The sequence below is a fragment of the Wyeomyia smithii genome, chromosome 1 (genome assembly GCF_029784165.1).
Source record: "Wyeomyia smithii strain HCP4-BCI-WySm-NY-G18 chromosome 1, ASM2978416v1, whole genome shotgun sequence".
NCBI classification, from domain to species: Eukaryota; Metazoa; Arthropoda; class Insecta; order Diptera; family Culicidae; genus Wyeomyia; species Wyeomyia smithii.
The window spans coordinates 187,339,424-187,483,602 of record NC_073694.1 but is presented as its reverse complement, the minus strand read 5'-3'; the positions used below and the strand labels follow the sequence as shown (position 1 = coordinate 187,483,602).

Below are 144,179 nucleotides of genomic sequence, written 5' to 3'. Positions count from 1 at the left end.
ACTAATCAGATCAATCGAATTTTGCGCTTCAAAAAGGATTGACCATTTTCAATAATGTAGTAAGTTGCTTATTGGTTGGGGCTTGACAATTTTTTAAATATTTAGATTAATTTTTTTCGGATGTCGTGCTCATGACTGAAGGAAAAGATAATTCAGTACGTTCCGAGACACGGAGATAAAGTAAAATTTATAACTTTTACAAATTTAAAAATGTGAATTAACTCATTAGAAAATATTAACTCTTCAATCAAGTTTTTATTTCATCCTGAAAAGGACAATTTGTTGTTTATTTTAGTATCGGATAAGATGCCGATCACATCTTTGCGTTATCACTGACAGTGCGAATAAAGTATGACTTGTGATAAAATAAACAGTGAAAAGCTGATTTAACACTCAAACTAGACGGCTTATATGTTGTCAAAAAGAGTCAACTTTTCATTGAATGCATTTACTAGTGGCCACTATCGCACAGAGACTGCATTTTACTAAAGTGCCTCACTGCATCAGTCGCTATCGATGCTGAGATCCGCTGCAACTAGTTCGCTATCCAAGCCATGCCATAGTTGTGGCCGCTATACGCTTCCTTTGATATCCACTGTCCCTGCATCAGCTGGCCCAGCTGCTATCGTTGCTGGGATCCGCTGTAACTAGTGCGCTCTCCATTGCTACGCCATAGCTGTGGCCGCTTTTCGCCATCGCTGGTATCCACTGCACTGCTAGTGCTGCTGCTAAGGGAGGACGACTGCTGTTGTCGCTGTCTAGAACTATTATGAGCGGCTTCGGCTGAAACAGGCTCTTATATAAGCCAAATAGCATGTTTTCAATTGCAAGGTATATGATTCTGTCGACCGTGCTTGGGAAGCAAGCATATAACGGCCAATCAGAGGTCGAATTTTTCGTTTTGACAAGGCTTGACTATTTTCAATAGTACAATAGTGTGAATAATAAAATTACAATTATCTTATTTTGGGAAGAATCTTAGAAGATTTTCCAATCTATTGCTGCAAGAACGAAGGAAATCCATCGAATACTAACCGATTTATTAGCATTTGAAATTGGACATATTTTTCACTTTTTTCGGTTTTAGATTTTCATTTCACATCCCTATGTAGCCGAACTTCCTGAGAGAAGTATTCTCTTCAAAACGACCTTCAATTCTCAACAGACACGTTTCCTTCCAATTGATTACGCGATCCTACATTCTGCCCATAACACAGGAACCCGTTTCCAGCTCGTTGGTTGCTCCACCGCTTTGGTAGAACTGGGCCTTGCCTTCACGGACTTCCCACACTTTCTCACCTTTGCAATATGTTGCGGAATTCTAGCTGCTCAAGTAGCACTCTGTCTCCGCCCACAAAATTTAGCGACCTGCAGTTCCAGGTACCGAGTTGCCACTCGTGGTCCGTTTTTCGTTGCCTAGGTCCATGCCGAATGTTCCGAGTTATATTTTCTAGAATGTTCGTAGTGTAATTGTTTAGGTAGGTTGCCCTACTAGGGCCACGCTACCGAGTCTCGTGATGGGGCTGCCATCTTGAGTTTAGCGTTCGAGATAGCATGGTCCTTTATTCAGCCGCCCGCTTCGCTGTTATGAGCCGCCCCTAACCTGGGAAACAGACGCTCAGACAGGCGAGGTTTTCCTCCGAGGAGGTCAACTTAACTCCCCCTTCTCTGTCAGCATACGACCGAGGTTCCACCACGGGTTGGTTATCATGCTCTTCGCTTGGTTACTCGTATCCCGGCTGGTATCACGGGGAGGTAGGGATAGGAGTTGCTGGGCAGGACCACATTGGGTCTATTTTATGCCAACTAGCACGGATTGTACTGCAGGTACGTTTTGCCAAGCCGTTTACCCAAGTAGTTTACTTGGAAGTCAGGTGCCTGAATTTGAAAATCTTGTAACTCAACTATGGAAAAAGCGGTTAGGGTTGGAACGCTTATATATCAGTCGTTTCTTATTAGATTATCGAGGTTTTGGCATACAGTGAGGGACAAAATAAAGTGCCCACTTTATATTTTTTAATTTCTTTTATTTTGAAATTGAACTAAAAACACATCGTAATCATTCCTAAAATCTTACCCAAAATGTTCTGTTTTAAGTTTTATTCATTTTGTTTTGATGAAAAAAATTTTTTTTGATGACAAAAAAACACAGTTTTTATTCCGAAACAAACAGTGACAAAATAAAGTGCCCACTTTGAAAATCGATATAATTACGATAATTACCCATCGTGAGGCCCCCTTTCAGTTTTAATTGTTTGGAGTATTTTAACCTTTCATAAACAGCTGCTGGCTTGACTCTGGAGCATTTGTACTTGTGTTTGCATTCGGTAAAGTTGTAAAAAATGGAGAACGCAGTAATTTTTCGTACGATACCGTTGTGCATCCGGAAACTAGTTGTTCGCGATGTCAATAACGGCCAATCACACTGGGAAGTGGCTAAGTACTACAAAATCAGCAAGACAGCGGTCGAAAAAATCTTGAAAAAGATGAAAACGTTCGGATCGGTGGTGGATCGCCCTGGAAGAGGACGAAAACGTAAGAAAGATGCCCAGAACGGATAAGAAGATCATTTGTGAGTTGAAGAAAAACTCAAAAAGTACGATCCGCAAGTTACAGGAAGAACTCCAACTTTCGGTTGAACTCTGCGCTTGGTTCTCCATGTATTAGATATATAGAAATCGACTAGCACTTACTGATGCCGCCATCTATTGAAAACAGCGAGAACTTGCACCCGAGCAAAGATTTTTTCTAGTATCGTAATGAAATTTCTACCACAGCTATGATTTCAAATCTTTCAACATCATCGTTATAGAAAACTTGACTGCTTTATATTACTTGTCATCGCTACAACACCTTTTAAATAATAAATCGGACATGTTGGCATTGTTCTTCAAAGATAAAACTGGTTCGTATTTTACCCCTGACTCGTTCTCATATTTGAAAATATTCAAAAGTTAACCTTAACTTAAGTGAATTTATCAATTCTGTCAATCTCAGTTAGCGTAGTCAAGCTCAAACCGATCCATCATTTCCCCAAAAAAACTGTTTCCTTTGGAGAGAGGTTCAACTTCCAATCCGTCACCGTTTCCACGCGAATGATTATAATATTGAACCAACCAGTTCTAAACCGGAGAGTAAGAGCATGGTTTGTCGGACCTGCAGTCGTTTTGCTATTCATCCGTCTCGGGATGACAATGTTGTAAGTTGCACTCGTAGAAGAGAACTGCACAAAATATGTACGGGAAGCTGAATGTGAAAAGCTACAAGAACCAAAAGTTTTTTTGCCCATACTTGTCAAACATTGACAGGAATCAATGTTATGCATCACCATTCTTACAAACTATAGAGAGGTGTTTACACAAAGCGACTCGAACTAGACACTCGGGCCAAATGGCAGAGAGAGAGAGTGGCCAAACTGTTGATTGGTCTACCAAAGAGGATCAAAATTTCTCAACTTTCGACACTCAGTAAGTGCTGTTTACCAGAACTTCACTCAGCGGTTCCACGTGGTGGCACGTTGTGGACTCGGGGTCTCCATCCAGTTGCTTGTCGGTGGTGCTTCAACAACAAGAGCAACGGTGTCATCACGTAGAAAATCGTACTTTGGAGTGGCCATTTTCGGCGCTTTGGATCAGATTCACTGTTGCGGTACAAGCGCTCTGGAGGAGACATTGAGAAAGTCAGAGAACAGTTGTCACTGTTTATTATTTGTTTATTGATTTTTATTTACAATATACATAAAAACATCCCATCATTAGTGTGAACTGCGTAAACTGAAACCATTACGTCCAGTTCATGTAAATGTTTTATCATTCAGCACAGGTTCTGGGCCGATCCGTAAACAAAGCTGAGAAGTAGTTATTTTCTATTGAGTATTTTACTAGAAAATCAACCGCCACTCGCTTTGTGGTGAAAATACGTTTACCTGTTTGATGATTACCATCGTTTGTAATCTCAAACAGGTAATCGTTTGACCAGTTATTGCTACCAGATGCTTCGCGAGAGCGGGAATTGAAATTAATATTTGTTCCTGTGACTCAGTTCGAATTAAATTCTTTGGGTGAGACTGATCTGTATAAGCTTTTTAGCTTACGTCCCTTCGAGCCCAACTGGAGTAAAAATAATCTACAAACCCACAATGAAAGGCAATCATTCAACAGTTTCGACTGGATAACGAATCGAATGATATTTTTATCCTCACTTCGTGAAATCCCATGTGCGCTGTTGAGTTTGTGAAAGTTCCATTCTGTGAGGCTCATGATTATTATTTGAGCCACCAGCTAGTCCTAGTTTTCTCTTTTTGCTTTGTGTTTGTTATCTAACTGAAAAGCCCCAGCCACGTGTTCACAGGATCATAGTTATTACTAGATTGAAAAGATACCGTTCTCTCCCGGGCGCAGATTCTAAAACGTAGCTTTCATTCTATGGGAGTCAGATTATTCCATGACTCTGGTGGAAGAAAAAAACGGGCTCGTTCTCATCCACAACTATCGCATCGTCCCATGCGCCGAGGCAAGCTCCGGTCCGCTGACAGTTAATGAAATCATGCTCCTTTCCGGCAGCCCGAGCGGAAATTCCTACAAGCGCGGAACGCATCAACAGTTAACAAACTTTACTAGGGATGGGTTTATTCTATACCTATTCCCAAACAACCAGCGGAAGTGAATGCAGTGAGTGTGTGATGAGGAGTGTTCAAACTTTTACGAAGCTGTCGTCGGTGATAATACCCTGGTCAGTCAAAAATATCAGGACTATAACAAATCTTGATATTTTGTTACTAATTCTTTTTATCAACTTGTGTTCTGAACATGTTCTCGTTAATAGTTAAAATATCAAAATTCCTATCAAAATTACTTACTGACTATTACAAATTACAGCAAGTTTTGTAAGGTTTTTGGCAGAAAAAGATCAGATCAGATTCTAACTAATAGAATGTACAATATTTTGTTAATTGAAAAACAAATTTTGTTATAAGCAGGCTTTAAAAAAACACACTTTTGAAAATTCGAGTGTATGATAACAGAATTTGATATAATTCTGTACTTTTTATCCTTCTGGCATATCAAGAATAATACAGGTTTTGTTATCAAGTTCAGATATATTTGTGTTACCCGTTTGTTATAATCGTTAGATCGGGAAGTCACAGTAGTCGGATATAGTTTTGTAGTCATCTAAAGAGAGGCATATGTTTCCGCATAAGTGAATGCCGTGCAGTTGAGGAATGTAAAAAAGAGCGACAATTTTAATCGACCATTTTTGATCAGGCTAAAACGTTGTTAGGATGTTCCTGAAGGCTATAGATGTCATTTTGTGCTATTTTTTTAAATTTTTTTCAAGTTTTATTTTTTTGCTTTTTTTAAATTGATAAATATTAGTCAATAATGCGTATGCGTGTCCAATCACAAATGGTGACTTCTCAACACTGTTAGAAATTTGTAATTTTAATTGTTAGGATTTGTTTGCTTTCGCAATTAGGACTTATCATTCGTAGGGATTTAAACCTACTTGTCAAAAAAGAGGAAGTAAACTTACAACTAACTTTATTGCTAACTTATTGGCTGTGAAGAGAGCTCATCGTAGCAATTGAGGATTGCAACGATTTTTGTCGAAAATTGTTAATAATTTTATTTGACATAGCTTCTAATGGTTCAACACCAGTAAGTCTATGTAATTCGAGTGTACCAAACCAAGGAGGACGCTTCAAAATCATTTTCAGAATTTTATTCTGAATCCTTTGAAGCGTTTTCTTCCTTGTTGAACAGCAACTTGACCAGATCGGTATAGCATAAAAAAATGCTGGTCTAAAAATTTGTTTGTAAATCAAAAGTTTGTTCATTAATCAAAGTTTAGAATTCCTGTTAATGAGAGGATATAAATATCTCGTATATTTGATGCCCTTGGCTTGTATACTCTCAATGTGCTCTTTGAAAATAAGTTTTTTATCGTAAATTAGTCCCAAGTACTTAACCTTGTCAGACCAACTTAAAATAACCCCATTCATCTTGACAACGTGATTATTGTTTGGCTTGAGGAAAAAAGCCCTAGTCTTATAAGGAAAAATTATCATTTGAGTCTTAGAAGCATTGGGAGAGATTTTCCACTTTTGCAAGTAAGAAGAAAAAAAATCTATATAAACTTTTTTGCAATCGACTGTATATGACACGAAGACTTTTTCCTTTTACGGAAATGCTTGTGTCATCGTAGAACAATGACTTTGTGCATGCTGGAGGCAAATCAGGAAAATCTGAAGTGAATATGTTGTACAGGACTAGACCCAAGACTGAACTTAGAGGCACATCTGCTCTGACAGGAAATCTATCAGATTTTAAATTCTGATAGACAACCTGCAGAGTTTGCTCAGTAAGATATATTTTTAAAATTTTAATCAGGAAAATTGGAAAATTAAAAGTTTGCCATTTCGCAATCAAACCTTTATGCCAAACACTGTCGGTTGCCTTTTCTATGTCTAAACGAGCAGCTTCAGTGGAATAACTTTCAGATTTGTTAGCTTGTATCATATTAATAACTCTGAGCTATTGATGAGTAGTGGAATGCCCATGGCGAAATCCAAACTGTTCATCTGCAAAAATTGAATTTTCATCGATGTTTGACATCATCCTGTTAAGAATAATTCTCTCAAACAGTTTACTTATTGAAGAAAGCAAACTGATTGGTCGATAACTTGAAACTTCAGCTGGATTCATATGCGGCTTAAGAATTGGAGTAATTTTTGAATTTTTCCCATAATTTTGGAATTTTGAAGCAACAATTGAAAATTTGTACTAAATTCTATTGTGGTCTCAGGGAGATGTTTAATTAAAATGTTAAAGATTCCATCGTCACCAGGTGCTATCATATTTTTGAAATTTTTAAAAATTGATTTGATCTTATTCAAGTTAGTTTCAATTATTTCTGCAGATAAAAAATTCTGGGAAGAACTTCAATTTCAATTGGTTCAAAGTTCAATTGGACTCACAAAATTCAAATTTGAATTATGAACACTCTCAAACTGCTCAGCAAGTCTTTGAGCTTTTTGTTCACCATCTTCTAAAACTGGAATAGGCTTTGAGGGTTTTTCAAGAATCTTCGACAGCTTCCAAAAGGGTTTTGAATATAGTTTCAATTTTTCAACTTTAATCTCAAAATTTTGATTTCTCAGAAGAGTAAATCTATGTTTATTTTCTTTCTGTAAATCTTTATAAATAATTTTAAAAACAGGGTCACGAGAACGTTGATATTGACGTCTAAGGACATTTTTCAAACGAATTAGAAGTTGAAGACTTTCGTCAATTATTGGTGAATCAAATTTCACTTGAGCCTTTGTAACAGAATAATTCTTGGCATCAACAATTGCACATTTCAATGCTTCCAAAGCGGAATCAATATTCACTTGGTTTCGCAAGTCAAGCTTATTATTGAAATTACATTCAATATGAGTTTTATATCTCTCCCAATTAGCCTTGTTATAATTAAAAACAGAGCTCATAGGGCTTAAAAATGATTCATGTGATATTGGATAAAGTTATTGGAAGATGGTCAGAATCAAATGCAGCAAGTGTGATCAATTCACTACATACATGACTTTGATCTGTTAGCACCAAATCAATTGTTGATGGATTCCTTACAGAAGAAAAACACTATTCGGAGACAAAATAGAAAAGTATTTTGAGGAACAATCATTGAATAAAATTTTGCCATTGGAATTACTTTGAGAATTATTCCATGAACGATGTTTAGCGTTGAAATCGCCGATTATAAAAAATTTCGAACGATTTCTGGTGAGTTTTTGTAAATCACCTTTAAAATAATTTGTGTGCTCGCGTGTGCATTGGAATGGTAAATATGCTGCGGCAATAAATAAAAGCCCAAGTTCAGTTTGAACTTCAATTCCCAAAGTTTCAATTACTTTCGTTTCAAGATGGGGAAGAGCACGATGTTTGATTCGGCGATGAATAACAATTGCAACTCCACCGCCGGAACCCTGAATTCTAGCATCTCTATGAAACACATATTTCAATTTGATGTTAGGTTTCAAAAAAATGTTTTAGTTATACCTAATTGCAATGAGCACATTATTTACTGATAAAGAATTAAGAAGCTCATTCTCATTGGCCTCCAATGAGCGAGCATTCGAATTTAAAATTTTGATTGTTTTATTAAAAATCATTGCTAAATTTTAAATTAGAAACAATTTTCAGTGTAAAATTTATTCCTATTTGAGTTGCATCAAACATGGAATTTGCCTGCAAGATGGCGTTCATAAGATCGAACATTGCCTGTTACAAGAAAAGAAAGTTTACCTGTCGTAATAGGCCCAAAGCAGTTGACGTTAGAACAAATATTTTCGGTAGCAATATTAGCTGGGCTAAACAATGTATTCTTATTTTCTACCGGGTTTTGGTTACCTACCATATTAACGGTCATTTTCGAACTGCCAACATTAGGTGAAATAATGTTTGAACTACCTGTTACCTGTGCATACGTTAAACGGGTATGCAAAGGAGTAGAAAAATTGGGCGGTTCAGCGGGGCTTGGAGAATTATGTTCTGAAGTTTGTTTTGAATGGGAAATTGAATTTTTTTCATCCTGTCTTGCCTTAACAGTGGCTTAACGGACAGGGCATTCGTAAAAATGTGACATATGGTTGCCGTTACAATTGGCGCACCGAAAGTTTTTACTCTCTTTCACAGGATATGTGTCCTTTTTGTGAGAGTTACAGTATGTTACAGAAATTAGATCCATGGCTATATCGTTGGCAAGTACGACATTTGGTGATATGCTTTTCACCTCCGCCATTCCATCCTATAAATTTCCCACTTAACACGCACATTATATAAGGCATGTGCTTTTTCAAGAAAAATTTAAGTTGTTAACCTCACTGCGGTTAAAATGAATTAAATAGTAAACAAGGGAAATTCCAGTTCTCTGACTGCTTTCACCTCGTGATTTTTGTTTCATAAGAATTACTTGGGTAGGGGCTATATCAGGTAATTATGTCAAAGTAATTTTGATCTCATCAACGGTTTGATCGTTGGTGAGACCTTTCAAGACGACTTTGAACGGCTTGGCGTTCTTGATGTCGTGAGTAAAAAAACTGGTTCATTTTGTCAGTTAAACACTGAACAAGACGATCACGACCCTTTATTGAGTCGGCTAATAAGCGGCATTCGACTCTACGGCCAATTTGATGTGTAACTTTAACGTCAGAAAGTAACGTTGAAAGTTCCTTTTCGAAAATATTAAATTCAGAAGAAATAGTTAGGTTAATCGCTCCATTATTCATCTCAACAGCTTGGTGCACCTATATTCATCTTATTTCTCTCATTTGTCCAATTTACCGTAAAATTTCCACTTTTTGAAAGTATATCTATTTGCTTCTCGATTTTCTCAAGTTTGAAAGTTTTGCGTTGAAAATATGGTTAAATTTGACGATTAATTGATCAAGAAGGCGTAATGAGATGAATATAGGTACAGGAATAAATATAGATAAATATAGATTACCCTACCACAATAGGTGGAACATTCTCCTTTTTGAAAGAATTTACATTTTGTATAGTATCATTACTAATAACTTCCATTTCACCGGCTTCTTGCTCAGGCAAAATATCAAAAAGGTTTTCGCTGCAGACACTCGAATTGTCCGAGAGAGGATGCTCTCTCTTTCACCTGGTAGTGATACGCGGTTTCTTTTTTCGCCCTGTCATTTCAGGTGATACGAAAAAAGTTAAAAAAAAAAAGTTAAATTTAAAAGTAGGTAGTCTTGATAAAGACTGATGTGGAATAACTTTCAGGTAGTCTCTAAAAGACGCACTGACGAAACACAAACTTTGAAGCTATAGGCAGTCAAAGACCAGTTCACAAGATTTTTTTTGAACGACCTCGTTTGCGCCTGAAGGTCTCGGAACCATTGTTGAAAAAAGATTTTTGCTCGACCTTTGTGGTTTTTTTTTTTCTGGTGCCCTAGTAATTCAACCAGGGAAAACCAGGGAAAGTGATCAGGTTTTGAGCGCTTATTCATCTCTTTTCAGAATTTCGAGGTTTCGGCATCAACCGATCAGAAATTCTTTTACGGTTAAATGTATGTAACAAAAATAACCTATTGTTTGAGATACACTATTGAAAAATTGATAAATAATATCGATTGTGTGTTGTTGTTTACTCGAGGTCGCTTTATGTTCCTGATATTTTTTAAAGATATGTTGTAACTTACGAACCAGAGACAAACTGGAAAAACTTGTAATAAAGGCGGAGTCTTACAAGTACAAGACTCCGCCTTTATTTCAAGTTTCTTCCTGTCTCTGGTTCGTAATGCGAATGTACAAAATATTAATTTCATTTCATGTTGGCAGTTGACGGAGCCGGACCGGTAGAGCTCTCGCACACGCAGCATTAAGGGCTATTCCCACTGCTTCCGTTCCGGGACCGGGACGGGACCGGGCCGTGTCCGGGACATTTCATGCATTCACACTGCGCCGTGCTTGAACCGTGCCTGCGCTGCGAACTGGCTACGAAATGTTGATGTGTGTATGTGAAGGAACGTCTTCCTCTTTTTTTTATACCGCAGTTCACTCCACGTGAAATATGTCACTACAACATACACGCATCCACCCGAGTGCCTTCCGTGCACTCTCCGGCCAACACAAAGTATCGTCGGCAACGATAGTTTTTCTCTCGCACCGTGGCAGCACGACGGCAACTCAGCGCTGCCCCGGTCTGGGCACGGCGCGTCGGTGTGAATGCGTTCATAAGAACGCATGCAATCAATCTCAAACAAGCCCGGACGACACACGGATCAGCCACGGCCCGGTCACGAAACGGAAGCAGTGGGAATAGGCCTTTATACCTAACACGTACAGTTTTGTGTATTGGAAGCAACGTTGCCAGTATGCCAGATAAATCTGGATTTTGCCAGATTTCGGTTTGCGCGCCAGACAAACAGATGAACCTCAGAATCTTCCAGATATTTGTAAATGAGCCAGATATTTGCCAGATTTCATCCGCGTCGTCTCGCAAAAAGGTCATCACTGCGAGATGGGCCGTGCCTGGCCTTTACCTACCTACACCCGGCTAGAGCAAAAACAAAAAAGGTCATCACTTTCAATTCTGCCAGGAATTTTATCCAAAAATGAGTGACAGATTTTCGCCAGACTTTTTATTTTCGTTTTGCCAGGTTTTATTCAAAACTTAGTGGCAACGCTGATTGGAAGACAATCCACACGAACGTTGGATGCTGATCGTGACGAAGAAAGAAAAGCCGGGTTTCAATTTCTGGCTGATCGCGCTGGGCGCGTTGATACTTAAGCACCTGAGTTTTCGGTAGCTGCTGAATTATTGGAAGTGGCAGGCAATTCTACTAGAGGAAACGGGAGAACTATAATTATCGACGAGTGGTTATCCGAAATAGTGATAATTGAACACTTGCCAGTGTTGTTACTGTTGTGAAATATAATAGCACCTTTTGGTGCTCTACAATTATGTGATTGGAGTAGTTAAGATTTTTCATCATGTGCAACAGACGGAAAACCGCAAGTTTCAGCATTTGCAAGCCAAGAAAAATTCACCATTGCCTCAAGAACGTGTTGGTGGTTCTGAGAAGGGCTGGTTGTAATTTATAGTTGTTCTCGTGCTGGATGGTAGCAGATAACAGAAATGCAGCACTTACGCTATTGCGTCTCAAAACAAAACGTTTCTAGTTTGACATCACAGCAGAATTTCCACCTTCATACTCATGTCTACCATAGGCAATATCAAACACGCAACAATCTGCCTCTATTCGACACGGAGACGGGAACATTTTCTTGTTCCAAGCCGCACAACACGACACAATACATGCTATTTCGTTGCCTCTATGAGAGCTCTATCGGTCCGGCTCGACAGAATGTTCACAAGAAATCATTTTTGTACATCCGTGTTACGAAACTGAGAAAATCTGTAAGAACTGAAAATAAAGGCGGATCTTATCGAAAGATCGCTCTGAGCCAGAATGAATGAGATGTATTTTTCATACATTAGTATTACGACATACGAAATAAAATTTTTCGAACGTTGTAGAATGGTATAACTGGAAATAATTAAGTCACACCTCTCTTCTCAGTTATACCATTCCACAACGTACGAAAAATTTGTTAACCCCGAACCTCACAGATCTAAAAGCAATAGTTATGTTTCATACATAAAGGCTCAGCCATTTATTGTGAAAAAAAACTACCATTGAATCCGAAATCCGGGTTATTCTATGTAAATTTTCAGTCACTTCTATTTATTATACCTATATTATAAGTTTCCAGTCTAAAAATCCTTCAAAATAATTTAGATCAGGTTTGATGTTCTAAGTGTTCCACTATGCAGTAGTGGTGAATTGAAGGACGTGATCTGTTTGAAATAAATTTTCTAAAACATACGTTATGTGGTACAGAGAATATAGACTGAAAATTATAAATACATCTTCTTTCTTGAATAAAACAAAAAATACAGGATTTTTCGGGTCATTTTATTCTGAAATATAGATAATAAGTGTTTTCTTTCCAGTTTCAATTCAAGTTGGGATTATTTTTCGTAGGATACGCGAGTTCTCTAACTTTTCTCTTTACACTACTCATAAGCTTTTGCACAGTGTGTTCTCCGACCATTTTTACCACTGTAAGCCAATCTTTTTTAAATTTTTCAACATTGTCCGCTGGTTTGACACATTTCCTCAGCTTTGCCTTGGTCAAAGCCCAAAAAGTTTCAATAGGGCGAACTTCAGGGCAGTTTGGAGGATTCATCTCCTTTGAGACACATGTGACATTATTTGTTCTATACCACCCTAGTGCATCCTTAGAGTAATGGCAGAAAGCAAGATCGGGCCAAAAGATTGGAGGATTGTTATGCTGCTGAACCATGGGTAACAACCTTTTCTGCAAACACTCTTTCACGTAAATTTTACCATTCATTGTGTCATTCGTAATGAATGGACGAGATATTTTCCTACATTCACAAATGGCCTGCCAAACCATTACCTTCTTGCCGAATTTTTCGGTGTAAATGGCTTTCACTTGTCCAGGGACAAAATTGCGGTCCTGGCAGAGTCTTATAATCCAGTTTTTGGTAGGTTTCGTCATCCATGATAACACACCCCATTTTTTTGGTCAGAAGTTTGTCATAAAGCTTCCGAGCTCTCGGTTTCACAGATTCAGCTTGTTTTGGATTTCGTTTTGACTACTTCTGCTTCCGACCGGGACCGGGTTTTCTACCACGTCTTGGGGCATCAGTAAATGTGCACTCTTCACAATACTTCCGCAATGCGGTTTGAACTGCTCCGACACTTATACCTTCTTCTCTGGCTAATTTTCTTATAGAAAGACCACTCAAGGTGCCCCATTTGTGCACATTTCGCTTTCTTTGCTCGGGAGAAAGGCCACGCATTTTCAAAATTTCGCACTAAATGTTAGAAAAAATGGCAGCATCTGTTTCTTTTGGATGTAAACAACAGGACGCAGCCAACGTTTGGTTGAATACTGCACGTTATTTGAAATGACGGTTGATCGTAAGTGTATTTATAATTATCGGAACGGTCTATATCTTCAGTGATTTAGTACATTGTAAACGCAATTTAGCGTAATTTTGGAAAACAATATTTATAGCACGAATGAAAGGCAGTCTATAATGATAGTTATATTTTTTCGTATTTAACCATGGTTTTCCCTGGTTGAATTACTAGGGCAGCAGAAAAAAAAACCACAAAGGTCGAGCAAAAGCTGGAAGCCTATGGTATCGGGCATGTCAGTTCAACTTCTTGCGAAAAATGTAGCTTGTCGGACTCGAATGACCATCGAATTAAACATTTATTAATCGTTCGTGAGTTCGTGAGATTTAAAATAGAGATTGAAGATATTGAATACGTTCTCCAACTTAAAATTTCAATTAAGTCAAAACATTTAAAAGCTGCATTGTGGTTGGTCTCTAAAGCGATCTCCTTTAATATGAGGGCTCATGAAGCTGGGTTGTTCACATTTAAAAGAGAAGTAAGAGAAGAAAGGTGGGATAAACGAAACCTGTTCAGAAAAGAATTCGGTAATTTATTGAACATATGTTGAATAATTAATAAGTGAGATAAATGTCGATATGTATTGTTAAATATTTGTAAACATGAATTTTATTACACTTTATCTAAATAGACATTAAAAAAACCATCAAACGACACAAAAGAATCGAAAGATGAAAAACATAAAAGAGTTTATTTTGCTTCTTCAATAACATGAACTCGGGGAACGTGAAGTGCGGGTTATTATTCATGCGGTGTAACATCTTATTCCATTTTTGGTTGTTCATAAATTCTATTGTCTAACCTTTCAGCCATTTATAGAATCCCAGATCCTATACTCACAAACGTCTCATCTGCTAACAAACAAATTTGCGATTCTCATAGTCATCTAGCGGCCATAGTAAGCACGATTGGCGGAACGAGCCCTAAACCTACTCTCTAACAAATTCAATAACAAAAATCCGACAGGCAAAATAGAAACAAGTTAGCAATCCTTCCATCGCTCATCCGTCAATTGCTCCGAGCGGTCAGACATCGTCTCGGATGGTCACTCGTGCAATTCAACAAGTCATACTCGTTGCGTTTCCTCTGATTGCCCCAGGATGAGCGGCTGAAGACCTAGAAAGAGTGGCCAGTCAATGGCTTGCTAGCCATCAGACTGCAGAAAGCTCTGTGTTTTGAGTTTTAATTATTTATCACTTTCTGTCCTATCGAGCCTACAGAAGTGGCGTCCAAGTCAGGGGCGGGAATGTGGAGCCAAGTGAGATTGCTAGACATCTCTGAAACATTTGGACTGTGGACGAGCGTGTTTGAACTAGCCTGGAGGATTGACACTTTCGTGCAGTGTATGTGACAAGTGACATACCGGCCAGTATGAGATGAAAGAATTAGTTCGATCTGATAAAAGCAGCCAGATATTTTCCGAAAGCCATTAGGAAGTTTTCATTGCGTTGGAATGGTGTCAACTGTACTTTTCCGAAAAAAAAATCAATCCGTTTTCTAGCGGTAACTGAGGCTGGGTAAAAGTTAGTCATTTCCGTATATCATTGAAATATGAGAACCATTTGTTTGATGTCGATTCATGTCAATTTATAGGCATACACAGACACGCATACAGTGGATACTCCCGATGCGGTGATCAAACTTCTGTTTTTAAACAGGATTAAGGCCGCTTTCAGCACATGCAATGTGATGATGGAAATTTGTTTTCGATTTACCTTTCTGCGAATTGCTTTGCACTGTATCTCCGTTCGATTAGTGCATTGCCAATCAATATTCGGGTTAAACTCGTTACCGATATGGCAAACTGGATGGACGTTTTGGCTGGTCAACGTTGAAATCACTGCTAACTGTTGCGTTAGCTTTCGATTGCTATTCAGCGGGGATGTTTTCGGTCGTAATTAAGTTTGTTTCTTTTTGTGCCGGCTCGGGTTTGAAAGTTTCAGAAAATAACTCATCACTGTGAAATTGCATTCGATATCTGATTACAAATATATTTGTGCAAGTGGTTTCGATAGAAAATTGTCACGTTTTTTACTGGGGAAATAATTTTCGATCGACATGGATTCCAATCCATCGCCTTCTGCCGCAGTATTCGAGGAGAAAATTTTATGAGCTTAGTAACATCGCCGCTTAGCCGTTTTTCTGATAGGGGCCAAAGTTTTTTATTCTATTTTTTTTGCTCCAAATCTTTAGGACAAAATGTTCGAATTTCAAGTTTCATTTTACGCTCAAACATGGAGAAGGTAATATATTTTCGTAAAAAAAATTCTTCCCTGTAAAAGAGCCAACCATCAGGTTGACCATCAGTTGGTTTTCAAAATAAAATTCTTTATTTTTTTCCGGATTCAAAATATCATGAACAGAAATAAAGCTTGAGCTTGTTGTTTTAAAATGCTCATCGCATAATCTATAATTATGGACAGATCCATGTATCATACAACCGATCGTGGAATAGAGAGTGATATTACTAAATGTACTGATTGGGAAATCATCAGACACCAACGCACAGTGGTCCAATAAGGCAAAAAGTGGAACTTATATAATTCCATAGCGCCTTTTAACTTCATCCTAGCTTAATAATGTCTTCGGAGCAATTGTTTGTATGAATGACCCGCATAATTATAAATTATCAAAATATATGAAAAGTTCACTATACTAAAAATAAAAAAATGAACTTTTTTGTGTTAAGAGATAGAAGAATTGTTTATTCAGCAAAGGTGTTTAAAATTCAAAAATACGAAACTTTGTTGAACAAATGAAAATCCTATCTTTTTTCGGTACAAAGTTATAAAGTACATTACATGGAACTTATTTAAAAGTTAGTTTTTTTGTACAGCATACGAGCCACTATCGGCACCATCGACGGTGACATCGGCGATTCTGGGAAGGTGCAACGACGACAGTTATCAGTTGTCAGCTGTTATACAAAAATAATCATTTTCTTTTTTGCTAAAAATCGTGGCATATTTCGTGGTTTCTCAGTTGGTCTCGATATAAGTTGGTTCATCGAGCGGATCGTCGAATCGTTGGGATCCGAACACTTGGCTGCGCAAAAAGCAAAGCAAAGCCTTGGTGCTACATTCCGAATCGGAACTCGACCTTCTGTTTATATACTATCTTAGACTTCGCAGCCAACCGTTAAGTGTACAGGACAATTGCGGGGCTAGCGCCACGATCCCACTGACACTAACAGTCTCTCCCGAGCCGGGACTCGAACATACGACGACTGGCTTGTAAGGTCAGCATCGTACCTCGAGACCAGCTGAGAGCGCTGCGCAATCTGCATGGAATAATCCTTTTTGCGCAGGAAAATTATTCAACTAGGGGAGGAGTACCAGTTAAGGCAATACCTTAAACCTAAATTAATCCACCTAGCGGTCAGCCTCAGCCTTTCTCATTCAAACTTATTATTTGTAAAAATAGATTTACATGAATGCGTAAATCCAAAAAGATATATTCACTCTTTGGGTTCTAAAATATTGATGTTGTAATTAAAGTATAAAATATGATCATAACTCATTAGTTAACCCTTAACTATCCCGTTCATTCGATATCAATATTGTTCAAATCTGTTGTGTAGTTTCTAAGATAATGAAGTTTAGTGGTTTTCACATTTCGATACATTACAGACGAAGTTACATTCTGATTACAGCAAAATTCAATAGGGTGTTATGAGGCAGCTAGACCTTTCATTTGATACTAATTCTGTGGAAATCGGGTCAACCATCTCTGAGAAAAGTTAGTGAATATATGTAGTCTTCGGAATATGTTTCTTTTCATAGCTGGATTTCACATTTTTAAACATAACAGGCAAAGTAATAGTCCGTTTGCAAAAAAAACCAATAGGGTCATATGGGGCAACAAGACCTTCTATATGACACTGATTTTATGAAAATCGGTCCAGCCATCTTTGAGAAACATGAATGAGATTAAACAGTCTCCAGAACACGTTTTTTTCCATAACTTCTGAATCACATGTTCAATCTTCATAAAATTTAAAAATTAAAAGTTTTTTTGGGTAGCCCGTTCAATTGAAACCAATTTTGTTCAAATCGGTTGTGTAGTTTCTGAGATATTGATGTTTCGTGATTTTTCACATTTTGATACATAACCTCTAAACTAGAAATCAGATTACAACAGAATTCAATATGGTCTTTTAGGGCAACTAGACCTTTGATTTGCAATTAATTTCATGAAAATCGGTTCAGCCGTCTCTGAGCAAATCGAGTGAGATTGGGAGGACGTTACACACCCACACACACATGCAGAAAATGCTCAACTCGTCGAACTGAGTCGAGTGGTATACGACATTCGGCCCTTTTGAGCACTTTTATACCTTTAGTTTTTGCAGTGATTGCTATACCTTTCTAGGAGAAAGGCAAAAAATGAAATGATAGAAATGACTTTTAATTTCAACTTCAATCCCGAGTAAGGCCGCAAACATTGAAATAGTACAATATTAAATTTAAATGATGTTGAGGCCACATATTTTGATCGTAGCTATAGCTATAAACAGTTTGCGGATTTCATTTCTTTCTATAACTTTCAAACCACATGTTTAAACATTATGAAATTCAATGTTTAGGGGTTTGAAAGCCCGTTTATTTGAATTCAACTATGTTCATAGCTTCTGAGATATAAGAGCGTTTTTCACATTATGACGCAGCGCCAAAACTAAAAGTTTGATTACAATGAAATTCAATAGCAACCTAAGCGGCAAACAGACCCTTCATTTGACACCAAGATAGAAAGAATCGGTCAGACCATCTCTGAGAAAAGTGAATGCGAAAGAAAGGTGCACATACACACGTGCACACCCACACACAAACATATACACCTATACATGCATATATGCAGAAAATGCTCGATTCGTCGAACTGAGTTGAGTAGTATATGACATTCGGTCATTTCAATCATTTTTCTACCTTTTACTTAGCCAGTGATCGTTAGGAGAAAGTCAATATGTTTACTTTCATAATGTGATTTCACATTTTTATGAACAACAGACACAGTTACAATCCGATTGCAATGAAATTCAATAGCAACCTATGGGGCAACTAGGCCTTTCATTTGACACTAATTTTGTGAAAATCGGTTCAGCCATCTCTGAGAAAAATGAGTGAGTTTTAACAACCTCAGGATAACTTTTCTCTACATAACTTTTGAACCATATGTTCAATCATAACGAAATTCAAATGTTAAGGGTTCTGGGGACAGCCCAACCATTTGAAACCAATTTATTGAAATCGGTTATGTGGTTTCTGAGATATTGATGTTTCGTGATTTTTACATTTTGATACATAACCTCCAAACTAAAAATCCGATTACAATGAAATTCAATAGCAACCTATGGCACAACTAGACCTTTGATTTGCAATTAATTTTATGAAAATCGGTCCAGCCATCTCTGAGAAAAGTGAGTGAGAAAAAAAAGTTGCTCATACACACACACACACACTTATACACATACACACATATACAGAAAATGCTCAGTTCGTCGAAAGAAGTCGAGTGGTATATGACATTCGACCACTTTTATACCTTCGGGTTTTCCAGTGATTGCTATACCTTTCTAGGAGAAAGGCAAAAATGTACCAGTTATGACATGAACCAGTAATGGCCATAACTGGTACCATTGCGCTATGCGATATAACCATAACTGATGCACTTGCCATAACTGGGTCACCTACCCTATATAACGTTTAATGAGGGGAGCTTCGTAGCCGCAAGGTTACAGAGTCTGCTTTGACAAGAGAGTGGGCGTATCGTGGGTTTGAACATCAGTAATAACATTACTTTAACATGGGATTATTTTCAGGCTCCTCACCACAGACCTACGCTGAATTCTGAAGTACCCGTGATGACTCTTCTATTGAGAAAATAAATCGCTCTCGATAATCGATAAATGCTCTAATAAAACTGATCAGAGTAGAGGTTCTGGCAGCACGGAACACGTCAGCGCGTATGAAAAAGGTTTGTTTCATTCAGAATTTGGCCGTTTACTTTTACTAATGACAGCGTTTTGATCTAGAAGGTTTGTCAGAATTGGTACACGCTTTGAAAAATTACCCAAGATAGAACGTGAGATAAGCCAGAAACCCAACCTGGTCAGGAGGAATGATTGCCAAAGCTCTCAAACTACCGAAATTGACTGTGAATACCGTGCTCAAACGTTACTGAAACACTTTGACGGTGGATTGCACTAAACAAACGGTACGTAGAAGTGGAACATTGGACCGGAAACTACAAGCGAAGACATCAAGGGTAGTCCGGAATAATCCTGAGGAAAGATTGATGGTAGTAAGACCTCCATCAATGCAAAATTCATCAGACCGGCAGATAAATAATTTTTCTTGTATCTTTTCCTTGAAATTTAATAAAAATCCTGCAAAAACATATTTTCACCAACTTTGTACCTTATTTCCTAACGGAAATTGTATACGGCTAAATTCTGAATAAAATAAACCTTAGTAGATATTCATTTACTTATTCGGTTCTATTCATATTCACAAGCCACCTGCCTTTATATGTAACATCATCACGTGAATTCCAGTTCCTAATAACATCTACACGCTATTATTTTTATTTCACTTCACCTTTTAATTCTATCACTTTGCTTAGATGGACTGCTCAGTGTTTCTCGGTCACATTAGCCGCCTCGAAACCTAAGTCTTCCTGCAGTCTGTCTGGCCTCTCCAATGAGTCGTCTATTCACTCAATCTTTCCGCTCAAGGGTCTCGGTCTGAAAATCGGCGTAGATGTTCCCAGTACATAAAAAAGGAAACAGAAGAAGCATTGACAACTCTTCGTCGTCGAGTTCGTCGTGTTTGAAACAGTACATCGCAGACTAACAACACGGGTTCATACCTAAGCGATCAACGGCCAGAAAGCTCCTGATGCTCACATCCTACGTAATGGACAGCTTTGACGACCAGTCTCAGATACAGAGCTTTCTGCTGCTTTCGATGAACTAAACCACCAAATCGTTGTTGTGAAACTCGAAAAGCTTGGTCTTACAGTCTTACTTGTCTGACCGTGTTTAGTAGTGAATATCGATGGAGTCTTTTCGACATCTTCCCTCGCTTTCTGCTGCTTGATATTTTCAATCTACCTGAGCAACGTCAATTTCCGATTCCAAGGCCCTCGACTGTCATTCGCTGACGACCAAAAACTATTCGCAAAGTTAAAAGCACTCCAGGACCAGTTATGGTATTTCGCAGAATGGTGCGTGGATAACTGCATGTAATTGGACGTAATTGACGAATGCGAAATATTAACATTCTCCAGAAATCGTAATCCACTGACGTTCAACTATCAACTACTGCGCTGTGTAGTCCCAGGTGGCGCTCTTACGCTGGAATGTTACCTCAGTCGTCTTGGTGACGGGAAGCACCGAATTGGTTACTTGCAAGACCGTTTACAACCTCCGTGTACTTTACCAGTCGGTTGAGGATAATCCTCTCAAGCGCCTTGCCCGCAGTGTCCAGCAGACAGAGAGACCTACATGGCGATAAGTCCTCCGGTGGTTTTCCAGCCTTCGGCAGTAAGACCAGTCTCTGTTGCTTCCAGCTATACGGGAAAAGGCAGTCATCCAGGCATCTCTGCCCAGAATGCCTAGGACAGCTCGCGGTCGCTTTTATTGCTATCCTGAATGTCAGGTTAGGTATTTTATCGGTCCTGCGTGCCTTGTACATTTTTAAGGAGTTGGCGATCACGATGAGTTCCTCATTCGTAACCTTTACCTCTTTCTAAACCTCGACACGTCTGTCGTCGCTTACGGATTGGTTGATCGACCAACCCTGGTATATGTTTGAGATACTGGAACGTCGGACGTGAGACTCGACCACTAGAGGCCAAGGACTTGGCTCGTTGCGTGGTAAGAGTCCCTCGATGATACACTCCAGTATCACTCGTGATCGCTCTGCTGGCGCCAACACGCCTCCACTAGTAAATCAGTGGCTTCCCATTCCTAAGTTGGCGATTCCATGGTGCCGTCACACGCCCGCGATATTATCTATCAACTAATAGTTAGCAGTCGGGTGGAGTCAACTGCCCTTCTCGCGCACTTTTTTCATTGCCTTTTTGACTACCTCGGGATCGAAATGCGATGTCTTCCACCCGCGGACGGTCGGAGTGTTGGCTTTACCCGCCACTTGCCGCCTTACGTTGTTGTCTACACTATAGCAAACCGATTGGTGGTCTTCTCTTCAGTTCGTGATAAGTCCTGAACTGGAGAACGTTGATCGGTTCCGCGCCATTTCTGCTGTAAGTACATTTGGTCCCAACGTTGGCCAGAACTACAATGAGCTTTGGCAAGGCTTCCAACAAGATCTGACCACTTTGATTCGAAGAGCGACTTCCCCACTCAAAAACCCAAGCGTTGAAGTCCCCCGTCACCACCAACGGCTTTAGGCTCGTTAGCTTCATAGATAACCTTTCGGTAGACCAACGTGGCGGAGCATAACAACTGCAGTAGAACACTTCCTTTCTCTTGAGGTTGACACAACCTCCTGAACCGGGAACCTGCTCGTTGTCCATATGGTCGCCGGATTGGACTTATTGGCAACCCAGTTACTGCTTCCGGGTACATACGTACAAAGATGGTTACATCATTCACCAGACTTGGGCTCAGCTTCCATTGTGAATGTGATTGGGTGGTAAGTTGAGGATTAGAAGCCATTTCTTTAACGTTAGCATCATTAATGTGCACAGTTCTAACTTAGAAAGTAACAATGATGATAAGGACGCTTTTTTCGCGCAGCTGGAGCGTACATACGATAGCTGCCCAAAACATAACGTCAAAATCGTAGTCGTAGATCTCAACGCTCAGGTCGCCCAGAAGCAGCAATAGTTCAGCCCACGAACGAAAACGGTCTTCAACTCACTGACTTCGCCACCTCCAAGAATATGGCCAACAAACACAACAAACCGAACTGCAAATAGATCACCTTCTCGGATATTATCGACTTCCTAGCCTATCGTGATGCAAACGTTGATTCTACTACCTTCTGATGGACAAAATGTGCCGAAGACTTTCGGTTGTCAATAAGATCCGCTATTGTCGTCGCCTACCACGGAAACGTCACTGAATACGTGAAAAGCCTTGAGGCAGCGTTGCCGGAGGGAGAGCTCATCAAGGCCGTTCTAGAGGACTGCTGGGGTAATGTAAAATCAACCATTCACAGCGCAGCGGAAAGTGCTATCAGGTCCGTCGGGTGAAATCGATAATTCTAGATGATTGATGTTGCCGCAAAGGACTCGTCAGAATGTGATTCGATATAAACATAAACGAAGACAGCAGACCCATCTTTTTCGGGCCAAAAAGCGCCGCTTGGAAGAGCTGGAGTGTGAGGAAACGGAGAAGCTGTATCGTTCTCGTGAAACACTTGAATTCTACAAGAAACTGTTAGTCACCATTTGAGATGTAGAACAGCTACCAGCTACTATGCTCAAAATACAAGAAGGATGACAATTTGGAATGTGAGAAATAGGGAACGCTTATGATTCTCAACGCAAGTTACAAAGTGCTCTTCCAGACCATCTTTCGCCGTCTCTTACTGCTAGCAACGTTCGTGGGAAGTTATCAAGCTGGTTTTGGGGATAGGTCATTGACAACAGGTTCAATCTTCATAGTACGGCAGATCTCCCAAAAGTTTCAAGCTTCCAAGCTTCTTTTTTAACGATTTCAAGGCCGCATACAATACCATCGATAGTAAAATGGCTTCCCTGCGAGGTTACCAAGACTGATCAAAGTCACAATTTATGGTGTACAGTGCTGCGGGAAGATTTCGGGTGGTTTATCAAGTTCGTTTGAAATACCTAAGGGACTTCGAAAACGGCGAAGATCGTTCCTGTCTCCTGTTCAAAATTACGCTTAAAGGTGTTGAAATACGCGGCTTTCAACATGTGGGTCAATAAATCCACCTAGTTTTTCTGTTTCATTGACGACGTAGACCTTGTTCGGTTGGAACACGCTGGATTGACGGTGAATACGTCGAAGATCAAGCATTAGTTGGCAGGGGGAAGCGAGTACGATTATAGGGCTCTCATTAGCAGTGACGTAGTAATCTACCGAAATGAGTTTGAGGCAGTGGACAAGTTTTTGGTACCTCGGAACCGACAACCGCTGCAGCAGAGAAATAGGCGTATTGTAGCTAGAAGTTGGACGGGCTCCTCAAGACTTTCAGATCTGGTAAACATTGCCTCCCTCCCTACCAAGTACACCATCTATAAGACACTTGTGAGACCGGTAGTCCTCTATGGGCACAAGACATGGACAATGCTCGAGGAGGAATCGTAAGCATTGGCCATTTTTGAATGACCGACGTGTGCTCAAAACTGATCTTCTGAAGTGAAATAAGCTTTTGATAATTGTAATAAACACCAGCCACTAGTGTCACCAATGCATACTGTTTCCAAAGCCGCAAAAACGTGGTCAAAATTATTTTGGGTCAAACAATATCATTTAAGAGCCGTAGTGCCTTCAGCAAAGTTATTCCACTAATTATTCTCCATTTTATACAGGATGCAATTTTGTGATTAACCCACTAAACAGTGAGAAACGAATTTCACTTGATTCATTTTTGCAAATCAAAATTCACTTTGTTCGGCAAAGTTGTAGCATATTCTATAATAAACAACTTTGTCTAGGACACCATGCTTCTATCTGCCTATTTAAACTGACTTTTGTAGAGTTTTCTAGAGATTGCCACTTCAAAATCAATTTTTTCAATTTGGAATTTTGCAGTGATGTTCTACAATTTTCAATATCCTACAATGTTGTTTGATTAACGATCACTGAAGAAAGTTTATTTTTATCTCTTATATGTTTTGGTTAATGGCGTTTTTTTTAAACAATGCACTTATTTACTAACAGATATCTTTGAAACTTGCAAATATCTGCAGACTGAACCATTTCTATATTGAAGTATAAGTATAACATTTCTGTCATTCAGAATCATATCGATTCGGTGCTTGCTATTACGAACTCTCTTCAATCGAACACTGCTCACTTGCTTTTCGGGGATTACAATCAGCCTGGCCTTGCTTGGAAAGCCAGCCGCTCTGGTAGCATTTTTGCTGATCCTTCGGATTCGAGTTTCAGTAGTTCAAGTATTGCGTTGTTGGATGGAATGTCTTTACATAACATGACTCAATTAAGCACAGTGAAGAACAGACGAAATCGGACTCTTGACCTCGTATTCGTCAATGACGAATCCGCACCAAACTGTACCATCATCGAAGCATGCGATTCGTTAGTTGGTATCGACCCCCATCATCCACCACTGTCTGTATCATTGGCTTGCCCTCAGCTAGTTCGTTTTAAAAAATTGTCTGAAACTGCGCAACTTAACTTCAATAAAACTGATTTCGAAGGTCTCCAGCGGGCTCTACTCGCAATTTATTGGGAAAATTTGCTGAGTCGCGGAACTGATATTGATAGTGTAGTAGAAATATTCTCACACACACTGAAACTGCAATTTAGCAACTTTGTTCCGTTGTTTCGCACACGGCCGAAACCTGTATGGTCCAATCGACGACTTCGAGAGTTAAGACGACAAAGAGCAGGTGCACTTCGCAACTACGTTAGACGACGAAACGCTATGACTAAGCTATCCTTCACTACTGCTAGCAAACAGTATAAAATTTACAACTGTTTTTTTTACTCTCAACACGTGTTACGCACCCAATCACAACTCAAACGAAATCCAAAACGTTTTTGGTCATTTGTTAACAGTAAGCGGAAAGAAAGTGGACTCCCCAACAGCATGTTTCTTGGAAATGACAGTGCGGAATCACTTGACGGTATTGGCTCTTTATTGAGGAAACATTTCTCGAGCGTATTTAGTTCGACTTCTGCAAATACGTCTCAAATACAGAGCGCCCTTCGCGACGTTCCTCATAACGTAGTAAATCTGAGTAATTTGAGTTTTACTAACGAAGATGTTCTCAAAGCCACAGAGAAACTGAAACCTTCTTCTTCAGCTGGGCCTGACGGTATTCCAGCCATTGTTTTGAAAAGATGTGCCATCGCGCTCAATGTTCCGTTAAGAATGATTTTCAATAAATCGTTTTTACAAGGGGTATTTCCTAATTGCTGGAAAAAGTCGGCTATGTTTCCAGTCTACAAAAAAGGCAACAAACACGATGTGGTGAACTACAGGGGAATAACGTCTCTATCCGCTGGATCAAAATTTTTTTGAGATTTTAGTCGGCAACGTTTTATTCCGTGAATTCAAGCCATACATTTCAACAGCCCAACATGGCTTCTACCCCGGTAGATCGACCACGACTAACTTACTGGAGCTTACGTCACACTGTATCAAAAACATAGAGAACGGGATGCAAGTGGATACCATCTATACAGATCTAAAGGCAGCGTTTGACCGTGATGATCACAACATTCTGTTGGCTAAAACCGAACGCCTTGATGCATCACACCATTTTACTAAGTGGTTAAAATCGTACCTCGTAGATCGCACACTGTACATTAAATTAGGCAACACCGAGTCAGATAGCTTCGTTAACCTGTCGGGTGTCCCTCAAGGGAGCAACCTTGGACCATTGCTTTTCAATCTTTTTTTCAACGATGTTTGTTACGTCATTCCACATGGCTGTAAATTAATTTATGCTGCTGATCTAAAACTGTTTCGCATCATTCGATCTATAGCTGACTGCAAAGAATTGCAAAAATATCTTGATGCATTCGTTGATTGGTGTAACCGTAATTTTCTGACAATCAGTGTTTCTAAATGCTCCGTAGTTTCTTTCACACGAAAAATTAAACCACTACCTTGGAACTATAGTATATGTGGAGAAACCCTCGAGAGAGTCTGCTTGACTCCCAGCTGTCCTTCAAGCACCACTATTCATATCATTGCACAAGCAAACAGAAATCTCGGCTTCATGATGAGAATCGCCAAAGAGTTTACTGATCCGTTTTGTCTGCTATCGCTATACGTCTCACTAGTTCGCTCTGTTTTGGAAACATCTGCTATCATATGGAGCCCTTACACTGACATCTGGGCCAACCGGATTGAATCATTACAGGTCAGGTTTCTGCGTTACGCTCTAAGATCGCTTCCATGGCGTGATACTGCCCAATTACCACCATATGCTAACCGATGCCGTCTACTTGGCATTGACACACTAGCAAAAAGAAGAGACGTGTCCAGGGCTGTATTCGTGGGAAAACTACTAAGTGGCGAAATTGACGCTCCAAACATTTTGGCTCAAATCAACGTGAATGTTCCCTATCGAAACCTAAGATTGCGAAACTTTCTGCGTCTCCCATTTCATCGTACAGAATATGGCCAAAACGAACCCATCAGGGCGATATGTGACGTCTTCAACAATGTATTTTACTTGTTTGACTTCAACGTTTCTAGTATTACTTATAAAAATAGACTCAAGCGAATGTTGTAATTTGTTAGCCTTAGGGTAAATTTGTTTCTTAGCTTGTTAAGTGATTTCATGTGTCATATTTTACAATAGTATATTTATTTGTTGTTAGACTTAGTTTCAAAAATGTTAATGTTCAATCAAAAGATGGTGGGGTTTTTACGCGCATTTGCGCTTTTCTTAAGGAATTTCTCGAATGGGCTTTTCCCCACCCAACCCACTTCATTAAGACCAAAAAGGTCAGATGATATGATATGAATAAATAAATAAATAAATAAGTAAAACATCAGTCAATCCAGATATAGGCATTTGTCTCTCGCTGTCTCCTGTGTAAATATTTGTAAGTGAATTAGTGCATTATTTAATTAAAAATCTTCAATAACTAGGGTATCGAACGTCTTCGTCAGTGGTTTTTTTCGGCCCCTTTTTGCAAAAGATTGCTGCAGAAAAACTGCCGAAGAAAACCACTGACGAAGACGTTCGATACCCTAAATAAATATAAAAGATAAAAATAAACTTTTTTCGGTGAACTTGTGTGTTTTCTTAATGTAAACAGCACAACAGTAGAACATTGAAAATGTTTAGAAAATCGCAATTAAAAGTTAAACAAAAAATGATTAAGAGGCTTTTTAAAGAAAACATCATAATAGTTCATTTAAATTGGCAGATAGAAGTATGGTGTCTTCGACAAAATTGTTTCTCATAAATTGTGCTACATCTTTACTCAGCATAATAGGTTTATATATGCAAAAATGAGATAAATAAAATTCGTTTCTCACCTTTAGGTGGATTGATCACAGAACTCTACTTGGCATGGAATGAAGAATAATTAACAAAATAACTTTGCTGAAGACACTACGGCTCTAAAACCATTTTTAAATTGAAAGTAATTAGTGTAAATTAGTGCATTATATTAGTAAACATCGTCAATCAAAAACGTCCAGCAAAGAAATTGTTTGTTTCGTTATAGCAAACAACATTGTAGAACATTGAAAAATTGTAGAACATTACTCTAAAAGGTTGAATCAAAAACAATTGTTTTACAGGGTGATCTGTAAAAAACTCCACAAAAGTCCATTAGAATATATAGATGACATATGATGTCTTCAACAAAGTTGTTTCTTTCAAAATGTGCTATAACTTGGCCGAACAAAGCAGATTTTTATATTTTAAAATGAGAAAAGTAAAACACGTTTCTCACTGTTAGGAGGATTATTTACAAAATTGCCAAAATAATTAATGAATAATTAATGAAACGACTTAACTGAAGATTTTTGATCACGTTTTGGCAGGTCTGGAAACAGTGTGCATAAAATTGTGGCTGAAAAACGTGCTTTACATTGAGTATTTCGTCGTTTTAATATCACTTTTTTGTACTTTACGACCTTCAAAAGGGCATTACTCAAAAATGTACCGTACGATGATTTTGAAATTTTGAACAGAGATTCTGGACGTCATGACGAATCGAATGGTGTACTCAGATTCTTTGGTGCATTTTTTTTATAATAACGGTCTGTGGGAGCACCGTGAATTGCTTTTATAACAAAAGTAACAATAAATTTTAACATAGAAAAGATTTTACTGTCTAAAAAAGTAATGAAAACTTAAGCAATTTACCACATAATGTGGGAATCAAAGAATGTAAAGCGAGCTTCGGTACATCGGTAAACATTTTTTTTTGTGAAGAACAGTTAACAACCGTTTAGAAAACATCTTCCACCCGACATTGATTAAAAACTCCGCCTCCTGCAGCACGTCTAGTTGAAGAACGACGGCTTAGCTTCAGCATACTGTCGGTCGTTCGTTTATCCCGTTGGCTAGCTGATTATGGTTCATCAATAGCGAGAGGGAGGCGACCCCATAGATGTATGTATAGGAAGAGCGATCAAACAAAGCACTTTCACACTTTTTCTCTATTATTACTACCACAGTTTGCCATACAATGCTGCTGTGGTTGAAAGTGCATAGCGATTTTGCAGAATGTTCGTAGCGTTCATGCTAAGAATACTCATGAAAATACCAGGTTGAAAAAAATTAAAAAGTACGAACAAAACATCGAAGTTTAGGTTAATTCTGGACAGGTTAAATTTTTGAACGAGATTTTCAGTTAAATTTCCGTTTCAGTTTATCATTTTCCTCTTCCAAAGCTCACCACTAAAAGTACCGTACCAGCAATCTGCAATATTTGCCTGTGTCTATGTATCGCACGGTCTGTGCTGTACATCATCTCTATGCAAATGTGATTTGGACCGGTTGGCTGGCCCGGAGAGGAGGGATTGTATATTTACGAATATTTTGCTTCGATTTTTTTTCGATCAGTCTGCTCGGTTGGTACAGTGAATTGTAGGTTGTTTTCCAATATCAATTATTTTGGACTTCATGAGCCGCGAATGGAGTGATAAGAAACTTCCAGTGGATGTTGGCGTGATGTTGTGGATTTGTTCCATACCCGGTGGATGGTGGAAAACTCTGTTGAACTCGAGGATATGATCGCAATAAAATGATTTAAAATTGATTTGGTTGGCATCCGTTCCGGTGTATCCGTTCTAAAACATTCAGTGCATTTCGATGTTTTATTTAATCCAAATAAATATATATTTTTCTACGCCTATGCTGCATTGCAACTACTACCCAGATTGGATATGAATTTCGACATGTGGATTGTCGAAAACTATCGTGAAATAACCAACTTGTCTGCTGCGTCTAAACTATTTGAGATCAATGTAAAATTTGTTCTATTGAATTGCATCCGCAACTACATCGTTACGGATTAGCGTGATTTTGTTCCAGGACGATCTGTGGCAACGAATCTGATGAACCTTACGTCGACTTCCAGAACATGAACGGAAAGCACAAGTTACCGTGATTTATACGGACCGAATCGATCATCTACCGTTTTGGAGCTTCAATACGGTACGTTAAGCGGCTTTAATCTTTCCTTCGCACTAGAATTTTACAAGCTAAGCTGGGAACAATTGTGGTGTAAAACAGGGTAGTAATCTAGGACCGCTTCTCTTTGTTACTTTCTTCAATGATGGAGGTATTGCTGGATGCGGATTCATGCCAAACCCAGGAACAGCTTGCTTGGTATTAGTAGTTATCTGCCAGGCCATTTTCAAGCGATTCCATGTTTTGGGCATGATTCAAAAACAAGAAGTTTTTGTTTCTTACGATTTGAGGGCCAAGGAATGTTGAGCATCGTTTGCTCGCCCGTGAGCAACTGTCATTGCGGCAAAAAGCGAACGGTTTTGTTTGCCGCATGGTGACGGGTGATGAAAAATGGAGTAATTACAGCAACCCGAAAGATAGATTAGTATAGGGACATCAACCCTTATGTGTCCCAAGTTTTTACTCAAATTGTTCTGCTTTTCAATAAAATATCCCGTCTTACAATCGGAAGAAAAATAAAAGCAAAGTTTCCCATTACAGCAAATCGCTATTAACGATTGTTTCAAAAGAAAACTTAAACGAAACATTACCGAACGGACAAATTGGCAATCGGAAACTCAAGGATAAACATTTCGTTTTTTACTTGCACGCCCATCAAAGGAGAGAAAATTGCCACACTACCAACACTCTTCCCGTTTTTTCACTCAACTGGATACTTCCTGCGAAGTCCAGTAATTGATAAGTGGTTTCTCTGATAATTTTCTTCTGGTTCTTCGCTTCGATGTGAAACTCTTTGGAACCAAACAAGTACGAATACATATCCTTTTACACACACACACACACACACACACACACACACACACACACACATTCAGCCGCACTTTCTCTTTCGAGATAACTAAGCAAACGAAGTCTGGCGGCAGGAGGTGTCAAAGTTCGTCGCCGCTATCATTTCACTTCCTTAGTTTTGAACTTCCGACCTTCGGGCCTTCCTTCCCCTTCTCCAAAGGGGAGATTAAATTGAATGAGAAGCACGATGAAGCAACACGAAAATGGACCAGTTTTTACCGTTCCCATCCCGGTTCTCTGTTTTACTACTCGAAGAAACTGAAAGGCTAGATTTGCTCACATCGTTTTCTCTTCTTTTTTTCCCGGAACCTATCGCAATCGTCTCCCCGCTCGTCTTTCCAAAGACAGGGCGGTATGACAAGTTTGACCACCGCCATGTTCTCTCCCACCATTCCCCACTTCCACCGCCAGTCTCAATCTGAACTCAAGCGAGGCAAGAAAAACCAAACGCCGTAGCTACGATGATACGGAAAGAAAACCGCACCAATAGTATATTTAGTGAAATGCAAAATTGTTATCTTTTCGCACCAGCAAACTCTGTCTCTTGGTTTTGTGGAGTTTTCGGTTTTCAGCGGTCGGTTTCTAGGCGAGAGAAAAAATCCCCGGAAAGTTTGCACGAAGGGGATTCACAGAGCCAACCAAGACACATCAAGAGATAAGCTACGCCCGTCTCATTCCCAGTTTCGAGCAGTTCGCTAGTGCTGGACGTTTGATAGCCGAAGAAATCTGAAAACTGCTTTTTTCCTCCAATTCTTTAGACTTTTTTCCGGCATAGAAGAAGGATCGAGCTTGTGGCTTTCATTAGAAATGAGTTTATATTTTCCTCGCCTCGGGGGTAAGGCTGCGGAAAAAAAGACTGGATGGTCTCTTTCGGCTAGCCTTAATGCGATTTACTGCACTTCAAACAGGAAACGAAATAATAAGGGCTGGAGGCTCCGGAAACTAAAAAGCGTATCATTTCAATTGAGTGAACGACTTTGACGATGGTTGGCTCTCCACTGGTAGAGTGTTCTCGAAGGACTCTAATCATAGAAAACGAGACGGCAGTCAGGTTGGAGATTACATTTTGGGGTTTTCAATGGAAGTTCTAAAGTAGTAAAAAATGTGGCAGTGGAAACCTAAATTCGAAGCGAAAACCCAAACAAATTTCGATTGAACACTGGGAAAATTAACAAAAACTAATCGTTGAACACGAACCTTTTAATTTCAACTATACAGTTTTGCTATCATTTTACACTACTTCATTCGCAATTATGAAAATACGCAATAAAATGTAAACAATATTACCGTCAAAACTCCATTCACAAATAAACCTTTCATCTACAGTAAATTTCACTCCAAGATGCCTCAAAATCCATTAAACTTAAATGAAACTCATTCCACCTTTATTTACTTTCCAACGACAATGACACGATCGGACTCGTCGGACGCGCTTCACCCTCTCTCTGCAATCGCACCGAAACCGGAACCGTCACCGGCTGCACGAAATCAATTTTCTTGATTCGAAATTGTCCACTTTTATGAAGTGTATCGAGAAATAAACACCACACAAAGGGGGACGATGCGAAACGATAGACCGAAATCACAGAAATCGGAAGTACTTCTCGGACAACAACACCATCATCATCGTCATCATCATCATCATCATCGCCACCATCATCGCCAGAATCATTAACAACAACAACCAACAACGACGAGGACGACTTGTTAAAACCCGTCTCCAGGTCAGGAGCGATGGGAGATAATCGTATACGAAATAAAAATGTTCAATATTTTACGTGCCCGGAATATGTTGCATCAAATCAATCCACGGATTACAACGGACGGCCGGTGGCTAACACGGCGGGGCGCAGGTTAAACCGGATTCCGGCACACAGCGAATGCCAAAATAAACACAGATAAACGACCGGAATCGGAATCGCTGCCTCGTCGATTGGTGGATCGTTTCCGTCCCTTCTTCCGGTCCCCTGTCTCACGGAACCATTCAAGATTTTATTCTTACGGAAAAGCAATTTGGTGGTGTGGATTTAGTTCGACGATGGTTTCCTTCTTTTTTGTTGCTGTTCCTTTGCGTTCCTGTCTGCTTGCAGGGCTGACGTGTCTCGATGGCGTTGATAATAAACAAACTTATTGTCACCAGCAGTTGTAATCAGGCCGGAAGCGGAACGTGAGATGATATTACACAGCGCTGCGCGCCCGAAGTCACGGCGGTTCGCATTTCGTAACCGAGCAGGATAGCGCATCGGATAGACACTTCTTGACGTAGGGTAACCGACACGTTTCGATTCACCAGTGCGTGTCCTATTGCTGCCGGATTCCAAACGAAAATATTTACCAGTGATCAATAACCACAATTAATTCTGATTCGATAATAATGTTCTTGCGGGCGAACGAAAACTTATGCGTTATCCCAGAATCCTAGAGAAACTGAATATACCAATAATATTAGTCTAATTCAATCCGTATCATCTTTTTGGCAATTGGTCGTTGCAGAATGTTTAGGAATTTCTAATCAAAACCATGAACCGAGTACGGGGTCTACCACGGAGTCGCCGACCTCTGTAGGGCTCTCTGCTGAATGTTATATTCACTGGTCGTACCTCCGATGTTTGTGACGGTCGGCCTCCTCCATCGACCACGTTACGAGGATACCAACTTACACAAATTTATCGACTACCTCATAGATTTCTATCATGATATTAGTACCAAGACTCGATGAACTTCGACGCTCTCTACCAGCCACCAAGTAATTTGTTTAAGTAGAGGTAAAAATAGGCCTGTTTTCATCTTCAGAGGCACAAATGCTGCTTCCACTGATCTGTGGTTAATACCGAAGACATTATTATCGTCCGCTAAACCACGCCAACTCTCCGCAGAACACGCCCCAGGGCAATGTCAAACAACAGGTTTGAGAGCCCGTCCCAAAATAACGCCCACTATTCTGACATATGATGGGAAAGCATTGGTAAACACAGGTTTAGCACTTAAGCTCAAACAGAAAAAAAAAGAATATAGCTTTTTAGCCATTTCTGTAAATTTTGGTGCCCCTAGCAAAGATAACTTTTTCAATGTTTTCCCGTAAGCAAACGTAGAAGCCACGAATCCGGCGAGCAATTACTCGGCGGCCTGCATTTACTAGGTGTACCAAAATTCATAGAAATATATTTTTTTTTTGAGGCAACTCTCGACCAGTGTAATCTACTACAACTCGTTGTGCTAAACTGAATCGTATGCCACCTGAAAGTCTTTATACAGATGATGACACTCCGCATTGAACCACGTGTTTGCTGCGGTCGTGCCCAACAGTCACAGTGACTAACTGGGGAAGCTATTTTTGGGCATCATTTTATTACCTTTTGTATCTTATGCCCGCGTATTGAACACAAAATGCAAAATGCAGAATTGATTCGCTGCATTTGTATTGATTTTTTTTCAGTTTCCTTCATTCACACAAAAGCCGAATCTCACCGGTCAGCCTCGAATGTCTAATAAGAAACAGCATTGTTTCGTTCCTCATTGTTGCCGGAGATGCGCATGTGGGTTTTCTAGGTGGGCACGATGAGCGTGTATTCTCAACATGGCTGGAATCGCTTGCAAGAAAGCAAATTTTGTGTTTTTTTTTCGACCGCAGTCTACTGATCGTGCCGTGATTTTAAAACGCATGTAAAGTCTTTGAAATCACACGCAAAAGTTCAAGCTTTAATCATCTAATGCAGCGGTTCTCAACCTGGGGTATGCGTACCCCTAGGGGTACGCGAGAGCCTTCAAAAAAGAAAAATCAGTAATGGCGGACAAAGAATTTTTTTTTAAATACTTTATTTGTTGTTCAACTTACTTACTTTTACGGCGACAGACCGATTATCGAACCAATGCCGAACCAAGAACACGTCGCCATGTCACTCGGTCTTGGGCAGCTATCCTCCAGTCTCCCCTAACACCCATTTCGCGGGCATCCTCGTCGACAGCAAACATCCAACGAGTGCGAGACCTACCTCGAAGTCGACGGCCTTTATCGGGATTTCTGCTAAATATAGTCTTCGCTGGTCATTCTTCCAGCATTCTAGCTACATGCCCAGCCCACTGCAACCTGCCGTGTTTTATCCGCTTAACTATATCCGCCGATTTGTACACCTGGTACACTTCATGGTTCATGCGTTTGCGCCAAACACCATTTTCTAGTTTGCCGCCAAGGATTGAACGCAAAACCCTATGTCAAAAACACCAAGAGCTAACCGATCAGCCTCTTTCAACGTCCATGCTTCATAACCGTAGAGGGCCACGGAAAGAATTAGTGTTTTGTAGAGTGCAAGTTTAGTACGGGTTTGCAGACTACGGGACCTCAGCTGCTGTCCGCCTTTTTATCTCACGGTTAACCTCGGTGGCACGTGTCACTAGTGTACCCAGGTAAATAAATTCGTCGACTACTTCAAAAGTTTCCCCATCTAACACCACCTCAGCACCAACATCCGTCGGACTACCACGCTCTCTACCAGCCACCATGTATTTCGTTTTGCCAGAGTTAATGATGAGCCCTACTCTCACAGCTTCCCTCCTGAGAGGTCCGAAGGCCTCTTCCATAGCTCTACGATTGATACCAATGATGTCGATATCGTCCGCAAAACCGAGAGACTTCGTAATGATGGCGCCGCTTTTCTGCACGCCGGCCCTCCGTATGGCACCCTTCCATGCGATGTTGAACAATAATTTTGATAGCTCGTCTCTCTGCTTCAAACCATCTTACGCGTCGAAGGAGTCCGATATCTCACCGGCTATCCTGACGCATAATGTAGAGCCTTCAAGGGTGGCACGTATCAGCCTAACTAGTTTTGTTGGAAAACCATGTTCGACCATAATTCTCCATAAATCATTTTTCTTTACTGTATCGTACGCTGCCTTGAAGTCAATGAACAGATGGTGCGTCTGCAGATTAAATTCTCGAAATTTATCGAGGATCTGACGCAGGGTAAACATTTGGTCCGTAGTGGAGCGTCCCCCTCGAAAACCACATTGGTAATCGCCAACAAAGGTCTCCGACAACGGCCTCAGTCTATGGAACAGAATACGGGAGAGAATTTTGTAAACGGTGTTAAGAAATTCTTCATCAGACCACACTCTCAGCATGATAAAGCGCGATACAGCTCTTCGCTCCCGACTTTAAAAAGTCCGGCTGGAATGCCGTCCTTACCAATTGCCTTGCAATTCTTCAGCTCTTTCACTGCTTTCTTAACCTCGTTCATGGATGGTGGGGCCACAGCTTTGCCATCATCCTCAATCACCATTATGCTCTTTTCGACTACGCTGTTTTCTTCATTCAACAGCACACTAAAGTGTTCCTTCATCCGTCGCTCGCTGGCACTCAGCGTCGAACCACTCATTGGACGCAGCTGTCGCAGATGTACCCAACACTTCTCCCGCTGTGGTGTTGATTGCACTGTGGATATGCCTCAACTGTTCATTCAGACTACCTCCAATTTGATCCTTGATCCGCTCATCAACCTTCCGCAGTTACTCTGTAGCCACTTCTCAGTTGATAGCCGCTGGATGTTCAACTGTATACTCCTTGTCGTCCTGGATTTTAACACGTTGGACAATCGGGCACGAATCTTGGATACCATGACTGAGTCAACGTTTGGTCCTTTAAACGACCTCACGTCTGTAACGTCTGAAAAGTGCCGACCATCTATCAGAACATGGTCGATCTGGGAACAGGCCTCTCCATTTGTGTGTCTCCAGGTGTGCTTACGTATATTCCGGCGTGCAAAATAAGTGCTACAGATTGCCATACCTCTGGCTGCAGCGAAATTGACAAACCTCAGGCCGTTGTCATTCGTAGTAGAGTGGAGGCTTTCTCTACCAATCACGGGGCGGAAGCAGTTCTCCTGCCCGACCTGCGCATTTGCATCCCCGATGACGATTTTGATGGCGTGTCCTGGGCACTCATTATACGTTTTTTCCAGGAGCTCATAGAACTCCTCTTTCTCTTCATCGGGTTTATCGTTGGTCGGTGCGTACACATTTATCAGGCTGTAGTTGAAAAATTTGCCCTTAATTCTCAACACGCACATACGGTCACTGATCGGCCTCCATCTAATGACACGCTTCATCTGTTTCCCTATGAGCACGAAACCGACTCCCCTTTCTGCTTCCACGCCGCCACTGTAGTACATGTGGTACTTGAATGAAGTGCCCGCAATAGGATCTACTGCCCGGAATCCGCGTTCTCCCGTTTTCGGCCACCTCACCTCCTGTATAGCAGCAACCTCGACATTCACCTTTTGCAGCTCTCTAGCCAGGATACCTGCACGTGCCGGTTCGAGTAGAGTCCTTACATTCCAAGTACCGAATTTCCAATAATCGTTGCGCTTTTTCGTACGCCTAGGTTCATGGCGATCATTCCATTCCGTATTTATATCTGGATTGTTCGTAGTATTTTACTTTCGGTATGCTGCCTTACTAAAGCTGCGATACCTAGTCTCGCGATGGGGCTGCCGTCTTAGATATAGCTGGCGAGGCACCGCTCCGGATCAGGCGCTGTTGCACGCCGCCCTTAACATGGAGATACAGCCGCGTACGATCCCCCAGTCAACATACGACCATAGTTTACACCGGGAGTTGGTTACCCGATCTCCGCTAAGGTTACTCGTATCCCGGTCGACACCTCATGGAGGTTGGGATAGGGGTTGCTGGACAGAGGTGAATGACCACAATGGGGTCTCAAGTGACACGTGCCCAGCCGTTTACCGACCATTTGTTGTTCAAACTTGCTCTTAAAACATGACTGTAGCAATCAAACAAATCACAGTTCAATTTGAAACCTGAGCTAGATTACCACAACAAGATCTACCTCTACTTTCTACCATTCTGCGAGAACATTCAAAACCAGGGGGTACAATTGGTTTAGAAAATATCGTCAAGAGGTACGCGTACAAAAAAAGGTTGAGAACCGCTGATCTAATGGGTTCTTTCAAAACGCACAATGATTGCTCTGATTTTGCACAAAAATGTGTGAAATGCATAACGCATCAGTTGTACAATAAATACATGGACAGAGATCGGAATTAGAATATGTATCATACACACGTGATGTTTCGGCAAACGTGGAATCGAATGCATATGAATTATGCCAGAGTCGTAGGGAAATTCAAAATGTTTTGAACAAACCCAATGTCTTTTTGTTTGTTATTGATTCGATAATGTTTTTAAATTATCGTATTCATGAAAGAGAAACAATCAGTTGGTATTTTCGTCAATTCGTTTATGACATCAGTGTTTGTTGTTGGTTGCACTGCTTTAACGATAGCAGCCTTTTAAAGAACATTACCAATACCAGTACAAATCATCACGACGATACCAACACCGGTTGAAACTTCTGAAGTATAGTGAATTGGAGGTGCTGAATTCATTCAAAATACGCTAGAGCATCAAATGCGTTATGCCCAACGCACATGCGTTGTACTAGTCCCAATTTTAATCAGTAAATGCGCTAATTTCGCTCATAAATTATCTAGTTACGCCCACTCCAACTTTTGCGTGCATTACTTTGAAAAAATGTAATAGTGTCATAAATATTTTCATCACTGCTCGTAAATTTATTGCGTATTCGAAAACGAATAAACTTTTTTGTGCATGTATCGAAAAGATATCGACTATTACGTAATAACTTGCACACCCCTATAGTCAGACATTCTGGGTGCCGCAACAAAATCTTCCAATAAGAATTATCTCTGGCACATTCTCATAGAAAAAACAATCTGACTGGCGCCAGTCATATTGAAAAACGAAGAAATTAATGAAAAAAGAATACAGTCAGGTTTTTTTTACGCGGGGGATACGTACCTCGTAAAAAAAAACCGCGTTAATTCAAAAATCCGCGTAAAAAAAACGCGGTAATTCAAAAATCCGCGTAAAAAAACCGCGTTAATTAAAAAATCCGCGTAAAAAAACCTCGTAAAAAGACCGCGTATAAAAAAACCGCGTAAAAAAACCTGACTGTACTTAGCTTTACACAGTTTCTTCATCTCTTTTCTTTCCACCTTATTATCATTTATCATCCACTATTGCATTTGCCGCGGTATAACTTAATATTTTTACATGTTGTCTGGGGTCACAAAAATCAAAACAACCAAAAAACACAGGTTGTAGGACGATTTTTACACGATATCCTTGTTTTTCATGCCGACTTCACACAGTAAGTGTAATTAAACAACAAATTCTTTTTTCATGAATTCAGTAGAAAACGCTTAAATTATGCTAAAATTGGACGGAGTAATTTTAGGCGCGTCAACTAATGGCCTTGCTGCCAAAAACTCTCTCGTCCCAAAAGTCTCTCGATACAAATATCACTATCTGGAAAAATAACAGAAGGGTTTAATGCAAAGTCACGTCCGCAAGATTGACGTAGAACTATATTAGGTTGTTTGGTACATTACTTGCTGAATTGAATATTTATAAAGTTTAGTGTAAAAGAGGAGTTGAAGTGCTACCGAACATAAATTTGCACTCCGATTCTGTGCCGAACACGCATCAGTACTGGACGTGTTTGGTGATCGGTCCGATAGAGTATAAAACAAAAGACGTGTGAACAAGTGTTGGCATTGTTTGCCTGGTCGAGTGAAATAAATCCGGGTTCAAGGTCGTTCCTTTGTGCAACTGTTTCGCATCGTGACTGCCAGCTGGTGCGTAAGCCGATTTGGCTGCTGGCTGGATTGTGCTACAGCAGTGGACGAGACACAAACGAGGAAAAAGAAGAAGCCATCAGTGTCAGCGAGTCGTATCGCTGTGTGGAGTGATCTCACACCTGGCTCGCTGCTGGTGGCTGTTTGGTGCTGCTGTATTGGTGCTGCTGGCTGTAACGGCTGCTACTTCGAACGATCGGACAACCAACCTTACTGGAAGGGAGAAATAAAAAGGTACGTGTTCTTGTCAGCGCTAGTGCGCTAGACTTAAGATGGATGTAGATCCCTCGCCTCCCGCGCCACCATCCCCGAACCCCTCTGACCCTGACCCTTCTGTTACCCCCTCCCCTGTTCATTCTTCAGTCCCCCCTCGCCCCAGGCTTTACCCAGACGGAGCCCAGGGCAGCTATACTGTTTATTTTCGGCCAAAGGCAGGACCGAAATCGAAAAAGTTGAACCTCTTGCAGATTTCTAAAGACCTGACGAAGGAGTACAAGGGCGTGACCGAAATTTCCAAGGTCCGGCCTAACAAGCTCCGTGTCGTGGTCGGTAACCTGAAAGAGGCCAACGATATAGCTTGCTCTGAGCTCTTCACACGCGAGTATCGCGTTTACATACCCGCACGAGACGTGGAGATCGACGGTGTCATAACCGATTCGAGTCTGTCCGTCGAGTGTATACTGCAAAGTGCCAAAGGGTGCTTTAAGAACAAAACGTGTCCCGAAGTAAAGGTGCTCGACTGCAAGCAATTGCGGTCAGCATCGATCATCGGTGGCAAAACAGTATACACTCCGTCAGACTCGTTTCGAGTTACGTTCGCCGGGTCTGCACTACCAAGCCACGTCTCGATCCACCGGGTTCGTCTCCCTGTGAGGCTCTACGTGCCCCGCGTCATGAACTGCCTGAATTGCAAGCAGTTAGGCCATACAGCCGCCTACTGCTGCAATAAGGCACGTTGTGGCAAGTGTGGGGAGTCTCATGCGGAAGATTCTTGCAGTGTTAACGCTGAAAAGTGTATTCACTGCGGAGAAAATCTGCATGAGCTCTCGACATGTGCGGTGTACATGCAGCGCAGGGATAAAATAAAACGGTCTCTCAAAGAGCGTTCAAAGCGTTCCTACGCTGACATGCTGAAGAAGACCGTTACCACTTCTCCCGTTACTTCGAACCCCTTCGATCTGTTGCCCTCTGAGGAAACCGATTCTGACGATTCACCAGCGGGAGCATCTTACGCCAATCCTGGGGAGTCTAGAAAGAGGAAAAGTGTTTCCTCTCCTAAACTTCCCAGAAAAGGTCCTAAGATTTCTCAAAGTGAAATGAAGGTTACAAACAAACCAAACAGTGCTGCGGAAAAACCGAAGCAAACTCCTCCTGGGCTGGCAAATTTAAAGTCCCAGAAGGAGTTCCCAGCACTGCCAGGAACATCTAAAACCCCAGTTGCTCCTTTTACACTCCCAGTTGATGAAACAAACTCTGGATTAGTGAAATTTTCTGACATTGTGGACTGGATTTTTGAAACTTTCAATGTACCCGATCCAATTAAAATTTTTCTTACAGCATTCCTCCCAACAGTTAGATCATTTTTGAAGCAGTTGACTGCCCAATGGCCTCTCCTTGCAGCGATTGTATCCTTCGATGCCTAATTCAACTGCGTATATGAAGGATTCTATCTCTGTCTTACAGTGGAATTGTAGAAGTATTTTACCAAAAATTGATTCGTTTAAAGTTTTGATAAATAAAAACAAATGCGATGCATTTTCCCTTTGTGAAACTTGGCTTACTTCAAATATTGATCTCAACTTCCATGATTTTAATATTATTCGCCTTGATCGAGACACCCCATATGGAGGAGTACTTTTAGGGATTAAAAAGTGCTATTCTTTCTATCGTATTAACCTCCCCTCGATTCCAGGCATCGAAGTTGTCGCATGTCAAATGACAATACAAGGTAAAGAGCTTTGTATTGCCTCAATATATATTCCCCCCAGAGCACAGGTTGGGCAACGGCTGCTCTTTGATTTAATAGAACTTCTTCCCTCGCCACGTTTGATTTTGGGAGACTTCAACTCTCATGGCGTGGCTTGGGGTTCCCCATACAATGATAACCGCTCCTCTTTAATCTATAACCTTTGCGATGACTTCGACATGACTATTTTAAACAACGGTGAAATGACACGTATCCCGAAACCTCCAGCGCGCCCAAGCGCTTTGGATCTATCCTTATGTTCGACGTCGCTACGGTTGGATTGCACATGGAAGGTAATCCTCGATCCTCACGGTAGCGACCATCTGCCTATTCTTATTTCAATTACTAACGGGTCAACTCGCATGCGACCAATTGACATTCCGTATGACCTCACACGAAATGTCGATTGGAAGTTATACGAGGAAATGATTTCAAAAGCGGTCGAGTCGATTCAACATCATTCACCACTTGAAGAATACAACCTCCTCGCGGGCTTGATTCTCGACGCCGCGTTGCAAGCCCAAACGAAGAAATATCCCGGCGTAACGATCAAAGAACGGCCTCCCACTCCGTGGTGGGACCAAGAGTGCTCCGATGTCTACACGCAAAGATCCGACGCGTTTAAGGCCTACCAGACGGGAGGTATACCTGGCGACTATTTACGGTATTCGGAGCTTGATACCAAGCTTAAAAGCTTGGCTAAAGCAAAGAAACGTGGATATTGGCGTCGGTTCGTGAACGAGACGTCGAGGGAGACATCGATGAGCACTCTTTGGAACACAGCCCGAAGAATGCGGAATCGCGTAACGGTCAACGAAAGCGAGGAGTCTTCAAGTAGGTGGATATTTGATTTTGCCAGGAAAGTATGTCCGGACTCTGTTCCTGAGCAAAATATTGTTCGCGATGCGTCTCCGGGCCACGACGCGATAGAATCACCTTTTACGATGGCAGAACTTTCAGTTGCCCTCCTGTCCTGTAACAATAACGCGCCTGGATTAGATAGAATCAAATTCAACTTGTTGAAGAATCTACCCGGCAATGCCAAGAGGCGCTTGTTGAACTTGTTCAATAAGTTCCTGGAGCAAAACATTGTACCGCAGGATTGGAGGCAAGTGAAGGTGATCGCCATCCAAAAACCAGGGAAACCAGCTTCTAATCACAACTCTTATAGGCCGATTGCAATGCTATCCTGTATCCGGAAATTGATGGAAAAAATGATACTCCGTCGTTTAGACCACTGGGTCGAATCAAATGGTCTACTATCAGAAACTCAATTTGGCTTCCGCCGTGCCAAAGGGACGAATGATTGTCTTGCGTTGCTTTCAACAGATATTCAGCTGGCGTATGCTCGTAAAGAACAAATGGCGTCTGCGTTCTTGGACATTAAAGGGGCTTTTGATTCCGTTTCTATTGACATTCTTTCGGGTAAACTTCACCGACAAGGATTTTCTCCAATTTTGAACAATTTTTTGCACAACTTGTTGTCCGAAAAGCACATGCATTTTACGCATGGCGATTTGGCAACTTTTCGCATTAGCTACATGGGTCTTCCCCAGGGCTCATGTTTAAGCCCCCTTCTTTACAACTTTTATGTAAATGACATCGACGAATGTCTGGCAAATTCATGCACGATAAGACAACTTGCAGACGACAGTGTAATCTCTGTTACAGGAGCCAAAGCTGCCGATTTGCAAGGACCATTGCAAGATACCTTGGACAATTTGTCTGCTTGGGCTTTACAGCTAGGTATCGAATTCTCTCCGGAGAAGACTGAGATAGTAGTTTTTTCTAGGAAGCATGAACCTGCTCAGCTTCAAACACAATTAATGGGTAAAACGATTTCTCAGGTTTTGGTACACAAATATCTTGGTGTCTGGTTCGACTCTAAAGGCACCTGGGGTTGTCACGTGAGGTATCTGATGAAAAAATGTCAACAAAGAGTGAATTTTCTTCGTACAATAACCGGACAATGGTGGGGAGCCCATCCAGGAGACCTTATAAGGCTTTACCAAACAACGATATTGTCTGTTATTGAATACGGGTGTTTCTGCTTCCGCTCCGCAGCAAACACACATTTGATCAAACTGGAGCGAATACAATATCGTTGTTTGCGTATCGCCTTAGGTTGCATGCAGTCGACCCATACGATGAGTTTGGAGGTTTTAGCTGGAGTACTACCATTGAAAAACCGCTTCTGGAGCCTGTCTTCTCGTATTCTAATCAAATGTGAGGTCTTGAACCGTCCCGTGATTGAAAATTTTGAAAGGTTAATCGAACTTAATTCTCAAACCCGTTTTATGACATTGTATTTCAATCACATGTCCCAAAATATTAACCCTTCTTCGAATATTCCAAATCGTGTCGACTTATCAAATACTTCTGATTCTACTGTGTTTTTCGATACATCCATGATAGAAGAAACTCGTGGAATCCCGGATCATTTACGCGTGCAGCAGATCCCTAAAATTTTTTCCAATAAATATCGAAACATCAACTGCGACAATATGTACTACACTGACGGATCACTTCTTGATGGGTCCACTGGCTTCGGTATCTTCAATAACAATTTAACCGTCTCCCATAAGCTCGATAATCCTGCTTCTGTTTACGTCGCAGAATTAGCTGCAATTCAGTACACCCTAGGGACTATCGAAAAAATGCCCACGGACCATTATTTCATCTTTACGGACAGTCTCAGTTCCATTGAGGCTCTCCGATCGATGAAAGATGTTAAGCACTCTCCGTATTTCCTGGGGAAAATACGGGAACATCTGGGTGCTTTATCCGAAAAATCTACTCAGATTACCTTAGCGTGGGTCCCTTCTCACTGCTCGATACCGGGTAATGAGAAAGCGGACTCTTTGGCTAAGGTGGGCGCAACAAACGGTGATATTTATGAAAGACCAATTGCCTTTAATGAATTTTTCGCACTTGTACGTCAGAATACGATCATCAGTTGGCAAAATGCTTGGACCAGAGGGGAATTGGGAAGGTGGTTACATTCCATAATCCCCAAAGTATCGACGAACCCGTGGTTCAAGGGGTTGGATGTAGGTCGGGATTTCATTTGCGTGATGTCCCGGCTTATGTCCAATCACTATAGATTTGACGCGCTCCTCCGTCGTGTTGGGCTCGGGGAAAGTGGTATCTGTGCCTGTGGTGAAGGTTATCACGACATAGAGCATGTGGTTTGGTCATGCCCTGTACACCGTGACGCCAGGTCTAAATTAATAGCTTCCCTGCAGGCCGAGGGTAGACAGCCGGCTGTTCCTGTTCGTGATGTCTTGGCGAGCCGTGACCTATCCTACATGTCCCTTATATACGTTTTCCTGAAATCCATCCACGCCCCAGTCTAGTCCCGTTCCCCTCCGTCTACACCCAACAAAACGACAAGAACACGTTTGAACCTTAAGCACAAAACCAGCAACCAGACCCCGCACAACAGAACCAGGACCCAAGGACTACGAGCCTCTGTCCCAACTCACGACATCGTGGCTCAGCAGAACGAATCCATACATGCCATTCGACGATTATCAGACGACCATTGAACAACAAAACACTGATTGGAAATCCCATGCTAGTTTTAAGTTAGACTTAATTTCAGCTCGTAGTCGGCAGCGAGGATAAAAAATTTGCTTTAGTTTTTAAGTCATCAGATATAATTGGCGCCGTTAAACATTAAATTGTATTTGTGCCGTGTCAAATAAATGTTATGTGAAGAAAAAAAAAAATAAATTTGCACTCATAAATATCCATCCCTGGACAGGTATGGTACAAACACTATGCGGCACGAACAAATTTCAACAATCTTAGTGCATGCAGGTTAAAATAACATTTACTTGTAATTCTAGCACAAAACGAGAAAATAATAAATCTTTAATTTATTTGTTCGGTTGTCCTGAAAAGGACAGTTATTCAGTTTAGTGAAATTGATTATTTAGGTGTTCCTGTCATCTGCTTATCAAAACGAAAATTTATTTTCTATTTCCGACGTTTTGATTTAATATAACTTTTTTTTGCAATGATTCTACAAAGAGACAAGTTGTTACAAAAATTCTGTAATCAGAAAACAGTCATTTACAGAAAGGATATCGTTGTTTGTCTAATAGCTCTATGTTTTGAGCATCAACGGTCAAAGATCGAATTGAGGCTGGCATTCGTTTACTGTAACCGGGTTATAAGGGCAAAAAAAATATAATCATAGGACAAATTTTCTTAATGAAAGTTTCACCGTTTTTGAATTTGAAATAAGATAAACTTGAACTGAAAAATATATCACTCGAAGCTGAATTCGTAGTAGCACTTTTAATTGCGTATAACTCTCTATTCAAATTGTGAAACTCTAGGTAAGTGAGTTGTGAGATGAACTGTGCGAAAATAACAGTATACTGATAGGTACGGATTAGAAGTGTGATCTATTGCATATTCTAGTCTTTAGTGTGTGTAATATCTCTGCGTAAGTCGAACTAAGACAATCGACATCAGTGCGTTTGTTTACAGCATGCAGCATGCTTCATGACTTCGAGAATGCGAAGTGCAAAACTTTTGTAACGACTTGTCTAATGTAGAATCCTTGAAAAAGATTTTATAATAAATCGAAACGTCAGAAACAGAAAAAAGATTTTCGTTTTGATAAGCAGATGACTGGAAAACCGAAATATTCAATTTTACTAGAGTAATAACACTGTGCTACAGCGATTTAGAACTTCTGAAGTGACCTAGTGTAGATTGTAGGTCTGTTGAGTGTAACATTCGCACATACTAGAAATTTTCCAAACACCTCTAAACATTTAGGCTATGGTCAAAGTACGGTTTTTGGACTTCAGCGCATACAATTTTTTCAACTCAGTAATTTCTGGACCGATTTTCAATATTTTAGCAGTTCTGGAAAGGGAATAAAAAGATTAAATATATACAGATTTGTACCAATATCACCAAAACATGTTGAGTTAAATCTGAATTTTTAAACTTTTTCACGCAATTTTTCAACTTAACTTGAAATTTGCTTTTGAGCTGGAAATTTTCTCGGCTTAGCACTGGGGCACAGTGTATGGTTGTATTTATCCTACATGCCAAATGTGCCAAAAACAATATCGATAACAAATTCTCTCAAAATATCTAGTAAATCGAGACCGCTATGGGCCTCAAGGCTAACGCGCGATATGGTTGTTTTGTGAGAAAGATACTACGAATACACTATAACTTTGAAAGTATATCCAATAACGAATCAAGTTCAAATTCAAGTAAAGTTGAAAAATTGCGTGAAAAAGTCTAAAAGTTTAAATTTCAACTCAAATAATTCAACATGTTTTAATGATGAAGGTACAAATCTTTATATATTTAAAAAAATCGGTTTATCCCCTTTCCAAAACAGCTAAAATATTGAAAATCGGTCAAGAAATGACTGAGTTAAAAAAATGTATGCGCTGAAGTCCAAAAAACCGTATTTTGACCATAACTTCAAATTTTAGAGGTGTTTGGAAAATTTATATATGAGCGAATGTTACACTCAACAAGACCTACTACCTACACTAGGTCACTTAAGAAGTTCTTGCAGTTTTTCTCCATTTGTAGTACCGTGAAATGATTGTGCGATAAAAGCCAAAAATTCTGGTTTTCATAAAAAATATATAACTAAGCTAAATATTCACCGATTTTCACAAAACTACTTTTGTTTGACTCGTCATTGAATATACTTTCAAAACTTTAGTGAATTTGTAGTATCTTTCTCACCAAAACAGGTGGCAAATTTCAAGTTTAGTTGAAAAGTTGCAAAAAGTCTAAAAAATTAGATTTAAACTCAAATAACTCAACATGTTTCAGTGATATTACTACAAACTTGTATATAATTTGAAAGTTCTGTTTATCTTATTTCAAAAACTGCTGAAATATTGAAAATAGGTCAAGAAATGACTGAGTTAAGAAAAGTTGTATGCACTGAGGTCCAAAAAACCGTATTTTGACCTTAACTTCAGATTTTGAGGGTGCTTGGAAAATCTCTAGTATGAGCGAATGTTACACTCAACAAGACCTACAACCTACACTAGGTCACTTCAGAAGTTCTTACAGTTTTTTGTATTTGTAGAATAGTGGAATCAGTCGTGAGTTGTTGAATCAGCTATTCAATTTTATATCAGACATGCTGCTGATCACATCTCTGCGCTATCCCCGGCAGTGAAAATAAGGCATTCCTCTGATAACACAGTGGAAAGCAGTACTCGCTGAAAATTTGATGGCCGACAGACATTGATTGCCAGTATCCTAAAAATGTTTGGGTGTTGTCGGCAGACCCGATGCCGGCCGATGTACGTACTGCTGATGCTGCCGCTATCGCAAAAAGGCAGCTTTTTACTGGAGGAAGAAGTAGTGCCGCTGCTAGCACTACCGTTGCTAGTACCCACCGCTTCTGTTGCTGCTACTGTTACCCGCAGTTACTTAGGACCGTCCTAGTCGTCATCCACTAATAAAATGATTGGTTCAAGCAGATTTACTAGACTTATAACTCTGGCAACAGTGTTATGAAAAGCAATCATTGAGCGACCAATCAGATCATTTAAAATCTTCGATTCTACATGGTTTGACCATTTTAGATTGTACAGTTTGCATGATTGAGGCGTTGCGGTACAAAGTGGTCTATGTACCATCGAGCAAATTTGTCAGGAGAAGCAATTTTCGAAAAATCTCTGAATAAAATTCAGTTTAACGGATTCTTTCAAACAAAATGTTCTAATATAAAGGTTATGAAGTGGTTTGACATGTGAATACATGAAATTACCATTTTTTTTGCAAAATAAGTGAGTTTGCCATACCAATGTACATAGACCACTCTGACTTCATATATATTTTACTGGAATCCTCGTATCGTTTCGGAACAGAGTGGTCTATGTACAAAAACATAAATAAAAGTGACGTTAACTCGTATAAAATGGCTAATGTCACATGTTATATGATGTACATGGCATGTCACATGTAACATGTGAAGTGTAACTTTACATGTAACACAACATGTTGCATAGTACATGATATTTGACATGTTACATTTTTCGTGTTACATTACGTGTAACATGTTACAAATCACGGGTAACATGTTACAGGGCAAGTGACACGTTTCATATCGCAAGTAATATGTTACATGTCACATGTTACATGATGGTATTACCTCGATTTATGTACATAGACCACTCTGTTCCGAAACAGAATGGCCATTCTGTATCGGACGAATTTTCAACATGGTACAAATCAGCTTCAAAGTTCGATTTTTCGAAATTTTACTCGTCTGCCAACTTCAGCTTCTTGAGTAGATGCGGTTTATGTAAAAAACTAATTTTTGAAAAAAATTGTATTTACACCACTCTGTTCCGCAACGGCTCAATTAAGGCTTGACAAATTTCAAGATTTGTTTCTGCGTCTTAGTGTCCTATGAGAGCAGATAACAGAAAAAAAATATTGCTGAAGGAAAGGAAAATTTAACTCGTGCTAAGACATGGAGATGAAGTCGAATTTACAACCGTCTTTGTGAAGGCGTTCCAACATTCGGAATAAAGTGTAATGAATGAACGAGAAAATATTAACTCTTCAGTCCAGTATTTATTTGTCCTCAGAAGGACAGTTTGTTTTTTAATTGATGCTTATCGCATTTCTGTGTTATCCCTGACCGGAGGAACAAGACATTTTTCTGATAATACAGTCGAGAGCTGTTTTCACATTGAAAATTTGATTGTCCACAGATTTGAAAGTTTGAAAACGTTCATTTAATTGGAGGAAGTGCCGGCTAAACTGTTTATGCTGCCGCTACCGTCTTGTCCGCCATCTAATAGTAAAATGATTAATATAAGCAGAAACAGGCTCTTTTATAGCTCAAAATGTACATTCCCGGTTTACTAGGAATAGAATTCTGTCAACCGTATTAGAAAAAGCAAGCAGAACGCGACGAACTACAGGTCTATATCTGTGTTTCATCAAGGCTCGACAATTTTCAATAGTATTTTCTGCATGCGGGTAGATCCATAAATGTTATTTTGATCGATTGCTGCAAAAAAGAAAGGAATCCATTGAAAACTAACCGTCTTAGTACCATTTGAAATTGGATATATATTTTCTTATCTTCGCTTTTAGATTATTATTTTAGCCGAACATTGTGAGAGACTTAGATCTACGCAAAAAAAAAAAAAATTTGAATAAATTTACGTTAAATCTGTTCTAAAATATTCATTCTGGGGACTTGAAAAATAGAATACTAGTAATGTTTTCATGCAACATTGATTTGATCATGATACATCACCTAAGTGGATTTGAACTCTAAGTTGCTTAGTTCCTTCGAATTTCCAGTACTTATTATTCATTTCCAATTCCATGTGGGTCAGACATTTTACCGAATAAATCAGTGAAACCCGTTCTGCGTTACGCTTCTATCCCTGTTAGCGTGTAACAAGAAGAATTATGGCTTCCGTTGAATATTGCCGGTTCAGTCCGAAGCGTTTCCAATTTCCTTTTGATTTCCATTTCCATTTTGCAAACTGATGGCCTACACATATACAAATACACTTTGCCTTGCACGAATGTCCTGCACACAGCATGCAGAACAAAGCCAGGAAAAAGGTACTCAATGATGAAACAATGGTCACAGCTGAACGCCTGTAACAGTCCGGGTCCAGCTTGCATCTGGGAATCATAAATCATCAAAGCACAGTTGATCTAGCAGCGACACGCGACACCGGACTGCAGACTGCTGCGCCATTCACCGCCGGTGGATCCATTCTAGCAATGAATGAAAGTGTGGCTTACTGGTTAGGCGTGACACGGGAAATATTTGTTCAATTTTCCGTGCCCAGAGTTGTCCACGGACACAGAGCACGGGAATCGATTTTACTGGATTCTGTTACAGATTGACATCGAAAGACAGCCGCAATGGTGGCTGCTAATTTACATACTTCAATCGCAAATTGAATAACAGACTCCACGCTAAGTGATTGAGATATGCTTGTTTCTGTTATAAAATTAAAAAAAAAAACCGGCCGATAATAGGGCTTAAACACCAGCAATCAGCCTGAGTGCGTTTCTTTACGACCCCAGAGTGGAAAGATGTGAATATCACTCGGCGAAGTGTGCCTCAGGGAACAATTTCACTGATGAAAGTTTTATGTCCGCGCATCACACGATGACATTTGACCTGAAGGCACCTGAAGTTGCTACGGTGAAAACTTCCCCTGATTTGTGTACTTTTTTTAATGCACGTTAAAAGATCCGGTGCGAGAGAAAAAAGTAGATACACCTCGCATATCTGCAGACGGCTTATGGTGCTGCTTAAAATTCAATCCAGTCGGAATTCAATTGTTGATTGAGTCCATGCGGGAAGAAAATTTTCGAGCATTTTCGTCACGTCCCACGGGACAGAGCCAAAGTGCTAGAATTTTAAATTGAGTTGCTCGGAAGCTTCGTCTCGACTGCTCATAGCAAGTTTAGAAATTCGACCGACAAACTGCACGGCGGAGGTGGCGTTCGCAGCACACACACACACACCGAAGGCATGCGGTTAGTAGAAAGAAAAAAAATGAGCCAAGCGACTCCCGCCAGCGCAGAGGAGGATACAGATAACGAGGTAGATTTGCTGGTTTCACTCTATGTTTTACATCATTGAATATGCAAATTCGTGATCAAGTTCGACGTGCGGGAAAACATTTGCGATAGTCGGCGTGGGCAGGTATCAGGATGGAAACCGAATGCATGGCTGATTGTCGAAATCCGTTCAAAACGTGACTGGTCAAACAGACGACCACAATTTCCTCTTTTTTTTTCGTTTGTAACCAACTGCACCTCGTTGGTTGGGGTGACCACAGTGTTTTCAATTAGAAGAAGAAACAAGTGACAGAGATGCGTTGCCCATGGAAAGGATTGTTCTGTTTTATCGGGTTTACAATGAAATTGGTGGTTGGCATGAAATTCTTAACAGGTACATTTTTCCAATTGAAAATGAAGTCACACGTCAATTTGATTTTATTTCTTCCCAGCATATTTTATCAGCAGGAATAATTGAAACTAACTTGAATGAGATTAAATCAATTATTAAAAATTTCAAGAACATGAAGGCACCTGGTGACGATGGAATCTTTAACATATCAATCAAACATCTCCCTGAGAGCAAAATGGACTTTTTAGTTGAAATTTTCAATACCTGTTTCAAAATTGCATGATTTCTCAAGTTATGGAATAATGCAAAATAGCTCCAATTTCGAAGCCGTACAAGAATCCAGCTGAGGTTTCAAGTTATCGATCAATCAGTTAGCTTTCTTCGATAAGTAAACTGTTTGAGAGAATTATTCTTAACAGGATGATGTCATATATCAACGAAAATTCAATTTTTTTAGATAAACAGTTTGGATTTCGCCATGGGCATTCCACTATTCATCAATTGCTCAGAGTTACTAATGTGATACGAGCTAACAAACCTGAGGGTTATTCCACTGGAGCTGCTCTTTTAGACATAGAAAAAGCATTCGCCAGTGTTTGGCATAAAGGTTTAATTACAAAATTGCAAACCATTAATTTTCTAATTTTTCTAATCAAAATTTTAAAAAATTATCTTACTGATCGAACTCTGCAGGTTGTCTATCAGAATTCAAAATCTGATAGATTTCCTATCAGAGCAGGTGTGTTTAGTCTTGGTTTTAGTCCTGTAATACATTTTTACTTCAGATCTTCCTGATTTGCTTCCAGGATGACACAAGCATTTCCGTAAAATAAAAAAGTCTTCGTGTCATATGCAGTCGATTGCAGAAAAGTTTAGATATTCTCTGGCTGTTTCTCAGAAACTGGAAGTTGCTACCTTGGATTTTAAAAATGGGACAGATTTCTGTACTCTGAACATCATTTTGATTTTAGAAATAGCCATACTGTTTGGTATTTGGTCATTTTTGGCTGTATTCCATCAACTGGAAGTCACCATCTTGGATTTCAAGAAGGTGTCTGGATTTGATTTACGGTCTCAGAGCATTATCTCAGTTCTGGAATGACCATTTTTGGTGTTGTTCGGTCATTACAGGTTGTTTTTCGGAAACCGGATGTCATCATGTTGGATTTCAAAATGGTCTGTGAAGTCGATTCACGGTCGCTGGCTATCATTTCGATCTTCAAAATAACCATACAATTTAGTGTTTGGTCATTTTCGATAACTGAAAGTCGTCATCCTGTATTTCATCTCGGTTCTGGTATGACTATTTTTGGCTGTTTTCCAGCAAACGGAAGTTGCCACTTCGAATTTCAAAATGGCGTCTGGGGACGAAATTTGATCATTATCGGAAACCAGAAGTCTTGAATTTCAAAAAGGTGTCTGAAGTTGATTTGGGGCCATCCACATTCCACGTGGACAGATTTTGAACAATTTGGACACCCCCCCCCCCTTTACCAAAACTGTCTATGTGGAATGTGGATGGCCCCTTCTAGATCTCTGGCCATTATCTCGATTCCAAAAATATTTTTTTTTTAAGGGGGGATTTGTTAGTAGCTTAAGTATTTATGATAAATATTAGTAAATAATGAGTATGTGTGTCCAATCACAAATGGTGACTTCTCAACACTGTTAGAAATTTGTAATTTTAATTGTTAGGATTTGTTTGCTTTCGCAATAAGGACTTATCATTCGTAGGGATTTAAACCTACTTGTCAGAAAAGGGGAAGTAAACTTACAACTAACTTAATTGCTAACTTATTGGCTATAAAGAGAGCTTATCGTAGCAATTGAGGATTGAAACGATTTTTGTCGAAAATTGTTAATAATTTTATTTGACATAGCTTCTAATGGTTCAACACCAGTAAGTCTATGTAATTCGAGTGTACTAAACCAAGGAGGACGTTTCAAAATCATTTTCAGAATTTTATTCTGAATCCTTTGGAGCGTTTTCTTCCTTGTTGAACAGCAACTTGACCAGATCGGTACAGCATAAAGCATTGCTGGTCTAAAAACTTGTTTGTAAATCAAAAGTTTGTTCTTTAAACAAAGTTTAGAATTCCTGTTAATGAGAGGATATAAACATCTCGTATATTTGATGCACTTGGCTTGTATACTCTCAATGTGCTTTTTGAAAATAAGTTTTTTATCATAAATTAGTCCCAAGTACTTAACCTTATCGGACCAACTTAAAATAACCCCATTCATCTTGACAACGTGATTATTGTTTGGCTTGAGGAAAGAAGCCCTAGTCTTATGAGGAAAAATTATCATTCGAGTTTTAGAAGCATTGGAAGAGATTTTCCACTTTTGCAAGTAGGAAGAAAAAATATCTAAACTTTTCTGCAATCGACTGCATATGACACGAAGGCTTTTTCCTTTTACGGAAATGCTTGTGTCATCGCAGAACAATGACTTTGTGCATCCTGGAGGCAAATCAGGAAGATCTGAAGTGAATATGTTGTACAGGACTGGACCCAAGACTGAACCTTGAGGTACACCTGCTCTGACAGGAAATCTATCAGATTTTGAATTCTGATAGACAACCTGCAGGGTTCGATCAGTAAGATATTTTTTTTAAATTTTGATTAGGAAAATTGGAAAATTAAAAGTTTGCAATTTCGCAATCAAACCTTTATGCCAAACACTGTCGAATGCTTTTTCTATGTCTAAAAGAGCAGCTCCAGTGGAATAACCTTCAGATTTGTTAGCTCGTATCATATTAGTAACTCTGAGCAATTGATGAGTTGCAGAGCTGCGAAAAGTCAATATCATACTACTGACATTACGCCAAAATGATGCAACACCAGAATCAGCCAACTACGATGCATGGTTCATTACAAAAGAGTTTGCGATGTTATAATGATTCTCTTAGCGTCAACTCTCACTCTCATTTTTTTCTTGCTATCTTTCTCGATCATTCGGGTATGGCTGTACTGAGATTGAACCAGCAGAAATATCAAGTTCATTTTGACAGCATGATGTTATGAGGATAGCAAACATAAAATCAATGATTTTTCTTCAATTGATATGTATGATATTGATATATAGTCGGCGTGCGATCAAACCGAATTAAGCGCCGTTTTCTCAGATTGAGTTATTGACACCCAGTGGATATGAGAAGTAATAATCTATCTATTATGAAGTAACGAAATCGTTTGAGCATTTGATAACGATATTATAACAAAAATTCTCTGTAACAGCTTGTACACAGCAATTGCGGCGGTAAATGTTTTTAGAAGCTTGGTTCGGTTTGACTGCACGCCGACCAAAAGCATTGTCAATAAACAACTATTACTTCGTTTTGTAACTGAGCGTATTTTAGTTTGGTGCTTTTTCGTAACACCAATTGTTATAGAAAGAAATCTATTAATATTTTTCAAATGATCTCATATCTGAAAAATAATATTGCATTTTTATTTGTTTTTTGACAGCATGAGTTTATTAATTTGATCCTTGAATATTATGCTTGTTGTAGGTTAAACTAAAGACAGTGTTAGTTCGCGGCAAAAAAATGAATCGCGGGTGGCAAAACAGAAAACTTTGAAATATGTATGGGTATGTATGTTAAATTTTGGCACGGTTCAACTTTGAAACTGTTCAATTTCGGTTCGGAACGGTTTTGCTTTTCTCCTAGTTTCCATTCATATTTTCTTTCAACGAAGAGGATGGCCGGAGTTAATCGACTGGTTTCTGATATATGGCCGGAATATGTTTCAGTAGCATGGTAACGATGATCAAAGCAGTGCTTAGAAGTGCTTAAAATCCTACCATGCCTCTCATTGAAAAATGTAAAAATGCGGACCTGTTTGAAATTATAAACCTAGTTCATTGGTGGCCATATCTTGAGTTGGGATCGTCACGGACCGCAAAGCAGATCAAATTTAAAAAATCCTGATAGCAACAAACTTCAAGCTGGCACTGACATAATCACGCTACTGAAACGATTTTTGATATTCCAAAAATCACCTTGATTTGCCTTGCAGTGACATTTCCGAGTGAACTCTGTATATTCACGACGATTGACAATGAGAACCCGAAAATGGCAACAAAAGAGACAAGATATTGAATCACTTGTCGGATCTCCACGCTTACTGTGATGGTTGCTGGCTATTCATGAGAGAAAGAAACGAGTGCGATGATATTTTCTCTCTCGTCATAGTCAGCATGTTGCTTGGATTAATCGCAGCTCTGATGAGTTGTGGAATGCCCATGGCGAAATCCAAACTGTTCATTTGCAAAAATTGAATTTTCGTTGATGTGTGACATCATTCTGTTAAGAATAATTCTCTCAAACTGTTTACTTATTGAAGAAAGCAAACTGATTGGTCGATAACTTGAAACTTCAGCTGGGTTCTTATCCGGTTTTAAAATGGGAGTAATTTTTGCATTTTTCCATAATTTGGGAAAATATGCAATTTTGAAGCAGCAATTGAAAATTTTCACTAAAAATTCCATTGTGCTCTCAGGGAGATGTTTGATTAGTATATTAAAGATTCCATCGTCACCAGGTGCTTTCATATTTTTGAAATTTTTGATATTTGATTTAATCTCATTCAAGTTAGTTTCAATTATTTCCAAAAATACTGATATTGGGTAACATTCGGTCATTCCAGGCTGTTTGCTGAATACCGAAAATCGCCATTTTAGAATCCAAAAATTAGTGGCTAAACTCGGTTTTAGATCTCTGGGTATCATTTTGGTTTCCAAAATAACCTTAATGGGTGGTATTTGATTATTTCCTAAAACCGGAAATCGCCATATTGGATTCCAAAATGACATCTAGATTTGATTTCCGGTCGCAGTACTATTTTTGTTTGAGAAATATTTATATTGGGTGGTATTGGGCCATTTTAGAATGTTTTTCAGAAACTGGAGAAAGTCATTTTGATATCTTGGGTTGATTTCCCGTCTCTAGATAAAACCTCGGCTTCGAAAATACCCATATTGGCCTTTTTCAGCTCTTATTGGTAGAAATGTGAGCTCAAAACATATCTCGACATTTTTCAATAGTTCTTGTCATAAAATTACAAATTTGCCGCATGTTTATGGAGGCGTAACTAATTTCCAATTCGATTGTTGCAAAAACAAAGGCAATTCGATGGAAACCAATATCATTAGAATCCCTTTCAATCAAAATCCTTTGCAATACGAAAAATTCGACACCCCCTCGCTTTCCCTTGCACACGCTAGTGGAATAAAGAAACAGTAATGTCATGAAAGCATGTCCGATACGCAAAAACTCCTAGATATAAATTTTCAAGATGATCTATTAATAGATAAAAAATCCATATATAACTTATCGTAGCTCCTCCCTCTCTTGAACTACGCTTAAGAGATAGATATGATTTAAAGTAATTGAGACATACTATATGTAGATGTTATATGACGTGTATTTACCGTATTAAATGATAATCGGTTAGGCGGTTTCAAAATTAATACAGGTTGACAACATTCATCTAACCCCCCCTCCCCCTCATCATCCTTCCTCTTAACTGTGCCACTGAGATATAGCAAAGTCTCAAATGACAGAGTTATGTTCCCCAACCCCACCATCATAAAACACTTGCATATAAATTTTCATGATGAGCTTTTTAATAATTTTAAAATAATGAAATATAATACACCCTCATCCTTACTACGCCACTGAGACACAGAAAAATAATGCTATAGAAACATACTTGAGAACTCACTTATAAAAATTTGAACGGTAATCATGTTATGTGTTTAGAAGTTTACAAATAACAAATTTATCTCCCGCTCCCTTGCCACAGACAGACAGACAGACAGACAGACAGACAGACAGACAGACAGACAGACAGACAGACAGACAGACAGACAGACAGACAGACAGACAGACAGACAGACAGACAGACAGACAGACAGACAGACAGACAGACAGACAGACAGACAGACAGACAGACAGACAGACAGACAGACAGACAGACAGACAGACAGACAGACAGACAGACAGACAGACAGACAGACAGACAGACAGACAGACAGACAGACAGACAGACAGACAGACAGACAGACAGACAGACAGACAGACAGACAGACAGACAGACAGACAGACAGACAGACAGACAGACAGACAGACAGACAGACAGACAGACAGACAGACAGACAGACAGACAGACAGACAGACAGACAGACAGACAGACAGACAGACAGACAGACAGACAGACAGACAGACAGACAGACAGACAGACAGACAGACAGACAGACAGACAGACAGACAGACAGACAGACAGACAGACAGACAGACAGACAGACAGACAGACAGACAGACAGACAGACAGACAGACAGACAGACAGACAGACAGACAGACAGACAGACAGACAGACAGACAGACAGACAGACAGACAGACAGACAGACAGACAGACAGACAGACAGACAGACAGACAGACAGACAGACAGACAGACAGACAGACAGACAGACAGACAGACAGACAGACAGACAGACAGACAGACAGACAGACAGACAGACAGACAGACAGACAGACAGACAGACAGACAGACAGACAGACAGACAGACAGACAGACAGACAGACAGACAGACAGACAGACAGACAGACAGACAGACAGACAGACAGACAGACAGACAGACAGACAGACAGACAGACAGACAGACAGACAGACAGACAGACAGACAGACAGACAGACAGACAGACAGACAGACAGACAGACAGACAGACAGACAGACAGACAGACAGACAGACAGACAGACAGACAGACAGACAGACAGACAGACAGACAGACAGACAGACAGACAGACAGACAGACAGACAGACAGACAGACAGACAGACAGACAGACAGACAGACAGACAGACAGACAGACAGACAGACAGACAGACAGACAGACAGACAGACAGACAGACAGACAGACAGACAGACAGACAGACAGACAGACAGACAGACAGACAGACAGACAGACAGACAGACAGACAGACAGACAGACAGACAGACAGACAGACAGACAGACAGACAGACAGACAGACAGACAGACAGACAGGCAGACAGACAGACAGACAGACAGACAGACAGACAGACAGACAGACAGACAGACAGACAGACAGACAGACAGACAGACAGACAGACAGACAGACAGACAGACAGACAGACAGACAGACAGACAGACAGACAGACAGACAGACAGACAGACAGACAGACAGACAGACAGACAGACAGACAGACAGACAGACAGACAGACAGACAGACAGACAGACAGACAGACAGACAGACAGACAGACAGACAGACAGACAGACAGACAGACAGACAGACAGACAGACAGACAGACAGACAGACAGACAGACAGACAGACAGACAGACAGACAGACAGACAGACAGACAGACAAACAGACATTTGCATTTATAGATAAAGATTTTTAGACCAGCAATACTTTATGCTGTACCGATCTGGTCAAGTTGTGCTTGCTATGCTATGCATATGGTACAGCACAAAAATTAGTTCTGTTTTAGTGAAATTTACTGTTAAAAAATAGTTTTTGATATGAGTGCGCGGAAAAATGTGCTGCACGGAATTACTCGCAGTCACGGTACTTCGTTTTGGTAGTGTTTATGGTCAGTCCAATCCTCGCAGCTTCCCTTCTAAGAGCCGTAAAGGCTACCTCAACATCTCTACGGTGAACACCAATGATACACGCAATAGTTCAAGCTTACATTATCCGATGTGTCCTCTCGAAACGCACAATAAATGCTCTAGATTTTACACAACAAGTGTGTCAAAAGGATAACGCAACCGTTGCGTAATGAATACATTGACAGAGATTGAAATCCGAATATGTATAATACACACAAAATTTTAGTGTTTCGGGAGACTTCGGTTTTGGGCAAACGATCAGTTTTGGGGCGCTCACAAAACCGCTGGTTACTTTCGTGAGTTGGTGCGTATGAAAAGCTCGTGCATCCCTAATCACCGTCAGCAACCGAAACAGCCTACAGCGAGCCTCGTTGCAACAGAATTTACTGACGCTGGTGCCAGTAACGTGGAACCGAATGCATATAAATAAAACCAGAATCGTCGTCGTTGATTGTGATGATTATTTTGTGTGAGTTGAAAACAAATTTGACATTTAAAATCGTTGCTTTTAATCTCCATCGATTGAATTTGTTATTGATGTGTTTCATAAGTTTTCGGATTAGAAATGCCTCCTGTTTGCAAAATATTTTAGGGCTTTCTAGCCAGTATAAACAACAAACCCAGGTATGTTTAATTTTATCTTCGAAACTTTATATACATTTGTAAATTGAATTAAGTAGTAATTCAGAACCCAAAAAATGAGTAATTACTTAACTCAAAACTGAGTAATACTGTACCCAAAAAGTGAGTAACAATCACTCAGTTTTTAAAACGCCTTGTTTCTCAATTGTGCGTATTTACGGAGTTACTCAGTTTATGAGTTGTTCCATTTTTTACGAAAATGTGTCAAATCTTACTCATTTTAGACTTATTTTTCCAGAGGGTGTAAAGAATTCTTCCTGCAACCGTTTAAAGTTGCATGGAATTTTTGGTGCGCTTTTTTATATATGCCAGGGGAACCATGAACCATTGAGATGTTGGTTACGCTCTAAATATATGAGATTTGACAGCGATTGCATAGTTCTGCAGAAATCAGGCCTAAGATGCGCCTTTGCTGTTGCACTGATTTTGTATGTGACATATATTATACGATTTTGCTTTCATTAGCATTTTTTGATGACAACAAATATGTTGTTGAAACGTGAATTACGATTGAAGTTATTGAATAAAAACTTTGTTTGCTTTTTTGAGTTTTTTTTTTATTATTGCTTGTTTCGCCATAATCACAATTGAATTAATATAACAAAAAAAAAAAAAAAAGAAATACGAAGAAGCAAGAAAACACTTTCTTGCTTCTTCGTGTTTCTTTTTTTTGTTATATTAATTCAGCGCAGCGAATGGCATTTTATGACTCATACTGTAAATTTTCGAGTGTTTGAAAGTTTTCTATTTACAAAAGGTTTTCTACCGTAGAAAACATAGAATACAGTTTTCTACGTAGATTACTTACGAGTCCCGAAAAATCGCGTAGAATACCATCCCTGATCGTACGCCGCCCTAAAGTCTACGAACAGATGGTGTGTCTACAAGTTGTGTTTCCGAATCTTGTCGAGGATCTGCCCCAAGGTGAATATCTGGTTCGTTGTAGATCGTCCCGTTTAAAAATCGCATTGGTATTCTCCAACAGAGGCTTCCCGCAGCGGCCCCAGTCGCTGGAACAGGATACGAGAGAGAATTTTAGAAACGAAATTGAGGAGGGTTATTCCTCGATAATTACTACAGTCGAGTCTATGTCCCTTTTTCTATTTATTCATTTATTCATCAACAGACCGACATCGGTCTCCATGAATGCTGGGTGAGGGAAAGCTCACTTGAGGTGGTCGCAAAGACCTTCCTCAAATGTGCACAAAAACTTCTCCATCTTTTAGTATACAACACATAATAAAAACTAAAAAATAACAATACATCAGAATGATAAGAACAAATTATTAGAAAGTAATCTACGGCGATACACGAATGAAGATTCATTGAAATTAAACAATTCGCTGAATTCGTTGAATTGGCGAATCATAGATATGATTGGAGAATTTGCAGCGTACTGTGTTGAATGAAATCCCACCTGTAGCATAGCTCTGGGTCGTAGCGTTCTGGATGATGCATAGAACCTGATTTCTGCTAAAAGGTCAGGAGCATCAAATTCAGCAGTAACCAACTCGCAGACAAATACGGCTTGTGACACTCGACGGCGTTGATCCAGAGTGTTTATGCCCAACAGGCGGCAGCGGTCTCTCCACTCCAAGCAAGATTCCGCAAAGCATACCGAACGAATTTGCGTTGGACACTTTCTAGTCTGTCTATCCACACTGCTTGATATGGCCACCAAACAATACTGGCGAATTCCAACGTTGAACGAACAAGTGTACAGTACAGCGCTTTAAAGCAGAGCGGGACTGCAAATCCTCGAGTGATTTTAAAAATAAGACCGAGCTGACGATTTGCTTTGTCAACAGTAGCAGTGATTTGGGGTTTGAACGAGAGTTTTTCATCCAGTATTACACCAAGATCTTTCACTTGTTCAACTCTTTTCAGTTTTATACCAGCCATCACGTAGAGTAGTGAGGGGCAAAAGTACGCACTTAATTGTTTTTACAACAGAACTATTGCAAACAATTATCATAAAATTCGGGTTTGTGTCCAAGCCGTGCATGAACCTTTCGCCTTCAAAATGTATTACCAGAGTTTTTCGAATTTTGTTTGTAGCATGAGAATTTCACTTTTTAGAAATAATACTCAGATGCGAGCTTTTACCCAGCATGCGGGGCAAAAGTACGCAGTTTACGGGGCGAAAGTTCGCACTGCATGAACAGTGTATTTATTACACTATGCCTCAAAAAGTTAATTGTTTTTCGCTGGTTTTGCACTGATTCTTCTTAGCTGCGCTAGAGCGGTGCCCCGAAATAATTTTCTTACTTCCGGAAATTCGGTTTTCTGGGGATATGTTTGGGTGTTTTGATGACATATCCCAAAAATGGACCTTCCAGAAGAGATTCCACTGGGGCTTCTCGAGGCCATAGAAACAAATTAATAAAATTTATTTTCGGAACCAGGGTGATACACAGAGACCCGAAAACGACTCCAAATGTCATATTAAATTCCAAAAAGCGACTTCCGGTTTCCGAAAAACAACCAAAAATGGTTGAATACCACCCAATACTGGTATTTTCGGAATCGAATTGATGCTCTGAGATCAAAAATCAACTTCAGATGTTATTTTTGAATTAGAGATGGTGACTTCCGGTTTACATACGCACCTACCCAGGAGCGGACATTGACTCGGACCACTACTTAGTGGCGGTTTGTATGCGCTCAAAACTGTCGACTGTCTACCAGTCACGACAGAGCCGATCCCCGCGGCTCAAAATCAAGCAGCTACGGGACCCGCAAGCTGCCGAAGTCTACGCACAACAGCTTGAAGCGGCACTACCCACGGCAGAGGAGCTCGGCGCAGCTTCTCCAGAGGATGGCTGGACCATGATCCGCATGGCCATTAGGGAATCCGCGACAACGACACTAGGAAGGGTGTCAGAGAAAAACCGGACCTGGGTAAATTACCTGAGGGTAAGGACGAGAGAGAACCTGGTCAAATATAGACGGGCAAGGAACGACATGACCACGATCCTGAGACGTAAAAAGCACCAGCAAGAGGATCGTGACCATGAAGAGCTAGAAGAGCTGTTCACTGCTAATGAGACGCGAAAGTTCTACGAAAAGGTTAACCAATCTCGTAAAGGCTATGTGCCGCGAGCCGACTTTTGCAAGGATATGGAAGGTAACCTCATCACGAACGACAGCGAGGTGGTCGACAGGTGGAAGCAGCACTTCGATGAACATCTGAATGGCGATGCATCAAACGGAAGCGGAACTGGAACGGACCTGGGAGTGCCAGTAGTAGATGACCGGGTATTAGCCCCCGATCTCCACGAAATTCAGCGGGAGATTGGGAGGCTGAAGAACAACAAACATGGTAAAGAAACGCTTGCTAGAGCACTACACTGGGTCATTTCCAAGATCTGGGAAGAGAAAAAACTGCCGGAAGAGTGGATGGAGGGAGTCGTCTGCCCCATCTATAAGAAAGGCGACAGGCTGGAGTGCTGCAATTATCGTGGCATTACGCTTGTCAACGCTGCATATAAAATACTCTCCCAAGTTCTATTCCAACGTCTAACACCTTTAACAAGGAGGTTCGTGGGGCAGTACCAGGCGGGGTTCATGGAAGCCCGCGCAACCACGGACCAAATTTTTTCAATCCGACAGATTTTACAAAAATGTCGTGAGTACAACGTGTCCACGCATCCATTTTTATCGACTTCAAGGCAGCTTATGATACAGTTGATCGAGAACAGCTATGGCAGATCATGCACGAGAACGAGGATATCTTCCCGGATAAACTGACGCGGCTGATCAAGGCTACCATGAACCGTGTGATGTGTTACGTGCGTGTCTCGGGGATGCTCTCGAGTCCCTTCGAGTCATGCCGAGGATTGAGACAAGGTGATGGACTCTCTTGTTTGCTTTTTAACATCGCCCTCGAAGGTGTTATACGAAGAGCGGGCATCGACACGAGTGGTACGATTTTTACGAAACGGGTTCAGCTTAACGGCTTCGCTGATTACTTCGACATAATAGCACGAAACTTTGCGACGGTGGAGGAAACCTACACCAGACTAAAAGCGGAAGCTAAGCGCATTGGACTGCTGATCAATGCGTCGAAAACTAAGTATATGAAGGGAAGAGGCTCCAAGGAGAACAATGTCAGCCTCCCACCCCGGATCACCGTAGACGGCGATGAGCTTGAGGTGGTAGACGAGTTCGTGTACTTAGGATCGCTGGTGACCGCTGACAACAACACCAGCAAGGAGATCCGGAGACGCATTCAAGCGGGAAATCGTGCCTACTTTGCACTTCGTAAGACAATGAGATCCAATCGAGTGCGCCGCCGTACAAAGTTGAAGCTGTACAAAACACTAGTTAGACCGGTAGTCCTCTATGGACTAGAAACGACAACACTGAGGACCTCAACGCCCTTAGAGTTTTCGAACGGAAGGTGCTGCGAACCATCTACGGTGGAGTACAGACTGAAGACGGAGAATGGCGTAGACGCATGAACCATGACCTGCACGTGTTGCTAGGAGAGATCCCCATTGCACATCTGATCAAAGTTAACAGATTGCGATGGGCCGGACACGTCGCAATGATGCCGGACGACAACCCGGTTAAAACGACCCTTTTCAGTAACCCCTCCGGCACCAGAAACAGAGGAGCACAGCGTACACGATGGCTTGATCAGATTGAAAGTGACCTACGAGTGATAAGACGCCTAGGAGCATGGCGCCATACAGCCCAGAACCGAGTTGAATGGAGACGACTTCTTGATACAGCACGAGCCACCCCGGCTCTAGCCTGCTAGGTAAGGTAAGTAAGACTTCCGGTTTACGGTAAACAGCAAAAATTGTCCAAATACCACCCCCTATGAGTTATTTCGGAATCGAAACCTGAAAACGATCCAAGACGCCATCTTGATTTCCAAAATGGTGACTTCCGGTTTCCGGAACACAACCTAAAATGGCCGAATTCCAATATGAGTATTTCAGGGATCGGGATTATGCGCAGACACCAGAAATAAACTCCCAACGCGATTTTTAAAGTCAAGATGGTGACTTCCGGTTTCTGGAAAACATTCAAAATGGACCAAATACCATCGTATATGAGTATGATGCCAAGAGACCTGAATACGACACCAGACGAACCAGAAGTCACCAACCAGAATTTGAAAATGGTGTCTGAAGTCGATTTCCGGTCTCAGGGCGTCATTTGATTTTAAGATATACACATATTGGGGGGTACTCGACTATTCTGGGTTGTTTCCTAGAAACCGGAAGTTGACAACTTGGGATCTAAAATGGCGTCTGGGGTCATTTAATTGTCTCAGAGCATCATTCCAATTCTGAAAATACTCATATTACCGAGTATTTGATCACATTTTGTTATTTTCCAGAAACCGGAAGTCGCCTTTTGGAATCAAAAATGGTGTCTGGGGTCTTTATCCAGTCTCTGGACACCATCTCGATTATGGAAATACACATATTAGAGGGTATTCGACCATCTTAAGTTGCTTTCTAGAAACCGGAAGTCGCCATCTTGAAATTCAAAATGGCATCTGGGCACATCCGCATATCACTAGTTATTTTTGAGTAATTTCTGTACAAAAACATCGTTATTAAACACATTTTTTCCTTACGGTTAATGGCACTTAGTGCGTACTTTTGCTTCGCGGTTTATGCGTACTTTTACCCCACAATGAGTTTTCCAAACGGTTTGAATTTTTATGACAAACATCAAAATATATCCGGCAAAACAAATTCACCCTACAAACCACAATAAAACAAGAGTTTTTTGGGTTCTGTTGTTTTCGAGTTCCTGCAGTTTTCGAATAGGTCAATCATAGATCCCAAAACTAAGAAAATTAGATCAAAACAGCTCAAAACACAACTTTCCTCATAGTTTCGCCAAATTTAAACGGAATCTTATGTGTTTACATGTGTGATTAACTGACGCTATAATACTGCAAATACATACAATGTTGCCAGTTTATTTTGCTCGTATGCTTCGAAAAGGCCAATGCGTACTTTTACCCCGTGCGTACTTTTGCCCCTCACTACTCTAATCGTAGGACACAGCATTTCTTGTACGATGATAGCTAATAACTGTACCAACTTAAGATTTAGAGCTAATATTCTTAATACGAAGCGATACGAATTCCACGAGATTGGTTCCCACCGAACGACCTCGAAAAAAACCATGTTGTTCCTTGCATATTAGGGTGTCCCAAAAAAAATCGATGTTAAAAAAGCCAAGGCGTTCAGCCCTAAATTGAAAGATAATGTTATTTATAGTATTTTTGCAGAACATTTCGACTTTCTAAAAGATCGTTTTCAGGTTGCCCAAATGTGATTTATGAAAAAATGACTTTTTTAAGCTACAAACCTACTTTTTTGCACTTTTTTCAATTCTGTTCGATTCCGAAATTTTTTCATATATTTTTTATTTTTGTGGGGTTGTTTTTGAATATTTTGCCTGGTTTGGTTCAGCATTGTATTCAGTTTTTTGACTCCCAGAGCCCATCAAACATCATAAAAAAATAATTTTTCTTATAATTTTCAGATAAAACCCTTCAAAACACAAATTAAAAAAAAAACTTTGAGCAAGAACTGAAGTTTTCATTGCAAAACGGGATTTACCACGAAAATTTACATGAAAAAAGATACTTGATATCTTATCGAGGAGCTGAGATATTGGCATTTTTCTATGTGATGGAAAACTATGCATTTTAACAAATATGTTAAATAAATGTTTTATTTTGGGAGATAAAAAATAACAATGTTCAAAAAAGAAATGCATTTTTAGATCGCTGATAAGTTAGTAGAAGGTTTCAAAATTTGGAAAAATCTGCGAAAAAAGTTAGAACGAAAATTATGATTTTTCGTGCCTTCTAATAGAAAACTCAATGTTGCTCGTAATATGTAAGAGATAGAAACATGATATTTTCGGTAAAGTTTCTTGTTTTAAGATAACCTAAAACTTTGTCGAAGATACCTTGCGTCTATCTCATTCTGATTAAAAAGTAAATTGTTTATCTCACTTATTGGTGGATTGATCACCTTTCTTTCTACATTAAAAGATGCATTTTTGAATATGCTGAAATTCTCCGAACATACCTCATGGCTATAATCAACATATGAATCACTATTTAGGAAATTATACGCCAAACGTCAAAATAAAACACTGTGCAATGGAGAAATTGAGCTTTACCTGATGGCATTTTTGACAAAATGCATAGTTTTCCATCACATGTAAAAACGCCAATATCTCAGCCCCCTAATAAGATATTAAGGATCTTTTTTCATGTAAATTTTCGTCTTGAATTCCGCTTTGCAGTTCAGTTCTTGATCAAAAAATAATTTTATATGTGTTTTGAAGGGTTTTATCTAAAAATTATTAGAAAAATTATTTTTTTGTAATGTTTAATGGGCTCTGGGAGTCAAACAACTGAATGCAATGCTGAACCAAATCAGGCAAAATATTCAAAAGCAACCCCACAAAAATGAAAAAATATATGAAAAAATTTCGGAATCGAACAGAATTGAAAAAAGTGCAAACAAGAGGGTTTGCAGCTTAAAAAATTCATTTTTTCATAAATCACGTTTGGGCAACCTGAAAACGACCTTTTAGAAAGTCGAATGTTCTACAAAAATGCTATAAATAACATTCTCCTTCAATTTAGGGCTGAGCACCTTGACCTTTTCAACATCGATTTTTTTTGGGACACTCTATTGCATATATAACTGCGACACGCAGCGGAGAGTGTGTTGTTAATAATAGGGTTTTTGTAGATAGGGTTGATAGGATATGAGTCCTTCTGACCAGTCCGCAGGTAGTTGTTCCTCAGGCGATACCCTTAGGGTAACCTGGTGGTACACTACACAGCCGCTCGCTCCAACTTTGAAAAGTTCGGCCGGTAAGCCGTCCTTACCAGTGACTTTGTGGTTGCTTGGCTTATTTCCTTCAAAAAATACCAGCCACTATTTTTTTAACGTGTTACGTCTATGAAATGTAAACAAGAGAACAAAGTGGTTTTGACAAAATAAAAGTGTTATTTTGTAACAAAGAGGGGGTCCCACAGAAGGGGGGGTGGTATTCCAATCGACACCAAAACTGGGATTTTTCCAACACTAGATGAAGAATTCCCCCAACTTTGAGCAAAATCTGTGATAGTTGTGTCCAACTGGTATGTACACTTCGTATGGAACTTCCATCGAGAAACATCTTATCCAGCAAATCTGCATCATTTATAAATTCCGATTAATGTTTAGAGAAATTGAGTTAATCTGACGGGTTGTCCACTAAAGGAAAGAGGTTAACTAAAGATCAATTTTACATGGTGTTGGGAGGTATTGGACGTGAAGAAAGCTGCGTGGGTGATAATATTGTGAGAAGACGAGGAGATAGACGAATAAACTATTTTTGGAGTAGGAGTGCCACCAGCAACAGGAGGAGTTCGAGGAATAGTTGAATCTCTTTGGTGAAACACGAAAGTTCTGCGCCGCGAGCTGCACTGTTCCGAGGTAAGGAAAGGAAGTATTCTTGTGGACGGTGGTGAGGTAACCGAATGGTGGAAGCATCACTTGGATGAAAACTTGAATAGAGTACAGCAAGAGGATTAAGACGGCGAAAGAAACACCTTGGTTGGTGACAAAGTTAAGGATGCCATCAAACGGCTGAAGAACAACAAAACGACCGGCAGAGATGGTGTCATAGCGGAGCGTTCCATGATGGGTCCGAACAAGTTAGACGACTGCCTGTTTCGACTGATTGCCAGATTTTGGGATATACAACTGCTGCTGGATGAGTGGTTACGACATTTTCCCCCCATTGCCCTACCTACAAAAAGGCGAAAAACTGGGTTGCCGCCTACATTTCTTTCCCTGAGTCATATTTCAACGTTTGTTGCCACTATTATGGATGGATTCGTGGGAAATCTTTAAGCTGGCTCCGTAGAAGGCTGGTCAACAACGGATCAAAAGAGCCCTGAGTACAGAGTCCATACGCACCAGTTTTTTGAAATCGATTTTCAAAGCCAGTAGCTCGAGCTCGAGGTGGTCGACGAATTCGTCTACCTTGGCTCACGATAACATCGGACAACGATATTAACCATAAGATTTGGAGGCGTATTATCTACGGAAGTCAACTGAAGATTTTCTAGAATCAAAGATGGTTTTTGATTTGAAGTTGAAACGTAAATCTGATTCTTCAACGATAAACTGGCATTGTTTACCAAACCGAATCTAATAACTTCATATTTACAAGAGCATGTATTGTGCAGAAACAAAGCGAAGTGATAAGCCGCCCACTTAAGATTCAACAGCTAGGCTCATAAAGGCTTTTCTTTTAGCGATGTTTTTTTCTTGTCCTAACAGCGACAGCACGAACAAAAGCTATTCCTTCTGCCAACCGAGCAGCCATTCCAGCCTGATAGCCGAACATCCGGCGGAAGCAAATCGTACGGTAATTTTCGCTTCACAGTGGCGCGTTCCCGCCGGATGAGCGCTTATCGCAGGTACCATTATTTCATGTTACGACACATTCTTCAACCCTAAATAAACGGCCGCCGTTCGGAAGAACTCTTCACTTCTGCCCGGGAGAGAAATAATACAATAAAGAAAACTCCTCAACTCTACACCTAGCAGGAGGCAGACTTGTGCAACTGACTTGTACCATGTAATCCAACTCTGCTAATGCCTCCCCTCCTTCCTTAACGGTGCTAAAAATGACTCTAAAACAGACCCATTTCATCGCTATCAGCAACCCAATTAAATTGCTCATGATTCCGAAACATAAAAGCTTTACAAGCTATTCAAATGTGAAAGTAAAAACCCCTTACTTGGCGGTTGAATTGCCCCTCTGTGTGCAAGCTATCTCTTGGCAGTGTTCATTTTATGTTGTTGATATTATGCGCCCTTTCCCGGTACTCGCTAGGTCAGGTTAAAATTTCACCCGATTTGATTGGTTGCCCCCGTGGAATTACCCAAATGAATATGTCTGAAACGATGTCGTTTCTCCGTAGAGTAATTGTGTGCAGACTGATGAACGAATCCGGAGCGGATGAAAACCTCAAACTAGTTTCGCTGGAGCGGAGAATTTGCGGTTTTCATTTACCCTCTAAGACAAGCTGCTGATTCCCCAATCAAGTCACGTCCGGAAAATAAGTACGCCCCAAAATGGTTCCCTCGACGTGTTGCAGTTTGGTGGCAAAAACAAAAAACAAAAGAAAAAAAATAATGGCTTCTTCACTGTCCGTTTGTTCGTTCGAGAACAGAGAGAAACCGCAACAGCAACAGCAGCACTAACAATCGCCGATGATTTTCCTGTTTCGAACGAAACACGCGAAACCCGACCAAAGAAGGACTTTCAATTTATGCAAATTTATGCCATAATTATAATTCGACAAATTCTAGCACCCTCCCGTACTACATGCAATCGTCAAGAATATGCTTTCCCAGGCGCACCCTGCCCCATTCTATTCCTAACCTCACCTTGATTCACGCTGAGCCACGTACGAACATGGCGTCGTAAAGCTAATGGTTTGTTAGTTTGGGACTTACTCCATCCAATTCGGTGCTTGTCATCTTCACTGAATTGTCTCTCGACCGCCCCGCGTGTCGGTTCGCGTTCCTCATGCCGTTCTACTGATACTAATAATAATGACAATCATAATACAAAGAGAGAGATAGAGAAAGCAGGAACGCTGTTGCTTCACAACTCAGCCGCTTCACCCTCGGGCGATTTCTAAGCTTTTATCGTCTTGTTTTAACAGGCGTTGGCGGACAGCGTGTCGCACGGCTTAACCTCTACCACCCCGTTGGAGTTGACTAAAAGAAGCAGCATTGCTGGCAAGAAGGCGCCAAGAAGCTCGAGCTTTCCGTGTCACTTAATTGGGACATTGGATGTGGTTTGTTTACTGTTAATATTTTACATCGCCCTTTTTTGTGACGTAGGACTATGTCTTACTTTAGTAGGTTGGAATGCTGTGGAATGTGTAACGAAAGCGAGTTGTGTTCGAATGCTGATAATAATTTTATTATCACTGAATTACAAATACCGATTTCTTGATCGAGAGTAGAAATATTTCTCAAGCCTCTCAATCTGAAGAACAGGATACGGAAGAGCACTTTATATGCAGGAGTTGAGCAACGTAATGCCTCGATGGTTGCAACAATCCAATCGATGACCCTTTTTATAGACACTTTGATTACAGTTTTACAACTGTGGAGTAGTGAGTGAGGGACAGAAGTACACACCTAATTGTATCCGCAACAGAACTATTGCAAAAAGCAATCATAAAGTTCGGTTTCGTCACCAAGTTATACATAAACCTTCTGTCTATAAAACGTATTACCATAGTTTTTTTTTTTTAAATTCTGATTGTGACACGAGAATTTCATTTTTCAGGAAAAATACTCAAATGCAAAATTTTACCCAGCATGAGGGGTAAATATACACAATGTATGGGAAAAGTTCGCACTGTATGGATAGTGTATTTATAACAGCCTTTGAAGAGTTAATGTATTTTATGCTCACTTTTGATTGTGTTTTAAGTTGCTAAAAGTCTCAATTTAAAATCCCTCCTCTTTCCCCTGGTTCCGTATTTCAAAACGGCGTGTATCCGATTCTTAGAGAAGTCACAGGTATATATCACAGATATTAGAGTTGGTCGGGTAGGGAAATTTGTTACCCGTACCCGACCCGTACCCGACTCATCGAGAATTTTCAAACCCGTACCCGACCCGAACCCGAAAAATTTTGTTTTCAACTACCGGTACCCGACCCGTACCCGAAAGAAAAATACCCTGAAATTGCCGGTACCCGACCCGTACCCGACCCGTCCTGGATTTTTATTTTATTTTATTTTTTTCTTTCCTAATACCTGATTACCTCACAAATTTTATGCACTAATTGTCATATGTGGTTTCTCGAGATGATGGCCGGAGTTGGACTAGACCCGAGAGTTCATGTGAACGAATGTTAATGAACCAGAGTTCCAGGCGATGTATTGGTGCTCCCAGAATCCAGCATAGCATCTGTCACTGAGAACGTCCGCTCGTCTGATGTTGAAAAATTTGAACATTTTTATCACGCAGCAAAATATCTATTCATAACTGTGTACGGAGAATATGGGTTCCGTTAGTTACCTCATATTAAAATAATCAGGGAATTCAATTATTTATTTTGTATGCATACGTATGATTCATAAAACCGCTGAAAATTTCTATTTTGTTAATTTACCCTACTAGCACAACACGGAGAATGGTGAAAAATGCATGTCTGGTAGAGTTCAAATTAAGCGTCGAGTTTTATGTGCACATCGTAGCAATCAGGAGACTCAACCGTGATGAAGTGTATAGTTCGAAACTGTTACAAAACGACTTTTTTTTTATACCCGAGTAATAATTACGTAGGAGGTCTGTCGAAAAGAGTTTATTTGCAAACACTGCTTACACGCTTAAACAACATAAATGCTTTTAAAAAAAAATTGGCAAACTTTCGAAACTCGTAGCTTACCAAAGGACAGAAATATTAAGGGTCTTCACATCGAGCTCGTATACAAATACCCAGCCGTAACCTGTGTATCTTCCATTACTCGCCAATGGAGGTGAGTATTTTTACGGCTGGGTATATGTATACGAGCTCGTCATGAATACCCATATTATAATTAGTTCTGCAATGTTTTTCTGAAAAAAGTTTTCTTGTTCTAAGATGCCGTGAAGGTGTATTAAAGCTGAGTTGTGTTAGTAATGCAGATGAGTCTATACGATTTGAAATAATGTCATTGACGAAGAATAGCATTGCAAATTCGCAGCGTTGTTTAAGTGTTTGCAGATTAATGAGCATGCAACGTGCTTCATACGATGGCAGAGGAAATGCAGTCCAATTCAAGTTGCGAAGCGCGTAAAGAAGGAATTGTTTTTGGAGTAATATCATATGATATTACAATATTCTACAATAGGTCTAACATATGTAATATACAATAGTTTGTTAGTGTACGGGTCTTGAAAATTGTGGCTGAACCGCTTAGCAAAGCCCAGCATGCTATTGAAATCAATGATACCGTTACCGATGCAACTTTGTGCTGCGTCGTATCCGTTTCTCCCTCCCAGACTAAGACTATGCTAAAACACCTAGGCTAGAAAAGTTAATAATTAAATTCTCATACTTGTTTGTTTGTCGACTGTAGCGGTTAATTTTGTAGATTTATCGGCTTAATCAGTCCGTGTAAAGAATCAAAAACGATACTTTGTTTCTTATTCCGACAGTTTCGGTGACTTTATTTCACCTTTTTCAAGGAGTCTAAAAATATACAATACGTGTAGTTTTCCTTTTTCTGTTACTGTTTTAAGTTTTTTTGTATGTGTTTGTACTTACAGAAAAGATTATCGTTTTATTGTTAAGTGTGTTGGTGTCCAACATGGGTTGTCTAGTGTGTATTGCAAATGGCGTCTTAATTTGGCTATGTGTAAAAAAAGATTTTCTTAAATTCAAATTCGACTGTTTCTTAACAAACTGTACTCACTGCATATGTCCCAATTTTTGTATGCACTGTACTGTATAACAGTTATCACTTTTTTCTAACACTTCTTCTCTAGCACTATATAACTTCGAGCGGTATTTGATCAATCAGAGCAATAGGTTTTGTGTATTTTCCAGTAGTCTACTTATTTTTGACAGTTTGTTGTGAGTGTGTTGAAGAGCTACGCTTAAAACTTTAGGTTGTGGTTGCATATTGGTTGTCGTGTTTATCGGTTTTGTTGTGATTGATATTTCTTATTGTGTGTATAATACCAGCATATACAGTGTTGAGTCCCTCAGTGTCTGTGCGTTTGTTGATACTATTTTATGCGTTAGCAATATGGCCTTCTTCTATAAACGGTAGAGCTTGTGGTTTATCGTGTCTGTCTATAATTTTCGTTTGGTGAAAATTGAATCTGTGATTTTTTGTGATGCTGTGGTACATTAGTGCTGTTTTTCTTTTAGTGAACTAATTTGTGGACCTGTTGCGTTGTAGCCTTGCTGTAGTAGTTCGTCCCAAGTGTTGTAGTACGTTCGGTGTCCGCTGATTCTTGTTTTAAGCATGTTTGTTGTCATTCCGACGTAGCAGGCGTCGCAGTTTTTGCATGGTATCTTGTATATGACGTTGTTTTGGTGCTCCTGGGGGACGGGGTCTTTAACTTTTGTGAGTAATTGTCTAACTGTTTTTATGTTGCGGTGTGCTAGTCGTATGTTTTTGAATTCGTTTTTCAGGTGTTTGTCGAGCTACTACAGCAAGGCTACAACGCAACAGATCCACAAATTAGTTCACTAAAAGAAAAAACAGCACTAATGTACCACAGCATCACAAAAAATCACAGATTCGATTTTCACCAAACGAAAATTATAGACAAGCTCTACCGTTCATAGAAGTATGCCATATTGCTAACACAGAAAATAGTATCAACAAACGCACAGACACTGAGGGACTCAACACTGTATATGCTGGTATTATACACACAATAAGAAATATCAATCACAACAAAACCGATAAACACGACAACCAATATGCAACCACAACCTTAAGTTTAAGCGTAGCTCTCCAACACACTCACAACAAACTGTCAAGAAATAGTGGACTACTGGAAAAGACACAAAACCTATTGCTCTGATTAATCAAATACCGCTCGAAGTTATATAGTGCTAGAAAAAAAAGTGTTAGAAAAAAGTGATAACTGTTATACAGTACAGTGCATACAAAAATAGAGACATATGCAGTGAGTACAGTTTGTTAAGAAACAGTCGAATTTGAATTTGAGAAAATCTATTTTACACATAGCCAAATTAAGACGCCAATTGCAATACACACCAGACAACCCATGTTGGACACCAACACACTTAACAATAAAACGATAATCTTTTCTGTAAGCACAAACACATACAAAAAAAACTCAAAACAGTAACAGAAAAAGGAAAACTACACGTATTGTATATTTTTAGACTCCTTGAAAAAGGTGAAATAAAGTCACCGAAACTGTCGGATTAAGAAACAAAAAATCGTTTTTGCTTCTATACACGGACTGATTAAGCCGATAAATCTACAAAAATAAATTCTCATAATGCACGAAAATCGAATTACCCGTACCCGACCCGTACCCGACCAGTTGAGAATTTTTCAAATCCGTACCCGACCCGAACCCGAAGCCTTGGTTTTTAAATTTCCCGTACCCGACCCGAACCCGAAAAATTTTTTTTGGCGTTACCCGAAACCCGACCCGAACCCGTCGGGTACGGGTCGGGTACGGGTATCAGGGAAAAATACCCGTACCCGACCATCTCGAACAGGTATATTGAACACAAGTTGCGGATTTGAGTTTATTATTCAGTAGGTGTTTGTTGCTGCGTATACTGAAAGACTCTTGTAAACATATGAACCTCCTACAAGCACGATAAACATCCAATGATCGACGACTGTGTTCCTCAAAGACACGGTAGTGTGTTTTGGGAGATTTATACGAATTATGTTTATTTGTAATCTAATTGCCACCTTGACATTTGAAGAAACATGTTTACTTCCTGACTAAATTTCGCACAGGTCATTTGATAAAGAAAACAAAATTACTGTTATCTATTCAAACTATCGTTTTATCCTGTTCCATTTCTTTCTTCGTACTTTTTTTAAAAATTATTTTATTACAAGCTCATGCTTGCCTTGGGCTTGCGACGCTGTTGTTTTTCTTGGAGCGCAGATTGAAGTTTCTCTTTGACCGGTTAACTTGTAATTATCTCGGATTTTTGTCCCTTCTTCCATCTCCGTTGAGGATCATTTCTTTTGGGAAGTGGTCGTATTTTAACTAGAGTCACCCTGGACGACTTACTTAAATCCAGTGGTTGCAATTGCAGGTCATCGTCTCCGTTTGCATTTTTGCATTATTGCACAGACTGTTGGTGTATTGTAAATTTCTGATTTTATTGTGTGTTATCTAGCATTACACGTAGAGGTGATCTGAGAAATTTCGGAATATGTGCCAATTTGATGCGATTTTTTAGGTATGTCTGTTACTACGCTCGGCTGAAAGTCATCATCATTAAACACATCTGGACTAAAAGGCCCCAATGCCACAAGTTTTAAACGCTGTAACGGCTTCATCCGCAGTAGTACATTTGCAATAAGTGCCACCACGGGTCGACGTGTGGCGATCGTCGAGGGCGCACAATACAGGTGTGACCACTGACAGTACCGAACAGTACCGGACCAGCATCGGGAGGTCGCCTAGGGGTGGTGAGCGTCGGACCAGTGACAGTCGATTCATCGCAAAAGCCACAAGCACCCGGAAGCACCTCTGACGGAGCGAATAGAGCCGCTCCCATCACCCAAAAGCACTAGCCCGCCCATCGGGACTGATGCCAGTAAGGTCCCGATTATGGCAACTGGCAGCGTAGTGAACGGATATGAGCTGGATCTCGTAAGGGACGATCCATTAATGATGTCACGCTAAATCTGGAAAAAATTAACTCCCCCCTCCCCCTTGTCAGAAGCTGTCACAACTTCCTTGACCCCCCTCCCTTAGTTACGTCACGTTTTTATACCCCCCTCCCCTTCTTTGGTAATAATTGATTGAAAATCGAGGAATTTGTTAGGAATGCATTTTTTTCTTAATAAGAACGATTTTACTGAAAGAAAAACTGAAACTAAAAGGAAAAGAAGATTATAGAAGATAACTAGAAAAGGCGTTTAGTTCTTAGTCCAAGGATGCTGCTGATGGAGTTGCATACCGACGACATAGAAAGCCGAGACAGTAACTACAGCATCATTGCTGATTTTTGAAAGACCATCAATATTTAGTTCCTTTTCTTCAATCAATTCGCAATCCAAATCTTCTCCACATGTTACAATAGCCAAGCCTTTTTTTTACGTTTTGTCCCAATTTTTATATTGATTGGATTAGGAGACACTAAAAATTAATGAAATTGCGGTGTCATTCATAAACGAACATGCACGGTAAAACAGAATAAACGAACATTATGGTTTTCAATGAGAAAAAAAAAATTTGGTATTAGGTATGTGACTTTTTTTTATTTATTTATTTTTTTTTGAGTTGAAATGTGATGTCACACTCAGGCTAACCCCCCCTCCCCCATATGTCACAAAATGTCACAATAATTGAAACCCCCTCCCCCCTCTAAGCGCGTGACATCATTAATGGATGGTCTCTAATAATACCGTGTTCTCGGGCTGGCACCTGCATCGAGCTCCCTTAGTAAAGTCGTGTGACAACGGCTTGAAATGGCGAGGTGGTACCCGGTGCAGGGGTCTCCGTCCCATAAAACCTGGCAGGCCTTCCAGTACGCTCCGAGCCTATTGCCTGGTGGGAATCAGGCAGGAGTAGGATCAGACGGTTGTTCCTGACCTGCGCCGGTCGGTGGAGTCATAGTTGCCCATAAGGCGCTATGACTGTTTACCCTAGCCATGACCTCATTGCTTCGCCATAGACCACCATGGGACCACATAGGCGACTACTCCACCATGGACAAGGATAGCGGCTGGAAGGGGGACCCATTTAAACCAAAATGTTGAACTCAAAAACAAAAGAGACGGGTGCGGAGGGGTTACCAAATCCCTTCGCACGAGGTGGCATCCAGCGGTCTCCGCAGAAGAAGGCGGATACGGATGCGGCGAAGTCTGGAGGTGAAAAAACGGCGAATCCGTCGATGTTCACACCAGACATCTCGGTAGACGGTCCCTTGCTAGTCAAGGCCGTCGAAAGGTGTATGGACACGCGGCCAAGAGTGGCGGCGCTGTCTGAACAACTCGATGCCATAATCGATTTCGCGGCGAACAGGCGAAACATCGCTGGCGACCTGAAGCAGAGCCTCCACCTGCTTCGAAGCACCATTGATGAAACCAGAACTCGAGGCTCGGGTGAAGGCGGCCGAGAAAGCGGCCAGGACCGGGAGGGCGACTGCATCTAAAGAGGTGCAGACAGACGCCCCCTCGTTCGCGTCGGTCTTCTACACGGGGCAGGTCGCTAAGCGAACGAGGCAGTCCCCGGGGGAAACGTGCCCCGGGAACACCAAGAAACGATTGGTCGTGCTACTCCCACGGTAGAACACGCCAACCGGTTCAAGGTTCACCGCGGAAAAGGCACAGGTGGAGGCTACGGCCAGAGGACCAAAAAAGGTCAAAAAAGCGTGGAGTAGGGGTGATGCCCTCATACTCAAGGCGGTTGGGTCGAAGTTCTCAGAAGGCTTGAAGAAGATGAGGGAGGAAACCCAGCTCAAGGATCTGGGGGCGGATGTGCGGAGTATCCGCCGATCTCGCACTGGCGAGATGATACTTAAGCTCCGGAAGGACGCCAAGAACAAGGGGGCTACCTACAAAACGCTGTAGCTGAAAAGGTCCTAGGGAATAAGGTGCAAGTGCGGGCACTCACCTCAGAAGTGACTCTCCAGCTTAAAAACCTGGACGAAATCACTGAGTGGTGCGACATTGCACAAGCCCTCAAAGCGAAGTGTGGGGTGGAGGTGGCTAAGGAGTCAATCCGCCTCGGCAAAGGTCGAGCGACTCCGACTACCGTCGGCGGACGCTAACCTGGCTCTGAAAGAGGGCAAGTTGAAGGTCGGCTGGTCTGTATGACCTCTGGGCATACTACAGCAACCAGAAATTTGCTTCCGGTGCTCCTAGGGCGGACATAAGTCCTGGACCTGTAAGGAGCCCGATAGGAAGCAGCTGTGCAGGCGATATGGAGGTGCAGGCCATAAAGCAAAGGACTGTGGGGAGTCTCCCAAGTGTACGGTATGTTCCGGGAAACGGGACACCAAACACCTTATGGGAGGCTCCAGGTGCCCAGCCGGAAAGCCAGCTGCGAAACCACGGGCGTAAGGATGACGCAACTAAACCTGAACACCAAGCAGCCACTGAGTCGTTGTCGGACATCGCCGGACATCGAACCCCTACCGCATCCATCCCGGAAACGGTAACTGGGTTGCGGATGAGTCCAGTATGGCGGCCATATGTACGACGAGCAAGTTCCCTGTTCAGGAGGCTGTCTCAACCTCAGAAGAAGGGTACGTAGTTGCTAAGGTGAACAGAGTGTTACACATTACACTAAAGGTGAGCAAGACACCGGGACCGGATGGTATCCCTAACCTGGCGATCAGGCTATTCAGGGAAGTCATGCAGAGGTGCCTGGATGACTGTCTCTTCCCGGACAGGTGGAAGCGGCAGAGACTGGTCTTATTGCTGAAGGCTGGGAAACCGCCAGGGGACCCATCGGCATATAGGCCTATCTGCCTGCTGGACACCGCGGGCAAGGTGCTTGAGAGGATCATCCTCAACAGACTGGTGAGGTACACGGAGGGTGTACACGGTCTGGCAAGTAACCAGTTCGGCTTCCGGAAGGGCAGGTCCACGCTGGATGCAATCTCTTCCGTCATCAAGACGGCGGAGGTAGCAATCCAGCGCAAGAGAAGGGGAATACGCTACTGCGCAATCGTCACGCTCGACGTGAAGAATGCGTTCAATAGTGCCAGTCGCGCTCAGGAGCATCCATATACCGGTGTCGCTGTACAAAATTCTGGAAAATTATTTCCAGAATCGAGTACTTGTTTACGACACGACGGAGGGTCAGAAGTGCGTCCCAATTACTGCAGGAGTTCCGCAAGGTTCTATCCTGGGTCCGGTGTTGTGGAATGTCATGTATGACGGAGTGTTGAAACTCGAGTTCCCTGTAGGGGTTGTGATTGTCGACTTTGCAGACGACATAACGCTGGAGGTTTACGCCGAGTCTATTGAGGAGGTCGAGTTGACGGCCGCAACAACCGTAAATCGGAGCAACAGGCGGTGGTCAGAGTCGGAGACTGCACCATCACCTCGAAGCGATCCCCGAGGCTCTTGGGGGTTATGGTGGACGACAAGCTCACGTTCGGGAGTCACGTCGACTATGCCTGTAAGAGGGCCTCATCGGCTTTTGCAGCGGTTTATGACAGCAAGCGAAGACTTCTTGCCAGCGTGGTTTCGTCCATACTTAGGTATGGTGGGCCAGTGTGGTCCAGAGCGCTAGGTACTAACAGTTACCGTGGTAAACTGGAATGTACCTACAGGCTCATGTGCCTGAGAGTTGCGAGTGCGTATCGTACGGTGTCATACGATGAAATCTGTGTCTTGTCCGGCATGATGCCTATCAGCATCGCCATCAAAGAGGACAGAGAGTGTTTCGACCAACGTGACACAAGGGGCCTACGAGGTACCAGAAGGTTATTCTCGATGCTCCGCTGGCAGCGGGAATGATCCAACTCCACAAAGGGCAGATGGACGCACCGACTCATACCGGATATATCCGGCTGGGTCGGGAGACGACACGGTGAAGTGAACTTCCACCTGACACAAATCCTGTCAGGCCATGGTTGTTTCAGGCAATATCTGCACAGGTTCGGACACGCGGGTCCCCCCTGTGTCCCGAATGCGTGGATGATCAGGAGACAGCTGAGCATGTCTTTTTCGTATGCCCCCGTTTCGTAAGAGCGAGGAGCGACATGATGGCTGTGAGCGGGCTTGACAATCTAGTCCGGAGGATGTGCGAAAACCCGGACATCTGGAACGCGGTCTGTGCGGCCGCCTCTCAGATTGTCCTGGAGCTGCATGTGGCGGGTCAACCACCAACACGCCAGTGAGTGGTAGCTAATTACCAGTCTCCAGGTAGTTAGGTAGGAGGTTATAAGAGTAAAGAGGGTGCATCACGCGCAAAAGCCACTCTCCGACGTAATACTCAACCGTCGTTCCAGGAAGACCAGGGCTGGAGACTGTAGGGGTTTTAGTGGGTCGGGACCTGGATCAGTAGGTGTCTGGGGGAGTGTAACTACCCCAGCATCTCTCCCCTAGTCTCATCCCCACACCCTGAGTTCTCTTCTCAGGTGTCTGTTTGTCTGTTTGCAGATTTCCCCGCCACCTTAAATAAAAAAACACCAAATAATTCTGCAATTTGCTACTGGGTGATGGTTTTACCTGGGTTGCTCGTCATCCAAATACTACAGTCTGAGGCTTGTAGTAGGTTTTTAACGATTTGAAGAAAACATCGATCTGAAGGCTGGATCTTGTGGTTGCTATGTGGGAAAATTGAGAGACCCCATTGTCGCGACAGTATAGAACTGCTTCCAAATTAAAATATAAGAGCAGTTGACATATAGTTCCTAGCTGCACTCATAGCACACACAGCCGTGGTCAATTCGCCTTTTTCAGCAGAACTTATTTTGCCAACTGCTTTCTTAGCAGTACTAGAGACTACTTTCAGCAGACAATTTGGAACCGTAGACATCCTAGTTTCATCCATATTGTATTGATGGCTTAAAGGAAAATCATGCAAATTCTTTACCTTAGATAGATGAGCAAAAAATAGCTTGACCTGTTCCTTCTTAAATCCCATGATGCGAGCCAGAATGGTTCCCTGTGGTATTCTCAAAGATAGACGATGTTTGTTCATAAAACTAGATACCCAATCTCTTCCTGCCACGTTACCTGGTTGAATCGATGGTGGACATTGTTGGCTTCCGCAAACTGAAATGCAGGACGTCGCAAATCGTTACATGACAAACCATAGAACGCTTTATACAATGCTCTGCAATGGTTGGCCGGTTCCACAGACTGTCCGCTTGTGAATATTGGTCCAAAACGACCAAGGTGCTGGCTGCCAAATCCCTGTGTATAACTAATCTCATCAAACCGCATCAAATTATAGTCAGTATCACTTACCGATTTAAGCTTCTTGCTTAGAGTACATTCAGAAATACCGAGCCCTGCTGCAATTTAGCGCTTCGAAACTCCTTCCCGAAGCCGTTGCCGAGCAGTTTCGACCACCTCGTGTGTGCATTGTTTCAATGTACAAAAACACTGTTATTTAAAAAGGTTAAACCCAATTGCCCTACGACTGAAGAAACTTAGTGCGTACTTTTGCCCCACAGGGAGTTTTACAACTGGTTTAATTTTTATGACACTCGCTGAAAAGTTTTTCGCAGAACAAATACACAGTATTAACCACAATTATACAAGAGTTTTTAGATTGTGTTGTTGGCGAGTTCTTGTGGTTTCCGAAAAGATAAACTGTAATTCCCGAAAGCAAGAAAATTAGATTAAAACAGCTGAAAACACAACTCACCTCATAACTGCACACTACTCAAACGAAATCTTTTGTGTTTACATGTGTGATCAGCTGATGTTGTAATGCTGCAAGTTTATATAGAGCTGCCAGTTTTTGTTTGTTTGTATGGTTCGGCCTTCTCGATGTACTTTTACCCCGTGCGTACTATTGCCCACCACTACCCCAGGGCCGGCGTTTCATGTGGGTAGTATGGGTAGTAGTACCCACTCGGAAAATATCCATGTGGGTACTTATTCACACGGAACTATCGGGCAAAACCAAAAAGAAATGTAATACTGCGAGCGACAGATTTTTTTTTTGATATCGTTGAGCGAGAGGTTATAAATCTACAGATTTATGTACAGTTGTAACGTTTCTCAGGGAAAAGGATATTTTTTTTAATTGTTTCATTTACGATAGAGTTCTAAATTTCATTTATGATAAAGTTCTAAAGTTTTGTTCTCTCGTAAAAATTTCCCATGCCAAATTTGAACTCGATCAGACTTCGAGAAGTAGGGCCTCAAAACGGTCAAAGTTACAGTTTTTTGATCGATGAATGAAATGTTCGAGCTGGGAGTGTCTCTTGTGTGTTCTGTTGCAGCTCGAGTCACCCAACGCAAAAGTTTCCATGTCCCTGATATTTAATTTTTACAAATTTTTATGAAACAACATCAGATCTCAACATTTCATGCATTTCTAAGAGATCTGCAATAAAAAAATTGTTTCGGAAACTTAAAGAATTACTCTTGGCATTTTTAGGTTGTTCAAAAATGTAAGACTTTCACGACTGTAAGTGAAACCTTATCAGAAGTTCGATTAAGCTCAAATTTTGGATGTAAAATTTTTTCGAGAAGATGAAATTGTTTCACCCTAACGTTTGCATTGAAAAAATGCTAACAAAATGCCGATTCTTCATGAGTTTACCTTGACACGCACTGACGAAATTACCCATGCATCATCAATCATAGTAACCCATGAGTCAGCAGAAACAAATTGACTCGAACTCTAACCGTAATGGCGAAAACAGTGAAGCTACTCCGTTCAGAAGTGTGCGCGATCGAAGAACGTTACCCCGTTGCGAAACCAGACCTCGTACGGAAAAGGGACGCCGGTTACGCTTGTTCTGGTATCTACAACATCTTGGCACTGTTAGACTACAATGAGAGCATCGAAAGAAAGACCGGACGGCCGACGGCCCTGAGCGACAAGAAGCCCCAAAAATGCTGAAGAGGAGGGCCGAGGGGAAAGTGGCTACATCGCTGCGTACTCTTGATCGGGAGGCTGGTTCAACCGGCCAAACAGTGGAAAAGTACCTGACATCAGAAAGCGGCAGTCCCGTCCATTGGTCTCGGAGCTGCAGGCAGTGACAGCGGCTGAATAAGTGGTCGTTCCTAAACCAAGCGGTCATAAAGAGGGGGCGGGGGGGCGGCGTTTGTCAAAAGACCATGAAAGACCACCCACGGGGGTGGGGTGGGGGGTTAACGAAATGACCACGATATCTTTTTTCCTGACTTATAATTTATTGTTGCCATTAAGTCAAGAATAAAGCTTTTGCATTTTAGAAATATAGAATGTATTAGAAGTTTAATAATAAAAATGTAAAAAATTTAAGCGAATTTTAAGCACTTGACAAATGAAAAGACCACGTGGTCAAAGTCGCAAGGGGGAGGGGAGGGGGTTTGGCCAAAAGACCACGAAAGAACACGGGGGGGGGGGGTTTACGGGGGGAATATAAAAAGTGATCAAAATATGACCACGTGGTTTAGGAACGGCCCCTAAGATGGTCGAATCGATTTTTCCGGCGAATCGCGAAGTGATGGTGGTCGACGCCGAGACCTATCTCACCCTGGATGACAACGACTGGCAGGGCACTCCATATTTTACATACTTTCCCAATGAAGGAAGTGACCATTTCACACACCAAGTTTCCATAGAAGATGCTGCTGTGGCTACACGCATGTTTCCATCAACCATGGCGAATGTTCCGGTAAACTCTCGGGAAGCCACTCGCAAGGACGTGGAGTTGCTTCTGGTAATGAGCCTATATAATTACCTTCCCAGGGAAACTCATGGGAAACATTACTACTGAACGAAATTCGAATATCTAATTTCTCTTAACCATTCCATTGGCACCCTATTGCCGTATCGATTTTACTTAAAATTATGTCAAGGTATCAGTAGGTCGCGCCTCGCCGGCTACGTTTTTGTCACCCATGAACCTTCCCTATTCCTTACTACCCTTTCGGGAATATAATGTGACGCCAGCCCTGCACTACCCTACTTGAAATTTTGAACAGCGCAGCCTTTGAATACGGTTAGAGAACAGATCAAGCTTTCATATGAAATACAGTTTGTGTCAAGGTATGCATGTAGTTGATGAGTAATAAGAGTTTCAAGGGCATTTTTCGAGACAAAAACTGATTGATCTCCGCGGGGAGAGCAACTTCTAATTCGAAATAAGTTTGCCGTAGTCCATTACTGCTCCAATTATGCCAAACTCGACCCGCTAAATCACATGATGGCCTTTCACAATGCATGCTGCCAAAGATGAACCGGTATAAGCTTAGACAAATTTCCAGCTTAATACGCAATTGAAACGCGTATTAAATAAAAATAGCTTGTTAATAAACATTGTATTTTAGTTCTGTATAGTGTGAATATAGTTTCAAGTTTCAACATAATAGTTGACTAAACAGAAAATACATAAAATTAAAGATAACAGATTAGTTTGGTTGACGTTGCGCTGGATACAGCACAAAAAGGTCAAGAGATCAAACCATTTCGTACAGATTTTACACCAGCTAAGCTGGGATATATATTTCTTTTTTTTTGCATTCAGTCAACAACGCGCGAAGGTTTTACATCACCCTAGAGGGGGGTTTTCTCGATTGAGAAAATCAAATTCGTAGCAATCGCCATATCCCATTTCATGCCGAACGTTGGTTTATTCAGATGGCCAGCCTTCACTCTCATGCGAATAAACATCTCACCCGCGGCGGGATTTGCAGGATTTTTACCCTGGGTATATTTTAGCCAGCCGTCGTAGAAACCGAAGGAAATCGATGTCGGTTTTATTGGCGATCGGCTTATGCTAGCACTCGAAAGAGGATTCCGTGCGGATTACCCATTCGAGAATGAAAAGAATTCATTAAATATGGCGAGCTGATTTTTGCCCGAGTTGAATGAAAAATTCATACTCAAAGCCAATACAGTTTTAATCGGCGGTGGGTGGCGCGAAATTTTGGCCAGGACGTTTCGCCGCAACTCAATCGTAATCGTAATAATGGCAATGCAATTATCACCCTCACTGTATGCCACCACCTCGATTTGGTTTGATTCAATAACCGAAATCAATATTGACTCAACACCATATTTTTGCTGCGGGCAAACGCTGGGGAAAACTAGATACAACGTTTTCCATTTCCCGGGAAAACATTATCGCGTCGTTCCTTTGCACAGCGCGGACCCTCCTGAAGCACGGTCTATTTAGTGCGTATGTGTGTATGTGTGTGTGAGGGTGATTCGGTGACAGGCGCACATTTCGAAAGGTTTTGATCGTTTTCGTATTTTGCATTCACCTCAACCTCCTACAGGAAAGTGGGAATATGGAAATGTTATTGAAAACCGTGCGTGCGGGGAACTGGAAGTGTACATCTCCCAAAGCTGACGGCATTGGCAGAACAGGTAAACGTCAAACAGTCTGACAGGTGCAGACCGACAGCGTAATGCGGAATATCCACGATTTTCGAGGAATACGCCCGTATAGGGCGGCTATAAAAATGTTAACGAGCTTCATATATTTCGATAACGATGCTGATTGATAGTATGGCAGCAGTAGTGCAGACAGAGCCTCTTCATCAGATCGGCGATTGTGCTGAATGTTGTGAAAATGTAAACCGATAAGGGGGAGCCGTATTTATGAACCCCGAACACGAAAGTTCGAGAGGCACTGATGAATACGGGATGACTCATGTAATCTGGCAAATGCTGGCTGATAAGAATGTCACGGAAATGACAAACACAGTGATGTCTTTAGCTTCGACTATCAGTGTGACAAACGAAGCTTTCGTCCAAACTCGCTTTACCACGATTATGGGCTAGACAATTTCCTTCTGGCTTTCTTCCCTTCCAGCTAATTGTTGCTCTCGAATATTAGTTTCAATTTCAAACCAAGTTCCGACTTCTTTCAGAAAGTTTCGCATTCATTTCACGTCCCCTCCTTATTGTGTGCTTCGCGTGTTAAATAATTCAATGCAAAGTGCTCAAATTGAATCAAATTACCGCACATTAGAAAGTCTAATTTTTCGCGCATACACTGCTCCGCTGACCTTGCCTCCCAATTCCGGTTTCTTCAGTGCAGATCATCAACCTTAGGGGAATAATAATAAAAAATTTTCTCTCACTTTATTCGGCCTGCAGTTTTTCCCTATCTGTAGAAATGGTCCTCACCTGGCCGGCGACTAGTGAACCATAAAATCTCCAAATGCGCAACCACACAAACCTCAGGGAAAAAAAAACAGAGATAAAGTTCGAGCACCGGCGGCAGGGGTGAGCGGGGGTTCTGCTATCCCATTCAAATTAACGAGAAAACTTGTCTCCTTAACTAGCGGGATAAGGGACGAAGTGAATAGATTCCATATGCAAAGGGAAGTGGAAAAATATTCGCGCATCTTGAAAAGGGAAAAAAGTTAAGATTAAACGCTTATCGTTCTGGTAATTCACGAGGGATAATCACCGCCGCAACGGTTGTCAAACTTCGTTTCCAGTTTAAGGCTACTTTTTCTTACTGAATCTACGTAATAAATTATGAAGGTAATATGCCCTAATTGGGTCGTTGCGCGCCCTTTTAATAAATGGCTGTTATGATGATTAAACCACGATCAAATATAATCGGCATAGTTAATTCAACTGCATTCATATTCTAAACTTTGTCCTTCTCGAACCGATACCGTCGTACCCGTCATTATAGCACCATAAATCATCACATTAGATTCGAGTGTTAACCCTTTAGATTAAGGTTTAACCAATGTGGCAAAGTTTATCTCCCGCATGTCGTGGTATCATCGCAAACTTTCCACTTAATACGGGTGGCCTTAATCCTACCCAGTTTATTTTTGCAACCATTTATCGCAATTTTTTTCGGGGGGTTTATGGGAGTTTTATAACGCATACATCAACTCGAAATAACCCTTAAAAAGTGATAGTAGCAGCCGTACCGGCATCAAAGATGAGAGCCCGGGCAAAACGAGATAATGGGGCAACAATAAATGGGTTATTTTGTTTCGCCCGAAGCAGTTTTTTTAAGTACTGCTACACCTTCCTCCGTTCCAGCATTGGGGCGTTCGTTGTTGCTAATTGCACTAATGATGAAGCAATGAGAACTTTTTGGCAATTCTGAGCGGATTCTGTGCTGGCGTCAACCCTGCGAAATTTTTATATGCACCTTACTTGAGCTACCGTAATACGTTCATACATTCTTTTCAGTTGTGTTCTGAAAGTTGTTCCATAATCTAAACTTATTGAATTCTAGATTCAGTGTCATTAATCAATTATCAAATCACAATTTTACAGTTTAAAACTAGCCAGTTCAACCACTGGGAAGGAGCATTCCCTGAGTCCAAAATTGTATTGCCCTCTACTGTTGCGTCCCGTTTCGGTCGATCGATATATTGATTAATCTAATGACTACGGATTACCGCGTCTACCAAAGTGCTTTTGCTTACTTAAGGATATGCGGGATAAATAGTGGACATCTTTAATGCTTCCTGTTGTAGATGATTTTTGCGAGTGTCAAGACAGGAAAGATACTTATGGTTTGTTCGTTTTTGTAGTGAGCGAGCTTCGCGCGCAACATCGTTCGATTCCGTCAAATACCACGGAGACATGACAACACAAACCTTCTTCCCGCCGCAGTCGTAGAGATTTAGAAATAAACGCGGTATCAGTCTAACCGTTTAACTGGAGGCTGCTTTCCCATATCAGATGGCTTTCGCGCGCCGCTGGCATAGCTTCACGATGTTTGAAAAGAAAGATATTGAATTCTCGTCTCCGTGACACGTTAACGTCACGCGCAACATCGTTCGATTTCGTCACTTACCACGTCATCAACACCCTACCTTTCCGTCGCAGTCGTGGAGATGCAGAGGTAAACTCGGTCTCCGACAATAACGACTCACGTTGCTCCCACAGACCGTTATAATAAAAAAATGCACCAAAGAATCTGAGTACACCATTCGATCCGTTATGACGTTCAGAATCTCTGGTCAAAATTTCAAATTCATCCTACGGTACATTTTTGAGTAATGCCCTTTTGAAGGTCGTAAAGTACAAAAAAGCGATATAAAACGACGAAATACTTATTGTAAAGCACGTTTTCAACAGCCATTTTATGAAATAACTTTCGAAATAGTTTCTACACATTCCAAGTATTATATTTCAAGACATTAACAATTGGTGGAAAGATTTATTTGAAAATCCCACAGTGCACAGTGGTCTAAACTGAAAAAATCGTTATCGTTTTAGATTTAACTGTGAAAAATTGATTTTATGTGCTCAATGTCTTAAGCAAAATCGTTGAATAGAACAAGGCCTTACTTTTGGCGTTTTTTGTTTTTTCGATCAATTCACCTACCAGTTAGATAAAAGATATTTTTCCCGATTTTCAATGTACCAGATTGTCACCTTCAGCAAAGTTGTGGAAAATTTTAAAAGAAAAACAATTGCCGAATTCTGCGATGTCCTATCTGTACGTTGGATACGACAAAATAGAGTTTTTTTTGTGGAAAAGCCCTCTTTAAAAACAGCTTTTGTCTATGATTTTGTATGTAATTGTCAAAACAATGGTAGTTGAGATCGTTACGTAGCTGTGATGTTTGCTCAAAATTGCAAATTTGGAGGGGGGGACGGTTGTCCAGCGTCACGTATACACGCCCTCCGGAAGCTTAACTCTCAGTAGTCAGGTATAAAAATTATCATGTAGAAATTTAGTCTTCATTGAAAAACCTGAGCAGCAAAATAATGATTGACGCTTACTGGAAACCAACTTGACCCATAGCGCGCAGAGCAGCAGCTGATTTTAGGCTAGGCAGCTGACTCAATCGAACGCAGCGTTCCACAGCAGACGGACCAACCGGCGCATGGTGCGTTGAATGTATGAGAATACGGAACAAAATCAAAACAGCCATTCTTAGTATTTTTTCCATATAAATATGACACGAAAATTTTGCAGTACTGATGAGAGCTTTATTATATACCTACAACAGACTGCATCAGGCGAAAGTTTAATAGCGCAACCTGTCTCCGCTCCATCTCCCAGTTTTCGGTTCTTTAAATCGCATCTACTTGAAATTTACTTGATATAAATACGTACCATATAAATTGGTCACCTTGTGTGCTCGTTTTATTTTTACAACCTTCTAATAACAGGGTTCGCCGGTGAGTTCCGCATATTTAATTTCAACAGGGCCAATTTAAAAATGATCAATTATGGTAGAAAATAATGCGTTGGATTGGTGACAAATTTTTGACATTGTAATGTGTTGATAGAAACACCCAAATAATGTTCAGAGTGTAAATGTCAAAATACTCAAACGTTCATAACTTTTTTGTTTTCCATTTTACCATCACCAGATTTTGACAGATAGTAGAACATATTGTCATCTTCAAGGCGTAAAAACTTAGCTGTTTAAAAAAGGTACTTTTTGAGATATTTAATATTTTGTGACAAATTGGAAAATTGGCACAGAAATTTTTTTTTTACTGTGTAGGTATATATATTTTCTAAAACCGCAAGTTTATAACCTACAACTCTGCCGAAGGCACCATTTCAATCAAATAAGCCGTGTTAATGATATAAAATTTTTACCCATCAGTTATCATTTTTGATAGACCCTTTTGAAACAGCAGTCGCGAGTCAGTCAACATGAACAGCGGATATCATAAAATAATATTATTATCAAAAAAAGAAAAAAGGGAAATTACATGTTAAAAAAATATTTTTCCACTCATGGAATGCCTCAGATAAGTATAATGCACAGGCAGGAGGCAGTTAAAAAGTGATTTTTATTTTACTTCCATGATTGTACTTCATACACTGGCAGTGTCAATAAAAAATAGCGACACGCTCGGAAACATGATGGCGATACTTTTTCTTGAAGTTAAGCTGCAGTACTATAAACTCCTGTAGGTTCCATTCGTCCCAATCCACCCATATTAGAGTACGGCAAGTTACAGAGTATTTTCTGTAAAAGTTACTTAAAAGTTAATTTTTTGCACTTAACTTTTGTTAGCTACATTTTACAAGAAAACGTTGTTCTTAAGAAGCATTTGGGCATACAAAACACACGTGTTTGTTGAAGGCCACACATCTCCAGGACTTTTTCTTACAAAGTTATAGCATGTTTTAGCTTATTTTTTCGATAACTTTAACAACGTATAGAATAAAAATTTGGTGGATTGGGACACATGGAACTTATAATAGTTCTGATATGTAACCCTACTGTAACATATGCTCGCCGTACTCTAACATGGGTGGATTGAGATAAGTGGAACATACAGGAGTTTATAGTACTTTAGTCTAACTTCAAGGAAAAGTATTTACATCATGATTCCACTTGCCCCTTTTTAACCTATACGTTCTTGAAATTATCGAAAAAATAAAGTTAGTTTTTGAAACTTTGGGAATTGAAGTTCAAACTGAACTTGGGATTTTATTTATTGCCGCAGCATATTTACCGTTTCAATGCACACGCGAGCACAAAAATTATTTTAAAGGTGATTTACAAAAACTCATCAGAAATCGTTCGAATTTTTTTATAATCGGCGATTTTAACGCTAAACATCGTTCATGGAATAATTCTCAAAGTAATTCCAATGGCAAAATTTTATTCAATGATTGTTCTTCAGGATACTATTCTATTTTGTCTCCGAATAGTCCTACATGCTTTTCTTCTGTAAGAAACCCATCAACAATTGATTTGGTGCTAACAGAGTCATGTATGTAGTGATTTTATCACACATGCTGACATTGATTCTGACCATCTCCCAATAACTTTTTCTTTATCACATGAATTAGTTTTAAACCCTATGAGCTCTGGTACTAATTATAACAAGGCTAATTGGGAAAGATACAAAACTCATATTGAGAGAAATTTCAATAATGAGCTTGATTTGCAAAACGAAGTAAATATTGATTCCGCTTTGGAAGCAATAAAATGCGCAATTGTTGATGCCAGGAATTATTCTGTTCCAAAGGCTCAATGAAATTTGATTCACCAATAATCGACGAAAGTCTTCAACTTCTAATTCGTTTGAGAAATGTCCGCAGACGTCAATATCAACGTTCTCGTGACCCTGTTTTTAAAACTATTATTAAAGATTTACAGAAAGAGATTAAACATAGATTTACTCTTCTGAGAAATCAAAATTTTGAGACTAAAGTTGAAAAATTGAAACCATATTCAAAACCTTTTTGGAAGCTGTCGAAGATTCTTAAGAAACCTTCAAAGCGTATTCCAGTTTTAAAAGATGGTGAACGTTTTCTTGTATCCAATGAACAAAAGGCTCGAAGACTTGCTCAGCAGTTTGAGAGTGTTCATAACTCAAATTTGAATATTGTGAGTCTTATTGAAAATGAAGTCACACGTCAATTTGATTTATTTTCTTCCCAGAATTTTTTATCTGCAGAAAAAATTGAAACTAACTTGAATGAAATTAAATCAATTATTAAAAATTTCAAAAATATGAAAGCACCTGGTGACGATGGAATCTTTGATATATTAATCAAACATCTCCCTGAGAGCACAATGGAATTTTTAGTGAAAATTTTCAATTGCTGCTTCAAAATTGCATATTTTCCCAAATTATGGAAAAATGCAAAAATTACTCCAATTTTAAAACCGGATAAGAACCCTGCTGAAGTCTCAAGTTATCGACCAATCAGTTTGCTTTCTTCAATAAGTAAACTGTTTGAGAGAATTATTTTTAACAGAATGATGTCACACATCAATGAAAATTCAATTTTTGCAGATGATCAGTTTGGTTTTCGCCATGGGCATCCCACTACTCATCAATAGCTCAGAGTTACTAATATGATACGAGCTAACAAATCTGAAGGTTATTCCACTGGAGCTGCTCTTTTAGACATAGAAAAAGCATTCGACAGTGTTTGGCATAAAGGTTTGATTGCGAAATTGCAAACTTTCCAATTTTCCTAATCAAAATTTTAAAAAATTATCTTACTGATCGAACTCTGCAGGTTGTCTATCAGAATTCAAAATCTGATAGATTTCCTGTCAGAGCAGGTGTACCTCAAGGTTCAGTCTTGGGTCCAGTCCTGTACAACATATTCACTTCAGATCTTCCTGATTTGCCTCCAGGATGCACAAAGTCATTGTTCTGCGATGACACAAGCATTTCCGTAAAAGGAAAAAGTCTTCGTGTCATATGCAGTCGATTGCAGAAAAGTTCAGATATTTTTTCTTCTACTTGCAAAAGTGGAAAATCTCTCCCAATGCTTCTAAAACTCAAATGATAACTTTTCCGCATAAGCCTAGGGGTTCTTTCCTCAAGCCAAACAATAATCACGTTGTCAAGATGAAGTCTGAGTACTTGGGACTAATTTATGATAAAAAACTTATTTTCAAAGAGCACATTGAGAGTATACAAGCCAAGTGCATCAAATATACGAGATGTTTATATCCTCTCATTAACAGGAATTCTAAACTTTGTTTAAAGAACAAACTTTTGATTTACAAACAAATTTTTAGACCAGCAATGCTTTATGCTGTACCGATCTGGTCAAGTTGCTGTTCAACAAGGGAGAAAACGCTGTAAAGGATTCAGAATAAAATTCTGAAAATGATTTTGAAGCGTCCTCCTTGGTTTGGTACACTCGAATTACATAGACTTACTGGTGTTGAACCATTAGAAGCTATGTCAAATAAAATTATTAACAATTTTCGACAAAAGTCATTGCAATCCTCAATTGCTACGATAAGCTCTCTTTATAGCCAATAAGTTAGCAATTGAGTTTGTTGTGAATTTACTTCCCATTTTCTGACAAGTAGGTTTAAATCCCTACGAATGATAAGTCCTAATTGCGAAAGCAAACAAATCCTAACAATTAAAATTACAAATTTCTAACAGTGTTGAGAAGTCACCATTTGTGATTGGACACACATACTTATTATTGACTAATATAAATCATAAATTTAAAAAAAAAAGAAAAATAAAGAAATCGAAAAAATAAGCTAAAATAAGATATAACTTTGTAAGGAAAAGTCCTGGCGAAATATGACCTTCGGCAAAAATGTGTGTTTTGTGTGCCCTAACAATTCCTCCGAACAATACTTTCGTGTAAAATTTAACTGAAAGTTAAGTACAAAGAACTAACTTTTAAGTAAGTTACATGTAATATACTTTATAACATTGAACCGAAAGAAGATAGGATTTTCTTTTTTTTAGACAAAGTTTCATATTTTTGATTTTTCTACAACTTTGCTGAAAATAATATTCTCTTATCTCTTAACATAAAAAAGTTATTTCTTTTATTTTTAGTATAGTAAACTTTTCATACTTTTTGACAAATTGCGATTATGTGGGTCATTCATACAAACAATTGTTCCGAAGACACTTTGAAGCTAGGATGAAGGTAAAAGGCGCTATGGAATTAAGTTCCACTTTTTGCCTTATTGGACCACTGTGCATTGGTGTTAGTGAAATACTGTACGGTGGATCATACCTTCTATTTTCAAAATACTTCCACACGCTCCCACATGAAGGCTTGTATGAAAGCTTGTAAGCATGACACTATAATTGGTGAATATCTTTTTTTTCTTGTTTTGCTTTTGTTTTCTTATTCGTTATTGTTATTATTATTAGTTTTATTTTCTCAGTGTTGCGTTTGCGGAGGCGTTTTTTGACTTTGAAAACGATTATCGTATTATTTATTTATTACTACTTTGGTATTTTGTCAACAAATTTTACACTCGGAAAAAAAAAAATGCACGTAAAATTTACCGGGAAAAGTGACTGATTCTCATCCACCTTCTCCTCACGTAACTTTTGCCGATTTCTCGAAAGCCGTTTATGTGTTAGTATCAACTTCAGTGTCAATCATCTACGTGTTGTTCAGGTAACTATAATCTGATTTTCACGTACCTTTTTACGTGATATTTAGGTGAAACCATAAACAGAACGCATAAACCCCACATGATTTTCACGTACTTTTTACGTGTTATTCAGATGAAATCTACAAGAATTTTAAGTAAATAGAATACACATAGCATATGAAAATATAATTCATTCTCAAATATTAAAAAATAATTCTGGCAGCACTTGCGGTGAAAAACAACTTCGTTTCTGGATTCCTTGGTTCATTTTCATCAAAAATCGCCTACCAGTATTTCTCGAGCGTCTTACGTTTATAAATTGGAAAAAATATCTCGAGATTTGCCTATATTACGTCGGGGTGATAAGTATTTTCTCATCTAGCTAGATTTGTCGAAAAATGCAAATTTAGTTCTTAAATACAAAAGCAATCCCTCTGGCAAGACTTTCTGTCAAAAATAATATTTGTTCTGGATTCCTTGCTTTGTTTTCGTCAAGAATCACCTACCGGTATTTTTTGGACGTCTTACGTCTATAAAACGTAGGAAATAGAAAAAAAGTGGTTTTGACAAAAACATGCGTTATCTTACAATAAAAAGGGGGGTCCCACAGAGCGGGGGGAGTATTCCAATCGACATCAAAATTGGGGTTTTTCTAAAGTGACATCAAATGAATAATTCCCCCAACTATGGGCAAAATCTGTGAAGTCGTGCCCAAGTGGCATGTACACGGTAAGAAAACTTTCAAATCGTATGGAAAGAATTGCCTCCATCCCTTATGATACAAAATTTTATAATATTTCACGCAAATTTAATATCATTGCAATATCATTTGCACTTAATTTTTGAACAAAATCGTGGTTTACGTCAGAAGCTACTGAAATTTAAATGAGAAAAAAAATTAAGTGACGTGTAATATTCAGAATTTTTTACTTCGTATGGAGTGAGACTTGATTCATATATTTATTTATTAACGGCCTTCTTCTCGTTTTGTCATTCTTCGTTGTCACTCCTCTATCCAATAGAAAACATAATATGTAAACTTTCAAAACAGTACAATGCGATTGCGCAATGCTTCTTGTTTCGACGCGAAGAAACAATCATACTTATTAAAAAATTTCGTTTGTATTTAGATTCTTTTATGTGAACTTTTTCTCGAAGTTTTTTTTTTTTTAAATAAAAGAATTGAAAAGCGTATTGTTAGTCATTACTTTTCGATTCTGAACTCATCTCAAGTAACTTAATCAAGTTATTTTGAGAATAATTGAAAAGGACGAGTGTGCATCGAACTTATCATTCTGAAATGCAACAATGCAAATAAATAATACAACAAACAGCCTCAAGTACAATAGAGAAGTAAAAAATGTTAAAAAGGTCCAAAATACAAAAAAACTCTTCAAAAATTCTTAACAAAAATTTAAGAATGTTAAAATTGTCCAAAATCTCATGCAATATCGCAAGAGTTAACGAATGGATTGCCGAAAGGTTGAAACACGCAACAATAAATCTTAGCTTCTGCTGTATTTCGATTTCTGTGAGAAAGTAGAAGCTGTAGTTTATGGAATATTTTCCTTAATAAAACGTGAGCCAACCACTCACCAGGCCTCCAACCGAGAGCACACGGAAATGGTTTTCCCCACTCCATTACCACGCAACCCTTGAAACGATCCCGTTCCGGACGCCGAATTCCGTCGCCGAAACAAAGCCTGGTGGTCGGAGAATTTCCGTAATTCAATAAAGCGTAACCGGATTGCCATCATCCGAATGGCGAACAACAACAGCGAGAAAGACGCTGACGGTTAACTTCATGACTTCATCTATCGGCGTTTCTGTCGCACGGCACATCACCGGGGGATAACATAATTTTTCACACTTCGTTAGACGGCGATGTCTGACGGCGCGCACCCTGGGAAGACGTTAGCGTTGGGACTCTATCGGCGTTTGAACTTTACCTTTTTTGCTACCTGTCGCTTCGTCTCATTAGCTTGGCCTTCCAGCACTGATAGCACATCGATGTCGAAATAAAATTCATTCAAAATTCACAGCATGTGAGAAAAAGCTTCGCCAGGATGTTCCTTCTAGATGATGAGCTCGTTGCGAATAATGTGTTTAGCAGGCGGTTTGAAAATGTATAATCTGGCTCGCACCGCTCTCCAGGGTGGAAGTCTGGGATTACTTTAGCATGTTCATTTGATTAAGGTAAGAGGAGAGCGTGTAAGAGAATACGGTGAAGCTTCACCACTGGAAGGAAATCATAAATAATCCAATGCCATTAACGGGTTTCAGATAACAGAATCGCGCGAACAGCCAGGGCGCCTTTGACTTCGCTCGAGCTCTGATCTCGGCAAGAAGTTCTCCGGTCGTTCTCGTACGTGCAGCACGGTTGGTGCGAGAAACATGGATTGATGTGTGTGCGATTTTGGCAGACTTGGTTGGGCAGTGCCTGGCTGGCTGCCTGGTTGGCTGCATAATCCCGGCTCAGACTGATTTCATGAGTAGAAGGAGGCGAAATTAGCAGCTAAATGGGATTGCTGAACGGATTCCATGATTTATGAGGTGCTAAGACTGGGATGTTATTGCGTTCGCCGGCGTTGCGGCATGAATGAGATTTAATTGCATCGAAGATTGATTGGAAGAGTGGAATGGATTCTGAAAGATGCTTTTATTTGGCCGATAGGATTACGACACAAAGGAAGGGAAAACTCACAAAACACACACAGGAGCGCCGTACTCGGAATGTTCGACTGATTCCAATCAAATGTCTCATTAGCATCGATTAGCAAGAAATTTTCTCATGCAGCATCTGATCATCGACACGCAGCCAGGTTTTTCAATTACGCAGTGACAGAATTAGTGGCCACTAATTGAATTTGAAAATATGTACTTCGAGCTCAACATGAATTAGCCATTTATCAGCTGCGGTCCTATCACCGTCAGTCATCAAACAGGATGTCGAAGAATGATTTCCCTGATTGGCTTTTGTTTGACCTGTGATATTGTGTTTTTTCAATGCAGCGCCGTCGCTTTGACTACGTGTTTCGGTCAATTTATGCAATGCAAGTGTAATCTGAAATGTGGATCTGAGGAAGAAAGCAAAGCCTTGCTACACGGAAATGCTAGTCTGACACGATACCTCCCCCTTTGACGCAAATACAGCGCAAGTAATAGAAACTTCTACATACTGAACCAAAGCAATTTTGGTTAGTTACTCATGCGAATGAAGTCTACTTTTTGCAATAATCAAAGTCGTTCGCAGATTTTCAACTTGTAGCAGGCAGTTCATGTATGAGCATTCGTCAGCAGTACTAGTTCTAGTCTAGTAGTTTGTACTTCATTTTCTCGGAAATAAAATGAAATTTGTGCTAGCATCAAACATTTTTATGAACTCCAATATTTAGTGTAGCCCTGCAAAAATAGTCTTCCAGTCTGTACTTCGTAGTTCGCTGTTTAATTTTTTCATGAGAAAGACACAGAACCCGAGAGGCTTCTTCCCCAATGACGACACCATGCCAGTTTCAAGAGAACCTAACCAGTGAGCAACTGGTCGGATAACGGGCGCACACCACCGATGACGATGATTGTGATACTGCCCGAAAGACTTTCCAGCAAACTGACGCTGAATAAATACTGCCGAGGGTCCATTTAGCAGCTACGAAAAGGGCACTTTCAGCACAGACCAACGGATCGCAGTGCTGAGAAACTATCACCAAGATGAGATATTTTGCCATGCTCAAGAGGCCTGGGTTTGCCGCACTGCCAGAGGGGTTATTTAGAGACTACTTATCCGGAATAGACTCGTGAGACGGTATGGAAATTTAACTGCTAATGGGCGCTGGCAGGATAGCAGTGTACTCCGAGTTTTGGCTCCGCCGTTCGCCGGAAGAATAATAATGTACAGCTGGGGAGTGTGCGGCTGGTGGGGCTGGGAAATTCAATTTAAACTGGGTAACTGCAACATATGTACACTAATTTGCATGGTAAATGCCACCACTGTCATTGCTCGGACAGTACTGGTGAGGTTAGGGGCAACGGGCTTTGATGCTCATATGATGTAATTTGGTCGGCGGTTATATTTCATGTGTCCTAAACATGGGAAATGCAATCTGTATCTGATAAAATTTTGTCATTTCAAATTGATGTAGTCAACGGAACAACTGAGCGTAAGGCGTCTCCATAGAAGTGCATTCGGTGGAGACGCTTGGTACACTGAAAGAGCAGCACTTGTATTCAAGAACTCGATTGTTTTCTTGAATAGGGCAACCAAAAATTTGTCCTAATAAGTAATTAAGTAATAAGTAAGTAATTTATTACAGTACAAATGGAAAACTCATCATTACTAGTGAGTAGGTAAGCTAGGAGATTTACAATGAGAAAGGTGCCGTACTTTGCTGTCTGTGTCAGCTTCGAATTATCACATGTTCATTATCTCATGTTCGAAAATATTTATGTCGAACGGTATTTGGACAATTTAGACTGTGTTTCAGAACCCATAGGTCGTCATCTTGACGTCCAATGGCGTCCTTTTTCGGCCTCTGGACATCGTCCTGATTTATCGAATACCCACATTGGGTGGCATTCGACCATCCCGTTCAGCTTTGAAACCCACGTACAGAATTGGCTAGATATTTTCTAATGATACAATAGCTAGCCTCTTGAAATTACATTTTGACGTAGAATTACGTCTTACGGCAACATATACAGGGGACCAATTTCATTACAGGGATCCAATTTCAAAAACCAAAAACATCGAGAGCGTCACAAAAATTGTCCATTTTCAATCGTTTTAAGCTCAGTCAGTTTCCAACCGATATTCGTCATTTTTGCAGTAATCGATTGGAAAATCAACCAAGCACCCGTCCAAATGCAGAAAGTTGTAAGCTGATTGTTCGAACGATTGTACTATTGAAAATTGTCAAGCCTTGTCGAAACGCAAATGTTGACCTTTGATTGGTCGCACAATGCTTCCTTCCCTAACAAGGCCGACAGAATATACCTAGTTGACTAAGAATGCGCACTTTGTGTTTTATGTATAATTCATTCCATGATTGTGCCGATACCACACGGACGTTGGCTGCTGATCGTGAAGAAGAAAGAAAAGCCGGGTTTCAATTTCTGGCTGATCGTTCTGGGTGCGTTGATACTTAAGCACCTGTCTATCTGGCGGCTGTTATGGAGTTTTCGGTAGCTGCAGAATTATTGGGAATGGCAGGTAATTCTACTAGAGAAAACGGGAGATCTAGAATCATCGGCGAATGGTTATCCGGAATAATGATAATTGAACAAACTTGCCAGTGTTGTTACTGTTGTGAAATATAATAGCACCTTTTGGTGCTCTACAACTATGTGATTGAAGTAGTTAAAATTTTTCATCAAGCACAACCTACAGCCGAGCGAATCGGTTCGCGTCGCTTTTCGCGTCTATTATGGCAGAGGCCTAATGGGAAACTATTGTCGGTAATATTACAGAGATGCGATTGCGTAAATCCGATTTTGAATTGAACAATTGTTCTTTTGAGAGCAAATAAAACACTTATTTGAAGAGTTAATAGCTTTTGGTACCAATAGCAGTATAGTGACAGCCTCAGCGGTAGATGCAGCCGGTACTTCTCTGAGGCCGATGTGGAAGTAAATGGAATCAGCACGGCGAAACAGTTCGGGCTATGCTTAGACGCGCGTCATTTTTCGTTGTTGATATTCCCCACATGAAACGACGCGCTTTCGTATGATAGCGGCGGTATTAGCGGTACATGCATTTGCCAATACTTCCTCCAGAAAAAGCCGTGTCTAGTTTTCAATGTGAAAACACCTTTCTTCTTGTGTTGACCGTGCGCCTAAGTCCTCACTGATGTAAGATAAACACTACATCCTATGGTAAATTGAACAATTGTCCTTTACAGGACAACAAATAAATTCATGAAGATTTAATTTTGAAGTAGAATACTTCTCTCAGGAAGTTCGGCTACATAGGGATATGAAATGAAAATCTAAAACTGAAAAAAGTGAGAAAAATTTCAAATGCTAATAAATCGGTTAATTTTCGATGGATTTTCTTCGTTTTTGCAGCAATCGATTAGAAAATCTTCTAAGATTCTTACCAAATGCATGAAATTGTAATTTTATCATTCGAACTATTGTACTATTGAAAATTCTTAAGCCTTGTCAAAACACAAAATTCGACCTCTGATTGGTCTTTATACCGCGCTTTCCCAAGCACGGTCGACAGAGTTATGGACCTAGTAAATTGGGAATGCATCATTTGGCCTATATGAGAGCTTCATCAGATAATAAACAGACATTTCATCGGATATTAAATTGAACAACTGAAATTTGAAGGACACAAATGAATATTTGAAGAGTTAATATTTTCCCGTTTTACGCTACAACCCAAAGTTAATTATCTTCATCTACATGCATACTCTGACTATTATTACGTGTTTGCGTCGCTCAGTGTTTGGCTACGGTCATGCAGAACGCAAATAACGGCGCGATGCGATTCGGCAAGACGAAATGTGTTGAAATGTATAGCTCTACTTCACCTTAAAAAGAGCTGTACATTTCACCACGGTAAGGCGAATCGCATCGCGCCGGCATTTGCGTTCTGCATAACCGTAGCCTTTGTTCCGTTCCCGTTCAATGATGTCGTATTAAATGTGCAAATTACAATTCGGCAGTACTTCAACTTCTCATTTGCACAAAATTTAAAAATATTCAATGAGCTTCATTCAAAATATCAAACAAAAAGAAATTACAATACTGCCAATGAACGGTCAACGTTTATTTACTAGAAAAAATGACTGACACACAAGCAGCCGGGTTATCTTTCTTGTGAAAGTATTCTACTTCAACCTTGCGGTCGTGGCTCTGCATACAACCTTCCTGTGATTTTATTTTCGAACGTTGTAGAATGGTATAACTGGAAATAATTTTTCCAGTTATCCCATACCACAACGTGCGAAAAATCTATGTCAGAGCGGATATCGCGCGCTTTCTGGACCATGAAGCATTTATGCGATAGTTGAATGAAATTTGCAGCTGCAGCAACCAGCCTTTTTCAACGCTACTAAATGTATTTGGAAGAGCATATTAAATGGTTATTACTGAACTGCAACTTTGATTGCAGTTTGATGCTGCTGCAATTGCGCAGCAGTGTGATGTATATTACGATTCATTGATACTGTGCATCACAAGCGGTATATGCGAAACAAATCCGATTTCAAACAGAAAAGTTCAGCAAGCTCTGCTCACGGTGATGAGTCCGTTTTAGAAAATTCATAACACTTCATTAACATGGATGTAACGTCTTGAAGAAGATGGTTATTGCTTGACATCACAGCAGAATTTCCACCTTCATACCAATGTCTACCGTCGGCAGTATCGAACACGCAATAATCTGCTTCCATGCGACACGGGGAAGGAAACATTTTTTCCTTCCAAGCCGCGCAACAAGACACAATACATGTTCTTTTGTTACCTTCATGAGAGTGCTATCGGTCCGGCTCGACAGAATGTCCACAAGAAATCATTTTTGTACATCCGTGCTACGAAACTGAGGAAAAACTTGAAAACTAAAAATAAAGGTGGAGTTTATCGAATGATCGCTCTGAGCCAGAATGAATGAGATGTATTTTTTTTTCGAACGTTGTAGAATGGTATAACTGAAAATAATTTAGTCACACCTATTTTTCCAGTTATTCCATTCCATTCCATTAAAGCAAAAATAATATACGAAACATATACGGAAAAATATATCGCTTCACACCAATAAAATGATTAACCCTAATCGAGTGTATTTCCAAAGCTATTGCAAAAAATTATTGACATAAGACAGGCTGTCGTAATTCTACGTTAACCTTGCGGTCGTTTCTTATAAACAACCTCTTCCACTTTTTTCAACAACTAAGCGGATGCTTAACTTATTTTCCAATCGATTGCTGCAAGAAAGAAGAAAACACGTTGAAAACTGACCGAGATATAAGCATTCAAAAAAAGTTTTTGCAAGTTTTGATTGCAGGTTTACGATTTACACTCCTATTGAAGACCGTCCCTAAAAATGTAGTTCTACGAAAAAGTTATAAAATGGAGCAAAAATCAAATGCAGATGGATTTGGGTGACGAAAATTTAAAAACAGTAGGAAGTTGGTATCCAAGACACGGCCGTATGACGTTGAACTATTTTTATATTCTATTAAATTTATTTTATTTATTTTTAATTTTGATTCCATCCAAACAAATAGTAGACGAAATTTTAAAACTTGTATTTCTTGCAATGTTATCTAACAGTGTATTTTTACTTTTCTTTTTTCGACTCTAAGCAAAGTCATGCTAGTTTAATTTTCTATCTTTATTACTACCTTCATTCCTTAAACAAAAATTAAGTGTATTTTTAAACACTAAGACGTTAAAACGTGCATTTAGTATAAATTATTGTTTATATAGTTTATACTAAATTTATGGATGAAACTCATTTATGTTAGCGCCAAAAAACCTTTGTTCGCGGCGTTGGTGCTAAGACAAACATTGAATCTAGTGAATTCGGTATAATTTTTCTCACACAAATTGAGAGTATTTGAAATTGGAGACGCAAACGGTTTAAGCGGCAATTTCCAGATTAGAAACTGTTTGACATTGAACGGATAAAACTCATGCTAGGTTAGCTCCAGCCCAGCATGAGCTCTACATGTGCTTAAAAAAATAACGATTATTTTGATAACTTCTAAAAAGAAAAGCAAGATCTCAATTATACGTAATATGCGGAGTTATTATTGCTGTCAAAGCATTTTGAAATGCTTTGATATTTCTCTCAATAAAGACAAGTTAGTTCGATTTAGCATTTTTTTTGATTGCCATTTATAATTGACACAAGATGATACTCCACACACCTTGCACATACAAGCAAACAAGATAAAACGGTCGTTGACACACGCTACCGATACACTAACGGCTATTGGTAGTGATAGGGGCAGACGCTACGCGACAACTCCGGACCAGCATATTCAGACATGTACAGCAATGCTGTGCAGTCCACCGGTGGGTTCGTCTGCTGTAAAGCAGATGAATCTTCTGATCAGCGCCGCTGCGCAAAAATCAGCTGCTCTGCCGGCTGCGGGTCCAGTAAGAGTCAACCGCCCTTTCGCTGCAGAAGTCGGTTCTACCATGAAGACTAAATTTTTGCAAGCTGGACCTTTCATACGTGGCTATTACATGTTAAATTTCCGGCAGGCGTGGTGAGTGAAACAACAACAACAACAAGTACAAAATTACATTACAGAGTCAGATCGGTTGTATACTTCAGCGTCGGCTGTGCTGGGGAAGAAACGTAGTGAAAATTGTGAATGAGGTTGGAAAAATTCAGAAAAAATTATAAACCATCTTTCTTTTAAAATTACTTCTCACCTATAGGTAAAATCTATAAACATATCTATATGTTTGGGAAGCGCTATTTTTCACATTTTTTAATTGACCAAAATATGAAGAACCGGTCTAAAAAAGACCGAGTTAAAAATCAAAATGTAAGCCAAAGACCAAAAACAGAGGTTTGATCATGACTTCAAATTTTAGGAGTGGTATTTGTAAAACTTGAAGTATAAGCGCAAGTAACACTCGACTAGAGCTACAACCTTTACTAGGTTACCGCAGTAGTTCTTGATTTGTTTTTTCATTGGTGCTTGGAATTTTGGAGATGTTTGGAAAATTCCTAGTATGAGCGAATGTTACACTCAACAAGACCTACAATCTACACTAGGTCATTTCAGAAGTTCTAAATCACTGTAATACAGTGTTATCATTTCAAAGCATTTGAAGAATTGTAGTTCGGAAACCGTTGATTGTGAGCGGGGGCCTAGTGTGGTTGGTAACGTCTCCGCCGACCACGCTCGACGCCTGGGTTCGAATCCCACCGCCGACATAGGTGTCGATGGTTGTGGGGTGGCGTGATCCACTCACAACCAACCCAACTGGTCTAGATTCAATCCTAGCCGACACCGGGAGATTTTCTGAGGCGAAAAATCTCTGGGATCACGCCTTCCATCGCATGAGGAAGTAAAGCCGTTGGCGCCGGTCCGTTAATAAACGGGTCGTGAGTTAGGGTCCTGGGTGTGGAGTCGCCTCCCTGGGCGTCGGTGATTGGCCACAACAGTGGCGGAACTAGACCGACGGAAAATAAGCGAGAATAAAAAAAAAACCGTTGATTGTACAGAAAAACTGTCCGAAAGAGAATTGTAGGAATCAAAATGAACAAAAAAATAAACGCTACAAACTTTAACGTTAACGTTAACGTTGATAGCGCACGATGACCTGCACATAAAAACACGACAAATTTGTCTCGTTATTTTCACAATAGCTGTTCCACTACTATTTCGTGGTTTAGGTATTATTGTTCGTGTTGAGCTCTAATTTTGTGCTGTTGGCGTTATTTAGTATTTCAAAAACTGACTAAACGTTTTAGTGATTTTGAACTATTTTCTAAGGCACTCAAACAATCACATATTTTCGTATATAACTGACCCAAAGAGCTTTATCGCAATATAACTTCTTCAACACTGGAACATTGGTCTCTAAATGTTAACAAATATTCATTCATAAAAATAAGGATATGTGCCTTTTTTCCTTGTAGGAGACTGAACCACTGCAACCATTATTTGATCTATTGTGGTATGCTCCAACTTACTCTAAGTGCGTATAAGCAAGTTCATCACTATTTGGCGAGTTGATGTCCTAGCTACATTGCACGTATGAAGTTTATTACCACACCGGGACTCTTCCTCCAAATATCCGTAGGTTCTATGTGTCCCACACCGAAGTTACGCAATCTGCGGTGTATTAAAACTCGACATTCGTAGAGTTGATGTTCTGATGTTTCGCTCTCGCTGTCACAAAGGTGACATTTATCACCATCAAGTTTGACTAGCTTTTTGAGGTGATACTTACTCGGACAGTGCTTTGTTATTAGACCTGTAAATGCCCTCAAATCTTTCTTATTTGGCCTGAGAAACACGAGGCTCTTCTTGCGATTTGGCTGTACAATGTTTTTCGATTGTCGTAATCCGCTCATGACATTCCAGTTTGCTTTGATGGTCGCTTTCTTCCATTCACCGAGTTCAGCTTTCAGTCTGGCTGGTCTGGCTAGTAAGTCAGCCTTCTCATTTCCTTCGATTCCACAGTGACCAGGAATCTAGTATAAGTTAACCTGGTTTTTCATAGCCAACTGTTGGAGCATTAGGATGCATTCCCACATTAGTTTATTGTGGCAAAAAGAAGAATCAAAGGCTTTAAGTGCTGCCATCCTGAATTGTGGGTCCATCTCGTTGCCAGCTTACACGTAAAAAAACTCTCCGATCTTGCGTGCGGCCTTCCGGCAGTTAACCGGAACATTCGTCATGGCGGCCGAAAAATGCGTGTAGGCATGCATAATTCTTTCATCGTTTTATTTATCAATTCCTCCACCGTTTTCGTGACAAAATTGTTGGAGTATATCTTACGCTTACGTTTCTAATAGTGAGCCGACACCAGATCCGACCAAAATACCGCCTCTTCCGCCTTATAGTATTACTTGATGATCGACGCAACTTCCGGCAGGCACTTCGTACTATAAATTTCCCTTTCCACGGCCAGTCCAGAGCGAAAGAAGAGCAGCTTTGACATCCCCTTCTCTCTGATTGTTAGCCACAGCAGCACCTTCTTGAGGAACTTGGTATGTGCAAGTAACTTCACCTTGGTGCTTACTTCCTTTGTGGGAGAAGTAAAATACGAAGTGCCCTGCCAGTCGTTGCTATCCAGTATGAGACAGGTCTCGTCGTCCATCACCACCTCCACGTCGTGTTTTCCCGAAAAAATTGATTTGACCATCGCATTCAGGCGTGGTCGCTGCGTCATTGCCTGCAGCTCCGTGACTGCTGTTTTCTGACATGTATATCCATGTTAGCCAAGCACTTTTTCACTGTTTGGCTGGCTGCACCGACCTCCCGGCCAAGCGCACGCATCTATGCTGCCATTTTTCCCTCGGTCTTCCTATTCAGCAACCTTTGGAGCTTCTGGACCCGCAGGGTCGTCGGCCGTGCGGAACCAGGCTTTCTTCCAATGCTTTGATTGTTGTCCAATAGTGTTAAGATGTTGCAGATGCCGGAACGGGCGTATCCGGTGTTCACGAGCTGCCGCTTGATGTCCGTTTTTGACGCAACGGAGTGCCGTTTTTGGAACGCACACACTTCAGAATGGAGTAGCTTCACTGTTATCACCATCACGGGTGGAGTTGGACTGATAAAGCTATTAAACATTTTTTGCTGACTCATGAATTAATATGATTGATGCTGCGTGCGTTGTTTCATCCTATCCCGTTTTCCGGTTTTTGGTGTGAAAATAACATAAGGTTGTCTCCAACTAGGAGGAATGTAATTTAGTATTAGGCACGCCTTACACACCTCCGTAATGATTGGAATGAACAGTTGTTTGCTCTTCTGGAGCATAACTGGCTGTATTCGATCCATTCCCGGAGACTTGTATGGTTGGAAAGAGTCTTGTCCATTCGACCTTCGATTTATTGAATATGGAACAGGCGAGTTCTTGGGATTCAGTCTAAGTCGCATTTGAGCTTAGCTGTTCTCCTGCTTGATCCTGCATCTCATCAGTATTTGAACATGATCCTGGGAAGTGATTTTCCATAATAATTTTCCGTGTTTCCTGAGAATCTGAAATGTTTTTTAAACAAAGCTTTTTGCAACCTGGCTGCAGTGGATGTATTTCAATATGTTCACTCACAAACTTATAACAGTTTCTTCTAGATTTTCTTATTTCCTTGTTAGTTTCGCTTCATTGAATAGTTACCTAGAGGACATTCAAAGTCCTTCGAGGGTCTTATTCCACCAATTATTCTTTATTTGACACTTATGTCTTGATAGGACAACTTTCATAGTATGCATTAGGTGTTTTGTTTGTGATCAGATTAGAGCATGTTTACAACTCATCTTTGGTTCGGATTTCACTTACAAAAACAGGTTTGAGGATTAACAGGATTAACAAGTCACTGTTATAGAGATCCCAGTTACTTTTCCTGGGGTTACGGTATCTATAGGTATCTTGCAGGATTTCTCTTACACAGTAATCGAAAATAATTTACCTGTGATCTGATAATAAACTTTCATCATACAAATGCTAATTTTATATTTTGTTTGAAAGTTTGTTGCTGGACACAGTTATATCCAGGACTTCCTCGCGTATTGCGTTCATGAAAGTGGGGTTGTTACCTTGATTGCATATATTTTTATTATTTGTTAGTATATATTCTAGAAGGCACTCACTCCTTTGGTTTAGATTCGTACTACCCCAAACTGTTGTTCTGTAATTGTTCTGTTTGCAGTAGTTGATAAGTCTTTTCTTGTTCCCCAGGAAAGTACGCCAAGACGATGATGAGCCCGACTTTTCCTCTAGCCGTAGGAACTTCTATTTGTATGATCGCTGAATCTCTGTTGATGAATTCTGTAATTGGTGTGATATTTGTCAAATCACTTACCAGAATGGCTGCTCTAGGAAGAGGCTGCGCATCGTCAAAGATCAGCTTACCGATATTACTGGGGATCCCAAGTATTTTATTTTTGTTGGCCCATGACTCTTGTATCAGGGTCAAGTTTATGTTTTCTTTGGTAAAGCTTTAACAGAGGATTCCAGTAACTCCTCTCGCATGGTGAAGATTTACCTGAATAAATTTAATGGTTGGTTTTGTTAGCATGTTCGGATTTTTGGATTTTATCCGATTCCCCTGATCAGATTGACGATCTCTTCCCTCCTTACTCTCATTGTTACGTGACTTCCCGGGGGGTTGGGAGCTGATCTGTCTCACCTCTTTTGTCCAGTCTGGGTTTATCTTTTTTCCGTTCAGTATTATTGCGAGACTTCTGTCTCATCCTTTCCTAGTGTTCTGATTCGAGTCTGGGTTCTCCTCGATTACGCCTTGATTCTTCTTCGGATGCTGTTCTCACTTCGCGCTCGGGCACTTATTTTCTTAGCCAGTGGTTGACCCTAACTTGCCTTTAATTGGCACTTTTCTAAGTAACACCCAAAATTTCCATATGTTACAAGGGGGCAGTAAGAAACAGACAATCAAATAAAGTCACCAAAAAACATACACCAACGAAAAACATGAATAGTCCCCCATGAAATCATCGACGAAAAACGTAAACTATTAGGAAAAAAAAGGTGATCTGAAGAAAATCTATGGTAAAAATTTCTAGGGACTAGAGTCTAATAGAGAATTTCTTTATTCCACCAGCTCACCTCCTTTTGACCGGGAGTCGCCCGACCTGCTGTCAAAACCCTTCTTTATTCGCTTGAATTTGACCCAGAATTGATCTGGAAGCGCCTGCAAAACAGACAGGTTCGCACTGTAATTTTTGTCAGTTTTGCGAGTGGGTTCATTACATTACATTATTACATCGTATTTGTCAAAACGGTGAAAATACGCGGGTGATGCTGAAAACAAAAGAAAAATATGACTCGTCGCTTTGTGCAGTGAAATCATGAAACGCCAATGTGTTTGTTATGGAATTAATGGAGTCGGATTTAGATTTGGATTCCGATTTCGAGTTCGAAAGTGCTTTAATCATAATTTTCAGTAAGTTATCAAGCAGGAGTCCGGTGGCGTATTTTGTCGGATATACGGAATAAGTATTTTGCCAGCATTATGTTTACATCGCACATGGTCTCACGTATACCAACGCAAGGCTTTAGATCGTAGATCGAAATCGTTTTTTTATTCCACCCGAAAGTTGGCGCTAAGCCCGTGGAACAAAGAAATTCGCTGTAAGGAGAACGGGGCCAGGAATGATCCAATTTTTTGCGTGGCTAGTGTGGATAGCACTTTAACCAAATTTTCTCTAAGGCGGCATCCATAAATTACGTAACGCTCATAGGGGGGAGGGGGGGTATTCTTAAGCGTTACGATTTGTTACACAGGGGAGAGGGGGAGGTGAGTTCAGCGTTACGTAAAGAAAAATCTTTGGAGAGACTCTCCAGAAAAGAGCATTTTTATCAAGGAAAACCTTCTGCAGCGTTACGTAATTTTTATGGGGGGGGGGGGGGGTAGGTGTTAGCGTTACGTTTTGTTACATATGGGGGGTGGGGGTCCAAAAATTGGGTTTTTTTTCGTTACGTAATTTATGGATGTCGCCTAAATACATTCCAAAAATGCATGAAAATTGTATCCTTTCTTACAATTTCCTTTATTTATCCAGCATTATCATTTTTTTCGATTTGAGCTTTTGGAGTGCACCTGCGCTGTCCAGTGTAATTTTTTAGATGGATAATTTATTTTCCTAAAATTCTTCTAAACGAACGAAAGAATGAAAGAACTTTTAACGAGAACAAAGTTTTTCAAACAAAAACTTTTTCGTGTCTTCGTGAAGTACTGACAAGAGTTACAGAGGAGATGTCAAGGGTTGATTTCAGCTCTTGGTCTAACCAATTATCGTTTGGGGGGTTAATGAAGTCATAGAGAACTAATCTTTTGCAGGTAGATGCAATGCATTATGTAGAACCATCGTGCAAGCAATTAACGCTCTAGGACATCATTTACCCCCCTGACGATGATAAGTAAAACCCAACGATAATAGAGCCTATACCCTATAATGAAATACAAAAATGAATTTGATATCCTAAAAACTGAAAAAAAAAACATTCTGATAGCAAAAAGTGAATTTGAAAAAAAATCTCAGATTTGTTTTAAGGAGTTTTTATATAGACAATTTAGCTGTTTAAATCTCTTCTGAATAAATCAGAGTGTTGTAATTAAAAATAGCATCTGAGGTTCGTTTATGGCCTCCAGATATCATATTCTTTCTTCTATATATTCAACACGGTCTTTTGAAAGCTTGCCGAGCGACATAGCTTCACGTCAAAAATTCTAACAGAGCATCCAATTGATCTACACTCTAAAAAATAGGCACGTAAAATCCACCTGAAAAATCACGTAAGTGACTGATCTTCAGAAAATCTGCCATTTTGAGTGACATTAGTAACTTTCACCTGAATTTCACGTACGATTCACTGTCAATTAACGTAAATCGGTCAAATTATAATGTAAATAGTTTGAGCGCGTTGGTATTTGTGTGTTTTGACTTTGTTAGTGTTAGTGCGACTGTGGTGTAACGTTTCCGACAGCGAAATTTACGTGAATTTTTAGTATGCAAAAAAAATTCAACATGGCGTACGAAAAACTCGTAAGCTGCTTCAGCTATTTCTATATTGGAAAACACGCAATGTAAGTAACCAGAATAATATTTAGATTAACAGAAAAAACATATACATTTTCCAAATTTTCAGTTGGTGAATTCTTCCCGGACGATTGGAATCGTCAACGGTCATTTTCGAGCGGAATACCTCCTGCCGGTTGAACGGTCGACATTTTTCCGGCCATTCCTGTTTTTTCCCTGTCGGGAATTTGATGATTTTAAACAAGTAATTATATTTTAGTATTTGAAAATAAATTATATTTTTTATATGCGCTGTCTAAATTATTTACTTAAAATTCACGTAGATTCCATCTGAATAACACGTAAAAAGTACGTGAAAATTATGTGGGGTGTATGCGTTCTGTTCATGGTTTCACCCTGAGAGTGTCACCTAAATATCACGTAAAAAGGTACGTGAAAATCAGGTTATAATCACCTGACCAACACGTAGACGTTTGACACTGAAGTTGACACTAACACATGAACGGCTTTCGAGAAATCGGCAAAAGTTACGTGAAAAGAAGGTGGATGAGAATCAGCCACTTTTCTCGGTAAATTTTACGTGCATTTTATTCAGAGTGTAGGTTAATGGAAGCAAATATTAGTTGACCTGCTGGGACGAAGGGGAGTCTGTCGAACTCTTTACTGATACACAGAAACAGAAGGCGGCAAATGTTTACTCAGGATGATTGTGTATAACAAGTGATGCAATAATGAGTGAGAATAACATGTCAAAAATTTTTCGTGTTCTTTATCTATTTAGTGTCACATATATGATTGAAATCTTTTTTTGGTTTAACAACCTTGATTTTTCGAAATCTGATATCAACAATATAGAAAACTAACAAGTAGTCCAACGTTAAACTTTAAGTGGAATTTTATGTGGAGCCTTTTTTTATAATGACGAATGAATTCCTACTGCAATGCCGTCACTTTCCCTTATCATTGACCTGTTAAATTTCCATCTCAAATAGTCTCCCCGGCCAGTAAAACCAAGAATCCACAATAGGGTGTCCCAAAATTGCACAAGTCCGGGGCTCACCCTCCAGATGATAGAAAATAGTAATACGAACAAACTTTTGTTCGGCGGCAGCTCTAGAAAATGCTGTTTTCAACTGGCCCCGATGACTTTTTTGAAAAAATCTGTTTTTCTTATGTTAGATCCAAAAAACGTGTCCAGTTATCCAATTTTCCATGAAACCTAATCCTTTTATATTTTTTACAGGTTCCTTAGGGTCTAGACTGTAAGGAAAAAATTCGTTTCGGATTGATCATCGTTAATTTATTTTCCTAAAAAAAATCTATCGTTTGGAAAAGAGATTTTTAAAGTATACTTAGACATTCAATCAATAAAAATGGGTATTAAACCTTATGCTCTCACCAACTGAATGCCATTAAAAGTTGGGAAATTTTATGGAGAAGAATATTGCCAAAGACTACATGGCTCTGAAATTACTTGATTTTGAGTTATTTCTAGATAAACATTTCAAAAGATCCTATCTGCTTTTATCGTTTTTTCGCAGCGTCTTTTTATTTTGGTAATGGTTCAGCTTCAGTAACTTTCCCAAGCGATGTTTTCGTTCAGAAGACTAGAGTGATCCCTCCGCTATCAACTTGTGCAAATAACGTGTCATAAGGTGTTTAGTAAGTTGTGGTGATTGAATGAAGGTGATCGATCAAAAAATCGTTCAAAGCAGATAGGACCTTTTGAAAAATTTCTCTAGATTTGTGATTTACTGTGAAATAAAAAGTTGAGTTTTAATGTTTGCCTACAATAATCAAGGTCGAGTGAAAAAATTGAATAAATATTATCAAGTTTACTAAAGCGGAGGAAATGTACGTAATTTAACGAGGATGCGAAAAATGAACAAGGACAGAAAGTGCGACTTAAAATTAGAAAAAAAACTTATTCAGATGAAACTCGAACCCGCAATCTCCGGTGACTTCGGTACGGTGCCGGGTCTGCAGACTGCACTTGTGGTATCTTCCGGATGTCAATGTTAGCCTGGTATTTTTCGAAAAAAATGTTAATGATGACTCGAAGAGAAGGTGGTGAAAAGCAAAGCAAAGCCTTGGTGCTACATTCCGTATCGGAACTCGACATTCTGTTTGTTGTACACAGACTTCGCTAGCGCTACGATCCTACTGACACTAACAGTCTCTCCCGAGCCGAGACTCGAACCTACGACGACTGGCTTGTTAGGCCAGCATCGTACCTCGAGACCAGCTGGGAGAGGATGTGGTACAAAACTTGAAAAAAGTGAGCAGTGGAAACGACAATTCAAGAGTGAAGAAATTTTCGTCTGTAAAAACTTTGTGGACCCACAGAGAAGTCACTAAAGTTTTTTCGATAGACTGCGGTTTGGTATCAAGTTTTTTTATTCAGGAAGATCCCAAGGCCTGGATAGAAAGAAATTATTATCTTGATGCCAAATCGAAGTGTTGAAGCTTAACAGTTATCAATGACCCTGCAGAACGGGCCTTTTGAGTAGCAGGAGATTTAGTTGAAATTATAATACTATATGATACGGCAAATGAACATTTTAGTATTAGAAAACATCAAAATGTAACTTTTTATTCCACAATAAATCACGAATAACTCAAAATCAAGTTATTTCAGAGCCATGTAGTCTTTGGCAATGTTCTTCCCCATAAAATTTTCCAACTTTTAATGGCATTCAGTTGGTGAGAGCATTAGGTTTAATACCCACTTTTATTGATTGAATGTCTAAGTATACTTTAAAAATCTCTTTTCCAAACGATAGATTTTTTTTAGGAAAATAAATTGACGATGATCAATCCGAAACGAATTTTTTCCTTACAGTCTAGACCCTAAGGAACCTGTAAAAAATATAAAAGGATTAGGTTTCATGGAAAATTGAATAACTGAACATGTTTTTTGGATCTAACATAAGAAAAACAGATTTTTTCATAAAAGTCATCGGGGCCAGTTGAAAACATCATTTTTTAGAGCTGCCGCCGAACAAAAGTTTGTTCGTAACACCATTTTCTATCATCTGGAGGGTGAGCCCCAGACTTGTGCAATTTTGGGACACCCTAATCCACAATCAGTGCACGTTATATATTTTATCATCGGAAAATGAGTGCGAAAGAATTTCATTCATTCAAATAGCAAATTCTTGTCCTTAAAATCAGTACAAGGGAGTGATCTTACTTTAGTCATAGTGTTTGCTCCTGCCCTTTCTTCCTTGCGTTACGGTGACGATTTTCGTTGTGTACAAGTCAAACATTTGCACTTTGCCACGTCTGTGGGGTTTTGCGAACGAGCGCTTCGATCAGGGCCACACTCTGGGATGTAGTTTATAAACTGGCATTCCATCGGGGGAGCGTGAAGGTGGCGGACGTTCTTTATTGGGTGGAAGGTAGGTAAATTTCGAATGTTTATTCTGCATCTCGGCTCAGCTTCCCCAAGGGAGGGCTAGCGAAATGGAGCAGCGTAGCATAAATTTCTTTATTACAAACGACAATCCCACACACACCCACAGTACAAAGTTATATTTCTTCCCAGGCAGCAGCCAACCTGACTCTCCAAGCAATCATGGGACGGCCTCCCTTCGGTATGATGTGACCACCTTGCGACACGGCTGGCACGTGAACATAGTAGCGCCAATAAATAATCTCTCTGTTCTCCGTTCCGTTCGGCTGCTGGCGATGGGATCGGTGTGCGAAAATGGCGTCTTCGTAATGATGTCACCCGGGAACCCGGATTTGCGCCGCGCCACTGTAGAAACTATCGTCGCTTCTTTAGTCCGTCTGCGTGATGGACGGTCCTGTAAGCTAGCTTTTACTTCCACGTACTCCCCGAAGACGTACCGCGCCGTCCTCTCGTGTTCTTCAATGCATAAGTATGACTTTGATTAATAGTACCAATAATGTTCTGTTTCTCCTGGGATAAACGACGTGTGTGTCACTCTAGGCGAGTTCCGAACTACAAATAGTCTCACATTGAAGTGAAGCAGCCGGTCTTTCCAGTGACGACGACGACGGCGACTACGACGACAGTAACAACGGGCTGCGTACGTGTGGATTGTTATGATCCGCAGCGCAGACACTTCGCAAGACTGCTGTTGTAAACGATACACACTGCTGTTACTGCCGGTGGTGGCCCCTGACAGGCAGACAGGTGAAACCGACAGTCATCCAGGGATGTTCACACAGCGGATGGAAATATTGCAACTCTCCGTGTCGGACATGGTGTCAAAACCAACGGGTGGCAACCCAACCGCAAAGGGAAGCTTTTCCGAATGGCTGCGCTGCTGTGAGGACTCTGAAGCAATTGAAACTGGCGCGTTGTGGCCTGCTGTCGAATTTACGACCATCGAAGTTCGGCCGTAGATTAACTGCAGGCACTGGGGATGACTTTTTTTTTTGCTTCGGGCTGCTGCTCAATGGTCAGTTTTTGCGTAATTGTTTTTGTTGTGGTAGATGAAACCAATCGGAAATGAAGCAGTTTTGAAAACTCCAAAACGACTGTCAAAATACAAATTTTTAAAATGCTTCAAATGTAAAGTTAGAAAAAATTTTAAATCACAATTTTTTCAACATTCGAAGAAGAGATAAATAGACAAAGTTTTTACACGCACAAGTTTTCAATGTGCAAGGGAGAGGAAGGTAAGTTGAATTTGTCCGTGCAATTCGACCTTCCTGTTCCTGTGAACTTTGGCGCCTCTAGTAAATGCAGAGGTGACATCAAGTAGAATTTCCTCGTAACCCAACAGTTAATAGGATGATTCCCGAATAAAATCCGCTCCAGTAATCGATTCATGTTTCGACAATGCCGCTATTGTTTCGCCGTGCGAGACACCAAAGATCGATATAGCAACGAAGGCCACAGCAGCAGGATGATGCGCGCTTCATGTGGTTTCTTTCCGTTATTGAATTGGATACGAGCCCTTAGGATTCGTCCGTTCGTTTGTTCGTTCGTTTGTTCATTTTCATGAACCGGAATCTGCATTATTATTAGCTGCAGGCAAAGGCAGGGGCAGTCTGTTATTCTGTCCCTGTGGCAGTGTGGCTGGCTGCATGTGCGAGTCAATTCGTTAAGCGTATAATTTGCAAATCTTAAACAGTGTGTCAGCTGCGCTTCCAACAAAACGCCAGGGTTGCACTAGAAACCGTCGAAGTTCGAAACGACTCGTAAAGCATTCAATGTTGTATCGTCTTCTGCCTGAAGCCAACCCTATCCTGTTTGAAATGAATCTATCACGGAGCATTGGCTACATTCGGATGTTCAATGCAACTGTGGCCTGGTGGCAATTTTTGCCTTGTGTTGGTGTTGATTTTGAATTCAAACAGAATCCCTTCTCAGAACTGTGCAAAAATGGTGCGACGACGGTGCAGCGAAACAAGAGCCAGACTGGGACGGGAAGTATACCCGAGGATAGTTTGTGACAGTGAAACATGTCTGCGGCATCCGAAACCGCACTACTGCGATCGCAAACCGGGGGCGTTGGTGGCGGAGCTTGGGGAATTTTTCGTGAGGACAAAAGGGCAGACACACAGTTTTGATGCTGGCGAACTGCTAGAATGACTAAAGGAATCGTTCATGGGATGCTGTTGCTACTGGTGGAACCTTTACACTTAATTTGAACGAAATGGGAAACGATACAACAGCCGGGAAGATGGCAAAAATAGAACGATTTATTTCTCTGGGCGACTGAAATATTACACCGAATAGTAAATAAATTCCGAGAAAGTGTTTGTTTTATGAAATATTCATGGTTTGACCCGGCGGCATTGTTGCTCGGATACGATTGAAACCTGCAAACCAAACAGATGAACACCGGCTGTCCTGGTATCGAATGTCGACAATCGAAACTTTTATAATACTGATTACGCAGAGGGATCGGAGGCCGAAAAGTGATTATTGCTGGTAGCTTTACGAGCGGCCTAGCAGATAGCATATAATAAAGTCGTTTGAAAAACAAGCAATAAAACTTGTGAAAGGTGGGGGGGATCGGGAAAACGCCATTCATTTCGAATTGTTTTCGATTGTCTGTCCGGTCGAGGTTAACAATGTAGGCTTTTCATTCATCATTTTTCTGTTTAAAGTGGTACTGCTGACTTCTACTTCAGCTTTCATGTAATTTTTTAGTTTTTGTGGCCTTTGAAACGATTGTGGTTTTTCTAGCTTGTGTTGGTGTTGGTGCAATATTTCCTTGACTCTCGATTTCGGATATGCAACTTTTAGGTATAAAAATTTTGTTGTTCGATTTTAAATTTTGAGTTTTTTAGCATTTGACTTTCTACCAGTGATATTTGAATTTCGAGTTAGAAGTTTATTGTAATGTTTCCACTCTCTACTATTTACTATTTACTCTTCACTTTTCACTATTGACACTTGAACCTAGACTCTGGAATCATGATTTAAAATTCTAGACTCTGATCTTTGGACTCTAGACTCTGGCCTTTGGCCTATGGACTCAGCACTCTAGGCTCTGGACTCTGGACTCTGGACTTTGAACTCTGGACTTCGGACACTGGACTCTAGACTCTAAATTCTGGACTCTGAACTCTGGACAGTAAATTCTGGACTGTGGACTCTGGATTCTGACCTCCGGATACTGGAATTTTGACTCAGGCCTTTGGACTCTGGACTCTGGACTCGGGACTCGGGACTCTGGACTTTGGACTCCGGATTCTAGACTCGAGATTCTGGACTGTGGATTCTCTACTCGGGATTTTGGACTCTTGACTCAGGATTCTGGACTGTGTCCAGAACTCTGAACTCTAGCCTTCGGACTCTTGACTCTAGACTCTGAACACAGAGCCCAGGACTCTGGATTCTGGACCAATAGATTCGGGACTCTGAACTGAACTATGGGCTCTGGACGCTGAACTCAAGACTTTGGGCTTTGCACTCTGGACTCTGAACTCAGAACTCAGGACTCTGGATTCTGGACTCTGGACTGTGAACTCAGGACTCTGTACTCAGGACTCTTGACTCAGGACTCTAGACTCAGGTCTCTGAACTCAGAATTCTTGCCTCTGAACACTGGAATTTTGACTCTGGACTCTGGATTCTGGACTGTGGAATCTAGACTCTCGACTTTGGGTTCTTGACTCTTGAATGTGAACCCTTGAATTTGAACTGTGATTTCTGGACTCTGAACTCTTGACTCTGGACTATTATTTATTTCCCTTGTAGGAGCCTATGACCACTGCTACCATTAGTTAGATATATTGTGGTATACTCCGCGTTACTTTATATGCACTGTCAGTTCGTTCCATCACTATGGGTTTCAGTGATTGTCGCCCAGACTTTGCATTTCACACCAAGAAGGTATGGCTTCTTTGATGAAGTTCCTTACCTTCGTTAGTTCAGCAGACCATATCTCTTTAGGCGTAAGGACACCTTTTCCAAGAATACGCAGTCTTCGCTGAATCAGTGCGCTGCATTGGCATAGTAAGTGTTCCGAGGTCTCTACTTCAGAATAACAGAAATGACATATGTCATCTGTCAGTTTACCTATTTTTTTAAGGTGATACCTACTCGGACAATGTCAAGTCAGTAGGCCAGTTAACGTGCTCTACTGACTGGACACTGTCCGAGTAGGTATCACCTTAAAAAAAATAGGTAAACTGACAGATGACATATGTCGTTTCTGTAATTCTGAAGTAGAAACCTCGGACTCCGGATTATGGACTCCGGATTATAGACTCGGGACTCTGGACTCTGGATTCTGTACGTGGGACTTTGGACGCTTGACTTTGGTTTCTGGACTGTGGACTGTGGACTCTGAACTCTGGACTCTGGACTCTTGACTTTGGACTTTGGACTTTGGACTCTGGACACTGGAATTTTCACTCTGAATTCTGGAATCTGGAATCTGAACTCTGGATTCTGATCTCTAAACTGTGGACTGTGAACTCTGAAATCTGGACTGTAGATAATGGAATACGGACCATGGACTCTGGACATTGAACTCTCGACTCTTAAATCAGGACTGTGGACTCTGGATTCTAGACTTTAAACTCTGGACTCTAAATTTTGGATTCTTGAATCTTGACTCTTTACTCGATACTCTTTACTCTTTACTCTTTACTCTTTACTCTTTACTCTTTACTCTTTACTCTTTACTCTTTACTCTTTACTCTTTACTCTTGACTCTTTACTCTTTACTCTTTACTCTTTACTCTTTACTCTTTACTCTTTACTCTTTACTCTTTACTCTTTACTCTTTACTCTTTACTCTTTACTCTTTACTCTTTACTCTTTACTCTTTACTCTTTACTCTTTACTCTTGACTCTTTACTCTTTACTCTTTACTCTTTACTCTTTACTCTTTACTCTTTACTCTTTACTCTTTACTCTTTACTCTTTACTCTTTACTCTTTACTCTTTACTCTTTACTCTTTACTCTTTACTCTTTACTCTTTACTCTTTACTCTTTACTCTTTACTCTTTACTCTTTACTCTTTACTCTTTACTCTTTACTCTTTACTCTTTACTCTTTACTCTTTACTCTTTACTCTTTACTCTTTACTCTTTACTCTTTACTCTTTACTCTTTACTCTTTACTCTTTACTCTTTACTCTTTACTCTTTACTCTTTACTCTTTACTCTTTACTCTTTACTCTTTACTCTTTACTCTTTACTCTTTACTCTTTACTCTTTACTCTTTACTCTTTACTCTTTACTCTTTACTCTTTACTCTTTACTCTTTACTCTTTACTCTTTACTCTTTACTCTTTACTCTTTACTCTTTACTCTTTACTCTTTACTCTTTACTCTTTACTCTTCACTCTTTACTCTTTACTCTTTACTCTTTTAAACCCATTTGTTTTTACGCGTTAGTTTTACTCTTTTTATTTACTTGTTGTATCATATTCGTTGTATGGTACTCGTTGTATTTAACTTGTTATATTTTACTCGTTTTTTTTCTCGTTGTTTTTCACTCTTAATTTTTTGCTTTCACTGTTTACTCTTATTGTAACTCGTTATTTTTCGTTATTTTCATTTGTTTTGCATACTCGTTATGCTCTGCTAGTTATTTTTAATCGTTATTTTTTATCTCATTGTATGTTACTTACTGTATTCAACTCGTTATATTTTACACGTTATTTTACTCTCTTTATTGTATTTGTTATAGTTTATTTGTTATTTAATACTTATAATTTTTACTCGTTATTTCTGTTTGTTATATTTTTACTCGTAGTAGTTTTACTCTTTATATTTTGCTCTTTAATTTGTATTATTTGTTTTATTCGTTATATTGCACTGGTCAATTCTAACTCATTATATTTAATTCCTTAGTTTTTACTCTTTTGTTCTGTCATTTTTTTTAACTCATTATATTTTAGTTATTAAATTTTGCTCGTTCCAAGTTACTCGTTTATTTTTTTTTATGTCTGCTCTATATTTTCACTCTTTTTCATTGTTCTTTGTTTTTCCTCGTTATGTTTTATTCATTATTTTATCTTTTTAGTTTCTATTCGTTGTTTGTAAATTAAATTGTAATTGAGTAAATCGTTATTCGTTTTTTATCGTCATTTTTTGTTGTATTTCACTCGTTACGTTTTATTTCTATGTCTACTTTATATTTTTACTCGTTTTCTTGCTTGTTATTATCACTCGTTTTGTTTTACTCGTTATTTCCCATTCGTTTTTTTTACTCGTAAATTTTCGCTCGTTAGTTTTTTCTTGTTGTGATACACGTTGTGTTTCATTCGTTGTTTCCATTTGTTGCCATTTACTCGTTTTTTCATCGTTATGTTGTTTATTGTTTACTCGTTATTCAATACTCATTATTATTTATTCGTTAGTTCCACTCCTTTTACTGATTTGTTACATTATACTTGTTATTCGTGCTCGTTAAATGTTACACGTTTAAATAAACTTGTTACATATTACTTGTTTTTTTTTTCTCGTTATTTTTTTCTCAATTCTCCCCCCTATTTTACTCTTTTATTTTAAATAGTTAGTTTCATTCGTCATACTTTATTGATCAGTGGTCTTCCCACTATTTATGACTCGTTATATTTTAGTTGTTGTATTTTGCTCGTTATTTCTACTGGTTTCATTTTTCTCGTTAATTTGCACTTTACTCGTCTTATTGTAATTGTTATTCTTGATTTGTTTTTTTTATATATTCGGTTTTTATTTGTCATTCCGTACTTGTTAGTTTCTATTCGCTGTTAGTTTACTCGTACTCGTTTTTTCACTTCTTTTTTCACTCTTCATTTTAATTCGTTGTTTCACTTGTTATTTCTTACTCGTGATTGTCACTCGTTTTTTTATAATTCACTCAGTATTTATTTTTCGTTGTTTTATACTTATTATTTTTACTGGTTATTATTTTACTCGTTATATTTTGCTCTTTAATTTTTACTAGTTAGTTTTACTCGTTATATTTTTCCCGTTAGAATTTACCGTTCAGATCTTACTTTTCATATTAAATTCGATATTTTTTACTCATTTTACTACCCATTTTCTTAGCTCGTTATGTTTTAGTTGTTGTATTTTGCGCTTTATATGTGGTTTGATTTCACTCGTTACTTTTTGCTTGTTATTTTTTATTCGTTATATTTTACTCGTTATATTTATTTGTTTTTTTTTTAATATTATTATTTACTCGTTATCTTTTATTCGTGATTTTTCACTCATTAGTGTTTACTAGTTGTTCGTTTTTTTCTCTTTTCTATTACCTGTTTTTCGCTTGTTATGTTACTCGTTTTACTTGTTGCATTTCACTCGTTACTCTTTATTCTTATAGCTACTCTATATTTTTACTAATTTTTTGTTCGTTATTTTTACTCGTTTTGTTTTACTCGTTATATTTGGTTCGTTATGTTATTCTTGTTAGTTTTTACTCGTAACAACGAGAACACGTTTAATCGTTTCTCCTTATTTTCACTCGGTTTTTATTTGTTATGTTACTTGTTATTTTTCATTCGTTATATTTTGTGTTGAGTTTCACTCGTTACTTTTTTTTGCTCGTTATTGTTACTCGTTTGGTTTTACTCGTTTTGATTTTACATTCGTTTTCTTATTCGTTAGTTTTTACTCGTTATATTCTCTCGTTATTTTTCTCTCGTCTTTTTTTCTCGTTATTTTTTTTTAGTTGTTGTATTTCACTCATTGTTTTTGCTTAACTATATATTCTACCCGTTATGTTTCACTCGTCAATTCGCATATCTTTATTTTTTTTTGTTTTTTTTTTTACTCGTTAATTTTCAGTCAACATTTTTTACTTTTTTTTCGCTTGTTTCATTTATTCGTTAATTTCTACTAAGTATCTTCAACTTATTATTTTTTACTTGTTTTTTGCTTTGCTAGTAATTCGTTACTTGTTTTTTACCCGTTAATTTTTATTTTTACCATTTCACTCGTAACTTTTGTTTTTTTTTTACTTTTCATCATTCACTTTGACTCTTCATTCTATACCTTAACATTTTAGTCTTGTATTATTAAACCGTTGCATCGGAATTGTGTTTTTTTTTGCTCGTTATTCAACACTCATTATTTTCTACTTGTTAGTTTTACTCGTTTTATTGACATGTAATATTATACTCGTTATTTGTAGCTTGTTATATGTTACACGTTTTGTTTACCTTGCAATATTATATATAGTTTTTTATTCGTTATTTTTGACTCGTTATATTTTACGCTTTATTGCCATTAAACAATAAAGCGTAAAATAAGTTTCACTCGTTATATTTTACTGGCCAGTTTCAACTCTTACTCTATTCGTTATTTTCTCGTTTCTTTTTTATTCCTATTATTCCTTCTCGTTACCTGTTGTTTGTTGTATTCTGCTAGTTATATGTAAAGTTATAGTAATATCGTCAATTTTTACTCGTTAATTTCCACTTGTTACATCTCACTTGTTATTGTTCACTCGTCATAGTTTGATCGTTATTCTTCATTTGTTTTTTTTACAAGTTTTTTATTTGTTGTTCTTTACTTGTTAGCTTTCTCTCGCTGTTAGTTTACTCGAGACTCGTTTTTTCACTCCTTTTTTTCTCTTTTTATTCCTTATTTTTACGCGTTATTTAGTCGTTATATTCACTCGCTATTTTTCGCTCATTATCTTTTACTCTTCGTTTCTTTCTCGTTATTTTTACTCGTTGTTTTTAGTTGTAGTATTTTACTCGTCAATTTCACTTTTCATGTCTACTTATTACTTTTTACTCGTTAGTGTTTATTTGTTATTTTTAGCTCATTATATTTAACTCGTTATACTTTACCCGTTTTGTTTCACTTGCCAATTATCATTTCTTTATTTTTATTTGTTATTTTTAGACTGTTCATTTTTTACTACTCCATTTAAAACGCTGCTATTCATTTTTATGTTTACACTATAATTACTCGTTCTTTTGCACATTATTTTTACTCGTTAGATTTTATTCGTCATTTTTTACTAGTTTTGAGTAAAAGTAAAAGAGTATGTTGTACTGTTTATTCTATACTCATTACTTTTTAACCGTTTTATTTACCCGTTATAATTCACTTATTATTTTCACTCGTTATTTGTTGCTCGCTATATGGCTTACTTATTTTATTTCACTCGTTATATTTTACTGGGTCGTTCTAAGTCGTTGTATTTCTTGCCATATTTTTGACTTCTTATTCTCGCTTCATTATTTTAAACTCGTTATAATTTAGTTGTTGTATTTTCCTCGTTGTAAGCTAGTCGCTTAATTTTCCCGTTACTTTTTACTCGTTACCTTTTACTTATTAGTTATTAATCAGTTATTAACAATAACGATTAAAAAATTACGAGAATTTTTTAATCGTTATCGTTTCTTGTTTTTTGTTTCTCATTATGATATATTCGTTATTTTTCACTTGTTAGTTATTAATCAGTTGTTGTTTACTCGTTATTCATTTTTGTCATTCGTTGTTTCACTCGATATTTTTTACTTCTTGTATTTCACTTCTTATTTCTACATTCTAATCTATATTAGTTACTCGTTTTTTGCTCGTTATTTTTACTCGTTCTAATTTACTCGTTATTTTTCATTCCTTGTGTTCTGCTCATTGTTTCTACTTGTTATTTTGTACTCGTTAAGCTCTATTCGTTTTTTACTCGTTTTTTAATACTCATTATTTTAAAACGTCATTTTTACTCGTTTTATTTACTCGTCATATTTCACTTTTCATGTTTACTCGTTTTTTTACTGCCCTTGATATTTCACTCGTTGTATTCAACTTGATTTATTTTACTCGTTACATGGTACTCGTTTTCTTAAACCAATTATTCATTACTCGATATTTAATGCTTACATTTTCATTCGTTATATTTTTACTCGTTACAGTTTTACTTGTCATATTATTTTCTGTTTTTAAATAGTTTATTTGACACGGCACGATACAATTTATGTTTAACTGAGCCAAGTACATTTTTTTTTAAATTCTAAATTAGCAGGGAAAAGAGGGAGGCACATTTTTCATATCTCGCTGCCGACTACGAGCTAGTGGGGATTTAAGGTGAGAGGAGGGGAGTTACAATTTTGATTTTAACTATATTGAGTCATACGATTTATTTATTTGTACATGGCTAAGCAGTGATGTTCTATTTGAGCAGTTTGGACTGATGTGTCTGCGTGAACATAAAGATGCCGAGTCTTCGTTTGAATGTCTCCAGCTTAGTGTATCATCTTCTTTCAGCGTGTAGCGGGAATGGTAATCTAACAAATAGATAGAAGAGTTTCATATTTTAATACCAGCGTGTTTTATGTACACGTACAGCTGTGTCATGTACTGGAGATCACCGCTTCCCAGGATGTCTCTAACGGGTACGTTCGGTTGTTTTCCTCGGGCCCGAAGGGAATCTATAAGCTCAGACCTAACACCACAGTATTCGGTACACGACCAAACAACATGCTCGATGTCATGGTAGCCATCGCCACAAACGCAGTGATTACTGTCTACAAGCCCTATACGAAAGAGATGCGTGTTTAACGTATAGTGATTGGACATAAGTCTGGACATCACGCGAATGAAGTCCCGACCTACATCCAACCCCTTGAACCATGCTTTCGTCGATACCTTAGGAAAAATTGAATGTAGCCACCGTCCCAGTTCATCTGAGTTCCATGATAATTGCCAACTGTTGAGTTTTCTCTGACGCAAAATACTATAAAATTCATCATAAGCAATTGGTCTTACATAAATATCGCCATCAATAGCACCCACCTTAGCTAAAGCGTCAGCCTTTTCATTGCCCGGAATAAAACAATGAGAAGGGACCCACGCTAAGGTAACCCGGTATTTTTTAATCTGTTAAAGCACTTAAAAACCGCCGTATTTTCCCCAGGAAATACGGGGTGTGCTTCACAGTCTTCATCGATCGCAGAGCCTCAATGGCACTGAGACTGTCTGTGAAGATGAAGTAGTTGTCTATGGGCAGGGTTTCGATGATCCCAAGATAGTACTGAATAGCAGCAAGTTCTGCGACGTACACGGAAGCAGGAGCTTCGAGTTTGTAGGAGGCGGTAAAATTTTCGTGGTAAACACCGAAGCAGGTCATCTAGATTAGATCCGTCAGTGTAAAACCTTTTATCATAACTAACATGTTTAAACTTATTGGAAAATTTTTTAGGGATCTCTTGGGGTCACAATTGATCCGGGATACCAGAAATGTCTTGTTTCATGGTGGTGTCGAAGAATATAGCATTATCAGAAGTATCTAAAAGTGCGACATTGGAGGAATCGTATGAAGAAGGGTTAATATCTTGAGCCATGTAGTCAAAATATAAAGTCATAAATCTGGATTGAGATTGAAGGTCGACCAACCTCTCGAAATTTTCAATTACTAATGGGTTCATAACTGTGCATCGAATTAGCAACCGGTGAGAGAGATTCCAAAAACGATGTTTCAACGGAAGAATACCCGCTAGCACTTCAAGACTCATCGTATGGGTCGACTGCATGCAACCTAAGGCAATACGCAAACAACGATATTGTATTCGTTCCAGTTTGATCAAATGTGTGTTTGCTGCGGAGCGGTAGCAGAAACACCCGTACTTAATTACAGACAATATCGTTGTTTGGTAAAGCCTTAGAAGGTCTCCTGGGTGGGCTCCCCACCAGGTTCCGGTAATCGTACGAAAAAAATTAATCCTCTGTTGGAATTTTTGTGTCAGATACCTAATATGACAAGCCCAGGTGCATTTGGAGTCGAACCAGACCCCGAGATATTTAGCGACTAAAACCTGAGAGATCGTTTTACCCGTTAGTAGGAGCTGCAGCTGAGCTGGGTTATGCTTCCTCGAAAAAACGACCAGCTCAGTTTTCTCCGGAGAGAATTCGATACCCAGCTTAAGAGCTCATTCAGACAAATTGTCTAAGGTATCTTGCAATGGTCCTTGCAGATCGTTAGCCTCGCTTCCAGTAATGGATACAACGCTCTCGTCTGCAAGTTGCCGTAGCGTGCATGAATTTGCAAGACATTTATCGATGTCATTGACGTAAAAATTATATAAGAGAGGACTTAAACATGAGCCCTGGGGAAGACCCATGTAACTAATTCGGGAAGTTGTCGAATCACCATGTGAGAAATACATATGCTTTTCTGACAACAAATTGAGCAAAAAAATATTCAAATTTGGTGAAAGTCCCTGCGAATGAAGTTTCTCGGTTAAAACTTCAACAGAGACAGAGTCAAAAGCCCCCTTAATGTCCAAGAATGCAGAGGCCATTTGCTCTTTTCGAGCAAAGGCGAGTTGAATTTCGGTAGAAAGCAACGCTAGTCAATCGTTCGTTCCTTTGCCCCGGCGAAAGCCAAATTGAGTATCTGAAAGTAAACCATTTGTTTCGACCCATCTGTCTAACCGTAAGAGGATCATTTTCTCCATTAATTTCCGGAGGCAAGAGAGCATAGCAATCGGCCTATAAGAATTGTGATCAGAGGCGGGTTTTCCGGGTTTTTGAATAGCAATGACTTTTACCTCCCTCCAGTCGTGCGGAACAATGTTTAGCTCAAGGAACTTGTTGAACAAGTTCAACAAGCGTCTTTTTGCAGAGTCGGGTAGATTCTTCAACAAGTTGAATTTTATTCTATCCAACCCTGGAGCTTTATTGTTGCACGAGAGTAGAGCCATTGAAAATTCCAACATCGAAAATTGAGGCTCTTCCGTAGCTACTAAAAACGCGTCGCGAAAGGTCTTCTGTTCGGGGACAGTGTCCGGACAGACCTTTTTGGCGAAATCGAGTATCCAGCGATCTGATCACTCCTCGGACTCATTCGAAACGTTACGATTCCGCATGCATCTGGCGGTATCCCAAAGAGTGCTCATCGCTGTTTCCCTCGACAACGCGTTTACGAACCGCCACCAGTACCCGCGTTTTTTCGCCTTTACTAAGCTCTTCATCTGCCTGCCCAGTGCCTCGTACTTTCGAAGTAGGTTGACAGTGCCGTACTCCCGGTAGTCCTTATACGCCGCGGACCTTCGCGCGTACAGCTCAGGGCACTCTTTGTCCCACCATTTGTTGGGAGGGCGCTGTCTAATCGTTACCCCGGGTATCGGTTTCGTCTGAGCTTGAGTCGCGGCGTCGATAATCAAGCCAGAAAGGAACACGTATTCTTCCTCCGGAGGAAGTTCCACGTGGGACTCGATTCTTTGCGATATTATGGTCTCATATGACTTCCAATCAATGTTACGTGTGAGGTCATACGCAATATTGATTGGATCCGTTGGAGTTGACCCATTAGCAATTGAGATAACGATTGGTAGGTGATCACTACCGTGGGGATCGTTGATTACTTTCCACCGGCAATCTAACGCTAGTGATGTCGAGCAAAGGGATAGGTCAAGCACGCTTTCACGTGCTGGAGGATTAGGTACACGTGTCGCTTCCCCAGTATTCAAAAGTGTCATATTGAAGTCGTCGATTAAGTTACAGATTAAAGAAGATCGGTTGTCGTCGTACAGCGACCCCCATAGCGAACAGTGAGAATTAAAATCTCCCAATATCAAAAAAGGCGCGGGAAGCAACTCTGCTATATCAGTGAGATGCCTCTGTTCAATCCGCGCGGATGGAGGGATATATAACGAAACAAGGCATAGGTCTTTTCCATTCATATTCGTTTGAATGGCAACGACTTCAATATTCGAGATCGAGGGGAGGTCGATTCGGAAGAAGCAATAGCACTTTTTAATCCCTAAAAGTAACCCTCCACCGTGTGAATCTCGATCTCGAAGAATAATGTTAAAATCGTGGAAATTGAGTTGATCGTTTGAATTGAGAAATGTTTCACAGAGCGCAGATGCGTCACAATTGTGTGTATTTATTAAATGAGAGAATAGATCGAATTTGGGGATGATACTTCTGCAATTCCACTGTAATACAGTGATAAAATTCCTAACCTCTTTCGCCGTATTAGTCATCGAAAGATATAATAGCTGAAATGAGGGGCCAAGTTGCTGCTAGTTGCTTCAAAAAGGTTTTCACTGTAGGAAGAAGGGCAAGAAGAATATTTTGTAGGGGATCTGGTATGTTGAATGTTTTAAATATCCAGTCCACAATATCAGAAAATTTTACGAACCCTGTTTCTTTTTTATCTTCTGATCGAGAAATGCCCCAGGAAGCGGTGGGTACTCCTGGTTTGATTTAAAATTAAATCCGGGAGGTACTTGCTTCGGTTTTTCTTCACCGCTTGCTTTTTGTGTAGTCTTATTGGTCATTCCGCTAGGGGTTATCTTACGACCTTTGCGAGAAAGATTAGGAGAGTTGATCAATCTCCTCTTCCTAGATCCTTCTGGCATGGCATAAGATCACCCTTCGACGGGATCGTCAGGTGTACCCTCATCGGTTGGTAGAAAGGAAAAGATGTTTCCTGTCGAGGGTGGCTCAGCCCTCTTAAGCATTTCTGCAAAAGAGCGCTTTGATCGTTCCTTGAGGGAACGCTTGATTTTTTCCTCGCGCTGTTTATAAGCGGGACACGTCGAAAGGTCATGCCGAGTTCCCTCGCAGTAAAGACACTTTTCAGAATCCTCACAGCAAGCGGTCTCAGCATGATTGCCTCCGCACTTGCTGCAGCGTGCCTTGTTGCAGCAGTAGGTGGCTGTATGACCTAACTGCTTGCAGTTTTGGCAATGCATGACCCGCGGTACAAACAGGCGTACAGGCAGACGAACCCTGTCCAAAGAGATGTAGTTCGGCAGTGCGGATCCGGCGAATGTTACACGGAAGGAATCCGAAAGGAAGAATTTCTTCTTTTTTTCTTCGATGGATACTGAATGCAATTGCTTGACATCCAGTATCTTTACATCTTGAATCAGGGGGTTCTTGAAGCAGCCAACCCCGTGACGCAAAATGTCATCGACCGTGAGGCTTCCTTCGGTAACCACACCGTCGATCTCCACGTCCTTGGCAGGGATGTACACGCGGTACTCCCTTGTAAAGAGCTCGTAGCTAGCAATTTCGTTTGCTTGCTTCAAGCTACTCACGACAACTCGCAGTTTGTTCGGCCTCACCTTCGTAATCTCGGTTACGGCCGAAAACTGTTTTGCCAGGTCTTTGCCTATTTGAATTATATTCAAAGGTTTTTTTATGGGCCGGAAGTAAACAACGTAGGGACCGCTAGCGGCATCTGGGTAAGCTTTTACCCGTATTTCCGGTACCCTTGGTACGGGGCAGGGTAGCGGTGGTGGTACAGGGGAAGGTAAGGGAGAACTGCTGGGGGAAATTTCAATTTCTTCCCCATTTGTTTCCACATCCAGGAAAAGTTGCACCTGCATGTCGTCCATTTTGCGGGAGCGTTACGCTCTACCGCACACAAACGATAAATATTCGAATGTGTGGGGGGATCCAATAGTTGATATTAAATTTTAAAAACAATTTTTCAAACTACAATGGATCAAAATAAAAAAGAAGACAGTAATACTAATACTAATAACAATAGTTGTCATCGGAGCTGGGTGGTTCTGTGTGCACCTCCTCATAGCGTATCACACATGGAGAAAGAGACTGAATTGTTGCTTGCGTATCGCGCTGCAACAAGAAATAGATGAAAGAAGGTTGCTTTCCGAATATTTAACGGCCAGTTTATTCGTGCGAAGTATGATCCGTTTTTAATTCCTGTACGTATAAGTTTTAATTTAGGGTTTTTGTATTTATAATTTTAGGATCGTCAGAAATTAGCTCTTAACGCTATCGAGTTCGCTCAATTTCTCTTTCTGCAAGTCAGCAGATACGCTGACGTATCTATCATTTCTCTCTCGCTCTTTCCGCTAAAACTGTCATGATGACGTCTCTTTCTCCATGTGTGATGCGCTATGAGGAGGTGCACACAGAACCACCCAGCTCCGATGACACTCCCCCCTAGTTCGCTGACTCCGCCTCTGAGTCAGCTAATTTTGTCTCGTGCTCTATGTTAAGCACTGCCACCTTCACAGCTGGTCTCTCGTATATACCAGTTGACGTTTTAATGGTCACAGTCCGTACCTGTCCATCGCGATTCACTGTACCAATGACCCGCCCCTTTGGCCAGCAGTTCCTTGGGGAGTTTGGATCGACGATTAGAACGATGTCTCCTTCAGCGATTGGCCGAACCCTTCGATGCCATTTCGAGCGCCTGGTAATTTCTGGGAGGTATTCTAGAAGCCACCTGGTCCAAAATTGGTTTGCGAATTTTTGGGACAAATGCCAACCACGTCTCAAAGCAATAGAGTTCTCATCGAGAAGTGACCATGGCTTGGCCCCATCTGAGCTTCCCAGAAGCCAATGGTTTGGAGTGAGAGCTGGACTGGCTTCGTCTTCTATGGGTACGTGAGTGAGTGGTCGGGCATTCAAGATACCCTCTACTTCGATCAACGCGTTTCTGAGCCCTTCATCACTTGGGCGGGGAGACAGGTGTAGCTCAGATAAAGTTCGCTTGACATACTGTATAAGTCGCTCCCAGCTCCCTCCCATATGGGGAGCTGCTGGAGGATTGAAGCGCCAGGATGTCTCCGAGGACACAAACTCTTGGGCCATTTTATGTTGATCAACCTTTTCTAATGCCTGCTTCAGTTCGCGGTCCGAACCAATAAAGTTTGTTCCCCGGTCACTATAGAATATGGCTGGAGTTCCTCGGCGTGCAATGAAATTTCTTATTGCCATTATGCAAGAGTTTGTGGTAAGTGAGCTAGCTACTTCAATATGAACAGCACGGATAGATAGGCATGTAAAAAGAACTCCCCATCTCTTCTCAACCCTCCTCCCAATTGCAACTTCCATAGGACCAAAGTAATCTACCCCGGTGTGAGTGAACGGACGAACGAACGCTGCTAAACGACAGCGAGGCAGATCAGCCATTTGTGGAGGGCGTGGGCGAGCATCTCGCAGCTTGCAGTGTAGGCAGTCGAATCTTATTTTCGCATATACTCTGCGTAATCGACTGATGCAGAATCTCTGTCGGATCTCATTAATGACCGATTCATGATTTCGATGGTGAAACTTTTCGTGGTAGCTTTTGACAACAAGGTGTGTGACAGGATGTTCTCGAGGAAGTATTATGGGATTTACAGCATCCCGAGGTAGAAACTCGCACAGTCCGGTTCTGCCTCGCATACGAATCAATCCATGCTCATCGACAAAGGGATTAAGTTTATAAAGCGGGCTTCGTTTGGGAAGTAATAGCCTGGGATCGTTTTTCATTAGAACAGAAAGCTCTTCTCGGAAGGCGTCCTGTTGCGCAGCATGGAAATGGAAAACCTCAGCATTGCGGATTTCTTCACTGGTTAGACCACCACTAATTCGAGTGAAGCATTTCGGACGAGCGTTCCTCAGAAACCGAATGGCGAGTGCAGTTGCTCGGACCATACCTCTCAGACTTTGAAAGTTGTTAATCGGAACTGCCATCCTCTGAGTCTCGGTGTGCACGTGAATATTCGCTCGTAGTTCATCCATAGGTTCAACCATTTTGTCCGGTGTCACTGGCCATTCTTCCTCGCGTTGATAGAAAAAGTCAGGTCCTTTATACCATTTGCTGTCACTCGTTAGTACTAGACGACTTTGCCATTTTGTTCCCTCATCCGCCACGTTCCACTTCGTAGGAACCCAGTTCCAATCAGAAACGTTAGTCAAATCCAGAATTTCACTTACACGTGTAGCCACAAACTGGCTATATCAACGGTGATCAGCTCTTATCCACGAAAGCGTGTTCCTTGAATCTGACCAATATACATATTTTGTGATGCTAATGGTTAATCCTTCACTGATAAGGTGGGCTAGTCTTGCCCCAATTACCGCCGCCTGAAGCTCCAGTCTTGGGATGGTGAGATATTTGAGCGGTGCTACGCGGGTTCTCGCGCCAACAAGTGAGCATTCGACCTTCCCTTTCTCTGCATAGCGAAGATATACAGCGGCTGCCATACCATTCTCACCGGCATCGACGAATGTATGCAACTGAATTTCCGTTTCTTGACCAGCTGACGTTCGGAGTCTGTAGCATCGTGGAATCTTTAAATTCTCTATTTCGGGTAGAAGCTTAGGCCATGTCTGCCATTTTTCAAAGCATTGCTGATTGATCTCGTCGTCCCAACTAGCACCAGATCGCCAGATCTCTTGGAAAAGCATTTTGAGATACATGAGATAATGTGCTGCAAGACCTAGCGGGTCATATATAGACATCATAGTTCGCAGAACCTCCCGTTTCGTGGGACGCCGCTTTGCCTTTAGTAGATCTTCTCCTAATCTGCTGCAATTTATTCTAAAGGTGAAGCAATCTGAATCGGTACACCACCAGAGGCCTAAAACCTTTTCAGTTGCCAGACTAGATGATAGATCGAGGTTTTTTGATAAACACGTCTCACTCTTAAGTGCAGCCAGAACTGACCTCGAATTTGATGTCCAATTACGGATTTCGAAGCCGCCTTGCTCGTGGATAAATCGGACTGATTTCGCCAATTCGATGACCTTTTCTTCCGTTTCCTCACTACACAACATATCATCAACGTACGTACATTGTACTATCGTTTTCGCAGCGGCTGGCAGATCTTCACTGAAACGCTCTGCGTTCAGGTTCTTTATAAATTGCGCGCTCGCGGGTGAGCAGCATGCCCCAAACGTCATCACCTGCATCGCATAGGTATTGAGTTTTTTCCTATCCTCGCTGTCCCACCATAAGAAGCGCTGACTGTGCTGGTCTTCATTACGAATTTTAACTTGGTGGAACATTTCGCGAATGTCACCGCATATTGCGAAACTATGCTCGCGGAACTTGTAAAGGACAGAAACTAGCGAAGTTAACAAATCAGGACCAGCAAGTAGAGATGAATTTAACGAGACACCATTCACCACAGCAGCCGCATCCCAGACATCCTAACCTTGCCTGGTTTATTTGGATTAGTCACTGGAAATACAGGTAAGTACCAAACACGTTTGTGGTTTTCCTCCAGCTCCGCGGTGGTAAGTTTGCGTATATAGCCCTTATTTAGATAATCCGCCAGCTTTTCGTCCAGAATTCGCGCCAAGTCTGGGTCCTTTTCCATGCGCCGTTGCATGCTATACATTCGCTTTAAAGCCATTGGTTTGCTGTCCGGCAATTTTACATTATTGTTTCTCCACAATAAACCTGTTTCGTATCTCTTTCCATTGAACTGAGTGAGATCATGTAGAAGCTGAATGGCCCGTTCATCATCTTGAGAGCGGATTTCCTTATTAGAGGAAGTAACACCTAAGCTCTCAATAGCAAAAAAATCTTTTAACGCACGTTCCATATTGTCGTTGATCTTATCAACATCATCATGATTGCATTGTTTGACATGATATGCGTAGTGTAGCATGCTCATCGATTGACCGTTTGGGGCTCCACCATATATAGTCCATCCAAGATTGGTGTTTATTGCAATAGGTTGACCAACCCTCCCTTCTCGGCTTTTTCGCACGAGTGTCGCGTAGGCATGCTGAACGCCGATTAGCAGGCGTGGGCGGACGTCTCGGTACGATTGCGCAGGGACACCTCTAAGATGACGGTATTCAGATTGAAGCTGTTTAACATCGAGTGATTGAGGTGGTAGCTGAAGCTCACTAACTGTTCGAACATTCTCAAAGTGAAAACGCTTACCCTTAAGACCAGAAATATCCAACGCTACCTTATGTGAGTTGTTTTCCGAACGGTGTGTACCTCCTGTCCATTTGAGACATAGCGGATTGGGCTCTCCTGAAAGATTCAGCTCCTCAGCTAGGTCTTGGTCCATTAGCGTTAACGAGGATCCGTCGTCCAAGAATGCATAACAATGTACACTGTTACCATCACCGTATACTACAACCGGAACATAGCGAAAGAGGATGGCACTGGATCCTCCCTGATGAGTGTTGCACGCCTGTGCTTCGTTTGCTTGTTCATTATTAGCTGTTGAAGACGTTACGCTCAGCTCTTTGTGCAACAGGGGATGATGCTTGAAAGTGCATCCATTTATGCCGCATTCCTTCGACATACACCCTCCCTTATGCTGCTTCAGACATTTGCGGCAGACTCTGGCCTCGCGTATAGTTGCCCACTTTCCATCGTAAGAAAGATCCAAAAAACGCTTACATTTTATTAAAAGTGCACAGTTACCTTTGCAGACAATACATAATCTCATCGTAGGTTTCTTTTGGTCGCCGATCGTCTTATGCGTAATTTTACTCGGTCCAGGTAAATCTTCGTTACGCAAACTAGGCTGTTCAGCATGTGTGTTAATGAAGGGTTTTGTTTTCTAACGCGTGTCATGACATAGGGTCTCCTGAATTTTTCTCGGCTCCGAGACCAGGCAGGCGTCTTCGGCGATGTTGTATAGCCATTCACTAAAATCTGCCAGATTCACCTTTCGTAAACCTTTCATATATCTCGCCCACTCTAACTTCATTGAGGTGGGGAGCTTACCCACAAGATCGCTTAACAATGAAACATCTCGCCTATACTCCTTCCGACCGCAAGCGTCAATTGTTGCTACAAAGTTTTGCACGGCTAGTGCGAAATCGGTGGTTTTGTCAATCGAGTCAGCTTTCAGCGTTGGCATTGCTAGAACTTTATCTCGTACTGAATGTATTATGAATTGAGGCTGACCGAACCTAAGTTTGAGAGCGTCCATCGCTCTCGGCACCGTTGATGGATAAAGCAGATAGCTTCGTACTCCTGTAAAGGCTTCACCCTTCAGGCAACTTCTCAGTCTAATCATGTTTTCATCATTCGTGTAACCACACATCCGTGTCGTGCTTTTATAGGTTGAGAAGAAAAGTGGCCAATCCTCAGGATTGCCTGTAAAGATAGGCAAATCTTTAGCGACAATTTGGCGCGCGGCGAGTTGATTACGTGACAGGCTACAATTGAACTGGTTGCTGGTTGCAATCGTTCCCCGCTCGATGACGTGCTTTCTCCTTGGCGTAGAGCGCTTATTTGGATTAAAGTGAGGTAAATCGTGCACTGTTTGTTGTTCCTGCTCTTCTTCTGAAGAAGAATCACTGCTGTATTCTGACTGTTCCTCATTCACAAACTCTTCACACGAAGCACAATTCCGGCTGGCGTCGCTCTTTCTATTCAACCAATCTTGAACCTTGGAATCATTTTTTGATTCAACTTCTTCTGCTTCTTCTTCATTCAAACTTGCCAACTCCTCAAGGACACTGAATTGTTGTTCAATCAGGTTCTTCTTCTCATCTAGAAGTGTCTGCTCAGCTTCGAGTTTCTGAAGTTGCAATTCTAAACGTTGTATAGTCCTTATAGATGATCGTCTGGACGATACTGACAGTGAATCTGTCGATTTAATCGCGTCTCGACCCAATTTTTGGTGATCCCTTTTGCTCTCAGATGAAGCGCATTGTTTCGATACGCTGCTAGCGTTTGCTACATTTGCCGTTCCGGGTTGTTTATCGAATTTACGGTTTCGGTCTGCCCCTTTCTCGCACTCAACACACTGCCACGGGACCATCTCGATCTGACTATCAACACCAACGCAATTAAAGTGATGCCACTTATCACAGTCGTCACACTGTACCATACGACTATTGTCTGCGCAATAACAGGACCGACAACTCTGACCGACTTTTAGTGAGCTCGCACGGGAAGATTTAGAACGGGTACTTTTGATCGAGGGAGTTTTTCGATTAGAAATATTTGAGTTGGGGTTGAGAAGGAGTTCTTTATTTGAAGCCTCCGCTTTAGAGCTGAGAGTTCTTTCATTACGCGTGCATATAGATTGAGTAGCTGAGCAATTACCTTTATTGGGGGCAGAGGATTTAGATCCGGACTTGGTCGACATCGTGTAAAACGAATTAAAAAATTGTTGCTTGCGTATCGCGCTGCAACAAGAAATAGATGAAAGAAGGTTGCTTTCCGAATATTTAACGGCCAGTTTATTCGTGCGAAGTATGATCCGTTTTTAATCCCTGTACGTATAAGTTTTAATTTAGGGTTTTTGTATTTTTAATTTTAGGATCGTCAGAAATTAGCTCTTAACGCTATCGAGTTCGCTCAATTTCTCTTTCTGCAAGTCAGCAGATACGCTGACGTATCTATCATTTCTCTCTCGCTCTTTCCGCTAAAACTGTCATGATGACGTCTCTTTCTCCATGTGTGATGCGCTATGAGGAGGTGCACACAGAACCACCCAGCTCCGATGACAATAGTAATAATAGTTATAATAATAATAATAATAATAATAATAATAATAATAATAATAATAATAATAATAATAATAATAATAATAATAATAATAATAATAATAATAATAATAATAATAATAATAATAATAATAATAATAATAATTATAATAATAATAACAACAATAATAATACTAATAAAAATATTAATAATAATAATATTGATAGTAATAATATTAATTATAATGATAAAAAATCTAAAGTGAATACTTCACCGAACGTCTAAGTCACGACCTCACGGCTGATAGTAGGATCAATCGAGTGTCTCCGCAGAACAAACAATGACGATCCAGCTTCGTGTTGTGAAACAGTGGCCGTATCCTACACGCGACCTTGTAGATGCCACTTGTAGTTGACTTCAACTCGCTCGATCGTATGGTGGTCCGTGCTGCTAGCGGGGTAACAGCAGCGGTGCGGGAGAATTATTCTTGCTGATATATCAGCTGCGTAGCAGATCACTGGCGGGGTAGCCTGCCCCTACCAGTGTGCAGAAGATGTTTCTGCCGATATTCTGCAGTCTATTGTTATCGCACAGCACAAAAAACTAATCGAAAAAAAAACCCGTACGATAACTCGTGTATTGTTATTTTGCGAATCAAACGGAGATAAACAATTAGCGTCTAATCGAGACGGAAGCAAAACAACGAATGACTTGTCATGTTATTACTCATTATATTTTTACTTGTTATATTTTCACTCGATAAATTTTTACTCGTTATACTTAACTCATTATCTTTTACTAGAAATTTTTACTCGTTATGTTCTACTCATTTTATTTTACTCGGAATATTTTACTAGTCAGTACTAATTCGATGTATTTCATTTGTTATTTTTTACTCTTTATTTTCTACCCAATATTTTCAACCTCTTTTCCAATTTTTACACATTAATTTTTCTTCTTCATTTAACGCGTTATGTTTCATTCGTTATTTTCTAATCGTTGTTCCTGATTATTTTTTTTAACGCGATATGTTTTATTCGTTGTTTTTTACTTGTTAGTTTTTTTTCATTGTTCGTTTACTCACTGTTCGTATATTTTACTCGTTTTTGTTTTTAATTTTTACTCGTTATTTTTCACTCGTTATTTTGACTCTTTTTTTACTTTCAACTTTTACAAGTTGGTTTTTTCTCGTTGTGATTTACTTATTATTTTTTACTCGTTATTTTGACTCGTCTTTTTACATTCATTTTTACTTGTGACTTTTACTCGTTGGTTTTTTCTCGTTGTGATTTACTCGTTATTTTTTACTTGTTATTTTGACTAGTTTTTTTACATTCATTTCCACTATTGACTTTTATTCGTTGGTTTTTTTCTCGTTGTGATTTACTCATTATTTTTTACTCGTTGGGCTTTATTCATTATATTTTACTCGTTTTTCAATCGTTATGTTGTTCAGTTTATTCTGTACTAATTATTACTTTTTCATTTTTTTCTCGTTACGTTTTACTGTCCAGTTCTAACTCGTTGTAATTGAAAAAATTCAAAACATAAATTTGAATATTTTAAATATTTTAAAATATTTTAAAAAATAACGAATATTTTTTATTCTATTCGTCACTCTCTCTCTATTTTATTTGTTATATATTGCTTGTTATAAGTTACTCGTTTTATTTTACTTGTTAGATTTTGCTCATTACTTTTTACTTGTTATTTTTCACTCGTTATATTTTACCCGTTATTTTCTTATCGTTATTTTTCATTTGTTTTATTTATTTTTTTTTAACGCGTTATGTTTGTTGCGTTTATTTTACTGTTTAGTTTTTACTCGTTATTATTTTTTTTTCACTCGTCTACTTGTTTTTGATCTTTATTTCTACTCGTTTTTTTTTACTCTTTATTTTCACTCGTTTCTTTCTACTTGTTGTAATTCACTAGTTACTATTCATTTTTATGTCTACCTTATATGTTTTATTCGTATATTTGCTCGTAATTTTTACACGTTTTGTTTCACTCGTTATTTACTTGTTGTTTTTTACTTGTTAATTTTAGCTCGTTAATTTTTTCCTCGTTGTGTTTTTCTTTTTGTGATTCACTTCTTTTTTTTACTCGTTAGTCTTTATTCGTTTTTTGAATGTTTATTCTGTACTCAATATTCCTCACTCGTTTTATTCGTTATTTTTTATTCGTTAAAGTTCACTCTTTATTTTTTACCCGTTTTGTTTTACTGGCCAGTTCTAAGTCGTTGTATTTTATTCGTTATTTTTTCACGTTATTTCTAACACGCTATATTTTAGTTGTTGTATTTTGCTTGTTATAAATTACTCGTTATATTGTATTTGTTTTTTTTTTCATTTGTTATTTTTGCTCGTTAGTTTTTAGGCGCTTTCAGTTTGCTCGTTACTGGTTTTTCAAACTCGTTTCTTTGCTCTCTTTTTTACTCATTATTTTAACTCGTTATTTAACTCATAATTTTTACTTGTTATTTTCACTCTTGATTTATTACTTATTATTTTCAACTCGTTCTTTTTTGCTCGTTTTTCTTTGCTCGTTTTTTACTTGTTGTATTTCACTCATTTTTTCACACTTTTTATCTACTCATTACTTCTTACTCGTTAGTTTTTACTTGTTATTTTTGACTCATTATATTTTGCCCGTTTTGGTTTGCTTGTCAATTTTCATTTCTTTATTTTTATTTTTTTTTTACTCCGTGATTTTGCTCGTTTATTTTCTGTCAACATTTTTAACTTCTCATTTTTTGCTTATTTCTTTCATTCGTTTTTTTCCCTCGCTGTATTCAACTCGTTATTTTTTGTTATTCCCCCTGCGACTCTTTAGAACATTAACATTTTATTACTGTATGATTAAACCTTTGCACAGAAATTTCGCCTAACTCAACAGAAATGGTGTGTAGTGCTAACGAAACCCTAGTAAGGTGTAAAATTTGTCATATCAAGTTTGTTGACAACACTATAATTCAGTATCATAATAAAAACAGAAAGCGGAGCTTGCGATCTAGCGAAATAAATATATTTATACAACACGTAAAAACTCAAGTTCCTATCGCACAAACAAGATGACAAACGAAAAAAATTAGAAGCATTGGAACTGCAAAAAAGTAATTTGAGCTCCATACTTATATTGACGCGACATAACAAAATCATAAACTCTTCACCGAAGATAAAAAGAAGTATTGTTCCGAAGGGCCCCTCTGTCATTCAACTCTTATATTACCCGGCAATCGCCTAGAGCCGAAATCATCCTCTCATTTACGACCCGGCTGTTAAAGAAGGTGACAGTTTTAGGACCGAGGTCTGGTTTATTTTAGTTCCACCAATCCGGCAGCACCGCATTCCAGGCCATTAAGCTTTTCGTGTGATGAAGACGCTCCCCACTAGAGATGATTAGTGGGCGTCCGAAGTGGGATTGACTGCTAGCTGATGAGTAATTACTTTATCAAGGAACTGCTAAAGAGCCGGTGAAGGAAAATTGATGGCTGCCCGGAGGTGGCACATGGTCTCTCCTGCCTGCAACCGGGGTTTCATTCAATCTTCCCGGTTCGTCTCGCGTACCGTGTACAGGTTTACGATGAGGGATTACTATTTCCGGTGTCACAGAGCGCTGTGGAAACAAAAGACGAGGCGGTTTTTGTTCTGCCGGTGGCCAGAGTCATTGTGGTAATTTTTGACATCAGGAGTTCTTCGTTCCCGAAGGGCAAGGAATGATGAAGACCGACTTTCTTTATTCGAGTAATCATGTTGATAGCACTCACAGAAAAGACACAAACAAATAATTAATCCTGCACCCTCGATTCTAGCCATTCCGATGGGGTCGCACGATGTTTCAAAAACCCTACCGGAGCAGTTACGAAACAATTACCATTGTGGCAAAAAGGTAATCTCCGTTGCTACGCTTTTCCGGGTGAAAAATGGAAGCCACTCTGCACAGTAAACTTATTCCTCGGCGATAATCTCTCGTTTTGCGCTAACTAGCCGAAAACGTGCCCGATTCCAAGCACGAAATACAAATAATTGGGTAATCGGTAAATATGAAAGCAACAGATTTTTTATCGCCACTCGCCGCCCGCTGGAATCCTCTGCCTTCGCAGTCGATCCATTGGACGGTCTGCGAGCTGGCAGCAAACAAATTTGCTTTCTTTCCCCGCGGCGAGAGAACTTTGCAGCCGATGACGTGTGCTGCAAAACAGCCATTTTTCTCGGATGTCGTCGTTGCCCATATAATTTTGCCATAAAAACGATTGAAAACGGCCATATCAAGTCACCAGTTTTATGAGCTCGTTTAGCGCGTCGTGCGCCCCGAGTCCTCGTGTGGCAGGCCACTTTGGCCACGTTTTCGCGCCCAGCTTTTCAACTATCACGATGATGGCGGCAGATTAAATAAATTATGAAACTGGCATGAGTAATGACTTTGGCAGCTTGCAGCGCGAGGAGAGAGTAGCGATTCGGGCGCGTCCAGGAGAAAATCCGGGATTGAACAATGGGAACGGGGGATCGAAAGAAATATAGAACGCAAACGAGCAGCAAAAACGTTCTTCGTTTGTCTTCAACAGCAGCCAGGATGCTGCGCTAGTAAGTTGTCGACTGCTAGCAGAACAAAAATGGAAGCGCCCGGAAATGCACTTTCCGCTGCACGTCCGCGGAGACGGACGGGAAAGGCGATTGCTTTCTTTCTACCGGCGTCCGGCTTAAATTATACCCACTCGAAATGGGAGGAGAAGGAGGATACCGAAACGGAAATAAAGAATAAATGTTTTTTTTTCTTCTCCGTAATGGACGCCACTCCATTCGTGTTATATATAGTTTCGTTACATTCCACAGTGATGAATTCGAAGAAATCGGTTCATTAATGTCAGTATTGATGCATTGGTTTTTTCGCGAGAAAACAGAATCAAACAACTCGTTGATTAGTTGCTGAAAAATTTGATCATAATTGGAGTTGTTCTTTGATTCTCCCATGTATTAGCTATGAAATCCCAACACAACTAATTTTCCCTTTGATATAGATCATTAACCCTCCCATGTCAGGTTTATCCGCACGATTTCCCACCCAAAACAGCAAACAAACGAACCGAGCAACAAATATACTCATCACTCGACGTTTGCGTTCAATCTGTCAAATTAAATTATGCTATTATCTAATGAAGGCTAGTCGATCGGCAGCCCAGAGCCTCGGCAGACCGCACTTGATACGATTGATCAACATTATTGTAACGAAATACCGGGCTTTGGTTGGAATTGGTTTCGACCTCCCGTCAAATTCGAACTAATATGGTAAATACAATTACACCACACCGGAGCCTGATGCGGTGCCGTTTGATTCCTCGTTAACGATGCTTCCGTTGCTGGCTGCTCAAAAACAGCCACCAGTCAGCCTAACGCCAAGGCGGTTCAGTAACCGTTTGCCTTTGAGTGGTGATAAGCCAGCTGTTGTTGATTGTTTCTTGGGGGAAGGTGAATTAATGGGCCATCTAATTCACATCGGGGATTGAGCATTTTGAATTTGAATCGGTTCTACAACATCATTGCTTTGCGATTTGTATATAAGGTTCCTATTTACATAAATTCCAGGAAAACATACCGACTTTTACAGATATAGATATAATATAATCTGAAATAGAGAAGCATGTGAGATTTCAATTTGCAGTAAATCATATAAAACAATGCATCAAAATAACGGAAATCAAAAATTCAAAGCCAAAATTTAATTTCAGAGCCAAAACAATTTGATTGATTTTAATTCAGCAAAGTTGCAGTAAAGAAAATACATTAATAGAATTTTTAATTCATATTTTCTTTTGATTTTTTCTTTGCAAAAAAAATTTTAAGAATTTTTTTCGGAATGATAATATTATTATCTCCAACTTTGCCGTTTTACCCATCAAACAAATCTTTCTGGCTCTGCAAATATTTTCAACCATCAATACCATTTTTACATAAGACCTCTTAATAAATTGGTCGAGAATAAAAAAAACTAATAGCACAAAATGTAATTTTTAGGCTATAGAAACACCTGTGTAGTGTAGGGGTTCTTCCAAATAAAAAATGTCAATTAAAAAAAAAATATTAAAATTCAATTTTCAATTTATTTTAAGTTTAATTGGCGAGAACATCATGCCGGAGGCATAAAAAATTACGGGTTCGAGGAAATTTTGACGTGGAACTACGTCTCTCAAGAAGTTTAGGGGCGAAAAATGAAAATCTTAAAACGGAAACAGGGGAAAATATGTCCTATTTTAAATGCTAATAAGTTGGTTAGTTTTCAAGGGTTTCCCTCGTTTTTCGCAACAATCGATTGGAAAATTATCTTATTATTTAATATTGAAATTATTATTATAGACAATATTTTCAAATCTCCGAATACACCTGAACGCAGAAAATTGCTACTGTTGCACTATTGAAAACTGTCAAACCTTGCTGAAACGCAAATTTTGACCTAGGATTAGTCGTTTGATGCTTGCTTTACCTAGCACAGTCAACAGAATTATAAACCTAGTAAACCGGGAATGTACTTTTTGGGCTATATAAGATCCAGCTTCTTCTCAAACCAATCAGTTTACTAGTGGATGGCCACTAGGACGGTCCTAACTAAGCAATCGTAGGTATTAGTGGTACCAGCCTGCAGTAATAGTGGTAGCAGCGTTAGCGGTAGATGCAGTGACACTACTTTTTCCTTCTGTAAAATATTGATTTTGTACGGTAGCAGCAGCATCTGCGTGAGCAAAATATCTGCTCAATCGGACATAACCGTTATGTGCTCGACAAAAAAACACTTCTACATGCCCTACGGGGTACCCGGGTACCCCCAAATTGTAACTTTGACAATTTTCATCCGATTTTGATTGTACTAGCTTTAAAAGATTCGGCAACTTATCTACTATGAAATCAGTACTTGCGGTGCCCGAAGAAAAATTTTTTCATTTTCGGAAATCCGGTTTTTTCGAGGAGATATTCTGAAACTGAGGATTTCCATGAATATTTGATAATATTATTGGTAAAATTACAATTGATATCTCATATGAGAGTTGAGATCCCGGTTTGTTCGGTACGTTTTCAGAATTAAAAAGCTACTTGTTAGTGAGAGCTAAAGGCCCAATTTGAACTGATTTATTATATGGTTCGAAATGATCAACAACAAAGGTCGTAAGGGCGCATTTTGTCAACTCGGCAGTTTCGTTGCTATTGCATCGATAATTTCTTTCGGGTTTTGGAGAACAGGTAAAATTAACCACTCATATGAGTAGTTTCGGAATCAAAATGATGTCTAGAGACCTGAAAATGACCCCAGAGGCTATTTAGAATTTAAAGATGACATCTTCCGGTTTCTAGAAATGAACCAAATAATGCCTAATATGGGTATTTCCGGAATCGGTATGATGTTCAGAGACCGGAAATCAACAGCAGATGTCATTTTGAACTTCGAGATGGAGACTTCCGGTTTCTGGAAAACAACAAAAGTTGACCAAATAACACCTTATATGAGTATTTTCGGAATCGGGATGATGTCCAGAGGTCGTAAAACGTAAATATCAAAGTGGAGAACTGATTCTGGAAAAAATAAAAATTTTTGTTTTTGATTGTTTTTACTCAAAAAAATTTTTTTATTTCAAAAGTTTTTTTTTTGCTTGCCAAAAACGTGGTTAATGGTCCTCTGTTTCTTGTTGCAATCATTATGGCGCACCCTGTATATAATTCTACGCCAATCTTGTGGTTGTAGCTTTTCATACAACCCTTCTGTTTTTTATTCAAGTATAAGTCACACCTTTTGTTCTCGTTCATTTTTCGCATCATTTTAAAACTATACGTATCGCCCACTTTACCGAACTTATATTCTGGTCATAAGACAAAAAATGACATTAGTTCGTAAAGCAATTTAGTGGCAGTGTTGCCAGATATGTTTTTTTCTGTATTTGAAAAATTAAATCGCATTTCTCGTCAAACGAGTATATTTTGACTTCAAATTTTTTCTTTCCTCACCCTCTAGTGCCCAAGCCCGTCTTTAAACGGACTTCGGTAGAAGCACTATAAACATATAAACTGCTTAACAAGTTGAGCATTTATTAAAGACTAGCTGACCCGGCAAACTTCGTCTCGCCTATTGTAGTGTTCAATTTAATAATTTTAAACATTTCAAATTCATTGATTTCTTGCGATTTGTTTATATCATTTGAAATGATTGGTTTTATCGGAATGACAACATCCTCGACTTTTGGCTTTTGTACATCACCTCTATTCCGGAAATATATTGAATGCATTTCAGTTATTTTCGTTGTTTTTTAGAAACTGAGAGTGGTCATCTTCGAATTCAAAATGGTGTCCAGGGTCAATGCTTGGCTTCTATACATCATTTCGATTACGGAAATATCTATATGTAGTAGTATTCTGTTATTTTCGGCTGTTTGCCAGAAGATGTCATTTTACAATTCAACCCGGTGTCTGAGGTCAATTTTTAGCTCCTTGCATCATTTTGGATCCGGTGATACACATATTGGGTGGAATTTGGTCACTCCAGGCTATTTTTCAGACACCGTAAGTCACCATCCTGGATTTTAAAATGGAATTTGGAGACAATTTCTGACCCCTGAGCGTCATTCTGGTTGAAGAAACACTCATATTGGGTGGTATTTTGTCATTTTCGGCTGTTCTCCAGACACCGGAAGTCGCCATCTTACAATTCAAAATGTTGCCTGAGGTCGATTTGTAGCTTCAGTGCGTTATAACAATTCCGGAAATACCCAT

General features: G+C 40.0%; 1 protein-coding gene across 1 annotated transcript; it reads right to left on the bottom strand.

Annotated features, from left to right (window-relative positions):
• Positions 1 to 129,182: 129,182 nt before the first annotated feature.
• Positions 129,183 to 133,282, bottom strand: LOC129717404 (uncharacterized). Its single transcript, XM_055667290.1, has 3 exons — positions 132,170 to 133,282; positions 131,091 to 132,062; positions 129,183 to 130,889 (listed from the first exon to the last, which is right to left on the bottom strand). Exons 1-3 carry the CDS (start codon positions 133,280 to 133,282, stop codon positions 129,183 to 129,185), a joined length of 3,792 nt encoding a protein of 1,263 aa, XP_055523265.1.
• Positions 133,283 to 144,179: the final 10,897 nt, after the last annotated feature.

Coding starts and splice junctions, on each gene's coding strand:
- LOC129717404 (XM_055667290.1), bottom strand. CDS start 133,282: ATGTCGAAGGAATGCGGCATAAATGGATGCACTTTCAAGCATCATCCC. Junction 132,063..132,169: donor ATCCAAATAAACCAGGCAAG/GTTAGGATGTCT, acceptor GTCCTTTACAAG/TTCCGCGAGCATAGTTTCGC. Junction 130,890..131,090: donor GACTGGAGCTTCAGGCGGCG/GTAATTGGGGCA, acceptor GTTCCTACGAAG/TGGAACGTGGCGGATGAGGG.